The sequence below is a fragment of the Rhodamnia argentea genome, chromosome 1, assembly GCF_020921035.1.
Source record: "Rhodamnia argentea isolate NSW1041297 chromosome 1, ASM2092103v1, whole genome shotgun sequence".
Taxonomy (NCBI): Eukaryota; Viridiplantae; Streptophyta; class Magnoliopsida; order Myrtales; family Myrtaceae; genus Rhodamnia; species Rhodamnia argentea.
The window spans coordinates 18192499-18336677 of NC_063150.1; the positions used below are offsets into that span (position 1 = coordinate 18192499).

At 40.2% G+C, this 144179-nt stretch overlaps 8 protein-coding genes, 1 long non-coding RNA gene and 2 pseudogenes across 13 annotated transcripts; 8 read left to right on the plus strand and 3 right to left on the minus strand.

The window, feature by feature from the left end:
• The first annotated feature begins 6879 nt into the window (after window positions 1-6879).
• LOC115755346 (agamous-like MADS-box protein AGL14) lies at window positions 6880-8140 on the plus strand. Its single transcript, XM_030694705.2, has one exon. The coding sequence runs from the start codon at window positions 7028-7030 to the stop codon at window positions 8018-8020; it is 993 nt and encodes a 330-aa protein (XP_030550565.2). The 5' UTR covers window positions 6880-7027; the 3' UTR covers window positions 8021-8140.
• Window positions 8141-12460: 4320 nt separating this feature from the next.
• LOC115755331 (S-protein homolog 5-like) lies at window positions 12461-12946 on the plus strand. Its single transcript, XM_030694686.2, has one exon. The coding sequence runs from the start codon at window positions 12461-12463 to the stop codon at window positions 12944-12946; it is 486 nt and encodes a 161-aa protein (XP_030550546.2).
• Window positions 12947-21188: 8242 nt separating this feature from the next.
• LOC115755345 lies at window positions 21189-23340 on the plus strand. Of its 2 annotated transcripts, none has more exons than XM_030694703.2 (2): window positions 21189-21847; window positions 22916-23340. In XM_030694703.2, exons 1-2 carry the CDS (start codon window positions 21372-21374, stop codon window positions 23079-23081), a joined length of 642 nt encoding a protein of 213 aa, XP_030550563.2. In that variant the 5' UTR covers window positions 21189-21371; the 3' UTR covers window positions 23082-23340. The 2 variants fall into 2 exon arrangements, with proteins under 2 accessions (XP_030550563.2, XP_030550564.2); XM_030694704.2 differs by having other exon boundaries at window positions 22922-23340.
• Window positions 23341-31715: 8375 nt separating this feature from the next.
• Window positions 31716-35882, plus strand: LOC125314598 (putative disease resistance protein At3g14460). Its single transcript, XM_048277291.1, has 2 exons — window positions 31716-31949; window positions 33066-35882. Exons 1-2 carry the CDS (start codon window positions 31743-31745, stop codon window positions 35880-35882), a joined length of 3024 nt encoding a protein of 1007 aa, XP_048133248.1. The 5' UTR covers window positions 31716-31742.
• A 64-nt stretch (window positions 35883-35946) lies between these two features.
• On the plus strand, window positions 35947-63212 carry LOC125314234. The gene is made up of 3 exons (XR_007197799.1): window positions 35947-37186; window positions 61540-61546; window positions 63202-63212. It is a non-coding gene; the product is annotated as an uncharacterized LOC125314234 (long non-coding RNA).
• LOC115729006 (DNA mismatch repair protein MSH1, mitochondrial) lies at window positions 41101-67561 on the minus strand. 4 transcript variants are annotated; one of them, XM_048276016.1, is made up of 22 exons: window positions 67280-67561; window positions 66296-66428; window positions 66084-66181; window positions 64982-65057; window positions 64759-64878; window positions 62790-62837; window positions 61342-61406; window positions 60786-60871; window positions 59642-59806; window positions 57946-58055; window positions 57750-57855; window positions 57581-57656; window positions 56536-56594; window positions 54357-54424; window positions 53542-53715; window positions 51272-51478; window positions 45025-45281; window positions 44804-44947; window positions 44254-44311; window positions 43407-43706; window positions 42161-42886; window positions 41101-41539 (listed from the first exon to the last, which is right to left on the minus strand). In XM_048276016.1, exons 1-22 carry the CDS (start codon window positions 67402-67404, stop codon window positions 41312-41314), a joined length of 3429 nt encoding a protein of 1142 aa, XP_048131973.1. In that variant the 5' UTR covers window positions 67405-67561; the 3' UTR covers window positions 41101-41311. The 4 variants fall into 4 exon arrangements, with proteins under 4 accessions (XP_048131973.1, XP_030515283.2, XP_048131976.1 ...); XM_030659423.2 differs by having other exon boundaries at window positions 66296-66434; XM_048276019.1 differs by lacking the exons at window positions 66296-66428; window positions 67280-67561 and having other exon boundaries at window positions 64982-65020.
• Window positions 67562-74243: 6682 nt separating this feature from the next.
• Window positions 74244-77681, plus strand: LOC115732083 (putative disease resistance protein RGA3). Its single transcript, XM_030662752.2, has one exon. It carries the CDS (start codon window positions 74244-74246, stop codon window positions 77679-77681), a length of 3438 nt encoding a protein of 1145 aa, XP_030518612.2.
• A 1357-nt stretch (window positions 77682-79038) lies between these two features.
• On the plus strand, window positions 79039-80614 carry LOC115727406 (putative disease resistance protein RGA3). The gene is made up of 2 exons (XM_048276028.1): window positions 79039-80390; window positions 80476-80614. Exons 1-2 carry the CDS (start codon window positions 79107-79109, stop codon window positions 80482-80484), a joined length of 1293 nt encoding a protein of 430 aa, XP_048131985.1. The 5' UTR covers window positions 79039-79106; the 3' UTR covers window positions 80485-80614.
• On the plus strand, window positions 80496-82839 carry LOC115727407 (disease resistance protein RGA2-like). Its single transcript, XM_048277303.1, has 2 exons — window positions 80496-81410; window positions 81489-82839. The coding sequence occupies exons 1-2, from the start codon at window positions 80496-80498 to the stop codon at window positions 82611-82613; spliced, it is 2040 nt and encodes a 679-aa protein (XP_048133260.1). The 3' UTR covers window positions 82614-82839.
• Window positions 82840-86550: 3711 nt separating this feature from the next.
• On the minus strand, window positions 86551-94273 carry LOC115730792 (annotated as a pseudogene).
• LOC125312559 lies at window positions 93593-101589 on the minus strand (annotated as a pseudogene).
• Window positions 101590-144179: the final 42590 nt, after the last annotated feature.

Sequence of the window (144179 nt, forward strand, 5' to 3'; positions counted from 1 at the left end):
CGCATTGCCAACTTGCATGCCCTCCCCTTCACTTCTATCTTAAGCCACTAGTACCTCAAAACGTCACCCATGGCGACGACACAACTTCCCACCAGATTCCTTCAAACTCGAAGAGTGCCATTCTCCCAAAATCCAAAACATGCAACCGAAACCGACCCACAACCCACGTCAATTCTAAACCTGCTCTTGCCTAACCCATACCTAGCAGTAACTTTCGATCTCTGCCCCCCTGTTCGCCCGACCTACACTCACTCCGTGATACCTACCACCTCTCGGTTACATGTACAACCTTGCCGTTGGAGAGCTTCAACTCATACTTTGGAAACCCACACCGGACAGCCGCTTAACACCCCTCGACCTACCACGCCCGACCCGCATTGGTACCAACTAGGAAATGGATTAGGAAAAGCACTTTCCTTAGTCCCCGCAACTTTTTCTTTACGTTCGTTGGTTGCCGTGGAAAAACACTAAGCTCTCGGTTGACAAAGGTGCTGGGTCGAAGAGGTTGCGCGTAGATGAAATGACCAAAGCTGGAAGATGAACAATCGGCTTCCTCTCTGTTCTGTTCCTATTCATGAAGGCCATAAACCAAGGCAAAATAGGCCGTTTTTCCTATTCGGTGGATGGAGGAGCATCGGACCTCTCCTTCCCTTGTTACCCCCATTGGGCAGCCACTTGAAAGGCCCACAAAACCTATGTAGCACGGACACTCCTTTGGGGAGATTTTTTGCATGTTGGACACTCTGACGTGTTCGACACGCTCCGGACACGCGGTCAACATGTATCCGAGCGTGGACACTAGGTCGGGGTAACAGACACCCAAGGGACTCGCGTGTCCGGGGGTAAGATGGGAAAATTTTTAGTGATGTCAAAGAAACCCCAAATCTGAATTAATTTTCTTTTCACCCTCGAGCCTTTGCCTCTATCCACTCTCTCTGGTCGCGCTTATCCTCTGTCTCGTTCTCTCTCGTAGCTTTCTCATCCGTCGACTTTGACTCCCTTCGACACCCACAGCTCATAGCCTTGTGGCCGCGAGCCTTGCTCGAGGTCCTCAACTCACTGTCCTTACTCCTCGGCTCGCTACTAAGTTTCGGATTGGTGAGGCCGTATCCTCAGCTCACGTTGTTAGTTCGCCTCGCCGGCCTCGGGCACTCGGCTCGTCTCCTCTCAATCCTCATGATTGTCTTCCTTGCTTGTCACCGCCATCACTCAAGAAAGTCTGTTCTTTGCACACGAAAACCAAGTAAATTTCTTGGTTTTGATTCCAATAATTATTGTGGATTATTAGATTATTAGTAAAGGTTTGCGAATAGCGTTGTATTATAGAATACATTGTAGCCGATTCTCTTGTAAATATTTGTGTTCATTCTTCCCCAAGCAAGAAATTGTAGAAGAATGAGATGTCGGTTGGATTTAGATACTTGTTTCATGTCATTTGCAATTGCAGTTCATTTTCCTAAGTCAAACGGTTTAATACACGTATTCATGAGCGAGAAGATGAATATCTTAGAGGTTCAGATTTTTACTTCTTTTGTCTTGTTCACTCCAATCCGACATTTTCCTAGCATTTTGTTTGTAATAAAGAACTAATGAGAAGACGGAGAGGATTTAGTAGATGTAAAGACCTCTTGTGTGACGAAACCCATTAATCGTGAATTTCGGTTCTTTGATCGAGTCAAGGTTTTCATTCTTAAAAAATGATGGAGAGAGAGACTAGGATTGTATCTTAGTCGCGGTTTTCGCCTACTTGTTCGGCTTTTATAGTGCAACACTTGATGTATCTATCAAGCTTTATATCTTGTGTGAAATACCATTACCTACTTCCCATTTGTAAGGTGATTTCGTATGTTGCTGTGATCCTTTGGAGATTTATGGTTCCTTGGTTTGCTCGTTGGAATTGGTAAGATGTGGTCTTAGGTCCGCAACTCGTATTGGTTGTATGGAGATTGGGGCTGCTTTTTTGTGATGTGTTTGAATTTCAACAAACTTAGCAGTATGGAGATTAGGGTTACGTTTTACAACCGTTATTGGCCATCCGAATGTACTTTTTTATGACCAACTCCATCCGATTGCGCCTTCCTTTGTTTCCTCTGCCAAAATAATAGTTCAATGTTAATGGAACTAAATCTTAAGTCTTATATGCAGCTCTAGTCATTTTCACCGCCACTTAGTAGTGGTTGTGCTTGTGGTATACTTTATTTTTTGCTATTACTCTGTTGAATTTATAGTTCTTGTGATTGTATTTTTTGTAGAGTAATATCAATCATGGACGATAGTACTTCCAGTATACAACCACTTACATCCACCAATGAAGAATTAAATAAACCATTGTGGAGGTATGTTACTAGGTTGGCTGAACATGACGATGTGGGTGGGAATTGCTCTTGGAAATGTAATTTTTGTGAAAAAGATTTTAAGAGTTCATACACGAGAGTTATGGTCCATTTGTTGATGATAAGTCGAAAAGGGATTGCAAAATGCGAAAATGTAGAAAAAAAAGATCTTTTGGAGATGGAAAGATTAGATAAAGAGGTCAATGTTAGATTAAGGAGTAATGTGCCTAGAAATGTGCCTTTGCCCCCTTTCTAGTTTTTCAGCTACTAGTGGTAATGTTGAGAGGATAGATTCATCCTTTGACTATAGGAAAAGGAAGATTGGAAGTGGGAGTGGGAGTGGGAGTGGGAGTGGGAGTAAAGGATCAATTGAGAATGCATTAACATGACTCAACGGGAACATTTGGATCATGAGATTGCTAGGGTGTTCTATTCGGTGAGTTTGTCGTTTAATCTAGCAAGGAATCCTTACTTTCAATCTGCTTTCACATATGCCGCTAATCACAACATTACGGGTATATCCCACCGAAATATAATATGTTGAGGACTACTTTGTTGCAAAAAGAGAAGAAAAATATTGAGAGTTTGTGTGTACCTTTCAGAAACACGTGGAAAGAAAATGGTGTAAGTATTGTGAGTGATGGATGGAGTGACTCACAAAGGAGATCACTAATTAACTTTATTGCGGCGTAGGATGGAAATGCTATGTTTATAAAGTCAGTTGATTGTTCGGAAGAAAGGAAGGATATGCATTTTATTTTCAACTTAATGAAAGAAGTAATCAATGAAGTTGGGTATGAGAATGTAGTCCAAGTGATTACGGATAATGCTTCAAATTGTAAGATCGCGGGACAACTCGTTGAGAATGAATTTCCATGTATTGTTTGGACTCCTTGTGTGGTGTACACCCTTAATTTAGCTTTGAAAAACATTTGTGCCGCAAAAAATGTGGAGACTAATCAAGTTGTATATGAGGAGTGTAGTTGGATTACAAAGATTGTTTATGATGTTATGCAAATAAAAAATTTCATCATGAACCACTCTATGAGATTGGCAATATATAACAAGTTTGTTCCCTTGAAGTTACTTTCCGTGGCGCATACCCGTTTTGTTTCAATGGTTGTGATGCTTAGGAGGTTCAAGTTGATAAAAAGTTGTCTTCAAAACATGGTTATTTGTGAGAAATGGAGTATCTATCGAGATGATAATCAAGGGAGGGCTAGGTTTGTTAAAGAGAAGTTGTTGGATGATCTTTGGTGAGATTCAATTGATTACGTACTTTCCTTCACGGCTCCCATTTATGACATACTTAGAATTTGTGACACCGACATGCCTTGTCTTCACTTGGTTTATGATATGTGGGATTCGATGATTGAAAAAGTGAAGAAAGCTATATATATGCATGAAGTGAAAAGGCTAGATGAGGAGTCTACATTTTATGAGGTGGTTCATGCAATTCTTTTGTATCGTTGGAGTAGGAACAACACTCCACTTCATTGCTTGGCACATTCGTTGAATCCTAAGTAAGTTCTATACTCATATGAGATTACTATTATATTAGTTTCTTTCTTTGACATGATAATATAATACTTCTCTTACTTATTTTGTTTTGTTGAATAAGGTTTTATAGTGATCAATGGCTCAATGAAGATTCGACTTGAGTTTCTCCATACAAGGATTATGATATTAACCTACAAAGAAAGAAATGCATGAGGAAATACTTTTCTAAGGAGGATGAGCGTCGAAAGGTGAATAAGGAGTATCTAGACTTTGCATCCAGAAGTGGGCACTTTCAAGACTATGACTCCATACAATAGCGGTATACTATGGATCCTAAGGATTGGTGGTTTGATCATGGCGCATGTACACCTATGCTTCAAAGTATAGCTTTAAAGCTTCTTGCTCAACCTTCTTCTTCATCTTGTGCCGAGAGGAATTGGAGTACTTACTCCTTTATAAACTCAGCGAGAAGAAACAAGATGATTCCAAGACGTGCAGAAGATTTGGTTTTCATTCATAACAATCTTCATCTTCTATCAAGAAAAAACCACAATATTTCGAAGGAGAGACCAAGATATAAGATATTGGCGGAGATGCATTTGATACGTTTGAAGATGTTGGGGTGCTTGAAGTTGTGAGTCTTTCACTTGATGAGCTAGATATAGAATCCGTCATTTTGTCAAAAGCAGCGGATCACGTAGATGAATGACTTTTTGTTATATTTGATGATGAAATGGGGTTTGTTTTTTGTTTTCCACTTATGGTTAATTGTCAAATTTAATGGCGGAATTTATGGAATGTTTTTTTTCCCCTCCAAGTTTTATGGAGTATTTGAATGAAATGTAGTTCTTCAAATCGTAGCGTTTGAGGAAATTTAGGAATGACCCAATTCATTGAATTGTTGATTGTATTTTATCTTACTACATGCATTTTTTTAAGCCCCCAAAGCAGTGTGGAGAGGAATTCCCATATTTTTCCGTTATGTGCTCTACATCTTATGATCCAACATACATTAGGAACTCAATGTTGAACATATTTTATTCAAGTTCTTTTTTATCTTTGAAGTTTGGCAATTGTGGATTGCTGGAGCATTGTGGTTTTGCTTGGAACAAAATTTGGACAGTTGATGACAACCCTCTACCCTTGCGATGCTTTCTTCTTCCTTTTTTTTTTATCTAGTTTTTGACTAACATTTTTCATCAACATTTTTCTGGAATATGCTGTGATCTTATGAGCTTGAAGCTACTATCTAGGGTCATCGAGTAGTTTTACCACAAAGCAATTATATCTGAATGTCAAATATGAAATAGCTATGACATTTAGACATATTGTGATGTTTTTTTTTTTTTTGGGGTGAGGGACATATTGTGATGTTTGGAGTTGATAAAAATGATAATTTATTATGTATATATAAAAATATACATTTAATAAATAACGTATCCCAACATGTCGAAATTCTCTATTTTTTTAAAAATCACGTATCGGCGTGTTGTGTTCCGTGTCCCGTGTTGTGTCGGTGCTACATAGCACAAAACAACAAGAGGGGCCGACCGAACCAAACAAGTTCTATGGGCTAGCGGAAAAAAAATAAAATAAATGGCACTTCTCGGGCCCGTTAATCCCTTTGGCGATTAACCTAAAATCATTCACCACTTCCATTAGCATAAATCGGCTTTCCAACTGTTTCATCCTAATTTCTGTTTATTTAGAACTATTTACGAGGGCATTACACTTTTAGTGCCAAAAGTTATGTACGGAGATCACTTTGGTGCCAAAACTTTCAATCGAATCACTTTAATACCAAGTCGGAGAAAAAAGGATCACTTTGGTGCCTTTGACGAAAAAATATGTGGCATTTTCAATTAAAATTTTATGCAAAATGACATTTTTAAAAAAAACAAAAGTCCACGTCACTTCCATGTGGACTTCTACGCTTTAAAATAAATTAAAATAAATCAAATTTAAATTCAAAAATTAGTTAAAACCTAAATTTATTTAAAACACAAAATTTATTCAAAATAAATTAAAAATAAGCTTAAAAAGCTTAAAATTTAAAAAAATTTGAAGGAGGTAGAGGGGCGGGTGGCGAGAGTCGTGCAAGCCCTCATTGCCATCGCCCTACTATCGCAGCAAAGGTTGACGAGGGTGGGGTGGGGCCAGCGAGGGTCATCAAGCCCGACAAGGGCGAGGCCTCTCCTTCGGCCGGCGAGGGTGGCCGGCCCCTCGCCAAGGCTCGTCGACCCCCGCCGGCCCTAGCCCACTCTCGCTGCTTGGTAACCGCGCGTTATCTTTTTTTAGCTTTTTGTAAATTTTAAGCTAATTTTTCAATTTATTTTATATAAAGTTGTATTTTAATTTTTTTTTCAAATTTTTAGCCTTTTTTATTTTTTGTAAATTAATGAAGTTCATTTTTTATTTTTAATATTTTTTGTTTTTACCTCTTTTTAATACTAACACCTCGCCGGAAGCCACATCGGCTTCATTTATTAATAAAATAAGGCCATGTCAAAATTCCGATGGACCAAATCGGACTTGGCACTAAAACGATCATTTTTTCAAAATCTTGGCACTTAAGTAATCCAAATGAAACTTTTGGCACCAAAGTGATCTTTGTATACAATTTTTGACACTAAAAGTGTCATTTTGCCAAAAATTTATGATAATAAGCTTCTCTACTTTAACCTCTGGATGCATTTTTCCCCCCTTTTTTTTTGTCTTATGTTAAATTGAATTTTATAATTTAAAACGACATCTTTACTTATTTAATTTAAAAATTAAAATTTTATAATTTAAAAGCAATGTTTTTACCTTTTTGATTTAAATAACAATAAAATCGGGGTTAATGGTAAAAGAAATCCATCGGACAAATCACCAATTATACAAAATTATGAACGCTGAGAGTATCTAGTCAACACAAATAAGAGGGCCCAATTTGACAATCTACCTAATTTACGAGGACCAAAAACTGGAATTCACAAAGTTTTCAAATGCCCTGACGACTATAAGTAGATATTCCCGTTGGGCTGCTTCCTCTCCTCTGCAACTTCAAACTTCAACTCTCTTCGATCTCTCTCCCTCTCCCTCTCCAAGAAACCCAGAAAAACCCTAGAAGGCTTTCTGTCAGAAAACCAAATCGTTAAACCCGCGCTCCATCTCTCTCTCTCAGCGAAAGATATTTGCAAAATCCATCGTTAATGGGTAAGCGCCGGCGAACAGAAATCGCCAAGATCGCCGATCCGTCCGTGCGGCTTGTGACGTACTCGAAGAGGCGTAAGGGCCTCTTCAAGAAGGCCTCCGAGTTCTGCCATCTCTGCGGCGCTCGTGCCGCCATCATTGTCTTCTTCCCGGCCGGCAAGCCCTGTTCTTTGGGCGACCCCTCCGCCGAAGAGGTGATCTCGGAGTACATTGGCGGGTACGGCGACGTGGTGCCGCCGATGGGTCTGGCCGAATTGGAGGACTGGATTGAAAAGGAATTGAATTCTTGCACGGCGGAGGAGGTGACAGCGGAAGACCTGGAGTCCCTGATCGTAAAGAATGAGAGCGTTCGAGAACTTGCACTCAAAAGCTTGGAAGATGTCGAGAAGAAATCATCTATCATGATCGGTGCTGGTGGCGATACTGGAGCTGGGCTTGGTTGTAATTCTGAAAATTTGAGCGATCAAGAGATAAATTTGGTTTTTGAGAGTTTTAAAGCTGGTTGCCCGGCACTCTTTGAGGATTGCCTGTGCGACGGTGATGGGGACGCTTTCTTGACGCCGCCGGAGAAGTCCGTCGCCGGCAGTGGAAGTTGGGCAGTGGACTCCATCCGCACGTCCTACCATCTCGAGGAGAGTGGGTTTAATCCGGACAACTTTCTTGATCTGTCTGGTGACTGCGTTGGCTTCGGTGACGGTGACAAATTCTTGACTTTGCCGGGAAACTCGGCCACCGGCGTTGGAAGCTTGGGAGAGGAGTCGATGTTCTGCGACCTTGAGGGATGTGGATTTAATCCTGACGACTTCCTTAGTCTCTTCGACTTGGAGGACTGCATCGGTGATGGTGACCGTGACAGTTTCTTGACTTTGCTGGAGAACTCGGCCATCGGCAGTGGAGGCTCGGGAGAGGACTCAGCACCCTGCGACCTTGAGGGCTATCTATATGACCCCGATCACTTCCTTACACTTGAAGACCTGGATGTTCCTCTGTGATTTAAATGTGAATATATGTGGTTTTTCTTGTTAAACTCCATTCATTGTACAGGAATTAATTTCTCCTTTTCCAGTTCACTGGTTTAATGGCAGTGGCTCACTCTATTTCTTTCTTTTTCACTTCCTTGATCAATGGAATTTAATCTGATTAGCTTCTTCTGATATGTTGATGTTTATTTGCTGGAATGTAATGTTTGTTAGATGTCAAACTGCAATCTTGTTTGTCAAATTAGGTGAAAATTTTTTGTGATTGGGCATTTGTGCAGTCCTAGGTTTGTGAAGTTGTGGATTCACGTGGCATTGGATTTGTGTTGGTTATGCCTTTTAAATTAAAATGCTGTGTTCTTGTGGCTTTCATTGGTTATTTGTTAAAAAATGTGTGCTGTGCAGATCATGTGGCTTTCAAGAGCCGAGAGTCACATTGAATCCAATCATTTGAAAGATAATGAAATATGCAGAGTTGATTGACAGGTGTTATAGGTTCGAAAATCTGGGTCATAATGAAGGGAGAAAAGGAGCTTGTCGGTACTCTTAGGGGCTTTGATGTGTACGTCAACATGGTCCCTCGAGGATGTCACTGAGTAGTATGTATCTCTTCTCTCTCTCAAATCTAGTTGTACCTCAGCACGCTTCTCGTATTGCTATGGGGCAAATGACCTTAATTTGAATGTATTAGCATTGCAAGTTGTCAAAGCCGTGGTTTACGAGGCCTCTCTGTCCTCAATTTGATCTATGCTTCTAACTGAGAATCACTACTTGCACAAGTATCAGCAATATGGCCTCTTATGGAAGCTTCATGTCATCGCAAGATTCTGTTTTCATTCTTGCATACAGCGAAATCGCTGCTGATATGCCTTTATGTTTTGCACGGTCTTGTCTAAAGTTTTGGTGATCTATTGGCTAGTAAGCAACCACCGTAACAAAACAGAAACAATCAGCCGCTCAGAGAGATTCCTTCCGATGCTAAAACGATGTATTGATGAATCATTGCTGGTCTTGATTTTGGGGTGAAAAAAAGTCATCATCGCTTATTAAATACAAGAATCTGGTCCTTTGTCTCAATCAACCTTGTGTCTCGCCTCGTGATAAATACAAAGCGCAAGTGCTATGGCGATAACGTTACCGGAAAGCTAGAATTCTGCTTTCGAGTACCTGAACCACACTTAAGTGATGATGCCTTCCCTTTTGTGTTAATGCAGTTGGTCCCCGGTGGCTCCCCTGATCTGGAATGAGTTGGATACATCCTCCAATCCGAGTGGCAAATTATGTAGTTACTCTCTCTCTCTCTCTCTCTCTCTCTCTATCCATCTATCTATACATGCGCTCTTTTGAGCATTATGGATGTGGATCCTCTGTCCTGCACCATACTTCCATGTGTGTCTCAACATGTGTCTGCTGTTGATACGATGCTTGCCTCATTCGTATGCATCAGGGGTTGAGAAGTGGTTAAGGGTTTTACGGCACGAATGGGAGCCCTATGGTTGTAGAGTATCTTCATCCAGAATATGCTATCTTCTTGGTGGCCTGCTATTTGACTACCCTTTCTGTGTTGTAGTACAGTCTCAATCTAAATGCAGAAGTGCGTGTTCCCAATTTCCACTTTGGAAAGGATCAAAGAATTCCCCTTATGTACTCGTTGCTCTATTTCATTATGCAGTATGGTTCTGGTACCGACACATCAGGCCTAAGATGTACACTGTACTGCCTACAGCTAGAAGAATAAGAGATGCATTTTGCTCCATGGTGATCTCAATTTTCCACCCAAGTAGCTGTATTTGCTGCACGTTAGGGAAAAGATCTGTGCCCAAAGCAAACTCACCTGTTTTGACTTTAACAGGTTTTTGTCGTTTGTGTTTTCAAACAGGTTGGCTACTTGGTGGAGTGCTGTTTCTTGTTTTTTGCGGTAGCGACATTCTTTGGAGTTTTCTAGGGGTTTTCAGACTGCTGAAAGAGCGAGCTCAGAGCTCGTGAGGTGTAAGATTGCTTGCGGAGCATGGTTAGAGTGACAAGATCTGAATAGGCTGAAAATGAAGGTGCTGCAGATTCACCATAGTCCTCATTCCTTTTCGCTTGTTATCATGTATATTCCCAACTGCAAACGAGCCTGACTTGAAGCATGTAAAATGAGGGTTATTTGCTGAGAACTTGTCTAGGCATAGGTTCATTTTTTCTCATTTGAAGCTTTATTGGCCATCGAATCTCATCATCATGAACAAGGTTGCCAGTTCGGTGCATCCTTAGTTAATTTCATTGTGTAGACCAAATGGAAGAAGAATTGACCAATTCAATCAGGAGCGACTTCGGGCTCTGGTGTCTCCTTGACTAGTTTCTCATTCTCAGAGTGAGTCTACACAAAAGGCAGTTTGATTTGACTTCAGGCTATTCCAGTTGCAGTTTGATTCAACAAATAAAATGCATTCATTGCAACGATCTTACAAAATTTATCAGGACATGTCGTCCTGGATCAATGCCTCTGCTTATCAATTTTCATTGCCATTCTCCTGAAAATCATGAAAGACCTGTAGTAGGGAAGGAGCTCATCGCTTCTTACTAGGGATGATCAGTTCCTAGTCCGATCCGATCTTATCCCGGGACCAATTGCATGTGCTTGAAGCACATACTCACATTGTAAATAGGTAGAAGTGTCATTGATAATTAAGAGTTTAAATGGCTTTTTAGAAAAAATAAAAGGTAAAAAAATAGTCCGTCCGGTCTGGATGGGCGGTTTCACCCCTAGAACCCGGAACTGGATCGGCGCTCCCGGGAACCGGCCCGGTTTGGTTCGGGCGGTTCCCGATCAGTTCTTTTTGCTCACTCTTACACTCACGAATTCATTGATCCTTTAATTCATCCCAGAATTGTATTCGTCGCGGGAATGGAAGTCCAAATACTAGACATTTCAGGTTGCAAGATTCAATGTCCACCCAAACTTGGAAATTCCACTATTAGGACTCCCATTCCTTCCATAGTTTAATTCCAAGGAGAACCAAACGAGGCAAACTCCAAGGTGCCTTATGAGAGAGGTCTTTTTAACACGCTTTTTCGTCCGAGCGCGACTGCAAGAGATTGTCCCATTCGCTTTTCGATGAAATATCGTCGCAAAAGTCTACTAGATCTAAGTCAATCGAACTTATGAGACTTATATTCTCTCACCAGAAATTCCGTATACTTTTTGCAAGGTGATTTATACGGTCCGTCACATCACCCGTTGATTGAACTTGATTGAACTTGTACGATATTCTCTTTTGCATTTATCGTGTGAGCCCGTGGTTTCACTACTAGTCCAACTTAGCTAGAAACTTGCCAATCAAATGCTTATTTTAGGGCTTGGACACGAACTACGCGCGTGTAAGCGTCTATATTTTTTTTATTAGGTGCAAACCATTCCCACCTTGAGTAAGGAGAGATGATATTGAGCGGAGTTCATAGTCGCCTCGATTTCATTTACTCCCTCGATCGATCTCATCCTTTGGATCGGCATTGATCCCGTGTGGGGTTAAATAATCCAAGGGTTGAGATTTTTTGAGTTTGTAGACATACTCAGAGCATCTAATAGTGATTTTAACTTTTATTATGGGGCAAAATCCCCGTTGGGTTAGAAACATACAATTGAAATTCTGTGATTGGTCTGATTATCGTGATTTCGTTTTGGTATTATGTTGAAAAGGTCAATTCTAGTGTTTTCGCAATAGTCTTCGACAATGTTTTGCTAAAAAGGGTTGTTGTTGGATTCCCGTTTCCCGAACTTTCCGTCACTGCCCTTCCAATTGATGAATAACAACCGTAGACACCACCTGTATTTATGGTTTTATGCAAACCATTCCCACTTTGAGTAACTGGAGATCATATTGGGTGGAGTTCAAAGTCGTCTCGATTTCATCCACTTCATTGATGGATCTCATCCTTTGTATCGGCATCAATTCCATGTGGCATCAAAGGATCCAGTGATCGAGATAACCCGACTTCGTTTTCATATTACGTTGAAAAGTTAAATGTGAGTCAATCTTTTTGTTATTATTATTATTATTATTATTATTATTATTATTATTATTTTTTTTTTGCAATAATCTTTGATGATGTTTTGCTAAAAAGGGATAATATTGGGCCACGTTTTCCAAAATTTCCATCACTACCCTTCCACTTGATGGGTAACAACCCTAGACACCACCTAAAAAGGGATAATATTGGGCCACGTTTTCCAAAACACTTAAATTGGTAAATTTTTTTTTTTTTTTGGTTACCATATTTTTGAAAAAAGCCCCAAAATGAAACTGTCCTTATCCATAATTATTTTACTGACATATACGCAATTAACTTGCTAGAAAATCAACAAATGCTGAATAGACACTCTTTCACTTAACTAAACAAGCATCCTTTCTTCCTCCTTAAATAGCCGACTCTCCACACGGTCTCCATCACTGCTCTCTCAAACGAAGGAAAATGGCCAGGAAAGTGTCTGAAACCTCGAGGGTTGTTTTGGGGTCCATGTGTGCTCTCATGTTATTAAGCCGTTCGTGTCATGCTACTGACCTGAACCTTTTTAAGCATCCCAAGACCACCGTCCAGATCACCAACGGTTTGCCCGGCGGGGTGGATCTGACCGTCCACTGCAAATCCAAGAACGACGACCTCGGCGTCCAGGTGATCCACCCAAATTCGTTCTGGTCCTTCGAGTTCCGGCCCAACGCCATCATCCTCAACACCTTGTACTTCTGTAGCTTCGCGTGGCCGGGCCAATTCCGCTACTTCGATATCTACGTTGAAAGCCGAGATCTTGATAAGTGCGGCAAGCTTTGCATGTGGAATATCGTACCAGATGGTCCCTGCGCATATAACTACGACCGTTCGAAATACGACGATTGCTATCCCTGGAACCCTAGCAATCCGGCATCTCGAAAACGCCTGTTACCTGGAACCTTGGCGTAATAGTCTTTTCCCCGCGTGGATGTATTACTCTTTTTTGGTGAATTAAGTTGATGATCTTGAATAAAAATACAGGATTATTATATATCAGGCATCCACGATTGCCTCAAGTCATCTGATGTGGAGCAACGAATAATTGCGTAAACTAGGAATGAGGAGTACATGAATCGTGAAATTTTGTAGATGAATGTAAACAGTATACGTGAATTTAAACCCGAATGTGCCAAACAAAAAGACAAAAAAAAAGTGACACGAATGGAGATAACAGAGATTGAAGGTCAAAATGTTTGAGGGGAATGTTAACCAATTCAAGGCTCTATTTATTTCGCAAAAAAAAAAGAGAATAATTTCAAAAAATATTTTCTAAAAATGATCGTTTGTATCGCTTAAATTAATTAGTCAATGAAAAATTTTTCATTGCTAACAATAATTTATGCCTAAACATTTTCGTGAATGACGAAAATGAAAATTTGCAAACGAAACAGGCAATCACATTTATAAAAATAATATATAAATTATTTATTTTCGCGAAATAAACGGAGTCCAAGACTATGTTTGGCTATATCGTGAGCACTCCAAAATCCTCGTGAGTTGTTGAATCCGATAGGTCCCATATAAAATTTACTGCACTCACCGAGTTTCAATGGTGCATGAACGCAGTGACCCACAAATATTTTTCTCTCTTCCATGATTGTTCAGAGTTATGAAGGTGATAGAAATCAGTGATTGCAATTAAATTAGAGGCCATAGGAGCGTTTAAATAGTCATTTTTAAAAGCCAAAAATTAAGTTTATAACAATATCTTGGATGACTGTAGATAAAAGCAGTTATTTCAAGAATAAAAATTGACATGTGAGATTAATTAGGAAATTTTTGTTTTTCATGAGAATTGCGCTTTTTTCACTCTTTTTTTGGCTACCACACTCACCTCTATTATTTTTTTTTTACAATAATAATCTTTGTGGATCCCACTTTTTAGTATACCGTACCCATTAACAAATCATTACATTCAAACGTGAGTTCTATTTTGTGTTTACTTTTTTATTTTTATTTTTCTTCCCTATCTCTCTCTTCTCTCTTTTTGCCTGTCCTCTACCTTCTTCCTTACGTCCTCCACCACACCTCTAACCCCAAAGGCTCCGTTGGCCACGCTGTTCACTTGCTTCTTCTACTCACCTGTCTTCGCTGCCTCGACTCTTAGTCATCAAGACCTTCTCGACCATCATCTACTCCGCCGTGAAGGGGCCAATAGTGTGTTTGAACGATTTTGAAGATGAAGATCCAACCATTAATGATGAACTTAAGGAACTTGAGAGAGCTAAGAAAGAAGAGGCCAACCTAACGATGCTCTCAAGGTGAAAATGCTACCCTTCATGGCGGAGTAGATGATAATTGTGAATGTCTCGATGACGGTGGGTCAAGGCAACTAGGAGCAGCGAGATGCAAAAGCGAGCGAATGGCCCGACCAATGGAGCCTTTGGGGTCAAAGGCGCGATGCAAGACGTACCTGAAGAAGGCGGCAAGGAACACGCAAAGAGAGAAGAGAGACATATGGAAAAACAACAAAAACAAGAATGTAAATACAAAATGGAGCCCATGTCTTAATTTAATAATCTATTAATTAATGTACATGATTTGCTAAAAGGTAGACCATAAGGTATATTATTATGAAAACGTTATTTGAAGGAGTGTGATAGCCGAAGGAGTAAAAAGCGCGACCCTTTCATAATTAGGAAATGATTTGTCTATCCATGACCAATAATTTCAAATCGATAAAGGGAAATTTTGACACTAGTAGACAGGAAATATCTTTTATTTAAGAATGTAATCCTTTTCTTTTTTTCACAGCGATATTGATTGTAATTTATAAAAACTATCTTTGATGGCTTGGAAGAAAAAGTTGTGTTGAAGTCGCGATTTTTTTAGCGTAAAAATTATCTTGGAGAGAAGTACACCAAAAGTGTCAAAACTTGTATATGATGCTCATTTAGAGCCAAATGTTGCCACCGAATCACTTAAGTGTCGAGTTTTTTTTGAAAATGATTACTTAAGTACCAACTTTGATATGTTTGGCTGGAAACCCAACTTGGCATTTTTTTTTTATTAATATTTGAAGCCGATGTGGCTCATTGGAGGTCCAGTCAGCACTAAAAAAAGATAAAAAGTTTGAAAAATAAAAATTAACTAGATTAAAAAATAATAAAAATAATCTATAATTAAGCTTAAAAAAGAAAAACAGAAGGTTACACAGGTGGCGAGGGCTTTCCACTGCGATACCCCCACGAGTTGTCAATTATATTATTTTCAGAAATGGCAAACCGAGAATTGGTCGGGCGGGATCACCAGAAAGCCCTATAAATTAAGTGAATAAATTAATAAATAATATTTAAGAACCACGTTGTCAACAATGGCCGGCCCTCGCCCTATCTTGTTTTTTTAAAGCTTATTTTCAAATTAATTTTTTTAGCCTGTTTTTAATTTTAGAAATCCACGTTGACTGAATTTTTTTAAAAAAAAATCCACATTAGATTGAAAAATAATTTATAAATGCCACTCAATTAGTTTGGCTATAATTTCTTGCCAAAGACACTTAAATGATTTTTTTTTTTTCCGATTTGGCACTGTAATTCGACGGAAACTTTTGACATTAAGGCACCGTTTATTTTCACGAAAAATATTATTTTGAAAAGCGTTTTTACCTAAATTCTGGTGTTTGGGGTGAGAGGTAGACAATATGTAGTCAAAGAAAATATTTTTCGTTCAATGGAAAGTCTCCATCTAAAACTGGGGAAAATAATTTCCATTTCTAAAAAAAAGAAATCATTTTTCAATCTCTCATGGCTCTTCGTGCGTCCTCCTCTCCACTGATCTATTGGAGTTTGTAGGCCAACTGCGGGTAGAGAATGATTTTGGCGAGGGCAAGAAAAGGAGCGAGCAAGATGTCGAACGTAGTCGGGGGATGAAAGTCGATGAGTGGGACGAGCAGGGGATCCGCATCATGGAGGTGGCGGATGGAGGCCTCGACCTCACCGTCGCGGGTGAGGGAGCAAGCAACTATTAGGGGGAGTGCGAGCGCTCGCGGGGGTGACGATTCAGTTTTTGCAGGGCTTCGAGGAAGAGGAGGACGAGGCATACACGGTCTCGATTTAGAGCTAGCACCGGTAGCTAATGGATTTCGGGTGGGCTGTGGACGATCCGGACCAGAGCTTGCGAATTTACTGTAGGCAGAGGGGGATTTTGGACGGCGGAGTGGCGGATTCTGGCGACGGGGGAGTGGCGTTGATTGTATCAGGTGTGGCTGCGCGCAGGGGATGAGGAGGAGATCGGTTCGTGGCTTGGCTGGGGTTGCGGTTGGGGTCGGGTGCGCGTGTGCATGGGAGATTGCACGCCGCCATGTCATTGTCTGGCTTTCCTTCCTTCATTAGTTGGTTCGTTTCTTCTACCGTGAAGGAGGAAATGAAGCGATGCTCATCTTATGTGATCCTCTTCAAAGATTTTGCTTACGTTTGACGGTTGACTCTATGTTCCCGATATTTGATTGATCATTGAAACGAGTGAAGCCCAATCAAAAATACGACTAGATAGCATTGGAATCTTTGGCGAGGTCGAGCTCGCCGAAATTTGGCAAGTCTCGAGCTCACCGATCGTGTTGAGGGACCGGTCAAGGAAGAAGGAAAGAGAAAAAGAAATATAAAAAAAAAGCCACTTTAAAAAATAAAAACAAAAAGATTTGAAAAATTAGAATTTTTTAGTAATTTTCTTTAAGGAAAATCAAATCGGATTTTCGTACCAAATGGTGAAAAATGTTATTAAGTTGATTTTTAGGTTTGGGCTAAACACTTTTTCTTGGAAAAATTATTTCTTGGAAAACATTTTCCAGAAAAAGCCATATTTTTCACGAAACAAACGGAGCTTAAAGTGAGTGTCCTACATAACTTTTGGCACTTTTGATGTACTTCTGCCAATCGTCTTGTAAGTGAGAGGTTTATGGAGTTACAAAAGTTTATAAACTCATCTAAGTTCTAACGGTGCCCTAAGATTCAGTCTATTTCATATAGCTTTCTCCTTTTTATCTTGTACTTAACTATGTCACATGATAAATTACGTATTGTATATCCACTTCATTGTTTGTATGTAAATGTTATTAATAAAATGTGTTTCTTTTGTCCCTTATAATTAGTTGTCATATATTTCAATATATGTAGCTCTTTAGTAAAAAGTATTATGGAGCAATAGATTCAAAACTGTAACTAAGCAGCTAGAACTGACAATCGTCATTTGATGAAATGGGTAAATATCACGGTTAATCTCTCTGCTCCTTTTCGAAATTCAAAATCGTTCCTCTGTTTTACTTTCGTTCCAAACCGTACTGTAATTTTTAAAAAGTGGCACCATTCATTCTTCGGTTATACTCTTTGGTATTCCCAAATTGGGGCAAACTCAATTTGAAAACCAGAAGGATCATTCCCTTCGAAAAAATTAGGGATTTTCAAATTGGGGATAATTTTTTTTCGTGTTTGGCCCGTGAACAAAAAGTTTGGCCCATAAAAAATTCAAGATAACGGCAAAATTAACGGAGTTATGTTCCAAGTCAGCATAATCCGTCGCTGGCACGAAATAAGGACGGCCGATGTCACTTTTCCAAAAGTATATGAACGGTTTTAGACGGAGACAGAGAGAGAGAGAGAGTAAAGGAACGATTATGACTTTCGAAAAAGAGTAGAGGCATCCATCGTGATATATGGTAATAAATTTCCATAGTTCAAATGGTTGCATGCACGACTTAGGCTTAGTTTATTTAGCGAAAATTAAATGATTTGAAAAGTGTTCTTTTGAAAAATATTCACACATATCACTTGAAATAATTTCTCAATGAATTTTTTCAATAAACAAAAATTTATATCTAAACGTTTTTGTCGGAGGATGGAAATGCTTTTCGTTCATTGATTTTTGCAAGCAATGCAAACTGTCACCATTAGAAAAATATTTTTCAAATCATTTATTTGTGGCGAGACAAATGCACCTCTAATTAAATTATAATTTGCTTTTGACGGAAGTGCCCTCCACATAAAAGGCAAGATTGATTGATAAATTAACGAGCCTCGCACATCCCTTTCTCTCTCCCCACATCTCTTCTGTGCTATTTTTTTTTTTTTAAACGGGACGTGTGTCTAAAGAAGAAAAAGAAGATTTGACTTTATAAAATCCGTATCTCATATCTCGATATGGAAATTCATTTAATTTTGGGGAATGTGAGCTTATCGTCTATAGGTTGATAGGAAGCACTTGGTTTACTTTAGAGTTTATAATATGAAGGGGAAAAAGTGTGACGTGGTTTTCAACTGTAAAGATTTTTTTTTCGGAAAATACACATAGTATTGCTTAATTTAAACAAGGGTATTTAAGTCCAAAGAAAGTTTTCTTTTTGAAAATTGTGGATGCAAATTATGACGTGGAAATAGCTCCACACTATATCCATGTTTCAATTTTTTTTTTGTTCTTCTTTCTCCTACAAACCTTCTTCCCTATTACCCATGATCTGCGTCACCCATCTCTCTCTCTCTCTTCCTTCGATCTCAATTTGATCTCAAATTTGAGGTCTCGATTTGAACCGATCTCCAACCTATCTCGGTAGATTATAATCGGGAATCGGAATGAAACCTAAGTTTCATGACATCCGATCACGTTTCGCTTTAAATTGAGTCGAGAATTACACGAAATAGATTATTTAAGCATATTTTTAGATATTATCAATAGCGGCAATCACATCCAAGTACCTCGAAAAAACCGTACATCCATGACCCACATGTACTAATAAATGCACGTAAAAATGAAACATTATAATAGTAGATGATTAGTGATGATGGGTGTAAAGAACTTAAGCAAACATTACAAAAGTTCATATAAAGAATTGCAAAAAGAAAAAGAAGGGAGTGTAGCCACTTTCTCCTTGCCACTGCAAAAGAAGGTGAAACAAATATAAAAAATAAAGCTGCATAGATAAAGAAAAAGAAGCCAAGTCACCCAAGAAAGTAGCCTAATTCCCTAAAAAATACCAAACTTTAGGCCTAGTCTCAATTCTACTCCAATTGTTTTCTGAAAAAAAAAAAAAAAAACCACTAACTTTATGTTCAATCCCAAATCTGCTCTGAACTTTTTTTGTCTCGAAAAAACCCCAAACTTTAGGTACAATCCCCAATCTGTCCCAAATTTTATTTTGTCTAAAAAATCACAAATTTTCAATGTATTCTCAAATATATCCCATGGTCCAATCCCAACTTGACATGACATTTTCACATCAATAAAAAAAAAATCTAGATTAGCAAAGTAATAGGACGATAGGCACAGACCGACGTGACATTTCCACGTGGTTAACAAATCTACCCAAGAAGAGACATTCTTCAAAGGAAACAGTTCTAGGATATGAAAATTAGGAACCACTAATGGTAATTTTTGGACAGAGGGCTAATTGGGTAGATTTGAGATTAGAGTAAAAATTGATGATATTTCCTTAGACAAAAAAAAAATTCTGTACAGATTTAGGACTGAAACTAAAATTTAGGATTTTTTCTTAGACGAAAAAAAAGTTTGGGGCAGATTTAGAATTGAATATAAAGTTGTGGATTTTTTCTGAGATAAAAAAAGTTTAGGGCAAATTTGAAATTTGACCTAAAATTGAGGTTTTTTTTTAAGAAAATTAGGCCCAAGAAAGTAGGTGGAAGACTTGATGTAATTTTCTTCCAAACCATGATGCAAATGTTAGAGGACTTGGCTAAGAGAGAAAAGGGCTGATATATATATATATATATATATATATATATATATATATATATAAAGTAAAGAATTAAAATTTGCTGACGTGAGGCAATCAAGAAAGCGCATACGTGAATATATAACCTACGGAAAATGGGCTAATCCACCAATCTTGCTTGTACATGGAAGAGCCTTGGTTTATCCTCCATCGATAATTAGCTAAGGTGTGGTTCATGAGCCCATGCTAAGTTTCAATCAATTCGCCAATATCCCGCCGGAATAGAGCCCAAACAAGATGTCCAATAAGACATCCACGCCCAACCGATAAACTATTCTACCAAGGGGTTTATCCATTGATAAGTTGTGAGGTTTACCTAGATAATCTCTTAACCATCCCATCAATAAGTGGAGATTCATTAAGCGTGAAACGTTCCCTGCCATAATGTGATGTGTTTCAATGCCATAAAAGTAACCCACCCATGGTATTTAACATCCGAATGCCAATAAATGCGTCCCGGGCGGAAATATCACAAGTACCGCCCGTCCCGGACCATCGCAAGGAAAACTATAACCGAAATCCTTTTTTCGGCAATGGTGTCCCCTTCTTGTACCATTGAATCCAAGTACCGGCGGAGGACCAGAAATTACCCGACCCCGTACATTATATCCATGGTTTGTTGAACTTGCTTGAACATGAATACTCCCTTTGGTATTCTCGGTCTTTTTCGTGAACCACTACGGGCATTCCTCGTGAACTTCTTGGTTGATTTTGCCATACTTTATCATCTCATAAATAGAAATTGATATATGGATTATCCATTTCATGTCAAAACAGATATATATTCGCCAGGATCGTTACGAGCATCAGTTTTTTTTTTTTTTTTTTTGGTCATTCCGCAAGTTGACATGAAATACAAGTCCCGAAAAATTGAAATACAGATCAAGAACAATATTGCATATTGGGCTAAAGATCATATACCAAATTAGAACAAATTTAAAATTTAAAGACCATATTACACATTCGGCGAAACTTCAAGAACTGTTTTGTGTCATTATTTCCATCCGAAAACAATGGGATTTCATTTCCACGATTTACTCGCATTTCCTGGTAACATGTGCTGCCAAATAACCGGATCAATCGTAATTAGTGACTCATTCTCGTTCTCTTTCTAAGAGTCCCTCTTACTAAACAAGGCCGAAGGTCGCCTCAGGCTGCGCAGAGAGAGAGATAGCGAGAGAGAGAGGTTATGGTGTCCTAGGTTTTTGAGGTAGCTAGGCAAGGTCCAAGGATCTCTATCGTTTTGGCATGCGTCGTAACTTTTCTATCTGGGACCTATTCTCATGGATGGATCTTCTGTATATGTAGCGTGGAGAGAACGAAGCATCATTTAATGCCCCTTAAAACCTTATAAATGGATATACAATGAGTAAAAAAGAAGAAAACGCAAACAAAAACCATAAAGCCTATTACTACGTGCGTAGCATAATTTTACATGCCAACGTGCGCGAACAAACATAGATCAAGACAACCTCATATTACCTGTCACCTTCCCCACATCTCTTCTTCCTCCTCCACCCACAAGGAACAAAAAAAGCACTCCTTCAAACTCGTTGTGGCAGTTTCTTGTTGCGTTATTGATGGTATTAGCAGCAGCAGAAGCGGACGACCGCCACCATGGAAGTTGGTCCCCCGACGACGGCCCCACGGAAAGTCATGGTGGTCGCGGATCCCACAAGCGAGTCGGCTGCTGCGCTCCAATACACCCTGTCGCACGGCGTGGTCGAGCACGATGAGCTGATCCTCCTCCACATTGAAAACCCTAATTCGTGGAGGACCACGCTCGCAACGCTCTTCAAGAGGCCGAGCTTCGTGGCCTCAGGGAATAGCCAAAGCGGTAGCAGTCGCGGGGCGTCCGTGGATCGGAATGGAGGTGGTGACAGCGGCGGAGACGGGGGATCGGAGGTGGATTTTCTTGATGAAATGAAGCATGCGTGTGAGGTGGTGCAGCCGAACATTCGGGTGCGAACGGCGAGGATAGAACTGGAAGGTAATAAGGATAAGGCTTCAGCTATTCTCTCGCAATGCACGTCGCATGAGATCGACGTGCTCATCGTAGGGCAGCGCCGGAGCTTTTCCACAGCAATATTAGGGTAAGATTAATTGTCTCTCTCTTTTGGATATGTTATTGTTAGGGCACTTTCGAGATTGAGCCAATGTCGAGACGATTTTGATGATGATAATGTGGAATTTGCGTGTGCTCATACTTTCTTTTCAATTTCATTTTGAGTTTGGTTAAGGTCATGAATTCCAATTTCTTTTAGGCCTTTGCTGCATGTTAATTAGACACTTTCTATGGGGTCATTGACCTATCGTTCTTACAAACCATGTTTTCAAAAGCTGATACAATGTTATCATAAACAATGAAGATTCTTGCGCCAATATGTCCCTTTCATACGTTCAGCAATTGGAAAAGCTATCATCCACTAGTTGTTAAAGCGATTTATTGTATTGTACTTTACCTCTTGAGTGTGTTGCATTATTGCAATTTATTGGAGGAAATGATCTTTGCAGCTAGGGTTAGATCTATTGTGTGACTCCTGAGGTAGAAAGTGCAATGGATATTTAGTCGATCTCGTGAATGTCATGACTCAAAAAGACTAATCAGGGCAAATAGCACATTCAGATTCGTTCTGCCTCAAATTGCAATCCGAGTTTGCTGTCTGAGTAGTTAATCATGTTTTGTATATAAGACAAACAACTTAAGGTCATATACCTATTTTACAACACGGTTTATCTGAACCTTTTACTCGAGTAGTCCCAACGGATGCACGGGAACTGTTTAGCCATAGATAGAAAGTCAATGCTTATACATGAATTATGTTCTGTGCAAGAAGTCACAACCATAATGGAACAACAATGTGGAGCTCATACGTCTCCAGTTTCTTCAAGCTCCTCCTTCTTTTTGTGTTTGTTTTTCTCTTCATTTCTCTCTATGTGGACCCATTGGGTTAATAAGGAATTCGCATTCAGAGCTTGTTTCATCTCCAAAGATTCTGGCTCATTGATAGTTGCATGAATTCCATCTATATGTCTGCAAAATCCACATGCTTTGAAGATTCAAATGCAAGCACAAGATACGTCGAGCTCATTGCTGAAGATGTGATTACTGCTGTTACTGCTTGTTCTGTTGCTCTTTGAAGCTCCTCTAATTCAAACAGATGTAGGAGACGCGGAGGGTCGCTGAGAGGCACTAGATTGACGGACATGGCGGAGTATTTGATAGAGAACAGCAAGTGCACCTGCGTTGGGGTTCAGAAGAAGGGTCAGAATGGTGGTTACCTTCTCAACACCAAGACGTACAGAAACTTCTGGCTCTTGGCATGATGATGATGACCCACCTGTGCTTTTGTGTTCACAAAGTGTGTGTTGCTTCAACCAAAATGATCACGTTCAAAAGGCCTAAAGAAACCACAAATTCAAGCCTTTCAGCCCAAATCTTCCCTGGGGGTTGTGGGCCTTGTGGCCCTTTGATCAGAAATGTTGGGGCAATCTCCAAACAAGCTCCTTGTAGTAGTGAAAACTTTGTGAAAATTATGTATTTTCTCAGCCTGATTCCACCACCTCATTACTGCTGTAAATACCAGAGAAAACTGCAGATTTTCATTATTTTGATAATACGCTATCGTGGAGGAATTTGCCGCTGGAAAGAAATGCCGCTAATTTTCCTCACAAGAAATAGAAAGAAAGTAACAAAAGTGACCATGGAGGGATGTGGTAGACATGGTCTTTTGCTTTGGACAGAGACTAATTTCCTTTGGTTCTTCCATATCAGGGATTCGGGACAGACCATGATTGCTGAGTATAGTCTGAAATTCTCTGTCACTCCACAAGTAAAAGTTAGTAAATTATTGATATAGTCAAATAATTTTGGGAAAGTGTCGGTAATTTCACATAAAATACGGTCAACTCGTGGGTAAGATCCTGAAGTAAATGCTAGTAAATAGAATAATCAGTACTTTTGCAACATACAAACATTGGTACATGGACTCAAAAAAGAATTGTGAATTTATATAACATTTGGTGACTTCAACAAGCAATAATAAGCCGTGCAAATAAATATTGGTAAATTGTCGAAGACTATTGGTAATTTTGAGATCAAATAAAATGTGGGTTATTTGTTCAAATAAGAGTTGATAATTTTATTTAGAAGATGTCGTAAATTTGAAAAGGATAACAGTTTCCAATAAAAGTCTGGCAATTTACAGATTTCGGTAAATTGCACAAATGCACGTTGTCAACTGACTCAAATAAGAGTCAGTGGTTTCATCATGGCAACATAAACTCTTTAAATAATTATCCGCTAATTATTGGAACATTTAGTAATTTGAAACATTCAAATGAAAGTTAATAAGTAGCAATTCAAATAACATTTAGTGACTATAACACGCTGGTATTCTATCTATACAAATGATTGTAAGTTATCGGAATAGTTGGTAATTTCATCAATAACAAAAGGTAGGCAATTTCATATAAAAAAAAAATAGAGAGAGATTGCCGGAGGGGTGACATCTTGGAGTAATGGGTTCCCGGGTGTTAGATACTCCCCAGCCTAAAATGGAGAACCGCTCTATGATTCTTGTGTTGGCACCTAAAATTTCGCCCAAAGGACTTCACATTTCATAGGTGGACTAAGGTGATTTTTGGCCAACTCTACTATGCTTGAATTTGATTAATTGAGGGGGCGTGAGAGTGAATTTGATTTGGCATCTTGTGGCCGACCATCTAAGGGCAAAAAGGAGAATCCAACTTTTGCTCGACGTATGTCTACTTGCAAAGAGATTGAGCAAATGTTTCAGCCGATTCTCTCCTAATTACAAGCTATGAATGTCGGCCATAATGAGGGTAAGTGGGGAACCAAATTATGCCCATGTGGATAAGGAATTTGGGAGGAAATAATGTGTGAATGAGTTGATTGTGTCCGGTCATAGGCAGAAGGAAAGAAGCAATATCCTTTCCTTGGGAGAAAAAAAAAATCTCGACTAGGGATGATAGGTTCCAAAGTGGGCGGTTCTCATCTTGGAATCGGGAATCGCCCACTAGGGATCGGTTTCACAAAATGGGAACTGGGAACAGCCACTGATTTCATGGACTTACCCAGGAATCGGACCGGTCCCACTGAATAACAATAGAAAAGAATGGCCCATCATCCCATTCAATTTTATAGCTATTTTTGTTATTTAAAAGAGCGAGGAAGGGTGAATAATACAGTTACCCATTTGATCGCCCAAGTCCCTTCCAACTTTTTCTCTGCGAAAGAACTTGGCCTATGATCTCTCTTGATTCTTGAACAGTAATGTTTGTAGCGACGAGAACATGGCCGCATCGCATGCAAAATTCAAAACGGGTTACTACTCTTCAATTGAAAAAAAGACTTCCCATTTCAATTGGAAAAACACTTTCCTATAAAACCAAAATATGTTATAAAAAAAAAAAGACCAAAACATAATCACACTCTAATGAGTAATGACTCATTACTATTAGAAATGAGGTGAGTGAGACAGAAAGAGCTCATTACTACATGTAAAAACCGGTCCGATCCGATTGGTCCGAATGGACGGTTCCCACCTAGAACCGGAAACTGGACCGGTTCTCACCGGTTCCAGTAAATTGAAACCGGAAACCGGGTTGGTTCCCATGGGAACCACCCAAAACTGGCGGTTCAATTTGGACCGTTCCGTGTGGTTTTCGGTTCTTTTGTACACCCATAATCTCAACTAGTGGAGAACCCAAATTTAAATAAAAATAAATAAAAAAACAAAAAATAAATAAGAAATATATAAAGATCCCATTTGAGATAAAAGGTGTCATAGTTTTGATTAAAATTATGTTTTCTGTTGAACTTAATATAGATCTTGTCCGACGTACTCGTGGTCTTTAAATCGTGCTTATGTCCCCCTAATGTGATATAATGTCTTTAAAGTCTTATTTCGATGATTTCGATGTTCACCGTCTTGTTCGAAATCATCGAAATTTATCATATTCTGGATCCTTAGATCAAATACACATGCTGCTTATGCTGGTTTTTTTATCCCTAATCCACGGTTTGTGAATCCTCGGTTGAGTACTTATGTTGGACGAATACATATGATCGAACACTTTGTTTTTGCTATTTAAAGAGCCTTGCGTATCTGATTGAATGTTAACTAAATGTAGAGCCGGCAATATGGGTCATGTACCCATTTTATAACTCAGTTTGAGGAGGCCCTACTCTACGCGGGTAACTCACTTTTTTCTAAAATGATCTAAAATGGGTTGAAAAAAGCTAAAGTCCAAAAAACAGGTTAAAATATGGGTCACTTTATTGACCCATATTTTAACTCATTTTTCAACTCTACGCCATACCCACAATCGTGAAGCCATTGCCGTTCATTCTCGATCTAATCTCCTCCTTCTCTCTTTTCTCATTCTCTCTCCTCACCTCTGCAGTCCAACTAGCATCATAATTTCTGCCGCGACTACCGTCGTCGCCACGTTCAACTACCTATAGTGAAAGCTTTCCTTACATCCGATGCTATTGGATTGACTTGGACCAGTAGCGATACGGAATGAATAATTAACCGGCTTTGAGCAATTCATAATGACTAATATACCGAGGCCGATTGAGTAGTATAAGGAAGGAATGCTCCATGAGGCTATAGAGTGCCCATGAACGACGGTAGAGAGATGAGTAGCCATCCTTTTGCAGCCTATTGTCGACAAACCTGATTTGGTTAGCGGTGTAATTGATAGACTGCACATAGTATCGGTCATCATAGCCGTACAGAATAGTGCGATTACCTAGTCGGGTCGTATATCGTGACACTCCGTCTTTCTGAGTTACTCTTTAGTCGAAATGGGTAGCTTATATTGTGAATATTACCATAGGATGAAGCATTTCGTCGATTACTCGGCTCGACACTGCTGGTCATCGCTAGAAATAGAATAGGAATGAGTAGCAACCCTTACATAGATATTCATAGAGCCGAGAGCATGAATCATGCCTCTGTTTGTCTTTGGGCAAAGAGAAATCGGTAAAGAATTGCTTGCTGTGTGTCGAGAAGGCTGGGGATAAAAAAGATTGATTGGGAGATAAAAAAAAGTCCACTTCCTTCTGGTACACTCCATATCTCTCTTCTTATTTTCTTCTTCTTTTTTCCTCCTCTCTTCTCCTTCTCCACCTCCTTTGACTTGTTTTTTTGTTCAGTCCCGTCGTGTATGTACTCCATATTTGCTAAATTAAGTCACAAAACTTTAGACGTAGTTCAATTTGTTACACGATGGAATCATCTCATGATTATAAATTTGTCACTATATTAAAGTATCTCGTTTTATAATGGTATATTGCACGACAACATCGTCGACCTAGTTATGAACGATTACGTGTTTTGTCAAGCGAGTTTTTGCAAAATCCTTATCGGAAGTTAAGATGTATATTCTTGCAATAGTCTATGTGCATAGTAGTTACATAAAATACCTTCTCCTATACTCTGCTCAGAAGCCAAATCGGATGTTTGTACTGTAGTTGTATACTTACAAGGCAAGTGGCAAGAATAACTATAGTTGCTCAAGGATAAATTTAAGCCATGTACTTAATGTCTGATCCCGTATCTTTGATATGTTGGCAAGCCACTGGTCATCAATCGTACCGTTCCAACACTATGCTTCTTTTTTTAGTAGAAAATAATTGATTTAAGAAATATTTTCCTACAATTAATCGCTTGTAGCTATTGAGATAATTAATTAATGAAAAATATTTTCATTATCGATAAAAATGTATATTACACTATTTGGTGGAATGATGAGAATAGTTTTCGTTCTTCATTTTCTGTAAGCGATATAATTGCTCGTTCTTGAGAAACTGTTTTTCACACTATTCGTTTTTCGCGACCCTTGACATTTGCACATGCGAAAACGTGGTGACACCATTGTAAAATTGTTGAAGTATAAAACAGTCATAAGTGAAATGTCCGGTGTTATACAATCCCTTAGAAATTCCTGGCCTCGGAGTCATAAGAGATTCCCACTAAAACCCCTAAAGAAAGCAGCGACGAGCACCTTCGCTAATCATGCCGTCCGTCGGGGTCCCTTCGGATCGACAAGCCAATGAGCTGCCCACAAACCATTGATTTATCCCAAAAGCAGAATGATTCATCTCGAAAGAATAGCCCCCGCATTTCTCTAATATGATATTTGGCTCTGTTTATTTTATGAAAAATGATGACAATCGTGAAAAATATTTTTTTTTATAAAAGTCATTTTCATGAAAAACAATCATATTTTTTAACGTTTGGCTAAAACCTGAAAATGAATTGAATTTTTTTTCGTATGATTTGGAGAATTTTCTAAATAGACATACATTATCCGTGCGCCAGAAATTTATGCATGGGTAGCTGGAGAATTGGATACGAGCACCGGAATCTCGAGTCTAGTCTAAAATCGGGGCATGGGCACCTTGGTCTAGTGCTGGGCCTTGACGGACTAGAGCGCGAGCACTAGAGCACTGGGCTCAATTGAGCGCGAGAACTAAAGTCTTGGGGCCGCCCTTGATGCACCTAAGCACAAGCATCGAGGTCTCGGGCTTCGACTTCAACAAACCCCCGCTCGGAGCACTAGGGATTGAACCCGAGCACCAAGGACCCGGACTTAACCTTTTTAGACTTGGGCTCGAGGATCGGGACATGGGGCACAAGCATCGAGGCTTTAGGCCAACTTCGATGGACCTGGGTGGGCCGGGGGCCTTGGGATGGGCTTCGATGGACCCGATTGCGAGCGCACGGTACACAAGCACGACCTCGATGGACTCGGTCCTTAGTCTTGGACGCTGGGGACCCGAGAGCTAGCACTGGGGTAACGATTTTCGAATATTTAAAGAAAACTTACTTTTCTAAGTTTAAGCATAGGTTTTGCTGTTAACTAGAAAAATATTTTCTGTTAACTCATTTTATCATGCGAGCCAAATATAAAAAAATGAGGAAACAAAAAAAAATTCCGTTAAACAAATGACGCATTTATATTTTCTTCTTCATAAGGGAGGGTTATATTTAGACATGGCCATTTGGGCCCGTGGGCCCGAAACCGACCAGTTGACCGGGCCCACGGTTCCAACCCGTTAAGTTAAAAAAAAAAAAAAAGGGGGGCGGCTGCAAAGAGCCGTTGGGCTCTCCGCTCCGGGCCCCCTCTCCCCTCCCCCCCGGGCCAACGGCTCTTTGGGCCATTTGGCAACGGCCCAAAGAGCCGTTTGCATGCGGACAACGACCAATTGGCCGTTGCACAACCAACGCCCAATTTTGCCGTTGCTAAAAAAAAAAAAATTATTTCTTGCCTATAAAGTACTTATTCTCCCTCTTTCATTTTTCTCACAAATTTTTTGAACAATTCTCTCAATTTCTCTCAAATTCTCTCAATTCGCTTAAATTCTCTCAATTTGTTCAATTCTCTCAATCGGATTTCCGATCAATTCTCTCAAAAATGGCAAGTGGAAGCGGAAATGCTAACAATGGCAAGATGACTATGGGAGATTCCGAGTATCCCATTCCCGAATATGATTCTCATGAGTATTTACGTTGGGAAGACAACGACGATAATATCAACTATGTCCCGATTCCGAACATCGAGCACATCCCAACACAAGAAAGTCTTCATCCTCTCACTGGTGTCGAAGAAACGTCAACAACAAATGAGCCGGAACGGAAGGGCCGAGATAATACATCCGACTTGTGGCTACACTTCGACAAGGTATGTGATGAAGGCGAAGGTAAGTATAATATAAAATGTAAATATTGTTCGCAAACATATGAATTTACGAAAGGAGACGGCTACGGAACATTCCGTCGGCATTTGACGAAAAAACATCCAACGCGAGCGGGAATCGACAATACGCAACAACAAATTTTCAGATACGCCACTTCTAATCCTCATCCTATATTCTGTTACACTAATGCACTTTATAAACAAACATTAGCTGAATATGTTGCCCTTGATCATGCTCCGTTTAATACTGGTGAAAATTTTAATATGAAATATTTGATAAATACTGCGTTGGTTCCGCAAGCACCAACTATTCCAAAAAATACTCTTAAACGCGAACTTTTTCATCTTTATAAAAAAGGGAAAAAAAATCTTTAGCAAAATTTTTTGCAGAATTCAATGGACGTGTGCATATAGGTAGCGATATTTGGAATGATCCTTGGCAAATTCATTCTTATATGGGTGTCATCTGTCATTGGATAGGTGACGATTGGACCATTCAAAAAAGACTTATTGCATTCCGAGTTTTTGATGAAAGACATTCGGCTCATAATATTTATAAAATAATTAGGCAAGTTTTTGAAGAATATAATTTGATAAATAAAGTAGTTTCAATTGGTTTTGATAATGCCGCCGCAAATACCGCTTATATTCCCGAATTAGAAAATATTTGCAAACCCACTTTTGGCGGACAATTTTTTCACATTAGATGTGCTTGCCATGTTTTAAATTTATGTGTACAAGATGGTTTACAAACTCTTGACACTTCTCTCGCCCCAATAAATGGTGCAATTAAATTTTTATGGAGTCGTCCCCATTTTATGAAATCATGGGAAAAATTTTGTAAACAAAATGGGAGAAGGGCAAGAAAATTCTACAAGATATTCCGACTCGTTGGAATTCTACGTACAAGTTGCTTCGGCAAACTTTTGATTACAAAGATTTATTATGTATGTTTATTTCACAAAATATTCCCGAAATTACTTTACTTCCACAACATTGGGACGTTTGCAAAAAAAATTTAGATTTTTTGAAAATTTTTAATAATGCTACTAAGACTTTATCTGGTATTTATTATCCTACTACGCATTTATTTTTAATAGAGTGTGTTAATATTGGTAGTGTTTTTAGTGAATATGAAAATGATACTGAATTAGCTCGAACTATTTTAGTAATGCGAGAAAAATGGTTGCATTATTATTTGCAAATTCCTCTTGTCTATTTAGTTGGTATTGTTTTTTATCCACGTATTAAATTAGACGGTTTACTAGATTATTTGAATGTGTATTATCATGGTTGTTTACATTTGAAAGATTCAATAGATATTTCAAATATAATAGGAGATGTTAAAGAATCTATAGTAGTATTATATGGAGAATTTTGTAGTAGATATGGTTTAAGTGATTATGGATCTTTACAATCTACTGCCTTATGTAGCGAAGGTGGTAGTTCACTTAGTAGAGGGTATAATATGCTCAAGAGTAGGAAAAAAAAAAAAAAAAGGGGCAACAGGTAGTATTTCTGAATTAGAAAAATATTTAACCACTCAATTTGAGTAATGCAGAACATAGTACAAATTTCGAAATCCTAAAGTGGTGGAAGAGTCACCAAATCGATTACCTAGTTCTCGCCCTCATCGCTCGTCGGATATTAGCAACCCCTTCTTCAACGGTTGCAGTTGAACAAGCATTTAGCTTTGGAGGATTAGTTTTGGACTCTCGCCGTTCAAGATTAAGCTCGGAGTCTGTGGAAGCTCAAGCTTGTGTCGACGATTGGACGAGAGCGAAATTTCGACACCAAGAGTTGGATCGAGAATACAAATTTTTTAGCGATGATATTGGAGATACCACCGCCACGGGTACCACAACGAGTAGCGACGATTGACGATGAAGTAAGTTGGGGTTATCAAAGGTAAAAGAACTACATGGGCTTTGATTCTTCTATCCCCAAGAAGATATGTAAACGCTTAATGATAATTCATTAAGTTCAAGCACATTCCTCCTCTCTCTCTTTTTCCCCCACATTTTATTATAATGTACAATTTGATTATATTTTATAATTTATAATTTATTATGTTTATTTTATTATTTATTATTTTAAAAATTAAAATTAAAAAAGGAACCGGAATGAATCGGCCCGAGAACCGGCCTGGAACCGGAACCGGCCCGGAACCGCCAGTTCCGGTTCCACGGAACCGGCCTTGTATAGTTATATTATCCTCTCGAGCACTCGTCCACCCCTGCTTTTTTGCCCTTGGAAATGGCGGAAGCAGTTCTTTCCGGCCTTGCCACTTCCGTATTGAATAGCGTCGCCGCTGAAATAGCAAAACCTGGAGGCTCCTCAGCTTCTCAGAAGATCCGGTTGCTCTGCGGTGCCAAGGACGAGCTCCAAAGCCTTGAGAGCACCGTCCAGACCATTCAAGCTGTGCTTTTGGATGCCGAGAAGCAGCAATGGCACAACGACCAGGTCAAGCTCTGGCTCAAGACGCTCAAGGACGTGCTGTATGACGTACAGGACTTGCTCGACGATGTCGCATCTGAAGAGTGGCTCAAGGGCGGAGCCTTCGCCGCGCCGGGCTCCACTCTCGCCATTTTCAATCAACTCGCTCCTGTCTTCAAGAGTGAAGACCTTGTTGGAATCGTCGATGCTCCCCGTGACCAATTACAGCTGTCACCGCCACAATTAATTGAGCTGGGCGTCGCCGGCATCATCCTTGTTATGTGGCTTGATTTTTTCACTCTCAACTTATCGCCATTTCGCGCTCGTGTGAAGAGCCTCCTTTGTGTGTCGGAGAGCAACATCACATCACAATCAATTCAAAAAAACCGGATCAAATGAAATCGTTCCGCCCTGTATGCCGCTTTTGATCTTGCAGCCAAGCACAGACGGAAGTGAAATGAAAATTCAGAGACAGAGAGAGAGAGAGTGCTCGCGCGCATGTGGCTGCAGTTACTAGAGAGAAAGCGGGAGTTGAGAGCTGTGACCTTCTGGGCTTTGGTGGCTGATGCTGCCGCATCTACCAGCTTCGGAGACGTTCAAGGCCAGCCATTCATGTTATCCAGCGGAGGCTTAAGGATTAAGGAAGCTGTTGGAACTTGAATCTGAAGAGAAACCTGGGAGCCATGTACAAGTACTTTGGGCTTTCTCACAAAAGAACAACTGATCCAACGCTATTCTTTTTCTCTGTTGCAAGTTATGCTATTTCATCTGGTGGATTAAGTGAGCACGAAGTAACATGGAGATGCCGTTGGCCTTGCTATACATTCGTGCATGAAGTTGATCATGAGGCACCACCAAACCATTGTCTCCCAACATAAGCATCAGCTCTGCAACCTCCTCTCCAACGCGTCTTAGCGCCCGCTTTTGCCTCTGAAAATGGCAGAAGCAGTTCTCTTCAGCCTTGCCACCGACATATTGAAAACCCTCGCCACCGAAGTGGCGAAACCTGGAGGCTCCTTTGCTTCTCAGAAGATCCAGTTGCTCTGCGGTGCCAAGGACAAGCTCCAAAGCCTTGAGAGCACCGTCCAGTCCATCCAAGCTCTGCTTTTGGATGCCGAGAAGCAGCAATGGCACAACGACCAGGTCAAGCTCTGGCTCAAGAGGCTCAAGGACGTGCTGTACGACGTACAGGACTTGTTCGACGATGTTGCAACTGAAGATCTGAGGCGAAAGGTCACTTCCGGCAACAAGACCTGGAAAGAGGTACGCTTTTTCTTCTCCAAATCGAATCAGCTTGCACACCGGCTCAAGGTGGCTAATAAGATTGAGGAACTTAGGAAGAAACTGGATGGGATTAAAAATGATAGACAGTTCGAGTTAGATCCACATCTGAGTGGGCCAACTGTTGCCATTGAGAGGAGGAGGACAACTCACTCTTTTGTGCGCGAGGAAGAAATAATTGGTAGAGAAGAGGATAAGAAGGAGATCATCGCGCATTTGGTTGATTCCTCCTCTAGGGAGAGAGTTTCGGTTGTTTCGATCGTGGGTATAGGCGGGCTTGGAAAAACCACTCTTGCTCGGCTCGTTTACAACGATGACAAGGTTAAAGACTGTTTCAAGCCTAAGCTGTGGGCGTGTCATGGGGATCCTGACAACTTTGATGAGTATGTGATCATCAAAGAAATACTGAAATCTGCCCAGCATGAGTGTCAAGGGGATCCTGAGATGATGAGAGATCTGCAAGACATTGAGAATAAATCGAAGGAGCAGTTGCAGCAGCTCCTTCGTAAGGTGCTGGACGGGAAGAAGTACTTGCTTGTTCTGGATGACTTGTGGAACGAAGATCGCCTGGCATGGTTGCCCCTCCAATCTCTCCTAATGGGTGGTTCATGGGGGAGCAAGATACTCGTCACCACTCGCAATCGGTCGGTCGTAGATGCTACGGATGCGAAATCAGTTGTCCATGATCTACGGGGCTTATCTGAAGATAAGTCGTGGGACTTACTCAAGAAAATAGCTTTGGTTGATGGGGAAGAACAGTTAAATTCGAGACTGGAGATGATAGGTCGAGATATAGTCAGAAAATGCGCCGGTGTTCCTCTTGCCATCAGAACTATAGGCAGCCTTTTATACAACAAAAAGGATAACGAGTGGCTCCAACTCAGGGACCATGAACTTTCAAAAATAGATAAGTCGGGACATGGAATTATGGAAGCCCTTAAGGTCAGCTACGATCATCTTCCATCGGCGTTAAAGCATTGTTTTGCGTATTGTGCGTTGTTTCCAAAGGATCATGTCTTCGATAAAGAGACGATGATACAGCTTTGGATGGCACAAGGATTTATTGAGTCATTGCACGAGAACGAGGACCTACAAGAAGCTGGGGATCGTTCCGTCTCGGACCTACTTTGGAGGTCATTCCTTGAGGTTAAAAAGCTCGATGATTCCACAAGTGAGGTGAAACTATTCAAGATGCATGATCTCATGCACGATCTTGCCTCAAAAGTCGCAGCAGATGAGTGCAAGATGATTAATCTCAATGAGGGCGGCGGCATAGGTAGAGGAACTCGACATATATCATTTGCTTTCCAGTCGTCCTTGCCTCAAAATATGACCACTCAACTGGAGGCAACAAATCTACGAACGTTCCTCACATTGACGAACATGAGAACATATGGACCGGAGGTGTCCCCAATTGAATGTGAGGGGATTTTCACCAAGATTAGGCGTTGTCGAACTCTGGCTTTGCTTGGTCCAGATTTTTGTATCTCTTCTTCCTTGGGGACTCGGTTGAAGCACTTAAGATTTCTCGATATTTCCGGAAACACGGCCATTAAGAGCTTGCCCGATTCAATCACGGATTTGCTGAACTTGCAGACCCTTAAACTCTCTGGTTGCAAAAATCTTACAACACTTCCAAAAGATTGGAAGAAACTGGTCAACCTTAGATTTCTCGATATTTCCGGAAACACGTCCATTAAGAGCTTGCCCGATTCAATCACGGATTTGCTGAACTTGCAGACCCTTGAACTCTCTGGTTGCGAAAATCTTACAACACTTCCAAAAGATTGGAAGAAACTGGTCAACCTTAGATTTCTCGATATTTCCGGAAACACGTCCATTAAGAGCTTGCCCGATTCAATTACGGATTTGCTGAACTTGCGGACCCTTAAACTCTCTGGTTGCGAAAATCTTACAACACTTCCAAAAGATTGGAAGAAACTGGTCAACCTTAGATTTCTCGATATTTCCGGAAACACGTCCATTAAGAGCTTGCCCGATTCAATCACGGATTTGCTGAACTTGCAGACCCTTGAACTCTCTGGTTGCGAAAATCTTACACCACTTCCAAAAGATTGGAAGAAACTGGTCAACCTTAGATTTCTCGATATTTCCGGAAACACGTCCATTAAGAGCTTGCCCGATTCAATCACGGATTTGCTGAACTTGCAGACCCTTGAACTCTCTGGTTGCGAAAATCTTACAACACTTCCAAAAGATTGGAAGAAACTGGTCAACCTTAGATTTCTCGATATTTCCGGAAACACGTCCATTAAGAGCTTGCCCGATTCAATCACGGATTTGCTGAACTTGCAGACCCTTAAACTCTCCGGTTGCAATAATCTTACAGCACTTCCAAAAGATTTGAAGAAATTGGTCAATCTTAGACACCTCTTAATTGATGGGTGTGACTCATTGAGCCACATGCCATGTGGGTTGAACCATCTATCTTCTCTTCAGACTTTATCCAAATTCGTGGTACAAAAGATGGGCCATAGAGTACCTGGAGGTGTGGGGAGAGTGGATGAACTGGATGTGTTAAACAAATTGGCGGGATCCATTAGTCTTGAAAATTTGGAGTTCCTTCAACCAGCACCGAACAAAGCTCACTTGGGGAAAAAAGAAGGTCTCCGTTCGTTGCGAGTTGGAGTGGTCGACCCCGTGGGAGGAGCAAGATGACAAAAGCGAGAGCGATGAATCGGTCGTGGAGCAAGATGAGAAAAGCGAGAGCGATGAATTGGTCGTGGAGCAAGATGACAAAAGCGAGAGCGATGAATTGGTCGTGTGGGAGAACCTCAGGCCGCACCAAAATCTGACACATTTGTCCATAGACGGTTGTATGAGGAGGAGTCCACCAAGCTGGCTTTCCTCCATCAGGTGTCTCGTTAGGCTCACACTCTGCAATTGTAGCAGATGGAAGTACTTGCCACCCTTGAGTGAGCTCCCTTCCCTAAGGGATTTGTATCTCTTTCTCTTGGTTGAGTTGGAGTTCGTTCAAGAGATAAGGGACCCACAACAATCCAATACCGCGTGCCCCTTCTTTCCATCTCTAGAGACACTGCGCCTCGGGATTTGTGGCAAATTGAAAGGGTGTTGGGGAAAGAGGCTACTAGTGGGAGAAGAACAGAATCATGGGCGGTACGATTCCCAATCGTCATTCCCAAAACTTTTGCACGTGCAAATATGGAATTGTGACAACCTGAATTCCTTGCCACTCTTGCCATCAGTGATAGACTTGGAATTATTTGGATCGAGCTCGAAAGTATTGGAACATCAAGTGGAGGCCGTTCCAAATTATTCTTCAGAAGCAGCACTAGTATCCACCTCCATCCCCCTCTCTAAATTAAAGAAATTATATTTGGATCATATTTTTGGCTTTGGATCACTCGATGCTCGAGACTCTACTTCCAGTCCTCCGTAATCTCGAGTCCATGAGCATCTCCGGTTGTTCCGCACTAAGGAGTCTCTCTAGTGGCATGCAGTACCTGTCCTCGCTCCAGCACCTCACTATTGCCCATTGTGAAGAGCTCGATTTGTCGAGCCACGATGATGAGCATGGTACCCAGTGGCGATCCCTCGCGAACCTCCGTTCTCTTGAAATCCAAGGACTTCCGAAATTGGTGGCGTTACCCAGGGGCATTCAACATGTCACCACTCTGCAGTCTCTCTCGATTGATTCGTGTCGGAATCTAACGAGCTTGCCGGAATGGATAGGTGATTTCTCTTTGCTCCAAGATCTTGAAATTATTCGCTGCCCAGGTATAGAGTGTATGCCTGATGGGATGCAGAACCTCACCTCCTTGAAGAGATTAAGAATTCGTGAGTGTCCAGTTCTGGAAGAGAGGTGCCAAAGAGAAGACGGTGCCGATTGGGAAAAAATCAAGGGCGTTGCACACTTATTACGCTGACTCAAAATTGTTCGGACGACTAAAGGAAACCAATCAGTCCCCAACCCTCCAGTCCAGTTGCAGGGGAATACCAATGTCGTCCGACGATATTGGCCATCAAAATCCACAGAGAGTTTCACCTCTTCTTCTTTTTGTTTTCCTTTTTCTTTTGGCGGTAGAGATTGGGTGATTGGTCTGTACTTTTGTAAAATATATTGTGATCAAGACAAAATGATAATCAATGCATAAATCGCAATTCTGGGTTTGCTTCATTGTTCATAAGCAAAAGCAAGGTGGTTGAAACAGAGACAAAAATAAGCTCTTAATTCTGGGGTTTTTTCTCCTTTTTCTGGTTAATCTGTTTTTCAATTTTGTTACAAATCCCAGCTCTGTTAGCAGAGTTCTTGATGAAATAGATTGCGTGAATGACAACATTTATGCTCTTAAAATTAACTTCTAATTAGAAATTAATTTTTTTACTTTTGAAAAGAAGGAATTATTAATATTATTTTTTATTACTTCTTCAAGTGGTTCTAAAACTACTTTTAGGGTAAAAAATGCTCTAAATGTAAAAAAATGAAGTTACATAACTAAATGGATTTCTGCTCTAAAAGCTGCCTTACAAATGGATTTCTGCTCGAGAAGTATTGTTATGGGCGCCCAAATCTAGCAATACAAGCTTGTATTGAAATACATGAATATTAAACTCGTATCATTCGACATTGATTTCAACTTTTTTGTTATGATTTGTCGAAATACAAACGTCTTCTCGAAATTTTCGGCATTTTAATTTATCGCTATTACAATTGATTTTTTCACACTTTTTCTATCAAAGAGTATTCTCGTAGTTGAGTTTTCGAATAACATGTAATGTTTGACTTTTTCTTTATTTATGAAAGCTTTGGATCAACTTGTCTTGATATGGCTCATGCCCGATATTATTGTCACGTTTGCCTTTGACCACGGGTCCACTTGTTAGATCAAATAATCTCATTACTAAACATAACAAGGCATTCTAACCAAAAATAAAAAATATAAATATAAAAAAAGAACATGGCGTAAATTGTTGTAGATTTCTTAGATTACTCAACCAATCTCGACATTGTTGTATTGCTATCCTCTAATCGAGATCTACTAAATATAAAAGGAAAATTACCAAGAAATTCTTAAATTAATTGTAATGGTGCCAATTTAGTTCTAAATATTTTTTTTTTGTCAATTCAGTCTTAAATCTTTTTGTATTTGTATTAATTTTGTGCTTGGCGTAAACTTTATTTTATAAATATTTTAAGAAATTATAAATTCTGTGTGCATATGTTGTAATCCTAATGCAGTTGAAATGAAAAAGTAACCTCTCGGAAAAAGAGGAGAGGCACTCGATTAGTAGCTTTGAGCTGAAAAATCGAGCTTCGTTCAGCACAGAAAATGCACATGGCAATCCTGGTCAAAGGTTTTGACTTTGACCTGCAAATACTTTCCCATTCCCGAAAGGCCCGCATCTTGCACAGAAAATACCAATGTCGCCGGACGATATTGGCCATAAAAAATCGACGAGAGTTTCACCTCTTTTTCCTTTTTCTTTCTTCTTTTGGCGGTGGAGATTTGGTGATTGATCTCTACTTTTGTAATAGTAATAATTATTATGCAAAATGGTGATCCACGCATAAAGGCCAAAATTTTTATTACAATATAAGTAACTATTATATTTACTGTTCACCTCAAGACAAAATGATGATCCACGCATAAAGGTCCCAAAATCGTAATTATTGGGTTTGGTTCATTGTTCATATGCAAAAGCAAGGTGGTTGAAATAGAGACAAAATGAGCTCTTCACATCCAATTTTTGTAAATAAGTAATTAGAAACCGGGAAGATAGAAAACCCCAGCTGTCATTTTTGCAGCTACTAGAAAACAATATCGCCCGTAGGTGCTCTATAAGACGTATTGTGCATGTGTAAAACACATTTCCTATTGCATTTAGGCAAATATAATCTTATCTCTTTTACTCATTTTTGTCACTGTAAAATCAATTACTGAACTTGAGTGCATAATCAAAGCGACCATGGCTATCACATACCTTAATTTTGACAGCGACTCGGCGAGCTTGTGGCCAACGTAGAGATTCGTGGAGACTCGGAATCCGTGAGCTAAAATAGAAATTAAAGAGATAGACCTGGGTTGCTGCCGGCTGGGCGGCGCAAGCACGAGCAGAAGTAGAGACCGGAAAAGGTCCGACGACGGCGTCGAGGTTTGCTGGTGGGCTAGCGAGAGGAGAGAAAAGAGACTGGAGATATAGGGAGGGAGGCCACGGTAGAGAGGATATGTCACAACTATCTTATTTCATTTAGTTCCTCAATTTTTGTAAAGTTCCCATTAGATCCGTCACCTTTTGATTTGTTCAATTGAATTCCTAAATTTTATATTTTGGTTCAAATTGGTCCTTCCAATCAAATATATACGAAAATGCAGACACAATTTATTTTCCTATAACTTTTTGCGTATCGTTTGTCGTTGAAAATTCTCATTTATATCAATATTTACGATAACATAGTAAACAAAGTTTTAGACTTTTGCAATCACGTGCATCTTGTTAGTGGTCAATGATAAGTCTATAAAAATAGAGTTATTTTGCCTATTTTAAGCTAACAAATAATGCGATATTTGTGAGAAAATATTTGGATTTCCTTCTATTTATTCAAATTTTACTTGTTTATTTGATTGACTAACTGCATCTAGTCCCTAACTTTTGCTTCTAAGATTGTCACTTTTAATTTGTTCTCGATTCTATATTGGTCTGTTAGATAAATTTTAGAATTAGTCCATTTTTAATGTTTAATCGATTTATTAATCATCAATTTCCGTGGGACGATATCTTTTTTCATCATTATATTACTTGTTGGACATGTTCACTTGCATTGAGAATATTATGAAAAGACAATATTTTTTCCAACCACCCTCTATTTGGTGGATTTATTAGTTTTAGACATCACCGCATGCAAATTAGCTAAATATAGATGAGTATTTTGTACAGACTTGTAATTCGGCCATCAAAAGGCTGGTTAAAGGAAGTTTTCTTCAACTCCAGTTGGTAGGAAGTTTTCGTCAGCTCGATTTGTAAATTCGCTATCATTTTCCGTGGTACTAAAATTTTGAAAGAGCTGGTCACAAAAGTTTGTTGGGCAACTTCTTGGCTTCTTGTTCGTTTTTAACTTACTAACACTTTAACAAAAGTACTTCGCATTGTTTGATTCTTTGGTGTTACCAACTATTCACAAAATGTATCAAGTACCAACATATTAAAGTTACTATTTCTTATACAAAGTTACCGATTTTAATTTGAGTCACTAACCAACCTTTACTTGATTTTTCTGATTATCAACTGCTTCGATTGTTAATTACATTTTAATTGATTCAAGCACCCTGTAAAAGTTGTAACTTACGTTCCACAAATAGGTAGTCATCTTGAAAAACGTAAAATTTGTCCCTGATAAGCTCTCAAACAAATGTTGGTAAAACATAGAATCATTTAGATCTTTTGAAACGATAAGCGGACTCAAAATGGAAGTTGGTAATTTTGTTTAAAAATTGTTAGTTTCATAAGTAAGTAAGCTACATAACTAATCATTTGTATATTACTGAAACAGTTGACAACCTGGAAACAACCATATATAAATAACTTAAATCAATTACAATGTGATGTCGAAAAGAAACGAACTAAGAATCTTTTTCATGTGCCAACACAAGCATGAGATTTGCTCCAAGAAAACAAAGCTCATCATAATTTCGAACCCTAATGATAGTGAACGAAAAGAGCACTAGTCCCTCTTCTTAAACGGCAGTGTAGCCTCAAAGGTAACATAAATTTTATAAAGAGCAGCCAATTGCAATGGAAGCAATTGACTGCTTGGCATGGGATGCTACTATTGCTGCCAAACGGATGAGAACAAATAAAAAGTAAAACATTCGCATGAAGAAATGGAAGCTCAAAAAATGGGGAAAAAAAAACTTCAATAGACAAATGAACAGTATAGAAAATTAACCTGAGTGTCTTCTCAATTGAAATACGAATGCACGGACATTCCGCTCCCTGTTCAGCAGGCTAATCAACTTACACAGATCAGTGGAGCAACTAATATCAAAAACAAAATTGTTGCAGCCACTGCAATGGATACTTGCACAGAAATGAATCCTGCACAATTACGTCAACAGGCAACATAGCCACTAGAAGACTACAATATTTCCTGCGTGGAGAGTGGCGGAGCCAAAATTCCGATGCCTGCCGTCAGCCACATTAGTCAAGCGAAATCCTTGATTCGGAAGCTGGTTTATAAGAAGAGTTTCCAGTTGGCAAGCTATGCTCTTCCCAGGAACTACGAAATAAATGAAAGACGCATTCTGCATTCCATCCTTGGACCGATGTGCACGTATCCTGCCCTCGAGATCATCCGTCTAGGCAAAAAGAACACATGTCATTAAGTTAAGATTAACAAAACTGTCGTAGGGAAAATCATGAGACTATAATCGTGAACAGTTGGGGTGCGTAAGACACAATATGACATGCCCATCCCCATTATACTCTTGTAGAAAACCTGAAATATTGACAAGTAATCATAGCCTACCAGGCAAACACAGTATACTTTATGTCAAATGGAAAGAAAATTTCATAATTCATCAGAAAGAAAAAATTCTTAGATAAAAAGGTGACTGGACTCCTCGGAGCACTCGCTATGTTGATTTTGTATGTGAGTCACCAAAAAAAAAAAAAAAAAGTTGCAACACAGTAGTAAGCGTAATAAATTCAGAGTCCTTCCACACAATAACAGAACCTAACTACAGGTGGAAATGGAGAAATGGAGAAGGCAAAATAAAGGTAACCGCCAGCTGAAAACGGGCGATGTCAGAAGATAGCTGTAAGAGGGTCGGTAATTTTACTGTCATGCCCTTTTTGGTCACTAAAGGCAATATTTTATATGGACAAATTCAGAACATTCCTAAATGCACCTATTTGACATCTATTAGATTAATCGAACTTTATAGTTATTTATTAGATTGGTGCTGCAAGCAAAGTACCTCTCCGACATATATTCTATAGTTGGGTCTAAACATGACATAGACAACAGAAGCGCCTATTGCGGATGGAGGTGGTTGTTCCCTAGCAGCCACGGACACACAGTGTAGTTCAGGAACTTCCAGTGGGTTCTTCAGCATTTGGAGCTCCATCAACTTCTTTTTAAGTGTTGTCATAACCGCTTTCTTGACATCTTGCTGCAGGGCTTCCGTTTGCTTCGTTGATTCAATCTCATGATGGAGGGTGTCTGCTCCAATGCGACTTAACTGAGGATGGGCCTTATCAGAACCCTTGACAACTAGTGCAGACAAATTATTTCCTTTGAAGCCATCCATCCCACAAAATGCTTCTTTCTTATGTTGCATATAGAGATCTTCCGCTCTTTGTATTATTGTTTCAGGAATTCCTTCTTTCTTAGCCGTCTCAAATGCTAGGCTTTCTTGACAAATTCCATCTATCAATTTCCAAGTTGGCTTTGTCTGCCCATCGACAAATGTGGTACCCATGGCTTTGTGCACAGTGTTCTTCGTATTCAAAGGCAAACTAAAAATTCCATGCAAATGAGTGGATATAATACCAAGACAACCAATTCTATCAAGAGTTTCAACAATACTGCCGGCAATACAAGTCCCTTTCAATGTTTCTGTCCCTCGACATATTTCATCCACAAGCACAAGGCTTTTAGAAGTTGCTCTGGTAACAATAGATCGCATCTCGGACATCTCCACCTAAGACAATACATAAAGATACAAGTGCACAAACGCTATTTGTCAGGATCATCAAACAAGCACATGGTAGTCCCCAACCTAACAATAGATCAGTATTTTTGGTTTTTATCGTTTTTATTTGGCCAGACGAGGCACTTCTCAATTGTTCTTTTGTCAACTGACTGATTGCCAAATTCCTATCCATATTCAAGAGCACCTTCATCACCACTGGTAAAATCAATATGGGATTAATTGTTCTTGTACTATCAACCATCCAATTAGAGCACCTTTCACATTAAAATATATGGTTTTTCCGTAAGTTATAAAAAATTCCTCCTTAAAAGAACAAAGTTCTGAAAAATCCCTGGCACCAAAATGAACACACGAATGCACTACAGAACAATAAATATCATACTAAAGAATGATTAGGTATTGTCAAATTGACAAACAGGCATGTGGTGAGCACAAAAGAATTGTTCTTTAACCATCACGAGAGAGAGAGAGAGACAGATAGAGAAGGGTAAGCCCAAGAAGTTGGTACCTGAAACGAGCTTTTTCCATCAGCGGGGCTATCATAAGATTTCATATGAAGCATAATAGAATCAAAATGTGGAATAAGAGCTGACTCTGCTGGGACCATCAGTCCACAAATTCCAAGTAGAGCAGCTGCACATATTGATCGCAGCAAACTTGATTTACCACCACCATTAGGTCCTGTCAAGAGAAAAAATGACTGCATATCAACTGTATTGTGTACTGCACTGCCTTGCGCTACATCAAACCAATAAGGTGACAGGCCAACTATCTTCAGCCTATTTGACCCATCTGAAACTTCCACATCCTGCATTCAACAAATGTAAATATGATTCAACACTTAGGAATCAGGGAAAGCAACGAAAATAATGCACAGGGCCTCTATTAGGGCTTTACTTGACAAAAACAAGCCAGTAAGAAGAGCTAAATGATTACAGGTGACATCATTGAGGGAAAAAAAAAAAGTAAACAACAAATTTCTCGTTTCCATGAAGTTGAGAAAGAAAACAAAATCCATGTCTTTACAATTCGATCAATCCAACAAGTGAGGTTATGACAAAGAAGTACTTAGTTTGATTGGGTCATTTAAAGAGGAAAGTAAAAAAGGCAAGACACATACGGTGAAATTTGACCCAATTCAGCGGTATCAAGTACCCAAAAATAATAAAGCTAGCAATCGAAATTCATTTTCTTCCCTTAGTAATGTTTTTCAAGAAATTTCCGAAACACTCTGAAACCAGTACAAATGAGTCACTGAACATAAAGACACGCCATGCTCCAAGTTCAACCTCACAGCCAAGCGAGCCAACTCAAATCTCAATGAATGTAGATTGCAGACTGACTTCGGGAGTTACCTTAGATGTACAGAACCCGGCAAGGGTGGGGAAAACCCATTTCCTCCTCCTCCCTTCACTGAAATACAAGAATTGTCACGAGCCAAATCAGTATGCAGCAGAGTAATTTTATTAACTCTTAAATGGCAAAGCATTAGCCAAGTTATAAATATTAGTTCAGATATCTGTCAGACTAAGAGAGAAATTAAGGAAAAGAAAGATTTAACAAGGAAAAAAATGATTTTATGTGGTCGCTTTCTGGTCAATTGACTTGAGAGGATTGCCATGTTTCAGTCTGCAAGAAATTTTCAACCTTAAGACCAATCGACAGGGCAGTGGCACCCTCATAGGAAATATTTGTAGCTCAAAATAGTGAAGTAAGTTCATTGACAAGACAGTCTGCTTTTCCTTTATTCTTCTCTATAGAGAAATGGAGGGACAAAAGAAAGAGCTATTGTCTGTCTTTAACCCTTTATGCAGAAGTGCTATGAATCTCTCATCACATATTATTGAGGATACAAGCCTTGTAGAGAAACTTAGTTAGAGATCTCATATAGATATTCATTCCAACCTCACGTGAGCAAACAATGCTTTCACAATAACAAGCAATGTGGAAGCAAAGACAAGGACATTTGTCTTTATCTGCAGCTCAGCAGAGAGTCCCCGCAATAATTCCAAAACCCTTGCTTTAGCCTTGTCACCAGCCTCATGATACCTGAAGAAGAAACCGTTTGAATGTGTTAGCGGCTACAAAGGTCTAAAAAAAAAAAAACACAAAAAAGGAACACCTACCTAGCCAAGGCCTGCTCCACCTTCAATGTAGTAAACCATTCCTCCCCAACCTTTCTACCTTTTGAATCTACCGCAGGCTTAAGCTGCTTGATTTGATCTTCCCCTGGAGTACCAGCCCAAACTGTTGGTGCAAATCGTTTTCCCTTAAACCAAACTGCTTCATGTTCTCGAGAATATGAAATCTCTCCCCTTGGACCCCCAAATGGAGCCATCATAGACTTTATTCGTGAAGTGATTGGGACAAATTCTTCTTCAATCTGCAATCATCTTACACATCTGAATATTTAATAGTGAAAAAGCTAAAAGAAGTCAGCAAAAGTTCTGGAAAGCAAGTGGCGGGTCACGAAGAAGGGCAAATTACATTAATCACACTTGAAGGTTAATGAGGTTCTAATGATCTCACTGCTAGTATCAAAATTAGGTTTGCCTCAATTAGAATTAGATTGACCCCTTTTGGTACTAATGGGCCCACTTATCAAGGCTATCCACTCTACTCTGATAAATTAGTGACTATGACATCCAACTCTGTCTATAGTAGGGCCACAACTGCTCCCTGCTTCACTCCCTAGTTTGATATGCCTTCTCAAAGATTCAGAACTTGGTCTGGGATAGATAGGTTGACCAGCTACCACCACAAAGCTGAGGTTAATGTGGCTTTCAAGGCAACACTAAGCGAAGGCTATATCACACAAAGGTGCCTCCAGTCACAATAACAAAGGGGTCAGCTGGAGAGGTCAAACAGATCGTCCCTTTGCCTGTACCCTTCCCATTCCCAGAAAAAGGAACGGAGCGTGCTCATTTCTAAGAAGCAGTTGAGTTGAAGGAAGACAAAATATATTCTGGTATAGTTTAAGATAAGTTCAACATCTCAGGTGTTCACTTGTTTTCAATTTGCAAAAACAAAATCGAACAAATGTGTTGGAAATTCTCCTATAATCTCTCCCTAATTATTAGGAAGATTATGTGATATTATGTGATTTGATTTTGTTAGCTGTAAATTAGCTAATGATAGAGATTAGGAGCTAATTAGGATCTATACCTAAAATAGGTTTCTTACCTAATTTAGGTCTTCTATTCCTCTATATATTGACCTTGTAATTACTCAATCATATAAGAAAAATACAGATTCTTTTCTTCATGGTATCAAAGCCTAGCTTTCTGATCTGAATTCTGTTTCTGTTTTTTTTTTCCCCACTACCGCTGCTTCATTGCATTCCTCTTTTTTTCAGCCTTATTGCTGACTTAACCAGCCTTATTGCTGGCCTTCAGTTGTGTGATAACGACCCTTGTTACTCGACCACTTCTTAGTCTCCTGCTACAATCTTTCCTTTCACCATGAAGGAATACCGAATGGATGGAAAAAATTATCTTCAGTGGCCACAAATTGTGAGGACATTTCTTAAAGGAAAAGGGAAACTCAGTCATCTAGAAAGCACTGATCTAGGACAAAGTGATCCCAAGTTTCAAACATGGGACGAAGAAGATTCCTCAATTATGTCATGGTTGTGGAGCTCAATGCAACCTGAAATCAGCAAAAACTACATGTTTCTCCCTACTGCCAAGGATATATGGGAGGCTGTTTGTCAGTCTTGTTCAAATGTTCAAGATGCAGCAGTAATATATGAACTCAAGACGAAGGCTTCAACAACAAAACAAGGTAATCGTTCTGTTACAGAATACTACAATCTCATGAGAGGTCTCTGGCTTGAAATAGATCACAATCTGAATATACAGATGAGGTGTACTGAAGACACTAATACTCTCTGAAACCATATGGAGAGAGATAGGATTTTTGAGTTTTTGGCAGGTCTAAATGCAAACTATGATCAGATTTGAGCTCAGATTCTCAAAAAGAAGCGGCTGCCATCCTTGAATGAAGTTTTTTCTATTGTAAGAGGAGAAGAAAACCGACAGACTGTAATGCTTGAAGACCAACACACCAAAGGATCTGCCATGAAAGCAATTAAGAAGGAAACAAATCCTGAGAAAAACAGGAGACCGGATCCGATTAAGACAACGGGCAGTGAAGGTTTATGGTGCAGTTTCTGCAAAGAACCTCGCCATACAAGAGAAAATTGCTTCAAGCTTCATGGAAGAACGCAGGTGCTTAGCAGAGCTAAAAGACAGCCACAAGCTCGCATGACCAGTGAAGGTGCAGCTACCCCTATGGATTAATACAAACCTATCAGTGAGGAGATATTTAACAGAGAAGAAGTTGGTAAAATCAGGGCTCTCCTTGACTCCCTATCTAAGTCTTTTGAAATGTGTTCATTGGTCCAGTCAGGTACATGTCTAATTTTCGAAAACTCAACAGCTTCTCACTACCCTAATTCATGTATTCTTGATTTAGGAGCAACCAACCATATGACACATGATCCCACTAAATTCGAAACTTACAAACCATAACCAGGAAATAGGAATATTACCATAGCAAATGGATCTCCTGTTACCATAGTTGGCCAAGGAATCATAATTCAATATGTCACTTAAACTTGACAATGTCCTTCATATTCCTAAGCTGTCCACCAATCTCCTTTCCATTAATCAACTTACCAAGGATCTGAACAGTAAGATGCTTTTCTCTATTGACCATTGTATTTTGCAGGACCTAAAAACAGGGAGGACGATTGGATTTGCTAAGGAATGGAATGGGCTCTACTACCTTGAGGATTTGAGCAGAACTAGTTAGTCTCTTGTGGGTTATAGTACTTCTTACAACTCTTGTAATCCTATCCACTCATCTCGGATTTGGCTTCACCATTTTCGGCTAGGACATCCACCGTTTAGTCTTCTTAGGACTATGTTTCCTTCCATTTTTAAAGATGTTGCTGCTGAAAATCTTCATTATGAAGTTTGTGAACTTGCAAAACATCATCGTGTTTTATTTCCTTTGAATAATAATGCTAGAGTTTTAACACCATTCTCTCTTATCCATACTGATATGTGGGGTCCGTCTAGAATTGCTAATTCTACGGGAGCTAGATGGTTTGTCTCGTTTATCGATGACTGTAGTTCGTACTACATGGCGATATCTTATGAAAGCCAAATCTAATGTTCAGTATATATTCCAAAACTTTCATAAAATGATAGTTAATCAATTTGGGATGTCAATTAGGGGACTTAGGTTTGATAATGGAAAGGAATATTTCAATCAGTATCTTGATCATTTTTTTCCAAACTTATTCATGAGCCTTCCTGTGTTGATATCCCTCAACAAAATGAAGTTGTCGAAAGGAAAAATAGGCACCTCCTAAATGTTACTCGGGCTCTCCTCTTTCAAATGTCGGTTCCAAAGCATTTTTGGAGGGAAGCTATTTTAACTTCAACATATCTTATTAATCGGGTTCCTTCCAAAACCTCGGGAAATAAAAGTCCGTTCTGACTCCTACTTGCCTTTTATCCCGATGTTTCCCATAAATATCACCTTTCCCCTCGGGACTTTGGCTATGCTGCATTTGTGCATATTCATAATCACAACCGAAACAAACTTAACCCCCGTGCTCTAAAGTGTGTCTTTATTGGGTACTCTAAATACTCAAAAAGGTTATAAATGCTATGACCCTTTAACACATCAAGTTTTTATCTCTATGGATGTCACTTTTAATGAAAACCAGACGTTTTTTCCTTCCTACCACTATCTTCAGGGGGGGACTCCTAATGAAGATAGTGGGTTTGAATCACCGCCTCCACTACCTAATATGTCGTCCGGTCCAACTTCGTCTCCTTCTCTATCTCCGTCTAGTCCTAGCCCTCTTAGTCCACCTAGTTCTTCATCGAGTCCATCGAATCCCCCGTCCGATCCTACTCCCCGTCAAGTTCTCTCGCCTAGTTCATCATCATCATTTAGTCCTCCTAAGAATGAACCAACCAAACCGCAAGTTTACTCGAGAAGGATGAAGTTCAATCCGGAACGGGATCAAGTCCTGTTATCCAAACCGTTATCGGGTAATGAAATCACTCACCCTTATTCTAATGGACCAGAGTCAAGTGATTTGGATTTACCTATTGCCTTGAGAAAAGCTACCAAGAAATGTACCCAACATCCTATCTCCCAATTTGTGTCATACTAAAGACTATCTACTCAACACAAAGCCTTTATTACTGCTCTTGATTCAATTACTATTCCTAACTCGGTACATGAAGCTTTTGAGGATAGGAATTGGATACAAGCTATGATGGAGGAAATGAATGCATTGAAGAAGAATGATACATGGGAAGCTATGACTTTACCCAAAGGCAAGTAACCAGTGGGATGTAAATGGGTTTATATTCTTAAGTACAAAGCTGATGGGACCTTGGAGAGGTATAAAACAAGGCAGGTCGCAAAGGGGTACACTCAAACCTATGGGGTGGATTATCAAGAGACCTATGCACCCGTAGCAAAGATGAACAAAATACGGGTGCTACTTTCTCTTGCAACTGATTTTGGTTGGTCTTTGCAGCAATTTGATGTGAAGAACGCGTTTTTACATGGAGATTTGGAGGAGGAAGTCTTTATGGAGCCTCCACCAGGTTTTAACAAGGACTTAGGAAACAATCGAGTGTGTCAGCTTAAAAAGGCTCCATATGGTCTCAAACAGTCTCCAAGAGCTTGCTTTGGAAGGTTCACGAAGGCAATGCTTGATATGGGTTACAAGCAAAATAGAGGGGATCACAGCCTGTTCATCAAACATTCAAATGAAGGTCTAGTCACAGCTCTACTTGTGTATGTAGATGATATAGTTGTGACTGGTAATGATGAAGTTGAACAAAAGTCTTGTAGAGTAGTCTTGCTCAACAGTTCGAGATCAAAGACCTAGGAAAGTTGAGATACTTCCTTGGTATCAAGGTGGCCTACTCTAGGAAAGGTATTTTTATATCCCAAAGGAAGTATGTACTCGATCTTATCAAGGAAATAGGATGTCTCAATAGCAAGGAGGTGTGCACTCCTATTGATGCAAACCATAAAATGGATGGACAAGGAGAGATTGGCATAGTTGAGAAAGGGAGATATCAAAGGTTAGTAGGAAGGCTTATTTATCTATCTCATGCTAGGCGAGACATAGCCTATGTTGTGGGAGTTGTAAGTCAGTTCATGCATGATCCTAAAGAAGAACATATGCAAGCTATCTACCGAATTCTTCACTACCTCAAAGCTACTCCTAGAAATGGTATTTTGTTTAAGGGTGACAAGCTGAATCTTGAAGACTATACCGATGCAAATTATGCTGGGCCACCAACAGATGGAAGGTCCACATCTGGTTATTGCACTTTTCTAGGGGGAAATCTTGTCACTTGGAGGAGTAAAAAACAAAATGTGGTTGCTAAATCTAGTGCTGAAGCTGAATTCAGGGCAATGGTGAATGAGATATGTGAACTTTTGTGGCTCAAGATTGTCATTGAAGACCTCAAAGTGGAACACGAAGGAACTATGAGACTCTATTGTGATAATAAATCAGCAATCAACATTGCTCATAATCCGATTCAGCATGACCAAACCAAGCATATTGAGGTAGACAGACATTTTATAAAGGAGAAGCTTGAATCTGGCTTGATCAATACTCCCTACACTCCTAGCAAAGATCAGCTAGCAGATGTACTGACCAAAGGCCTACCAGTGTCAAGATTTCAGGAGAATATCAGCAAGTTGGGCATGGAAAATATTCACTCACTAGGTTGAGGGGGAGTGTTAGAAAATCTCCTATAATCTCTCCCTAATTATTAGGAAGATTATGTGATACTATGTGATTTGATTTTGTTAGTTGTAAATTAGCTAATGACATAGATTAGGGGCTAATTAGGATCTATACCTAAAATAGGCTTCTTACCTAATTTAGGTCTTCTATTCCTCTATATAATCACCTTGTCATTACTCAATCATATAAGAAAATTACATATTCTTTTCTTCAAAATGGATGAGGATTGGTTATGGCTGGAGTTTGCATAAGACACACGCACCCCCACTTTGAAGTTGCAGTTCTAGTAATGCACTGTTGTCAAAAAGCTAAATGCTAGAACAGGTACAGCTAAACTCACAATCAAACATTGCCTGCGTAGTCGTCTAGTCAAAGCTGCATAACAAAGAGCATGTGACTGCATTGAAAGAATTGGTTTCCACCTACTGAAAACCGAACTTCAAATCAAAGAACTTTTATCTGACCAAAATCACATCATCAAGGACCAAATTACCACACCAATGTTGAGTAGCCTGTCCACATAGAGGAAGCAACTTATGTGTATGTCATGCAAATATAGCCTAAATGCTTACAGCTATTGACAAGGCCCCTGCTGCCCGTTCAACCTCTGCAAAAGCTTCTTCTACATGTATCATTTTGATGCGCCCTTTCCATGAAGACTCCATGTCCTCAAAAAATTCAGACGGAACAAAGGAACAGCAACTAATCTTTTGATCACTTTCACCATCCAGAGAGATCATGCCACCAATTTTACTTGATGCCCATTCACATTCAGAAACCTGCAAAACAGCAAGCCAATTAATGCCTAAATAACCAACATGCAACTTTTGTAACTTCCAGCTTATTATGAACAGGAATAAGAAAACGAAACAAGTTTGAGATCAGCTGCATGAATAATTCAGTCATAAACTGCACTTTAACCCTTGAGTATTGCTCGTTGTATATCTTAAGACTTCATAATTGTCTGCTGGAACGAAATATGGCCATAAAAGGCTTAACTTTCATATGTGAAGTCTTACCTTTGTTTGATTTAGAGATAAAAGTACAACAATGTAAGCATCGTCTAATGATCTTCAAACTTTCCATGGAAGGGGAAAACTTAACATATCATGAATTTCACAAGAAAGAACATTTCACATGTCTTGAATAAGTTTGCAGCACCACTTGATCAATTATTTGACTTTGCAAGGAAACAGAAAAATGTGATAGCCACATAATTGGTGAAGCAAAGAGCAAATCGCAACCTTCTTGAGTTAAAGGGTCTCGATTTGATAGTCAGTAGCCCAGACTAAGGCCATAGAAAGGTCAAGTGAAAGCTTAAAATGAGTCCAGACAAGAAAAACAATTAACAATGACAGAAAAATAAAAATAAAAAAAAAAGCGCAAAAAGCAAACAAGACGAAACAGTTTAAAAAGGACATATAACATAAATAGCTCAGAAGCCAAAGTGCACATAAGAGTAGCAGAGTTCATTCAAACAATTAAAGACGGAAAGTTTCAGTAAGACCTGGATAAGAAAACCAAAACATCTAATCAATTGATCATTCATTAGTGGGACAACAAAGAGGAAAAAGGTTAGAGTGGGAAAATGCAAAATAATCACCTAAGGGAGAAACATGTTAAAGTTTTAAGTGATGTGACACCAGTGATGGTGAATTAACCAACCAAGAGCATACAAAGAAGAGCAAGTAGATCGCCCAGGGGTCGCCGGATTAAAAAAGGAAAAACTTGTGGATACCCCCAAGGATAGAGACTATCTTTAGAAAAACATAAAGTTCTCTCTCCTGTCAAAAAGCAAAGCCCATGTATGAGCAGCGAAACACAAAGATAAAGCAATGCTGGGGGACCGGCAAAAAAGCACCTCTTAACTGTCCAATCCCGACTCTTTTTCCACAATTACTGATTAAACAGCTGGAGATTTTGAGACACAAAATTCTTGCAGCAGATACAAAGGATGCCATAAAGTTTTGCTTAACCAAGCTGAAAACAGTTAATATACCAGGTGTGGATTAGAAAATACTTTGCTAGGCTCGAGCTTCCGTAGAGAAATGAGTATGCCCTTTGACTGCTGAAATAAATGGTTCTACAGATCGTTCGGTGAATGGATTTTAGTCTTCATTCAAATTATGCAATGTGTAAGGAAATAGAAATCTAAAGGCTACAATTTGAGCAAGATCTATAAGATCACAATGGTCCTAGACTTTATCGAGAAGGATCCAAGTTAAGATCTAGTAGGTTCATAAGGTCTTTCATCACAAACACAGTTCGAAAATAGCCATGTCTTTTCCTTATCCTCCAAAAGAGCTAAAAAGTGTATCCATGTCATAATTAGAACCTAAGAATCATTAACAACAAAATGATAAATTAGAACCTAAGACTACTCTGAGGCACAGAAGGCAGAGAACGACCATATAAATGGACTTCACTTTCTTCTCTGTTTCATTTTTCATCCTCCTCTTCCAGGAAAAATACCAGCTAGAGGGACTCTGCTCCTATATAGGGATGAAATGTCTCATCAAAGAATCATTAAACCAAGCTTCTAGAACTCCTGAATAAGAAAGAGCTACCATTTTAAAGCTTTCTCATTAGTTTGAGATTGGACCTCTTAAAGGGTTAACGGAATAATTTGGCGTGACATTGATATTGAATACAAAGGAAAATGCATTGGTTTATTCCCATACAAGGTGCAGGATGTCTACATACGAAAGCCTCAGATCACCCACAACCTATGTTTATTTGCGTGTATTCAAATGAGTCAGGAACACCAAGTTTCGTCCAATAATATCGTCATCCAGATGAGGAGACATGAATATCCACAGATGGAGAGCTTCATAGAACTCACTAATGTCTGAAAGTCAACTTTTAACCCTGTTGCGACCCATGTTGGATCCATTAATAGCTTTAGAATTTCTCTGAGCTCACAATTTCTGTACATGTGCAGTACTTCATCCAGAACATGTTTAATTCTACAAAACTCAATATGATTGGCCTCCCTCAGCTCAAGCAGCTTCACAAGCTGCATAACAATGAAGAAAATTTTCATTAGGTCCTCTAGGCCTAGCCCAGAATGGCAGATATGTGAGCTATATAAACAAACATATCAAGTAATTAATTTGAATTATACAAAATTGAAATTGCAACTTGCAACTACTTAAAATAAAATAAAATAAATGTTCTCAAGCAACACATGTCTACAAAATAATGCTTACATGCTCCAAATCCTCCTCCGCCCACCTAAAACAAGTATATAACTAAATACCGCTTTAGCTGCACATCAGCGTAAAGCATGACCACAGCAACCTCAGTAATAATGATGCTTGATTAGAAATACACCAGTAAAACACGCAGGATTAGCAAACCTCAATCAGAGAAGAAGGAACTTGAAGTGCAACATATTATATGCAAGGATGAACTCCAACACTCAGACCGATGAAAGCAGAAATGAAAATCATGAACATACCAGCTGTATTCTGTCAGACAAATAAACCAGAATCTAGTAACCTTGTATGAATAGTTATTGTGAGAAAGATGGGGATGAAAAGTTCATTTAATGCATGCAAAGTTTCAATAAGCACAAGGAACTTTGTTGAATAGGAGATGACTAAAGACATATTGCCAAACTAATTTCACTAAAAAGCCTGATAAATTAGAATCAACCTTTGCAGATGAGATGCAAGTAAAGTCAGGAATCGAGCAATTTATCTCGTTCATAAGTTTGCAAGTAGCTGCCCAAACAGTAGAAAGAGCAGGACTTAGCATAGAATCTTATACAACAACACAAAGAAAGGGTTACTATAGCAATGCTAGTAAATGTTGAAAAATGCAAGGGCATATAGGAAGAAAGCTTGTCTCCACATTCCTCATTAATAATCACCCTGAGAACAGAATTGTTACAAGATGGCAAAGATCTATGATAGTACAGGACAAACGTTCTTACCAAATGTAACACCATACCATGAAATCCATGCACAGAACTAATGCATGCCTATATTTCGTAGTTATTGCACCTATGGTCTGTTTGGTATAGCTATGATTGTTCTGTGCTGTGCTGTGTCGAAGAACATACATTTGGCGACACAACTTTTCAAGGAGTTCTGCCTGAGGCTCGAATGACTAATATGTTTTGCAAAAGCCACTGCAAGATTACTGTGGGTATCAAAATGATGAAAAGATCTATAACATTGTTGTAGAGTTGTTACCAACAATTATATTTATATTCTCAGAACTTTTGCAATATACCATATACACCATGTACTAGTAGCAGCAGCAGCAGTAGTAGTAATGTAGTAACAATAACAACAGTGGAAATAATAACAATGTCGTTACTGTTAGAATTATTATTATTTTTGTCTTATTTTTATTATGATTGCTATTATAACAACATAGTCATGTTCTTAGTTATTATGCCAAATTTTTAAAAAAGTTGCTATAACTTTAATTCCCTTCTGGGGGCAGATAATTTTCATTAATAGAACTAGGATTATTGATAGCATTATCAATGTAATTAATATTTGCTCTTTTATTGTTGCAGGATCAATATATTATTTAAAATTTCTAGAAACGCCATGACGAGAAAAAAGTAGGATTTTCATATATGTATATTTGTCCTAATAAATAATCTTTTAAAAAAGTTAAATTTCATAGCACCTCAAAGCTACTAGAGGCAACTTTTGGAAGCTGCTTTGAAAGTACTTTCGTTGACGGTGCTGCAGCTGTGGTATATTTACCCATTGCCTTGGAAAGCCAAAGCACCCTATTTCACAATTGTAGCAGCTGAGGAAAACCTACAATAAGATCTGTCAGTCTGACTCTTTTCACCCAAGAGCTTGTGGCCGTTTCCAGTGTGATCAGGCGATGGCCACTGATACTGAATCACCAGCTGGTGATCTTGCCATGGTTTTTTCTACTTAAATCGTGACTAAGTCATGTCAACTAAGTTTTCACTTAAGCTAGTCATATCTAATGAAAACCAAATATACAATAAGATGCCACATGCCTATCTTCAATCTTCTATGTAGGATTTTTCTAAACAAGATAGAACAGAGCAAATATTTGTCGTCATACTTTAAAATATCCTGTCATACTTTAAAATATCCTATCCTATAGATAAATCCGGATGACGGAACATAACCTTAGGATCTTCTCCTATCTTTTCTATCATGAATTCCACTCACTTAACAAAACAAAATTTAGAGAAGTATATACATTTACACCAGCATGACTAGTACAGTAATTTAAATTCTGCCGTTGGCATATTACTTATCTTCCAAGAGGAGAAAGAGATCCTTAAATTTCTTCTCTATATACATAGTGGGGGAAGATTGCTGGAGGATGGGAGTTTGAGAGAGAGACACACACATATTTCAATGTTCTGTCAAAGTGAAAGGACCATCAACCTAGATCCAACATTGTTTAAGACCGATTACTATTAGTTAGTAGGAGTCACAATAAGCCCCCTGGTCCAAGATACTAAAAATCAGCTTTATCCAACCCTTCTATCCTATGAGACTGACAATATCCATTTCCGCAGGAGATACTAACTTAAGTGATTACTTTTTCTTTTCTCTTCTTTTTTTTTTGAACAACGAACTGAAGATGTCACAAAACTTAGGAGGAAGTTTTCAAGCAATCCCATTTTCTCCAGGAGAAGGGGACTATCCAACTCTAACTGCCATTGCGTGATTAAATCAACATGCAAAAAGTATCACTATTCCGGTTAATTTTCGAGAGATTACTACAAGCATCTAACATTTCAGAGGAAAAAGAGATCTTACGATCCATAAGTTCAATAAAGGAGGTAAAACATCAACCAAGGGACTTAAGTACGTCACAGCACCTTGAATTGTGATTGCAATCTCATAAGCAGGAGGATTAAGAAGGAGATCGCTAACATACCTGGCAATCAACAACAAAAGAGGGGGAAAGGAAACACGTGCATTAGGAGAATTTGTGTGTAATTCTCATTACAAAGCCCACAAAAATAACTCAGGATCTGTAACACCCAATCTATTTAAAATTACACCCCCCCAAAAAAACAACGGCACAGGTCACGAAAAAAAAAAAAAAAGACTTGCTTCATAACAGACACTAGCAAAAATATGGAATGGACTTCCATTAACTTTGATTTGCACTAAAACATGTTAATCGGTTCTGCTTCTTTAATTAGATGAAGTCTAAATGAAAAAGAATCTCTTTTGCAAGTTTCATACAACCATTATGGCTGTATTAAACAAGCAAAGGCTCAACTCCTTCATGACATCATTATAAACCACTTGTAACGTCAGCTAGTCAAAATAATGGCAGTAGCTTTTATTCACAGTGTGAGTTACCAGAAAAAATCATACTACATGTCATGTCAAGCATCACCGTTATTTAAATACACTTTAACGCTAAACCGTAACCGACGGTTCCTTATCTGACTACCATAAGAACGATACCATCTGATTAATAAAACAGACACCAACTCACCACCTCTTATTCCATGCCACATCTACAAAAAGGACTTTAGTTTCATCTAAGACAGTAATATGAGAGAATAATTTCAAATTCATATTTTAAACCAAATTGACCTTGCGCGCTATACATTCACCTAATCCATGTTTTTCTGACAAGCTAAGATATAGGAGTCAAACGTTAGTAAGTTTGTAGATCCAACCAGCCCATACTCCTTTTGTCACACTTATCTAAAATGATTACCAAATGAATCATCCATACTCCATAAGGCCAAGCTTAAATCCTTCACTTTCATATAGACTCTTTATTTGTTCTGTACATAAAAAAGCATGATAGACTGTGCATGTTCTGTATTATTGACAGCTGGCGAGGCCCACTGAGGGATTATTCTGGGATTATTCTACTAAAGTGTAAATTGTCCAACTTACAGTGCAGGCAGACCGGTGCAATTTGATGGGAGCAAAACCTTCAACAAGCAAGGTATGCCTTCTGTTGGTATGGCACCTGTATGATGCAGTTGTATAATGATCACACACAATAAAACTCACATGTGCAAACCTTCACAGGATCAAAATATCCAGACCAAATTAAACCAACCAATTTGTGTCGCTGTCCCCAAATGCAAAGGCTGAGGTCTGTTTTCTGAAGACACGGTAATATTTCTAAATTTAACTCCGTCGTCAAGTCCGTAAAGCTCCTTTACCTAAAAACAGCAAGAAACAGAAATGAAATGGAACAGTTTCTCATTAACTTTTGGATATTAGCACAATGTGTATGTAGCACTGAAGAGAACCTTGAATAGAAGCTCAGGCACTGGATCGCCTTCAATCCATTCTAGGTTTCTCGAATTACATTCCCCCCACAATAAACCTCCCTCACCATATTCTCCCCAGCGACAAGTGCCTGAAAACCTCCACATGTCAAATTATGGCAAAAAATAGTGGCTGCTGTGGTTGAGAAGATAACAGCTGTCTATTACAACAACAAAAATGAAAAAATATGCACATACATAGAGAAGAATGTCAAAGAATAATCTCAAAAAACTGCAGTCTGCTGCAATATTTCCTGAGTATAGCAATCCTTCATTCCTCCACCTTTGATAGTCTTTTACATTTTATGTAAGGGAGATTAGCAACACTGATATCACACAGCTAATATCCAATGTGCTCTCCCAATTATTCAATTCAAGTTTCTTCTGCTCTGTTCACATACAGCCAATTTTTCACTAAGCTGACAATCTGATCTTAAAACCACCCTGCTGATGCTCACTGCAAGCAACATTGATCCTAACAAATATATGCTGCATATGACATGAAATCTGTCATGAAGCAGAATACAGGATGGAAACATAGGGCAAGATTGCTCTTCTCCAACAGTACAAAATTCAGATAACCAACACAAACAGGAAAGAATGATGAATAACCCAAAAGATATGGATGCTGGTCAACAGGTTTATAAAATTAGGCAGTTTTTAAGCAACAAAGATCTTCTGTGGAGAGACTATATAACAAATTAAAGGAAAACAGAAATATTCTGCCAAAAAAGTGAAGGCTAGTGCTTGCTTAGTTCAAAGGGCTTTGCTCATTAAAGTACTGTCCAGATGCCTTCTATCATCTTTGGAAGGAACAGGTGAATTTGCTAATTTGGTTGGGTCATACCAGTCAACTCTTAGGCTTTGATTTTGGAGAGTGGGGTGTGGAATGGATAAGAGAAGGGCAGAAAATTCATGGAAATTTGAAATTTCTCCCTAAAAAAAATTCAAAATGTTATCCATTTTCTCCCCCGACTCTCATCCTTCCGCCCCACCATTCCAAAACAAAGCAATAAAGTAGTCAAGAATGACTGGATGCTCAAAAAGAGACATCGAACACATGAAATCCAAAAATGTTCTTTTAGATGTATATTCCAAACAATTCTTTGACAGATTTTTCATACCCTAAGGAATAAGCCATGTCACTTGACACAAGCATACCTTCATATATGTCATATTTTTGTCTTCATCCTTTTGTGATAGGCACATGATAGTGTTCACAGATTCCCATCTCCTTGCGACAACATTGGACAAGTTATTTGGCGCACGATAGCATAGGATCTGTTTGTTTATGCTTCTTCAAAGCCAAATTTAAATGACTATCCAAGTTTTGAAAAACTATGAAGAAACTGCATATAAATCTACGTGTCAATATCTGTTTATTTTTGAGTTTCAGGTTAAGAAAAAGTCAAAGTATGTCGACCACAACATTCAGACTAAGCAAAAAGCAAAAGTCTATCCAGACACAGCCGTATGCTTCTGCTGATGACATAGCTTGCTGAATGAAACTGCAACACAAATAAATATAAAACTCAAGTTATGGAGAAAAGTATTTGAAGCAAGCAGTGTATCATTGTAAAGGGCAAAAAATTCATTGACAAAGCAAACAGGGATCCCACATAGCACGATGAGTGCTTTTAAAATTATGTTCTTCGCCAAGTTAAGGAAAAGGTCAAACCAGATGAATTCTGCCTCAAGGATGTATGCAGAAATAAATGGTGGTACTGGCAAGTTCGCAGTTTTGTGACCAGGGCCTCTTCAGTTAGACCGTCCTCCAGCGAATATGTCTTCATAGTCTCTAGAACTAGAATCAAGGAATATCCTCTAGCTGACCGAGAAATACCTGAATTTAACATATAAGGAAAGTGAGAACTACAATACCTTTGATGCCATTTGCCTTGCATAATGCAAAAGCAAAGAGCATTCATCCAAGAGAGAAGTCGCACCACAAAGGCAGGACAAAGAAAAGAGAACGAACATGGGGGACATACATACAAATTGTACTGTATCATAATTGCCACTCATTCCAGGATGTGAAGAAATCACTGCCTAAAAAATGTGATTTTTCTGTACGTAACCAGTATCTCAAATTATAGGCCTCCCGAGGAAGAATCCCAAGGGCTACGAGACAAATTGCTAAAGAGATGCGTAGAAAACCACTTGATAGCACAATTCTGCATTATCCAAACAATATGGCCACTGGATCCAGTAACTAGCGCATTTCTTTCAATGGCAGTCAACTTATGAATCTGGTGAATAGTTACTTTCTTCTTAATCAACCAAATTTTTTGTTATATGGAAAAAGATCATTCAGGATTAAAAAAGTTATGAGTCAGTTTATCAAATGGTGATGTTCCAGTTTTTGAGAGAATTACTGTGCTGGCTGATTTGACTCGGGGAGCATTATTTTTTGTAAGTTGCAGAACAGGCTCACAAGGAGATATGATATCATAAGTTCTTCAGTCCAAAAACTATATGAGCTACTTATAAAAATTGTGATAGTCGTTCATATCTTCAATCTTGCTGTTTTTAGGCGGTATAGGATTAATGCTCTGTCTCACTCAGTGGCAGTGTCGTATGTCCTCTTCATCTCTTCTGTTCTTGCATATTTCGATGTAATAAAAAGAGTATTTTAATAATGCAAAATAATAGATACGAATGTTATGTGCTCATTGGCCATCTATTAAAAAATAAAATAAAAGAGGTAGCTTAAGAAACCATGAAAATTTGAGGCTTTGTGATGCAATAAAGCCTAAAGGTACCCAAGAATCGTATGAATTGTAAAAATTGACTTTATGGAAGGTCGAGTAACATGCTCTCACCAATAACTGGCATTGGCTCTGGAAACTCCAAATCATGATCAATGCCAACAAGTCCATATACATAGGGACTGCCAGGATGAGCATGCCTAAAGTAGGGGAAAAAAGGTTAGGAAAAGAATTTCCACATTGAACATTGATAAACCAAGAATAGATGATGAAATAGCAAAGGAAAATATCATAGAGATGCATGGGCCCACTCATAAAGGCTTCTCTAAATTTCAAATTGTGAAATCCTTTTACTCAACATGACAAGGAGAAGGAGAAGCCCCAGTCTCTTCCATCCATCAACAAATTCTTCTCTTTTAAAGCAAACCATCAGCTTTGGTGAATATAGATAACTTATCCGTTCATTCAGACAAAAGTTTGGTGAATACTTACTCTTTTGCCTACACTATATTTTATCTGAATTAACCCATTTATTATGCCACGTTCAAAAAAATGCCCAGACATCTACCCAAGCATCTCTATCTCCAGCACACTCATTTCACAAGCACAATGGAACAAAATTGAATGAGAAAGTATTATCAAAAAGATCACTGAGTTACTTTGCACTTACCCTGATATAAAACGACTCTTGCGACATCGAGCTTGAGTTGGACCCTGAACTTCTTCTACTATGCACTGAATAAACCAAAGCCATGCACTTTAATGAAAAGTCAATCCAAGATAGGTCTATAGTACCATAGCCAAGAAATATATGCTTCTCGCATAACTATACCGATATAAATACAGACATCTGAAGATGGACTAATAGGAAAGAAGTTGGGATTGAAGATCATGAACTACCAACCAGAGAGGTCATAGATGAAATCACTACTTCCATGTCCTTTTGCAATTGAGAAGTAGCCTTTTGGTTCGGAATTTGTTAAAAAGTGCCCCTAGGACTCTTAATAAGATAAGTTAATTATGCTTTGAAACTTGTGTATTTATTATCACTTGCTAAAAAGAGAATAAATTCAATCTTCAATGTCCTCTAATACATAAACCCTTTTGTTCTTACTTTCACTGAATTCTTGTTGTGCATCTGCATTTCGAACATCGCATTTGGACACATTAAATCAGCAATCAAACTTTGCAAAAAAGAAAGCACTCTCATATGAACATCAAGCTATATAGTATAAAGACAACTGACAACTAGGTCAACTGGATCAGAAGTCTAAATGCCATGTCTCAAAATCAAATAGTAAGGTGAAAAAAGTAGAGGGCAAAAGAGAAAGCAGAAAACTGGTAAAAGGTTCAAATACTAGCAAAGTCTGATCGAATGGGCAGAACTCTGCTAGACATGGCCCGTGCATGAGAGATGGCCGATAATTCTAGCTTTTTAAAACAGTTACCATGATGAGATTTACAAGAACATCCGTGGCAAGCATTTGGGGCTTCTACGCCTCTTCTGGAGAAAAATCCCCGTAGAAAATGGAACATTTGGGCATGAATTATTGACCATGAGCAAAGCAGTATCGTCCAATCATGTCAATTGAATGAGAGCCGCAACTAAGTATTGCTCTTTTATATATTTCAATTGGGTAAGGAATTTTTTCTTTTTGGGTGGTGCATGATGAGTAGGTTAAAAGTAGCATAGTTCACAGTGATATAAACAAAATATTGTTTTGGGTTTATCTCAAAATAAAAGTTAGCTATTTCTTTACATAAAACAAGAGCTTATGTTCAAGGACATGATAGAACAGAGTCTGCAAACTATGCAATCAGAGACCATATCATGCCAGAGCTTCAAATTGGTAGTAAACATATGCAAATCATGCAGACAATGAAACTGAATAATCCACTCAACACCCCCCGGGGGGGGGGGGGGTGTGTGTGTGTGTGTGTGTGTGGGGTTGTTGCGGCGCAGGAGGCGTGACTCAATAGAAGGACAAAGACGAGCACAATAGCATCATGATCAAGCATCCATAACAACAGTAAAAATCTGCTAGACTGAGGAACGGTTGCCCTATGCACATTGAGTTGCACAAACAAGCACAAGAGAACAAAGTCAGTAATTCTTACCACAGAAAAGCCATTCCGAGTGAGGTCATCCAGAGTTTGTCGAAGATTCTGCAAACAAATCACTTTCAAAATTAATTGAATTTCTTTTATTAGTCAATGAAAATGAAAGACAAAACGAAAATCCACAACAATTGCGCTATTCCTGCAAAACCTTATACGGAATCTTATTATTAAACATCTAAAGCAGTTGTGAGAAAACATATCACGATCAAGAAGTAGCTGTGATAAGGAAATCTTCCTATCTATGATGTGCTTGGATCTGCTCCATCCAGTCCAATTAATGACACCTAGAAAGCACAGGAGGTTTAATTCTGCTCCATCTGTTCTTAGATTGGATTATGTTACCAGTTCTTTCCTTAATAAAGGCAACTGCAACTGGATTACAATTACAGAGACTCGCCCAGGTCAATAGTACAAAAAATGCTGCCAGGTCATACGATACTGGCAATATAACAAAGAAATAAGTTTGACATTCATGGAGCTAAAAATACGAATTTATTAATAATTACTCTCCCCGAGGATATGCAGCTGAATGATGAAAAGTTGTAATTATTTCTTTGATTTATATTTAAATGCTGCCCGAATGCCATAACCCAAAAGCTATCCTGCACACCGTCTCAGGCAGATAAAAGAGAGAGTGGCCTAGAGGGCATAGTTCCTTTTATCTTTGTATAGATGAGCATAAAGACTTTAAGGGTTATAGCGAAGACATCACCATGGGTACCTGCAGCATAGATCACTGGGGTACACACGATAAAAACAAACACACAGAATGGCCCTTGTGTAAAATGTGGTAGCATAGGGGTAGGCTTCTTAGCCTTTTTTTTTTTGGCCTTCTTACATTATGTTGTTGAAAATAAGATAATTTTGGCTTCTATTTAGGAAAATAACCATACCAATGTACTTGATCCATAGCTAAAAAATTAGCATTACATATTAAAATAAGAAAACTCATTGATAAGTATTATGCTCAGAACTTAAAATTGCAAATTTGGGAATATTTCATCCAAAATGTTGGGAACATTGATAACAATTAACAGCATCACCGGTGTGGTCTCTTTTGCTATTTTTCCTTTGTTTTAGAGTATTCTTGACAGTATTCCAGTCTGCCCATTTTAGTGTTTTGAATTGCTAATTTTCCCATGGAACAAGCATTGCAAATCAAGGATCACCCGGAAATAAGTATTTGAGTGTACCATATTAACCATTTTATAAGTCCACTAGTCCCTCAGTAAACTTCCCAAGCATTCATGTTGAAGTAGTGTACATAACCAGTTGTTCTAAAACTTAAAATGTCAAAGAAGAGAACAGCTCGCTTTGTAATTTATATCTTAACCTACACAGGAAGGCTAGTAGAATGACAAAAGCCCAAAGTGTCTAAACCTGACAAGTGATGGTGCAAGAATTAGTAGGAACCAACGTGTAAAGAAGGAAACTTCACACCCGAGTAAGAAGGAAATATGAGGAATCGAACTGAAGATAATTGGCTTCACTATGCATCTATGTTCATGTTGCGTGACAAAATATTTTTTATAAAAGCTTCAGCCATTACAAAGGGTATAGAAAGTTAGAAATCCCATCCATGGTGTTACCATTGTATGGAGTGTCTACACTCAAGCAGATAGGTAAAAAAGAAGGAGCTCAATTGTAGAGAAAAAGAACAAGTTAGCACGAGAACAAGTTATGATAAGACGACATAAGATGGACTAGTATTGTCATACTACCTTGACACCAAGTCCTTTTGGTTTCAAAGAAGATGTCACTTTATTTTAACACGAGATATCTATCATTAAAAAGTCCACAATCACGCAGAGAACATGATAATTTAAGTATCAGTTGAATAGCTAGAAAGTCAACATAATCCCAAATTATATGTTATAAAAGCCCATTAGTAGAGGAAAATATCTAGTAAACCAAAATTGATAACTTCTAAGAAAGAACAAGACATGCATGTACAATAAAACAATACCATGACAGGGCATCCAGCCCTTGGAATGCTATCCGAGCGTAAGCCACCAAAAGGATTCAGACCAGCATATTCAACAAGAATACAAGCATCTATCCCAATTGCCTCATAAAAGTCTCCGACCTGGGGGCAGAAAATGCTTAAATCATTGTCATGGTAAATGCCCAACAGGGTATTGCATTTCAACTTGAATAGCACCACAAGCTCATTTGCTATACGAACATACTCTGCACAGCAAAACTTCTCGAGGAAACTTTGACTTGAACTGCAAAATTTCCGAGTTTAGTGACCCTTCTTTTAGACTACATAAAACACAACCGGATAGGGATCAACTTATTTTAGATTAGCAAGAAGTAGCTATCAACCTACCAACATAGACAAGGAAATATATCCATTTATCTGCATGTGCAAACTTGAATAAGCAAAAAGAAAACTGTTGTGTGATCTGGACATCAATTAATTTCAAGCAAATGGAGGGACATACCCAGCAACATCCCACAAATCCATGAAGAGATGGTCGTGTTAATTATGAAGTTTCTCCCATTGAGAAGATTCATTTGACCCATAGATAGTGCATATGCATACTTTACTTCACAGAAAGCCTCAAGAGCATAGACAAACAGCATGTCAGCATTTCCACTCAACTTGAATTGAAATACTACGGTCACAGCTTCTTCCTACGTGGCTAAGATAAGTTCAACAAGGATTCAGATTATGGATACTGCTCACTAATTGACCAGACTCAGTAATAGAGATTTTAATCTGATGATAGAATGTAAGGATAACTAGCCCACTCGACACGTGTAAATGGAAATTTGCTAATGGATAATCTCAAATATGAATTATCGAAGGTGCAAAAGGCATTATGGTTGTATAACAGTCTAATGAGTCCGATGGAGACACTTTCTTAGAACAAACAATTGGATCCCCTGATTTTGCCCATCCAACCACCATGTTTCATTTTCAGACTAATTCACTCAGTACGAGAAACACAGAGCAGCTTTTCTCCCCATGACAATAATTTTACCGATCAACTAAGTTGTCCACACAAGCCTATCAACATGTCACCGGTCTCTGTTTAATCATCAAAAATAGAAATGGAGAGTCAAAAGCTAGCTGCTATCAAACTTTCATATGTAGATAGCTAAATAGGCTCGAAAGCTGCGAATGCATAAAAACATTGCTGGCTATCGATTAGTACTACACAGAAGAAATCAATTCTTGACACTAATACAATTAGATCTGCTCTTCAGATCTGTTTTTGTTTCTGAAAAACAGGTGCATCCAGACAAACGTGAAGTGCGTGACTTCGAATCACGAGAAATCACCTTCCATTTTTCAAGTTAACATCAACACCTAGCAAATTGGAATATACAATCCTGCTAACCAGATGGACTGTGGAAGGCTTCCTACAAATCTGCAACCTCTGCAGAAAAAGATAAAATACAATAGAATCATTCTTTTTAGAACATGAAGGACAAGCCACTGAGAAAGAAACTCCAAGCTCGTATTCATTAGAATTATGCTTCAACCGGCAAACCTCTTTCCACCATTGCATGTGAGAAATGAATTTGTCATCAAGGATGCCGTCAGATGTTCTGCTTTTCTTGGTAGGTTTTGTGCTTCCTTTCAAAATCTTCTGGTTTCGGTAACATCGGATTTGCAAAAGCTGTCTGCTTCTGCACGAATAACTAGAAAGTGACATTTGAAACAGAAACAGAATTTCGAACAGAAAAAAAAACAAAAACAGAATTAACTCATCTCGAAGTAGTGAATAAAGAGCAAAAGCATACATCGATCCTATTGCAATGCCGATGTAATTACTTAGACTGTTAGTCAAATCAAGATCCATGCCAAAAATGGATCCCATTCTCCACTGAGAGCTGAGAACCGAGGTCTTAAGGATCAAATACTAGATTTGATTACTTGTCGGATAACTACAGTTACTGAAAATTAGGATGCCATTTGAAACCACGAAATAGAATGATACAATCTCTAGTAAGCTCAATGATTTGAAACTGATTAGTGATTACCTGCATGATAACAAGGCAGAAGTGTGGATTTTACTTCCAAAATGACCGATTAAGTCCATTAAGAGAGTAAATGGATGTGATAACCACAATCCAACGTGTGCCTATAAAATTCCAGTTAACTACTCGACAGCTCCAACCCTCCAGAGGCCAAAAGATAGCGACCCAATGAACAATGAGGCTGGCCGATACCCCTTTCCATCCTTGAAAAGCTAAATACAACCGGTGACATAGAAGTCCCGTCACCTAAATCAAACAGGTCCGACGCTCCAGACATTGCATTGCGATCTTCATTCAGCGTTCTGCAAAAAAACCACACTTCCACCACGGAAGGCACTACTTTTGCTAAGACTCTAGTTCCGAGAGAGCTCACCCTCACTAACCTCAGGCGCTTGCCGAAACATTTCCAAAACAACAGTTACCATAAAAGAAACCAAAAAGGAAGGACCGAAACACACACGCACAAAACCCGGAGAGACAGAGAGAGGTGTTACATGAAGGGTGGTGGAGGGCCGACCGAGCAGTGTCTGGGAAGAGGAAGAGGAGGACGGAGGAGGAGAGACAGAGAACGCCATTTGGGCAACGAAACGACGGCGTTCCGAGTAGCGAGCCAGCACATTTCGGGGTCCCTTGCTTCGCCGACGCTCTCGCGAGAGAATCGCGCTCTCGGACGGACTGGGGCGAGGGATTCAGTTTAGGGTTTACGAGGGCGGAACTGACAAGCCGCGGTTCCTTTCCCGCCACCGAGGAACAAAAAGCGAGACCGGAAAGGGAGAAGACAAGCTAGAGCTCCTACTCTCTTCGTCTTCGTTGTCTGTCTGTACGATCCTGAGGGAGGTGAGGCTAGCTCACGTGCAATGGCGCGAGAGATTGTCGCGTAGACCCGATGCAATCACAAAGATTCTAAATAATTCTACTTTTAGGCTTCGTAATTTAAAAAATATTTTTTGTAAAAGATATCACTTATAAAAATAAATAAACAATTATTATTTTCTTTATTTACGTAAATTTTTAGACGCAATTTCTTATCAGTAATAAAATAATTTTTTTTTATTAATCATGTCAAGCTTTCTTAACGTAATGAAAAATGTAATCAAGCATGGGATCATTTTTGAAAAAATATATTTCAAATCATTCAATTTTCGCGAAATAAATACCATTCCTCATACTGGTCACTGGATACCTAAAAAATCACAAGACAACCTACATGCTGAAGTATTTATACATAAAAGGAGCGACTTATTGAGGGGGTGAAAGAGAGAGCCCCTCCTTCATCTTCCTCAGCTTGCCTAATTCTTTCTTGGGCTTCAAGCCGGGAACTGGAAGTGGCTTTGGCTACTTCACCGGCAGGGGGAGGCTCTTGCCATTTTTCGATATCCTCAAAATAGAATCCATGCAGGCGGCAAGTGCCGCCTTTCCGGCCGTGAGTCGGCAAGCACGCATTCTCAAAGAAGGTGGGATTGACCGTAAACGCCTCCATCTCTGCTCAACATGACCAACACGGAAACCACGGATGTCGCCGTCAAGAAGTCGGACATCGCAAGACCACGTTTTACCCGGCCCCGAGAGGCCACCCATAGTTCCCATTAGTTTTGCAGCGGTGACACTCCGGACAATGGCGGAAAGATTTCGTGCAATGTATCCCTCCTTTCCCGAATCAAGAGCAAGGGCGCGATCACATGCATCACTATTTCATCAAGGTCCTCTTCCAGAAGTGGCTTGCCCATCGTGGTGGCCGCTGCACTGGAAAACAACCATGGCAATAGCTGAAGATGCAAGTGCTTCCAAATCAACAAGGGTCACATCCATCACATTACCCAGTTTCTTGAGAACCCGAGCACAATCTGTCGGGCCATGGACGACCGACTCGGGCTCGGGAAATTCCAAACATTAGTCGCCACGAATAATGAGATTGCTTAATTCTTCTTGAAAGTTAAACGAACTCACTTCGTTACGGACATGGTTGCGGTAGCCAATAGAAAAAAGAAAAGCAAGACACGGTCGCCTTTGTATAGGTAAGGGTTTACATTCTGTCTTTTTGGATGGATGCATTGGGAGGTTCTTTAGGTTTAACCACACTGTTTTGACTAGGACAAATAATGATCTATCAAGGCGAGGCGCGATCGGTTTTGTGCTCTGCTCGATGGACGGATGGCCCATTGAAATATCCTTCCAACTAGAGGTGGCCATTTGGAATCGTGGGCCCTAAACCGGCCCGTTAACCGGGCCCACGGGTCCATAATTTTGGGAACCGGCCCGGAACCGCCGGTTCCGACTCGTTATTTATTATTTAAAAAAAAAGATATTGTGGGGCAAAGAGCCGTTGGGCTATAAAAACCCTATGGTTGCTTGAGACTCACATTCATTCCAATCGATGGGGAGTATGAACCATACCCTAAAAAATATGTTATGATTTGATTAAATATATAAGTATTTAAGTAATATGGGTCGGATTTTGTATGGATTTAATTAAATATAGAAGTATTTAAGTGCAAATTCATGGTAAAAATTCAAGTGCAAATTACTTATTGAGCTTATGTTTTTTCTTAAAGATTTTGCCCATATCTTTATATTCTACGAATTGAATGGACTAATTATGAATTATGTATGATCTGTATTTATTTTATTAGTGATGCTATATAAGTTGATTTTGTTGTAACAAAATGTAATTATTTGATTTAAACGAAAAAATTTGGAGAAATAATTCTTGAGGACAGAAATTCTAATTTATTTTTATTTTAGAAATAGAAATTTTTTATAGTTATGGAATGCGTTCTAATTTTTTAAAATTTGTTTAAAAAATAAAATTAAAAAAATTAAATCTCATCAGAATTGTTACCGAACGCGCCTTTGAGAGATATTGACAAAGCTGAGAGCATGAATCACGCCTCTGTTTGTCTTTTGGCAATGAGACATCGGTGAAGAATTGCTTAGCGCTTGTACGGAGGAGATAACATACAAAGATAGAAAAAGATTTGTCGACATCACTTGTCACATCCCATTCCATCGGCAAACAGATGGACCCACAGTCCACTTTCTTCACGTGATTGTGGGGTCCACATCCCATCAACAAGCAACTCCACTTTCTTCTTATTTTCTTCTTCGTCTTTTTCCTCCGCCCTTCATCTCCTTCACCTCCTTTTATTTATTTATTTTTCCAGTCCCGTCGTGTTTGTACTTCACATTTGCTAATCCAAGTCACAAAAATTAGACGTAATTCAGTTTGTTACTCGGTCGAATCATCTCATGTTATAAATTATCCCTATAAAAAAGTTATAATGACATTAGCACGACGGCACCATCGACTTAGTCATGAACGATTACGTGTTTTGCCGAGCGAATTTGAGAAATTCCCCCTCGGAAGTTAAAATGTGTATATTTGCAATAGTTTTTGTGCATAGTATTTACATAAAATATCCTCTCCATTACTCCGTATAAATTTCAGCTAGTACAACTATATAAAGATGGGATTTGTATGCTTTGGTCGTGAGGGAGGCTTAAACAAAAAAACGAGAGAAGGTCAAAGAACAAGAAAGGAGACATCAACAGCGTACCAATCACTTCGAGCTGGAATCTCTTTGCTTTTGGCGTCCTGCGTCTTTGACACCCACCGGCATGTGCACATGCTTATCTTCTTATTGGTCAGTTCCATTCCCACCGGCCAGAATTTGATTTCTCCGCGTAAATGTAAGAATCGTAAAATTAACAATCTATTTTGAATCAACGAAAATTATAATAATTAATTAAAAAAGTTTATGAAATTCACTCATTTAAAGATTTATAATTCACGATATATGTTATTTTTACAGTCTCCATAACAACAAATGACTCGTGATTTCGTCTTTCCGTGTATATACGGAACGCTGTGGACAATTATTAAGGTTTTTTTTCAATGATATTACGTATTTTTTTAATTAGTAGAAGAGTATTCGAGTTTTCATGAAGTAACATGGAGGTGCCGTTGGTGTCGTTATACATTAACGCATGAGAGAAGTTTTTTTTTTTTGTCACTAGCTTGCAAATTATAAATTTCATACGCAAAAGTAGTTTTTTTTTTCTCTAAATACGCAAAACTAGTTGAAAAATATAGTACTATAGCAATGGGATTACATGAGCTCTATAATAAATAGAAGAATATTGGTGCTTATTTTGGTCATAAATATTTTAATGGTGCCAATTTAGTCCTAAGCCTTTTGATCTAGAGTCAATTCAATCTTTCTAGCTAATTTTAGCCAGATATTGCTTACTTGGATACCAAATGGCTTACGTGGCATGGTCAGCGCTAACGTCGATATTTTTTAGTAAAATTTTCATAATTTATGATTTTTTTATTAGTCTATTAATATTTATGCTTTCTTTTTCACCTTTCTTTTTTTCTGGCCCAGGCGATGCCCGGTGAGGCCACCCTGGCTTGGGCAAGGGTTGGCGTTCACCTCACGCAGCCATGGGCCACCCTTGCCGGCCACCAGAGGAAACTTGGAAAAAAAAAAAAGATAGAAAAAAGGAAAGAAAAAAATCAAAATTATTAAAATATTATTTAAAAGTGTCCACATCAGCATCGACCGTGCTATGTAGGTTGTCCGGCATCGACGTCGGTGATATCCGGCCAAAATTAGCCGTAATGACTAAATTGACTCTAGATCAAAAGGTTTTTGACTAAATTGATATTGGTACAATAGATTTAGGGCTTTTATGATACTTTTCCCACGTAGGTGACTTAAGTTCGGTTCGATTCTTCCATCCACCAAAGAACAAGGCAAATAGGGGCTTCTCCCCCTTTTATATTGTGAACTAGTAGCATATAGGGGTGTGCAATCGGACCGAACTACTCGAAAATTGGTTATGGGAATTAGTTTCTATTCAAATCGATCCGAGTACATGTTGTAATTTTTGGAAATCCGTTGGAATCGATTCGGTTGTCTGTTCCAAGTGAACAACCACCCGGGAATCGGACCGATTTTGGAATCGATTTTCAGCTAATATTAAAAAAAAAAAAACTAATCTCACTCGCCTCACCTCACCTCCTCTGTTTTTTATGAATTGTAATTTCTATTGCTCATATTAGAGATTGTTACTTTTGGCGGATAGTGAGTTTTATTATTCAATCTTTTACTTTGAATCATTTTATTCCTACTCATATTATTTTACTGGAAAAATGAAATTAGAAAAAGTAACAAAAGAAAAACAAGTTCTCGAATAGAACCTGGAACTGGACCCAAAAAAAGGACAAGTTCCAAAATAGGTTTTAGGACAAAAAGGGTAGGTTCTAGATTCCAAAAACGGTAAACCGATTATAACAGGGTAGGTCTTAGGTTCTAAGTCTAGAACCTACCCACTCGGACCATACTCATGCCTAGTAGCATATATATGCATCGTATAAATGAAGGTTAAAGTTTTTCGTATAAATGTTTCAAATCTATTAATTCATGCATTTGTAATATGAATCTTTCTACACTAACAAAACAAAAACAACATTATTAGCCCATGCCATATACGAATCTAAGTTCATTAAACTTGGTCTCAAACAAAAATTATTAATTTTTTCCATTGATTGCTGGCAATTTTCTCAAGCCACACATCCGCGTAAACATTGTCGCAACCACAATCTCTCCTATCCTAAGCTAATGGAGACTGTCGTCGAATGTAACTTATTTGTTGCGAACATATGAATCTAATTCTGCGCATCATAACCGATAACCATACTCGCCCTCTACATAATTTAGGAACATGCACTTTATTGCTGTTTCATCACATTTGCCGTCGCTCACTTGAACATAACACAGGCAACCACCTATTACGATGATAGAATAATCAATAAAGTTACATGATCAAACTTTTTAGGGAGTTTGATATTTGATCGTAGATAAGTCGTCATAACAAGCATATCTATCAAGAATCTTCCAACTGTACCGGCACCAAAGAGCATACGACCGGTAGTCTTGGAAATGTTTTCTCATCAACTCTACAATTGCTCTAACAATTTTGGAAACTGCTCTGTATATGTTACCAAACCCTTTCCACATACTATTTTCATGATAAAAAATGGAAAATTTTGTTAGAAGAGAAACCTGCTTTGCTTTCGCGGACGTGGATAGAAATAAATTTGCAAACAATATTGAGCTCTGTGATTATTGATTAGGTAAATCTGTATTAAGAGTACGATACTTATGGCCCACCATTGACAGCTGCCTACAAGCATTTGTTAATTTTAAACCCACCAATATCCTCTATTTCTTATTTGCAGTCAAATAAATAGCAAATAATAGACTTGATCCCCTGCCTTTTGGTAATACTTATTCTCAGGAAGTTACATTTCCCTATAATATTGGCATAACCAACCAGCAGCCATGTACTTGTGCCATTATCTTCGATGTGCCGGCAAGCGGCAAGCCACCGGTCATCAATTGCATCAGTTCAACAGTTAGTCAAAATTTGGGATTGGTGATGACTTTCATCGAAGGCTCTTGTCGATGTCTCACGCCCTGTGGTCGATTTTCTCTATTGTCAAATGATGACTTCTGTCCTGACCTAGTGTCGTACTTTATTGACCAAGTTTATTACTCGTCGATTTCAAGAGTTGGCTCTTTTTATTTCTATTTTTTTCGGTATCTATAGGTTTAAAACCCTTAATGTTAAGCACACAAACAGAAAGAAGGTAGACTATAATGAAAATGGTGGGAGCAGTGCTCTATAGCCTTGCCACCGACGTACGTGGGGTCACTTGCAAATGAATGCAAAAGGGTTGTAACACCGTGGTAAAAGTGTTAAAGCATAAAATAGTCCGAAGTAAAGTGTGTTGAAGTTGTTGTCTTGCATCGTCCGATAACGGATCATATATGCTCTTTATATTTATGTGGTTTCCCTCCACCTATCGGTTTAAACTTGTGGATTGAACAATTCTAACAAAGTGTTCGGTGTTATATGGTCCCTTAGAATTCCTGGCCTAAACCCCGAAAGAAAGTGCCATCTAATCTAATCTTTATGTTGTCTCCTTGGTAAGGGAGGGTTAAACCGGAAAAGAGAGAAGGATGAAGACTAAGAAAGGGGAAGAGAAGAGAACAATCTGATACCAATTTGGGTCTTTCCTCTGTTTTTCCTTCAGTCCCTCCTTTCAGGGACCCCAAGGTGTCTTTCCACGCCCACCTAACATATGCGCATGCTTATCTTCTTGTTTGGTCAGTTCCATTCCCACTGCCAGAATTTGATTTCCCCGTATAATCAGAATTAACCAACGATAGTTTGAGGTTTCGTCTTCCGTGTGTGCAGACAACATGCTTTGCTTATCTTCTCCGAACCACACGGGGGTCTTTCACACCCACCTAACATTCGCACATGCTTATCTTCTTATTTTGGTCAGTTCCATTCCCAATTGCACCAAAACACCGTCTCACAACTTAGGAATCAGCTCAGTAACCTCCTCTCAAGAACTCCTCAACCATTGCTTTTTTGCCTTTGGAAATGGCAGAAGCAGTTCTTTCCGGCCTTGCCACTTCCATACTGAATAGCCTCGCCGCTGAAATAGCACAACCTGTAGGCTCCTCGGCTTCTCAGAAGATTCGGTTGCTCTACGGTGCCAAGGACGAGCTCCTAAGCCTTGAGACCTCCGTCCAGTCCATCCAAGCTCTGCTTTTGGATGCCGAGAAGCAGCAATGGCAGAACGACCAGGTCAAGCTCTGGCTTAAGAGGCTCAAGGCGGTGCTGTACGACATACAGGACTTGCTCGACGATGTTGCAACTGAAGATCTGAGGCGAAAGGTCACTTCCGGCAACAAGACCTGGAAAGAGGTACGCTTTTTCTTCTCCAAATCGAATCAGCTTGCACTCCGGCTCAAAGTGGCTAATAAGATTGAGGAACTTAAGAAGAAACTGGATGGGATTAAAAATGATAGGGAGTTCCATTTAGAGCCGCATCTGAGTGGGCCAACTGCTGCAATTGAGAGGAGGACAACTCACTCTTTTGTGCGCGAGGAAGAAATAATTGGTAGAGAAGAGGACAAAAAGGCGATCATTGCGCATTTGCTTGATTCCTCCTCTAGGGAGAGAGTTTCGGTTGTTTCGATCGTGGGTATAGGCGGGCTTGGAAAAACTACTCTTGCTCGGCTCGTTTACAACGATGACAAGGTTAAAGACTGTTTCAACCCTAAGCTGTGGGCGTGTCATGGGGATACTAAAAACTTCGATGAGTATGTGATCATCAAAGCAATGCTGAAATCTGCTCAGGATGAGTGTCGTGGGGATCCTGAGATGATGAGAGATCTGCAAGACATTGAGAATAAATCGAAGGACCAGTTGCAGCAGCTCCTTCGTAAGGTACTGGATGGGAAGAAGTACTTGCTTGTTCTGGATGACTTGTGGAACGAAGAGCACCAGGCATGGTTGGACCTCCAATCTCTCCTAATGGGTGGTTCATGGGGGAGCAAGATACTCGTCACCACTCGCAATCGGTCGGTCGTGCGTGCTACAAATGCGAAATCAGTTGTTCATGATCTACTTGGCTTATCTGAAGATAAGTCATGGGACTTATTCAAGAAAATAGCTTTGGTAGATGGGGAAGAAACATTAAACCCGAGCCTGAAGGAGAAATGTCGAGACATGGTCAAAAAATGCGCTGGTGTTCCTCTTGCCATCAGAACTATAGGCAGCCTTTTATACGAAACAGAGGAAAATAAGTGGGACGGTCTCATTGACCGTGAACTTTCAGAAATAGATACGTCGGAACGTGGAATTATGGAAGCCCTTAAGGTCAGCTACGATCATCTTCCGTCGGCGTTAAAGCATTGTTTTGCATATTGTGCGTTGTTTCCGAAAGATCATGTCTTCGATAAAGAGATGATAATACAGCTTTGGATGGCACAAGGATTTATTGAATCGAACGAGGACCTAGAAAAGGCTGGGGATCGATGCGTCTCGCACCTACTTTGGAGGTCATTCCTTGAGGTTGAAGAAGTCGATGATTCCACAAATGAGGTGAAAATGTTCAAGATGCATGATCTCATGCACGATCTTGCCTCAAAAGTTGCAGGAGATGAGTGCAAGATGATTAATCACAATGAGGGCGGCATAGATAGAGAAACTCGACATGTATCATTTGCTTTCCAGTCGTCCTTGCTTCAAAATATGACCACTCAACTTGAGGCAACAAATCTACGAGCGTTCCTCACATTGACGAACATGAGAACATATGGACAGGAGGTGTCACCAATTGAATGTGAGGGGATTTTCACCAAGATTAGGCGTTGTCGAACTTTGGCTTTGCTCGGTTCAGATTTTTGTATCTCTTCTTCCTTGGGGAGTCGGTTGAAGCACTTAAGATTTCTTGATATTTCCGAAAACTGGTCCATTAAGAGCTTGCCCGATTCAATCACGGATTTGCTGAACTTGCAGACCCTTAAACTCTCTGGTTGTGAAAATCTCAAAACACTTCCAAGAGATTTGAAGAAATTGGTCAACCTGAGGCACCTCTTAATTGATGGGTGTCGCTCATTGACCCACATGCCACGTGGGTTGAATCAGCTATCTTCTCTTCAGACTTTATCCAAATTCGTGGTACGAAAGGTGGGCCATAGAGTACCTGGAGGTGTGGGGAGAGTGGATGAACTGGATGCGTTAAACAAATTGGCGGGATCCATTAGTCTTGAAAAATTGCAGTTCCTTCAACCAGCACCGAACAAAGCTCACTTGGCGAAAAAAGAAGGTCTCCGTTCGTTGCGGTTGGAGTGGTGGAGCCCGCGGGAGGAGCGAGATGACAAAAGCGAGAGCGATGAATTGGTCGTGTGGGAGAACCTCAGGCCGCACCAAAATCTGACACATTTGACCATATACGGTTGTCCGAGTAGGAGTCCACCAAGCTGGCTTTCCTCCATCGGGTGTCTCGTTAAGCTCACACTCTGGGCTTGTAGAAGATGGAAGTACTTGCCACCCTTGAGTGAGCTCCCTTCCCTAAGGGAGTTGGAACTCACTGGCTTGGATGAGTTGGAGTTCGTTCAAGAGATAAGGGACCCACAACAATCCAATACCGCGTGCCCCTTCTTTCCATCTCTAGAGACACTGCGCCTCGGCAATTGTGGCAAATTGAAAGGGTGGTGGGGAAAGAGGCTACTAGTGGGAGAAGAACAGAATCATGGGCGGTACGATTCCCAATCGTCATTCCCAAAACTTTTGCACGTGCACATATTTGGTTGTGGCAACCTGAATTCCTTGCCACTCTTGCCATCAGTGATAGACTTGGTATTGCATGGATCGAGCTCGAAAGTATTGGAACATCAAGTGAAGGCCGTTCCAAATTATTCTTCAGAAGCAGCACTAGTATCCACCTCCATCCCTCTCTCTAAATTAAAGGAATTGTATTTGGTTCCGATGTCGGCTTTGGATCACTCGATGCTCGAGACTCTACTTCCATTCCTCCGTAATCTCGAGTCCATGAGCTTCTCCAATTGTTCCGCACTAAGGAGTCTCTCTAGTGGCATGCAGTACCTGTCCTCGCTCCAGCACCTCGTTATTGGTAATTGTGAAGAGCTCGATTTGTCAAGCCACGATGATGAGCAGGGTACCCAGTGGCGATCCCTCGCGAACCTCCGTACTATTGAATTCCAGGGACTTCTGAAATTGGTGGAGTTACCCAAGGGGATTCAACATGTCACCACTCTGCAATCTCTTTCGATTGATTCGTGTCGGAATCTGACAAGCTTGCCGGAATGGATAGGCAATTTCTCTTTGCTCCAAGATCTGGAAATTATTGACTGCCCAAGTATAGAGTGTATGCCTGATGGGATGCAGAACCTCACCTCCCTGAAGAGATTAAAAATTCATGGGTGTCCAGTTCTGAAAAGGAGGTGCCGAAGAGAAGACGGTGCCGATTGGGAAAAAGTCAAGGGCATTGCACACTTATTATGTTGACTCAAAATTGTTCGGACGACTAAAGGAAACCAATCAGTCCCCAACCCTCCAGTCCAGTGGCAGGGAAAACCAATGTCGCCGGACGATATTGGCCATCAAAATCAGAGAGAGTTTCAACTCTTCCTTTTGTTTTTCTTTTTCTTTTGGCGGTAGAGATTGGGTGATTGGTCTGTACTTTGTAAAATATATTGTGATCAAGACAAAATGATAATCAATGCATAAATTGTAATTCTGGGTTTACTTCATGTTCATAAGCAAAGCAAGGTGGTTGAAACAGAGACAAAATGAGCTCTTCACATCCATTTTTTATAAATAAGTAACTGGAAATTGGGAAGATAGAAAACCCCAGCTGTCATTTTTGCAGCTACTAAAAAACACTATCGCCCGTAGGTGCTCTATAAGATGTATTATGCATGTGTAAAACACATTTCCTATTGCATTTAGGCAAATACAATCTTATCTCTTTTACTCATTTTTCTAGTCCTGTCGTGTATGTACTTCATATTTGCTAATCTAAGTCACAAAAATTGGACGTAATTCAGTTTGTTACTCGGTCGAATCATCTCATGTTATAAATTATCGCTATAAAAAAGTTATAATGACATTAGCACGATGGCACCGTCGACTTAATCTTGAACGATTACGTGTTTTGCTGAGCGAATTTGAGAAATTCCTCCTCGGAAGTTAAAATGTGTATATTTGCAATAGTTTTTGTGCATAGTATTTACATAAAATATCCTCTCCATTACTCCGTATAAATTTAAGCTAGTACAACGATATAAAGATGGGATTTGTGTGCTTTGGTCGTAAGGGAAGGCTATACTAAAAAAACGAGAGAGGGTTAAAGAACAAGAAAGGCGACATTGACAACGCACCAATCACTTCGAATTGGAATCTCTTCATGGGGAAGACAACCAGCTTTGCTTTCGGCGTCACGCGTCTTTGACACCCACCGACATATGCACATGCTTATCTTCTTATTGGTCAGTTCCATTCCCACCGGCCAGAATTTGATTTCTCCGCATAAATGTAAGAATCGTAAAATTAACAATCTATTTTGAATCAACGAAAATTATAATAATTAATTAAGAATTATTATGAAATTCACCCTTTTAAGGATTTATAATTCACAATATATGTTATTTTTACAGGCTCCATAATAACAAATGACTCATGATTTCGTCTTTCCATGTATATACAACGCTGTGGACCATTATTCAGGTTTTTTTTTCTTTCAATGATATTACATATTTTTTTAATTAGTTGAAGACTATTCGAGTTTTCATGAAGTAACACGAAGGTGCCGTTGGTGTTGTTGTGTATTAACACATAAGCCAGCACCAAAACACTCATCTCACAACATAGGCATCAGCTCTGTAGCATCCTCTCAAGCACTCCTCAACCCCTGCTTTTTCGCCTTTGGAAATGGCGGAAGCGGTTCTTTCCGGCCTTGCCACTTCCATACTCAATAGCCTCGCCGCTGAAATAACAAAACCCGGAGGCTCCTTAGCTTCCCAGAAGATCCGGTTGCTCTGCGGTGCCAAGGACGAGCTCCAAAGCCTTGAGAGCACCGTCCAGTCCATCCAAGCTCTGCTTTTGGATGCCGAGAAGCAGCAATGGCACAACGACCAGGTCAAGCTCTGGCTCAAGAGGCTCAAGGACGTGCTGTACGACGTACAGGACTTGTTCGACGATGTTGCAACTGAAGATCTGAGGCGAAAGGTCACTTCCGGCAACAAGACCTGGAAAGAGGTACGCTTTTTCTTCTCCAAATCGAATCAGCTTGCACACCGGCTCAAGGTGGCTAATAAGATTGAGGAACTTAGGAAGAAACTGGATGGGATTAAAAATGATAGACAGTTCGAGTTAGATCCACATCTGAGTGGGCCAACTGTTGCTATTGAGAGGAGGACAACTCACTCTTTTGTGCGCGAGGAAGAAATAATTGGTAGAGAAGAGGATAAGAAGGAGATCATCGCGCATTTGCTTGATTCCTCCTCTAGGGAGAGAGTTTCGGTTGTTTCGATCGTGGGTATTGGCGGGCTTGGAAAAACCACTCTTGCTCGGCTCGTTTACAACGATGACAAGGTTAAAGACTGTTTCAAGCCTAAGCTGTGGGCGTGTCATGGGGATCCTGAAAACTTTGATGAGTATGTGATCATCAAAGAAATACTGAAATCTGCCCAGCATGAGTGTCGAGGGGATCCTGAGATGATGAGAGATCTGCAAGACATTGAGAATAAATCGAAGGAGCAGTTGCAGCAGCTCCTTCGTAAGGTGCTGGACGGGAAGAAGTACTTGCTTGTTCTGGATGACTTATGGAACGAAGATCGCCAGGCATGGTTGGACCTCCAATCTCTCCTAATGGGTGGTTCATGGGGGAGCAAGATACTCGTCACCACTCGCAATCGGTCGGTCGTAGATGCTACGGATGCGAAATCAGTTGTCCATGATCTACGGGGCTTATCTGAAGATAAGTCGTGGGACTTACTCAAGAAAATAGCTTTGGTTGATGGGGCAGAACAGTTAAATTCGAGACTGGAGATGATAGGTCGAGATATAGTCAGAAAATGCGCCGGTGTTCCTCTTGCCATCAGAACTATAGGCAGCCTTTTATACAACAAAAAGGAAAACGAGTGGCTCCAAGTCAGGGACCATGAACTTTCAGAAATAGATAAGTCGGGACGTGGAATTATGGAAGCCCTCAAGGTCAGCTACGATCATCTTCCGTCGGCGTTAAAGCATTGTTTTGCGTATTGTGCGTTGTTTCCGAAAGATCATGTCTTCGATAAAGAGACGATGATACAGCTTTGGATGGCACAAGGATTTATTGAATCATTACACAAGAACGAGGGCCTCGAAGAAGCTGGGGATCGTTACGTCTCGGACCTACTTTGGAGGTCATTCCTTGAGGTTGAAAAGCTCGATGATTCCACAAGTGAGGTGAAACTATTCAAGATGCATGATCTCATGCACGATCTTGCCTCAAAAGTTGCAGGAGATGAGTGCAAGATGATTAATCTCAATAAGGATGGCATAGGTAGAGGAACTCGACATGTATCACTTGCTTCACGGTCATCCTCGCTTGAAAATACGACCACTCAACTTGAGGTGACCAATCTACGGACATTCCTCTCAATGAAGTATGAACTCCCAAATGAATGTGAGGGGATTTTCACCAAGATTAGGCGTTGTCGAACTTTGGCTTTGCCCAATGCAGATTTTTGTATCCCTTCTTCCTTGGGGAGTCGGTTGAAGCACTTAAGATTTCTCGATGTTTCCGGAAACACGTCCATTGAGAGCTTGCCCGATTCAATCACGGATTTGCTGAACTTGCAGACCCTTAAACTCTCTGATTGCGATAATCTTACAACACTTCCAAAAGATTTGAAGAAACTGGTCAACCTTAGACACCTCTTAATTGATGGGTGTGACTCATTGATGCACATGCCATGCGGGTTGAATAATCTATCCTCTCTTCAGACTTTATCCAAATTCGTGGTACAAAAGATGGATCATAGAGTACCTGGAGGTGTGGGGAGAGTGGATGAACTGGATGGGTTAAATAAATTGGCGGGATCCATTAGTCTTCAATACTTGGAGTTCCTTCAACCAGCACCGAACAAAGGTCACTTGGGGGAAAAAGAACGTCTCCGTTCGTTGGAGTTGAGGTGGTCGGCTCGGTGGCTGTGGGAGGAGCAAGATGACAAAAGCGAGAGCGATGAATTGGTCGATGACAAAAGCGAGAGCGATGACAAAAGCGAGAGCGATGAATTGGTCGATGACAAAAGCGAGATCGATGAATTGGTCGTGTGGGAGAACCTCAGGCCGCACCAAAATCTGACACATTTGGCCATAGACCGTTGTCCGAGTAGGAGTCCACCAAGCTGGCTTTCCTCCATCAGGTGTCTCGTTAAGCTCACACTCCTTCGTTGTAGAAGATGGAAGTACTTGCCACCCTTGAGTGAGCTCCCTTCCCTAAGGGAGTTGGAACTCACTGGCTTGGATGAGTTGGAGTTCGTTCAAGAGATAAGGGACCCACAACAATCCAATACCGCGTGCCCCTTCTTTCCATCTCTAGAGACACTGCGCCTCCGGTCTTGTGGCGAATTGAAAGGGTGGTGGGGAAAGAGGCTACTGGTGGGAGAACAGAATCATGGGCGGTACGATTCCCAATCGTCATTCCCAAAACTTTTGCACGTGGAAATAGTGGGTTGTAACAACCTGAATTCCTTGCCACTCTTGCCATCAGTGATAGACTTGGAATTACGTCGACCAGACTTGAAGGTATTGGAACATCAAGTGGTGGCCGTTCCAAATTATTCTTCGGAAGCAGCACTAGTATCCACCTCCATCCCTCTCTCTAAATTAAAGAAAATATATTTTTATTATATTTTGGGTTTGGATCAGTCGATGCTGGAGACTCTACTTCCATTCCTCCGTAATCTCGAGTCCATGACATTCTACGATTGTTCCGCACTAAGGAGTCTCTCTAGTGGCATGCAGTACCTGTCCTCGCTCCAGCACCTCTCTATTTATCGTTGTGAAGAGCTCGATTTGTCGAGCCACGATGATGAGCGTGGTACCCAGTGGCGATCCCTCGCGAACCTCCGTACTCTTAAAATCGAGGAACTTCCGAAATTGGTGGCGTTACCCGGGGGCATTCAACATGTCACCACTCTGCAATCTCTTTCGATTGCAAAGTGTCGGAATCTGACAAGCTTGCCGGAATGGATAGGCGATTTCCCTTTGCTCCAAGATCTTGAAATTATTCACTGCCCAGGTATAGAGTGTATGCCTGATGGGATGCAGAACCTCACCTCCCTGAAGAGATTAAAAATTCGTGATTGTCCAGTTCTGGAAGAGAGGTGCCAAAGAGAAGATGGTGCCGACTGGGAAAAAATCAAGGGCATTGCACACTTATTATGCTGACTCAAAATTGGTCAGACGACTAAAGGAAACCAATCAGTCCCCAACCCTCCAGTCCAGTTGCAGGGGAATACCAATGTCGTCCGATGATATTGGCCATCAAAATCCACAGAGAGTTTCACCGCTTTTTCCTTTTTCTTTCTTCTTTTGGCGGTGGAGATTGGGCGATTGATCTGTACTTTTGTAAAATATATTGTGATCAAGACAAAATGATAATCAATGCATAAATCGTGACTCTGGGTTTGCTTCATTGTTCATAAGCAAAAGCAAGATGGTTGAAAGAGAGACAAAATGAGCCCTTAATTCTGGGGTTTTTTCCCCTTTTTCTGGTTAATCTGTTTTTCAATTTGTCACAAATCCCAGCTCTGTTAGCAGAGTTCTTGATGAAATCGATTTCGTGAATGACAACGTTTATGCTCTTAAAATTAATTTCTGATCAGAAATTAATTTTTCTGCTTTTGAAAAGAAGGAATTATTTTTTTTTACTTCTTCAAGTGGCTTTTAAACTATTTTTAGAGTGAAAAAAATGCTCTAAAAGTAGAAAAATGAAGTTACATGACCAAACAGATTTTTGCTTCAGAAACTGCGTTACAAACGGATTGTTGTTCGAGAACCGTTGTCATGTGCGCCCAAATCTAACAATACAAGCTTGTATTGAAATACGTGAATATTAAACTCGTATCATTCGACGTTGATTTCAACTTTTTTGTTATGATTTGTCGAAATACAAATGTCTTCTCGAAATTTTCGGCATTTTAATTTATCGCTATTGCAATTGATTTGTTCACACTTTTTCTGTCAAAGAGTGTTCTCGTAGTTGAGTTTTTGAATAACATGTAATGTTTGACTTTTTCTTTATTTACGAAAGCTTTGGATCAACTTGTCGTGATATGGCTCATGCCCAATATTATTGTCACGTTTGACTTTGGCCACGTGTCCACTTGTTAGATCAAATAATCTCATTACTAAACATAGCAAGGCATTCTAACCAAAAATAAAAATAATAATAATAAAAAAAGAACATGGCATAAATTGTTGTAGATTTCTTAGATTACTAAACCAATCTCGACATTGTTGTATTGCTATCCTCTAATCGAGACCTACTAAATATAAAAGGAAAATTACCAAGAAATTCGTAAATCAATTGTAATGGTGCCAATTCAGTTTTAAATATTTTTTTTTGGTCAATTTAGTCCTAAACCTTTTTGCATTTGAACTAATTTTGTGCCTGGCATGAACTTTATTTTATAAATATTTTAAGAAATTATAAATTCTGTATGCATATATTGAAATCCTAATGCAGTTGAAATAAAGAAGTAACCTCCGGAGAAAGAGGAGAGGTACTCATTAGTAGTTTTGAGCTGAAAAATCGAGCTTCGCTCAAGACAGAAAATGCACATGGCAATCCTGGTCAAAGGTTTTGACTTTGACATGCAAATACTTTCCCATTCGCTCAGCACAGAAAATACCAATGCCGCCGGACGATATTGGCCATCAAATATCGACAGAGAGTTTCACCTCTTTTTCCTTTTTCTTTCTTCTTTTGGCGGTGGAGATTTGGTGATTGATCTCTACTTTTGTAAAATATATTGTGATCAAGACAAAATGATGATCAACGCATAAAGGTCCCAAAATCGTAATTATTGGATTTGGTTCATTGTTCATATGCAAAAGCAAGGTGGTTGAAACATAGACAAATTGAGCTCTTCACATCCAATTTTTGTAAATAAGTAACTGGAAACCGGGAAGATAGCAAAGCCCAGCTGTCATTTTTGCAACTACTAGAAAACACTATAGCCCGTAGGTGCTCTATAAGACGTATTATGCATCCGTAAAACACATTCCCTATTGTATTTAGGCAAATATAATCTTGTCTCTTTTACTCATTTTTGTCACTGTAAAATCAATTACCGAACTTGAGTGCATAATTAAAGCGACCACCGCCATCACATACTCACCTTGATTTTGACAACGACTCACCGAGCTAGGTGTGGCCAAACGCAGAGATTTGCAGCGACTCGGAATCCGCGAGCTGAAAAAGAAACGAAGGAGGCGGACCTAGGTAGCTGCGAGCTGGGTGGCATAGGCGCGAGGGGAAGTAGAGACCGAAAAAGGTCCTACGATGGCGGGGAGGGTTACGGTGGCGAGGTCTACGGCTAGGCTAGCAAGAGAAGAGAAAAGAGACGAAGATACGAGAGAGGGAGGCCACGGTAGAGAAGATATGTTACGACTATCTTATTTTATTTACTCCCTCAATTTTTGTAAAGTTCCCATTAGATCCGTCACCTTTTGATTTGTTCAATTGAATTCCTAAATTTTATATTTTTTGTTCAAATTGGTCCTTCCATTCAAATATATACAAAAATGGAGACACATGTCATTTTCTTATAGCTTTTTTTATTATTGTTTGTCTTTGCAAATTCTCATTTATATCAATATTTACAATAAAATAGTAAATAGTAAATAGTGTTTTTGACAATTACAGTCACGTGCATCTTGTTAGTGGATAAGTCTATAAAAATAGAGTTATTTTACCTAATTTAAGCTAACAAATAATGCGATATTTGTGAGAAAATATTTGGATTCCCTTCTATTTATTCAAATTTTCCTTGTTTATTTGATTGATTAACTGCATCTTGTTCCGAACTTTTGCTTCTAAGATTGTCACTTTTTAATTTGTTCTCAATTCTATATTGATCTGTTAGATAAATTTTAGAATTAGTCCATTTTTAGTATTTAATCGATTTATTAATCATCAATCTATGTGAGACGATATCTTTTTTCATCATTATATTACTTGTTGGACACGTTCACTTGCATTGAAAATATTAGGAACAGACGATATTTTTTCCAACCACCCTCTATTTGGTGGATTTACAAGTTTTAGACATCACCGCATGCAAATGAGCTAAATATAGATGAATATTTTGTACATACTTGTAATTAGCCCGTCAAAAGGCTGGTTAAAGGAAGTTTTCTTCAACTCCAGTTGGGAGGAAGTTTTCGTCAACTCGATTTGTAAATTCGCTATCATTTTCCGTGGTACTAAAATTTTGAAAGAGCTGGTCACAAAAGTTTGTTGGGCAACTTCTTGGTTTCTTGTTCGTTTTTAACTTACCAACACTTCTACAGAAGTACTAGCACTGCTTCTTTTGTGTTACCAACTATTCAAAAAATGTATCAAGTACCAACTTATTAAAGTTTCTAATTCTTGTACAAGGTTACCGATTTTAAATTGAGTCACTAACCAACCTTTATTTGATTTTTCTGATTACCAACTGCTTCAATTATCAATTACATTTTAATTGATTCAACCACCCTGTAAAAGTTGTAACTTACGTTCCACAAATAGGTAGTAATCTTGAAAAACGTAAAATTTGTCCCGCTGATAAGCTCTCAAACAAATGTTGGTAAAACATAGAATCATTTAGATCTTTTGAAACGATAAGCGGACTCAAAACGGAAGTTGGTAATTTTGTTTAAAAATTGTTAGTTTCATAAGTAAGCAAGCTACATAACTAATCATTTGTATGTTACTGAAGCAGTTGATAATCTGGAAACAACTATATATAAATAACTTAAATCAATTACAATGTGATGTCGAAAAGAAACGAAGTAAGAATATTTTTTCATGTGCCAACACGAGCATGAGATTTGCTCCAAGAAAACAGAGCTCATCATAATTTCGAGCCCTAATGGTAGTGAACGAAAAGAGCACTAGTCCCTCTTCTTAAACAGCAGAGTAGCCTCAAAGGTAACATAAATTTTATCAAGAGCAGCCAATTGCAATGGAAGCATTTGATTGTTTGGCATGGGATGCTACTATTGCTGCCAAAGGGATGAGAACAAATAAAAAGAAAAACATTCGCATGAAGAAATGGAAGCTCAAAAAATGGGGAAAAAACTTCAATAGACAAATGAACAGTATAGAAAATTAACCCGAGTGCCTTCTCAACCGAAATACGAATGCACGGACATTCCGGTCCCTGTTCAGGAGACTAATCAACTTACACAGATCAGTGGAGCAACTAATATCAAAAACAAAATTGTTGCGGCCATCGCAATGGATACTTGCACAGAAATGAATCCTGTACAATTACATCAATAGGCAACATAACCACTAGAAGACTACAATATTTCCTTCGTGGAGAGTGGCGGAGCCAAAATTCCGATGCCCGCTGTCGACCACATTAGTCAAGCAAAATCCTTGATTCGGAAGCCGGTTTATAAGAAGAGTTTCCGGTTGGCAAGCCATGCTCTTCCCGAGAACTACGAAATAAATGAAAGACGCATTCTGCATTCCATCCTTGGACCGATGTGCACGTATCCTACCCTCGAGATCATCCGTCTAGGCAAAAAGAACATGTTGGAAAATCTCCTATAATCTCTCCCTAACTATTTGGAATATTTTGTGATATTATGTAATTTGATATTAGGTGTTGATTTGTACCTAATTTAGGTTTCTTACCTAATTTAGGTAAGAAACCTAACTTAGGTCTTTTACCTAATTTAGGTAAGAAACCTAACTTAGGCCTTTTTGTTCCTATATATATACACCTTGTAATTACTCAATTAAAAAAGAAAGACATAGATTCTTTTCTTCATGGTATCAGAGCCAGGTTTTCTGATCCGAATTTCCTATCTCTTTTTTTTCACTACTGCTGCTTCATTGCGGTTCTTTTTTCAGCCTTATTGCCGACTTAACTAGCCATATTGCTAGCCTTCGGTTGTGTGTTACCAAATGGAAGATTCAGGGAAGTCTATCTCCAACGTCGGAGAAGAAGTTGGTAAAATCGGGGCTCTCCTTGACTCCCTATCTAAGTCTTCTGATATGTGTTCATTGGTCCGGTCGAGTGCGTGTCTAATTTCTGAAAACTCAATGACTTCTCGGTACCCTAATTCATGGATTCTTGATTCGGGAGCAACCAACCATATGACACCCGATCCCACTAAATTCGAAACTTATAAACCATTGCCAGGAAATAGGAACATTACCATAGCAGATGGATCTCCTGTTACCGTAGCTGGCCAAGGAACCATAACTCTAAATCCCTCACTTAAACTTGACAACGTCCTTCATGTTCCTAAGCTGTCCACCAATCTCCTTTCCATTAATCAGCTTACTAAAGATCTGAATTGTAAGGTATTTTTCTCCATTGATCATTGTATTTTGCGGGACCCGAAAACGGGGAGGACGATTGGATTTGCTAAGGAACGGAATGGGCTCTACTACCTTGAGGATTCAAGCAGAACCGGTTGGCCTCTTGTGAGTTATAGTACCTCTTACAATTCTTGTAATCCTATCCACTCATCTCAGATTTGGCTTCATCATTTTCGGCTAGGACATCCACCGTTTAGTCTTCTTAGGACTATGTTTCCTTCCATTTTTAAAGATGTTGTTGTTGAAAATCTTCATTGTGAAGTTTGTGAAATTGCAAAACATCATCGTGCTTCCTTCCCTTTAAATAACAATGCTAGAGTTTCAACACCGTTCTCTCTTATTCATACCGATGTGTGGGGTCCGTCTAGAATTGCTAATTTTACAGGAGCTAGATGGTTTGTCTCTTTTATCGATGATTGTACTCGTACTACATGGCTCTATCTTATGAAAGACAAATCTAATGTTCAATCTATATTCCAAAACTTTCATAAAATGATAGTCAATCAATTTGGGGTGTCAATTGGGAGACTTAGGTCCGATAATGGGAAGGAATATTTCAATCAACATCTTGATCACTTTTTCCAAACTCAAGGTATTATTCATGAGTCCTCCCGTGTTGATACCCCTCAACAAAATGGGATTGCTGAAAGGAAAAATAGACACCTCCTAAATGTTACTCGGGCCCTCCTCTTTCAAATGTCCGTGCCAAAGCATTTTTTGGGGGAAGCTGTTTTAACTTCAGCATATCTTATTAATCGGGTTCCTTCCAAAAGCTTAGGAAATAAAAGTCCCTTACAGCTCTTGTCTACTTTTTATCCTAATGTTTCCCATAACTATCATATTTCCCCTCGGGTCTTTGGGCGTGTTGCATTTGTGCATATTCATAATCACAACCGAAACAAACTCGACCCCCGTGCTCTCAAGTGTGTCTTTATTGGGTACTCCAATACTCAAAAAGGTTATAAATGCTATGATCCTTTAACAAGTCGAGTTTTTATTTCTATGGATGTCACTTTTAATGAAAAACAGCCATTTTTTCCTTCCAACCACTATCTTCAGGGGGAGACTCCTAATGAAGATAGTGAGTTTGAATCACTGCCTCCACTACCTAGTACGTCATCCACTCCAACTTCGTCTCCTTCCCCATCTCTATCTAGTCCTAGCCCTCTTAGTCCACCTAGTCCTTCATCAAGTCCATCAAGTCCTCTATCTAGTCCTAGTTCCCCATCAAGCTCTCTGCCTAGTTCATCATCATCATTTAGTCCTAAGAATGAACCAACCGAACTGCAAGTTTACTCAAGAAGGACGAAGCTCAATTCGGAACTGGATCAAATCCCGTTATCCGAACCGTTATCGGGTAATGAAATCACTCACCCTCCTTCTAATGAACCCGAGTTAAGTGATTTGGATTTACCTATTGCCTTGAGAAAAGCTACCAGGAAATGTACCCAACATCCTATCTCCCAATTTGTGTCATACCAAAAACTATCTACCCAACACAAAGCCTTTATTACTGCTCTTGATTCAATTACCATTCCTAACTCGGTACATGAAGCTTTTGAGGATAGGAATTGGATACAAGCAATGATGGAGGAAATGAATGCATTGAAGAAGAATGATACATGGGAAGTTGTAACTTTACCCAAAGGCAAGCAACCAGTGGGATGTAAATGGGTTTATACCCTTAAGTACAAAGCTGATGGGACCTTGGAGAGGTATAAAGCAAGGCTGGTCGCAAAGGGGTACACCCAAACACATGGGGTGGATTATCGGGAGACCTTCGCACCAGTAGCAAAGATGAATACAAGACGGGTGCTTCTTTCTCTTGCGACTAACTTTGGTTGGTCTTTGCAGCAATTTGATGTGAAGAACGCCTTTTTACATGGAGATTTGGAGGAAGAAGTCTTTATGGAGCCTCCACCAGGTTTCGACAAGGACTTTGGAAACAATCAAGTGTGTCGGCTTAAAAAGGCTCTATATGGTTTGAAACAGTCCCCAAGAGCTTGGTTTGGAAGGTTCACGAAGACAATGCTTAAGATGGGTTACAAGCAAAGTAGAGGGGATCACACCCTATTCATCAAACACTCAAATGGAGGTATGGTCACAGCTCTACTTGTGTATGTAGATGATATAATTGTGATCGGTAATGATGAAGCCGAGCAAAAGTCTCTTAAGAGTAGTCTTGCTCAACAATTTGAGATCAAAGACCTTGGAAAGTTGAGATACTTCCTTGGTATCGAGGTGGCCTACTCTAAGAAAGGTATTTTTATATCCCAAAGGAAGTATATACTTGATCTTCTCAAAGAAACAGGATGTCTCAATAGCAAGGCGGTGAGCACTCCTATTGATGCAAACCGTAAAATGGATGGACAAGGAGAGAATGGCATAGTTGAGAAAGGGAGATATCAAAGGTTAGTAGGAAGGCTTATTTATTTGTCTCATACTAGGCCAGACATAGCCTATGTTGTGGGAGTTGTAAGTCGGTTCATGCATGATCCTAAAGAAGAACATATGCAAGCCGTCTACCGGATCCTTCACTACCTCAAAGCTACTCCTGGAAAAGGTATTTTGTTTAAAAAGGGTGACAAGCTAAATCTTGAAGCCTATACTGATGCGGATTATGCGGGGTCACCAACAGATAGAAGGTCCACATCCGGCTATTGCACCTTTCTAGGGGGAAATCTTGTCACTTGGCGGAGTAAAAAACAAAATGTTGTTGCTAGATCTAGTGCTGAAGCTGAATTCAGGGCAATGGCGAATGGGATATGTGAACTTTTGTGGCTCGGGATTGTCATTGAAGACCTCAGAGTGGGACATGAAGGAACTATGAGACTCTATTGTGATAATAAATCAGCAATCAACATTGCTCACAATCCGATTCAGCATGATCGAACCAAGCATATTGAGGTAGACAGACATTTTATCAAGGAGAAGCTTGAGTCCGGTCTGATAAGTACTCCCTATACTCCTAGCAAAGATCGGCTAGCGGATGTATTGACCAAAGGCCTACCGGTGTCGAGATTTCAAGAGATTATCAGCAAGTTGGGCATGGAAGATATTCACTCACCAACTTGAGGGGGAGTGTTGGAAAATCTCCTATAATCTCTCCCTAACTATTTGGAATATTTTGTGATATTATGTAATTTGATATTAGGTGTTGATTTGTACCTAATTTAGGTTTCTTACCTAATTTAGGTAAGAAACCTAACTTAGGTCTTTTACCTAATTTAGGTAAGAAACCTAACTTAGGCCTTTTTGTTCCTATATATATACACCTTGTAATTACTCAATTAAAAAAGAAAGACATAGATTCTTTTCTTCAGAACACATGTCATTGAGTTAAGATTAACAAAACTGTCGTAGGGAAAATCGTGAGACTATAATCGTGAACAGTTGAGGTGCATAAGACACAATATGACATGCCCATCCCCATTATACTCTTGTGGAAAAACCGAAATATTGACAAGTAATCATAGCCTACCAGGCAAACACGGGATACTTTATGTCAAATGGAAAGAAAATTTCATAATTCATCAGAAAGAAAAAATTCTTAGATAAAAAGGTGACTGGACTCCTCGGAGCACTCACTATGTTGATTTTGTATGTGAGTCACCAAAAAAAGTTGCAACACAATAGTAAGCGTAATAAATTAAGAGTCCTTCCACACAATAAGAGATCCTAACTACAGGTGGAAATGGAGAAATGGAGAAGGCCAAATAAAGGTAACCGCCAGCTAAAAACGGGGAATGTCAGAATATAGCTGTAAGAGGGTCGGTAATTTTACTGTCATGCCCTTTTTGGTCGCTGAAGGCAATATTTTATATGGACAAATTCAGAACATTCCTAAATGCACCTATTTGACATCTATTAGATTAATCGAGCTTTATAGTTATATCTCAGATTGGTGCCGGAAGCAAAGCACCTCTCCGACATATATTCTGTTGTCAGGTCTAAACATGACATAGACAACAGAAGCCCCTATTGCGGATGGAGGTGGTTGTTCCCTAGCAGCCACGGACACACAGTGTAGTTCAGGAACTTCCAGTGGGTTCTTCAGCTTTTGGAGCTCCATCAACTTCTTTTGAAATATTGTCATAACCGCTTTCTTGACATCTTGCTGCAGAGCTTCCGTTTGCTGCGTTGATTCAATCTCATGATGGAGGGTGTCTGCTCCAATGCGACTTAACTGAGGATGGGCCTTATCAGAACCCTTGACAACTAGTGCTGACAAATTATTTCAATTGAAGCCATCCATCCCACAAAATGCTTCTTTCTTATGTTGCATATAGAGATCTTCCGCTCTTTGTATTATTGTTTCAGGAATTCCTTCTTTCTTAGCCGTCTCAAATGCTAGGCTTTCTTCACAAATTCCATCTATCAAATTCCAAGTTGGCTTTGTCTGCCCATCGACATATGTGGTACCCATGGCTTTGTGCACAGTGTTCTTCATATTCAAAGGCAAACTAAAAATTCCATGCAAATGAGTGGATATAATACCAAGACAACCAATTCTATCAAGAGTTTCAACAATACTGCCAGCAATACATGTCCCTTTCACTGTTTCTGTCCCTTGACATATTTCGTCTACAAGCACAAAGCTTTTAGAAGTTTCTCTGGTAATAATATATCACATCTCGGACATCTCCACCTAAGACGATGCATAAAGATACAAAGTGCACATATGCTATTTGTCAGGATCATCAGACAAGCACATGGTAGTCCCCAACCTAACAATAGATCTATATTTTTAGTTTTTATCATTTTTTATTTGGCCAGACAAGGGGCACTTCTCAATTGTTCTTTTGTCAACTGACTGACTGCCAAATTCCTTTCCATATTCAAGAGCGCCTTCATCACCACTGGTAAAATCAATATGGGATCTATTTGTTCTCAGCAAGTTATAAAAAATTCCCCCTTAAAAGAACAAAGTTTTGAAAAATTCCTGGCATCAAAAGGAACACACGAATGCGCTACAGAACAATAAATATCACACTAAAGAATGATTAGTTATGTGTCAAATTGACAAACAGGCATGCGGTGAGCACAAAAAACTATTCTTTAACCATCACCAGAGAGAGAGAGAGAGAGAAGTTAGTACCTGAAACGAGCTTTTTCCATCAGTGGGACTATCATAAGATTTCATATGAAGCAGAATAGAATCAAAATGTGGAATAAGAGCTGACTCTACTGGGACCATCAGTTCACAAATTCCAAGTAGAGCAGCTGCACATATTGATCGCAGCAAACTTGATTTATCACCACCATTAGGTCCTGTCAAGGGAAACAATGACTGCATATCACTTTTGACACCCCTACATATCAGCTGTATTGTGCACTGCACTGCCTTGCGCTACATCAAACCAATAAAGTGACAGGCCAACTATTTTGAGCCTATTTGATCCATCTGAAACTTCCACATCCTGCATTCAACAAATGTAAATATGATTCAACACTTCGGAATCAGGGATAGCAACAAAAATAATGCACAAGGTCTCTATTAGGACTTTACTTGACAAAAACAAGCCAGTAAGAAGAGCCAAATGATTACAGGTGACATCGTTGAGAAAGAAAAAGCAAACAACATATTTCTCGTTTCCATGAAGTTGAGAAAGAAAACAAAATCCATGTCTTTACAATTTGATCAATCTAACAAGTGAGGTTATGACAACGAAGTACTTAGTTTGATTGGGTCATTTAAAGAGAGTAAAAAAGCAAGACACACATACGGGGAAATTTGACCCAATTCAGTGGTATTAAGTGCCAAAAAATAATAAAGCTAGCAATCGAAATCCATTTTCTTCCCTTAGTAATCTTTTTCAAAAAATTTCCAAAACACTCTGAAACCAGTACAAATGACTCACAGAACATAAAGACACGCCATGCTTCAAGTTCAACCTCACAGCAAAGCGAGCCAGCTCAAACCTCAATGTTCACTACAACATGCTGGCCTAATGTAGGTATTTATTTGGCCTTTCATATGGAAATAGCACCAAAAGCGCGCAATTGTAAATGATCCTATACTTATGCGAACACAGAAGATGTAGATGCTGCTAAAGCATAATGTAGATTGCAGACTGACTTCTGGAGTTAGATATATAGAACCTGGCAAGGGTGGGGAAAGCCCATTTCCTCCTCCCTTCACTGAAATACAAGAATAGTCACGAGCCAAATCAGTATGCAGCAGAGTAATTTTATTAATTCTTAATTGGCAGAGCATGAGCCAAGTTATAAATATTAGTACAGATATCTGTCAGCCTAAGAGAGAAATTAAGGAAAAGAAAGATTTAACAAGGAAAAAGATGATTTTATGTGGTTGCTTTCTGGTCAATTGACTAGAGAGGATTGCCATGTTTCAGTCTGCAAGAAAATTTTCAACCTTGAGACCAATCGACATGGCAGTGGCACCCTCATAGGAAATATGTGTAGCTCAAAATAGTGAAGTAAGTTCATTGACAAGACAGTCTACTTTTCCTTTACTCTTCTCTACATAGAAATGGAGGGACAAAAGAAAGAGTTATTGTCTATCTTTAACCCTTTATGCAGAAGTGCTACGAATTTGTAATCACATATTATTGAGAATACAAGCCTTATAGAGAAACTTAGTTACAGATCTCATATAGATGTTCATTCCAACCTCGAGTGAACAAACAATGCTTTCGCAATAACAAGCAATGTGGAAGCAAAGACAAGGACATTAGTCTTTTATCTGCAGCTCAGCAGAGAGTCCCCGCAACAATTCCAAAACCCTTGCTTTAGCCTTGTCACCAGCATCATGATACCTGAAGAAGAAACCGTTTGAATGTGTTGGCGGCTACAAAGGTCTAAAAAAGAAAAAACACAAAAAAAAGGAAAAATATTCTCCTGGATAAAAAGGAACACCTACCTAGCCAAGGCCTGCTCCACCTTCAATGTAGTAAACCATTCCTCTCCAACCTTTCCACCTTTGAATCTACCGCAGGCTTAAGCTGCTTAATTTGATCTTCCCCTGGAGTACCAGCTCAAACTGTTGGTGCAAATCATTTTCCCTTAAACTAAACTGCTTCATGTTCTCGAGAATATGAAATTTCTCCCCTTGGACCCCCAAGTGGAGCCGTCGTATAATTTATTCGTGAAGTGATTGGGACAAATTCTTCTTCAATCTGCAATCATCTTACACATCTGAATATTTAGTAGTGAAAAAGCTAAAAGATGTCTGCAAAAGTTCTGGAAAGAAAGTGGCGTGTCACGAAAAAGGGCAAATTACATTAATCACACTTGAAGGTTAACGAGGTTCTAATGATCTCACTACTAGTATCAAATTAGGTTTGCCTCACTTAGAATTAGATTGACCCCTTTTACTACTAATGGGCCCACTTATCAAGGCTATCCACTCTACTCTGCTAAGTTAGTGACAATGACATCCAACTCTTTCCATAGTAGGGCCACGACTGCTCCCTGCTTCACTCCCCAGTTTGGTATGCCTTCTCAAAGATTCAGAACTTGGTCTGGGATAGATAGGTTGACCAGCTACCACCACAAAGCTGAGGTTAATGTGGCTTTCGAGGCAACACTAAGCGAAGGCTATATCACACAAAGGTGCCTACAGTCACAATGACAAAGGTGTCTCCTGGAGAGGTCAAATAGATCTTCCCTTTCATTCTCTCATGCCTGTACCCTTCCCTATTCCCAAAAAAAGGAACGGAGCATACTCATGTCTAAGAAGCGGCTGAGTTGATGGAAGACAAAATATATTCTGGTATAATTTAAGATAAGTTCAACATCTCGGGTGTTCATTTGTTTTCAATTTGCAAAACCAAAATCACACAAATGGATAAGGATTGGTTATGGCTGGAGTTTGCATAAGACGCATCCACCCCATTTTGAAGTTGCAGTTCTAGTAATGCACTCTTGTCAAAAAGCTAAAGGCTAGAATAGGTACAGCTAAACTCACAATCAAACATTGCCTGCATAATCGTCTGGTTAAGGCTGCGTAACAAAGAGCATGTGACTGCGTGGTGAGAATTGGTTTGCACCTAATGAAAACTAGACTTCAAATCGAAGAACTTTTATCTGACCAAAATCACATCATCATGGACCAAATTACCGCACTAATGTTGAGTAACCCGTCCACATAGAAGAAGCAACTTACGTGAATGTAACGTAAATATAGCCTAAATGCTTACAGCTATTGACAAGCCCCCTGCTGCCCGTTCAACCTCTGCAAAAGCTTCTTCTACATGGATAATTTTAATGCGCCCTTTCCATGAAGACTCCATATCCTAAAAAATTCAGTGGGAACAAAGGAACAGGAACTGATCTTTTGATCACTTTCACCATCTACAGAGATCGTGCCACCGATTTCACTTGATGCCCATTCACATTCAGAAACATGGAAAACATCAATCCAATTCATGCCTAATAATTTTAAAATAAAAAAAAAAAAAAAAAAATTATTAAAAAAAATAAAAAAAAAAAAAAAAAAAAAAAAAAAAAAAAAAAAATAAAAAAAAAAGGAGCGAAGTGCAACCTTCTTGAGTTAAAGGGTCCCTATTTGATTGACATTAACCAAGACTAAGCAGAGTTCATCCAAATAATGAATGACTGAAAGTTTCAGTAAGACCTGGATAAGAAAATCAAAACATCTAATCAACTGATCATTTATTAGTGGGACAACAAAGAGGAAAAATGTTTACAGTGGGAAAATGCAACACCAGTGTTGGATGAATTACTCAACCAAGAGCACACAAAGAAGAGCAAGTAGATCTTCCAGGGGGTCGCAGCATTAAAAAATGAAAAACTCGAGGCTCATATGAGCTGTGAAACACAAAGAGAAAGTAAAACATGAAAGTCTCTCTGCTGTCAAGAAGCAAAGCCCGTGTATGAGCAGCGAAACACAGAGATAAAGCAACCCTTGGAGAGGGGCTACAAAGGACCTTGTAACTGTCCAATGCCCGTCTCTTTTTCCACGTTTACTGATTAAACAGCTGGAGATACTAGACACAAAATTCTTGCAGCAGATACAAAGGATGCATTGAAGTTTTGGTTAACCAAGCTGAAAAAAGTTAATAAATCATTGAGCAGGTGTGGATTAGAAAATACTTTGCTAGGCTCAAGCTTTCGTAGAGAAATGAGTGGGCCCTTTGACTGCTGAAATAAATCTTCTACAGATTGGTCGGTGAATGGATTTTAGTCCTCATTCATGTTATCCAATGTATAAGGAAATAGAATCTAAAGGCTGCAATTTGAGATCTATAAGATCCCAATGGTCCTAAAGTTTATCGAGTAGGATCCAAGTTAAGGTCTTGCTGGTTCATCAGGTCGTCTTTCATCACAAACACAGGTCCAAAATAGCCACGTCTTTGCCTTGTCCTCCAAAAGAACTAAAAAGTGTATCCATATTATAATTAGAACCTAAAACTCATTGACAGCAAAATTATAACTTAGAACCTAAGACTAATTATCTGGGACACGGAAGGCAGAGAAAGACCAAATAAATGGACTTCACTTTCTTCTCTGTTCTGTTTTTCATCCTCCTCCTCCGGGCTAAAGACCAGCTAGAGGGACTCAGCTCCTACAAAGGGATGAAATCTCTCATCAAATAATCGTTAAACCACGCGTCTAGAACTCCTGAATAACAAAGAGCTACGCATTCAAATGCTCTCCCATTAGTTTGAGGTCCGACCTCTTAAAGGCTTAATTGAATAATTTGGAGTGACCATGATATTGCATATCACGAAAAATGCATTGGTTTCTTCATAAGCAAGGTGCAGGCTGTCTACATACTAAAGCCAAATATCAGCTACAACATATACTGTGGACGGGTCTTAAACTTATTTATTTGTGTATATTCCAATATGTAGGGAACACCAAGTTTCTTCCAATAACATAGTCATACATACGAGGAGACATGAAAATCCACGGATGGAAAAGCTTCATAGAATGTCCGAAAGTCGATTTACCCTGTTGCGACTCATGTTCAATCCATTAACAGCTTTAGAATTTCTCCGAGCTCACAATATTGTGTATGTACAGCTCTTTTTCATTTTTTTGGTCCAAAACATGTGCATTACTTCATCCAGAACATTTTTAATTCTACAAAACTCAATATGGCTGGCCTCCCTCGGTTCAAGTAGCTCACAAGCTGCATAACAATTAAGAAAACTTTCATTAGGTCCTCTAGACGTAGCCTAGCACGGCGGATATGTGGAGTATACACACGGATGTATCAAGTAATTTAATTTGAATTATAAAAGATCAAAATTGCAACTTGAAACTACTTAAATGAAAAAAATATGTTATCAAGCAACACATGTCTACAAATTAACGCTTAAATGCTCCACATCCTCTCCGGCCACCTAAAACAATTACAAACTAAATACCTTTTTTAAGCGCACACCACCGTAAAGCATGACCACAGCAACCTTTGTTATCACGATGCCCGATTAGAAAGTGTTGAGAGAAAAAAATTGAACTGAATACTTGGTTAGGTCAATGTGACCCCAAGCTACCTATTTATAATAAAGCCAAAAGGCCAAGGATTACAATATTGCCCTTATTGATGTTATTCATAAAATAATAAAGAAAATAGACAAATATACATCCATCGGCCAAATATTCTCAACACTTCCCCTCAAATTGGAGCATAAATATCACACATGCCCAACTTGACTAAAACAGGATGAAATGATTTACTCCCTAATCCTTTAGTGAACACATCAGCAAGTTGATCATTAGACTGAACAAAGGGCATACAAATTAATCCACTCTCTAACTTCTCCTTGATAAAGTGTCTGTCAATCTCTACATGTTTTGTACGGTCATGTTGTATAGGATTGTGAGCAATACTAATGGCGGCCTTATTATCACAATATAGCATCATAGGAAGATGAATGGATACACAAGGTCTTCAAGTAATCCTTTAAGCCATAACATCTCATAAACTCCTTGTGCCATTGCATGAAACTCTGCTCAAACACTAGACCGTGTAACCACATTTCGCTTTTTGTTGCGCCAAGTCACAAGATTCCCTCCTAAGAAAGTACAATACCTAGAAATAGACTTCCGATCTAGAGATCCAGCCCAATCAGCATCCGTATAAGCTTCAACCTTCAAGCCATCATGTGGAGATAAAAAAATTCCTTTCCCAGGAGCAGATTTCAAATATCGAAGGATCCGAGGAACAACATTCATATGAGTAGAGTATGGATCATGCATAAACTGACTCACCAAGCTTACAACAAAAGCAATATCGGGTTGGGTGTGGGACAAATAAATCAACTTGCCCACTAACCGTTGATAACGACCCTTATCCATTGGATCACCATCTTTTTCTTGAACATGAGTATTGGCCTCAATATACGTATCAGAGGGCTGAACTAAAACCCTAACCCTAATCTCTTCTCTACGCAAGCGTTCCTTTCTCTCTCTCTCTTCTCGCTTTCACCCTCTCCCACCGTAGTTCCTTCTCACCTTTTTCTTTGCTCTCTTTCACAGCGTATGGTAGCACTTATGAGATGATTTTTTGAATCTAGTGTTTGTCCTAAATCTCATCTCTATGAGATAAATTAAAGCTTCTTTGCGGTTTACGATAGGTGGCACATCCTCTTCTGCGATTTTTTGGATCTTCTTATTTGAGATTGTTTTTGCCTTGCCGTCGACCTACAATTAACTAGTTGTGAAGACCAAAGTATAGTAGTTCGTGGACTACTATATTTTTTTTTTTTCAGATTATGTGGGAAAAATCAGAATTATCGATTTCTTTTTCAAGTTTTCAAAACTCCGAAAAAAGTCAATTTTTTGACTTCCCTTGATTCGATTTGGCTGATTTTTGGAGGGCAAATTCAAACTACTACCAAAGGACTTCATTCCAAAATTTTGGCCTTTTTTTGGCAAGTTTTTGGTGGTTTGATTATTCCTTTCACACTTTTCGAATCGACTTCTAAGATATAATGTCTAAGGGTTCGAACTCTACACCTCTTGGAGATGGTCGTACAGATTATATCACTTTTGCTGCGATCCCTGTGAAGCTTAAAGGAACAAATTATTTCATATGGTCTCGATCGACATTCTTAACCATTGCGGGTCGTGGGCTTCCATTCCGGGACATATCAACGACACTTCTGCGATGCCGACTACATCGGGTACTATTCAAGAAAAGTGGATCTCGAATGACTCATTGATAATTTCCTTTTTGCTTAACTCAATACAGCCACATATATTTGCTTTTTGATACTGTGGCACAAATTTGGATTGTTGCAAGGGATACTTATGGTCAGCTCGGGAATGACGCATAGGTGTATGAATTTCGAAAAAGGTTTCATGACACCACTCGAAAAGAGATGACTATATCTCAATATTATGCTAAGCTTCGGAGTTTGTGGCAAGAGTTAGATCATTATGCTGATTATCACCCAACCAATGATGCAGATGTTGCTACCTACAAGAGGCATGTGGACAAAATCAGAGTTTATGATTTCTTGGTAGGATTAAATGTTGAATATGATCATATACGTGTTCAAGTCCTTAGTCGGTCTCCATATGTTAGAAAGTTCAACTCAAAAGCTTAAGCTAATAGGTGGAGGAAGACTACATGAATATAAATAGTATTTAGGACTCGTTGTCAAACAATGTGAGACAATACTTCAACAACCCCTCTCACATGCAAGCAGAATTATGAGCGGCATGTGAAATTTTTGACTATGCATATTCACGTGGAATTTTACCACGCACATTCGCGAAAGGGTTAGCACTTGCTACGATACCATGTTGAGAGAAAAAAAGCTGAACTGAATGCTTGGTTAGGTCAATGTGACCCCAAGCTATCTATTTAGAATAAAGTTAAAAGGCCAATGATTACAATATTGCCCTTATTGATGTTATTAAGAAAATAATAAAGAAAATAGACAAATATGCCTCCATCAGCCAAATATTCTCAATAGAAAGACACTAGTAAAACATGCGGGATTAGCAAACCTCGATCAAAGAAGAAGAAACTTCAAGTGCAACACATTAAATGCAACAATAAAACTCGAATACTCGGATTGAGGAAAGTAGAAACGAAAATTATGAACATACCACGCTATCGGACAAATAAATTAGAATCTAGTAACCTACCATTGGATGAATGATTATTGCGAGAAGGACATGGATGAAAAGTTTAATGCATGTAGACTTTCCAATAAGCACAAGAACTTTGTAGAAAAGAAGATGAATAAAGACATATTGCCAAACTAATTTCACTAAGAACATCAACATCATCTTTGTCCCAAACTAGTACGGTCGGCGGTCGATGAACCCAAAAATAAATAAAATAGAAGCAAAACCGATTGAGGGAAAAGAAACAATTATATAAAAATAGAAATAAATATATAAAAATATAAATATAAAAAATATATTTTTATAGTTCTTTTTTACAACCGGCTCGCTACTTCTGATGCAACTCTCCTCCTTTACCCTAGCTTGGGACAGGCTATGTAAACATACATCGGCGGAGTTAACTAATTTCACTAATAAGCCCGAGAAAAATTAGAATCAACCTTTGCAGATGAGATGCAAGTTAAGTCATGAATCGTGCAATTTACCTCTATCATAAGTTTGCAAGTAGCTGCCCAAACAATAGAAAGAGTAGGACTTAGCACAGAATCTCAAACAACAATACAAAGAAAAGGTTATTATTGCAATGCTAGCAAATGTTGACGAATGCAAGGGAATACTGGAAGAAAGCTGGTCTCCACATTCCTCATTATTATCACTCCGAGGATAGAATTTTCACAAGATGGCATAGAGCTATGACATTACAGGACAACCTTTCTTAACAAATGAGCATAACATGAAATCCATGTGGTAATGAAACTTTGATAAATGTTCTCTTGAGGTTTGCTAATCCTGGTGGTCCTGAATTTTCCCGGACCACGGACAACATCGAGGCGATTATGCTGGTTGGGAAATTTCTCTGTATTCATCATGCTAAGATTCCCCGAAAATATGACTACATCTTTGGGTTTCCAAATCAGTTGGACTTTGACTTCAAAACAAAGTCGAAGTTCAGCGTTATTAGACTTTCACTTCTCAAAATGACATTGAAATCAGAATTTTATTCATAAAAGTATGGACCAAATTGAATTATTACGAACCTCAAGACTGATATGTTTTAATATAACTTTCATTGTCAAGGCTAAGAATTGAAATTGGAGTTATTCTAACAAAAAATGGAACACGAAATGTGCATTTATGCCTTTTTCTTTGCATGGAGCGAGAGTCTCGCCACGCTGGTGGATTGGGCATTGGCCGAGATGGTGAAGAACCTAAGAGTCCTCAAATAGGTAGAGGCCGAGGTGAGGGAGGTCTCCGACGGGAGAGACAAAGCGAACAAGACAGGGTTGCCCGAACTAGAATACTTGAAGCTGGTAATAAAAGAGTGTACGAGGTTGCACCCTCTTTTTCCTTTGCTGTACTTGAGGGAATGTCAAGAGAGGTGCGAGATAAAGGGATACGAAATCCCGGTCCAGACCAAAGTGCTCATGAATGCGTGGGCGATTGGGAGAGACCCGAAGTATTGGGACGATGCAGCATGGAAGAGTAGTCGCCTATGCCTCTCGTCGGTTGAGACCTCACGAGTTGAATTATTCGATACATGATCTAGAATTAGCTGCGGTGGTGTTCGCCCTAAAGATTTGAAGACATTAATCGATTGGGGAAAGTTTTCAGGTGTATACCGATCACTAGAGTCTAAAATATTTGTTTTCTCAAAAGGAGTTAAACATGAGGCAATGTCGATGGATAGAGTTGCTTAAGGATTATGACTGTGAGATCCTAGACCATCCCGGTAAGGCAAATAAGGTCGCTGATGCCTTGAGTAGAAAATCAGCGATTGCTCAATTAGAAGTCCATGAATGGCGTTTGTTAGAGGAAGTTAGAGACTCTGATTTCAAATTGGAAATAAGTCATCTATCGAGTCTTGTAGCTATCTTAAGGATCGAACCTGAAGTACATGCAAGGATTAAGACACTGCAGTCGACGGACCTCACCATTCAAAAGATCCTTCAAGAGGGCTCGGCTAAACGAAGGATAGACTTTCGGGTGACCAAGGATGGAATACTTAAGTTTCTTGGACGTTTGGTTGTGCCTGACGACGAAAGGTTAAAAGAGGATATCCTGTCGGAAAGACGTCGTAGTAACTATAGTATCCATCCTGGCAGTACAAAGATTTACCAAAACCTGAAACAAAAATATTGGTGGAATGGAATGAAAGCAAATATAACCAAACATGGGGCTCAGTGTTTGACCTACCAAGAAGTCAAGACATAGCACTGTAAACCTAGAGGTTTGATGCAGCTGTTAGAAATTCTGGAGTGTAAATAGGAGCACATTATGATGGACTTTGTGATTTGATTACCAAGAAGTCGGAGATGTCATGATTCAATCTGGATTGTGGTCGATAGATTGACAAAGTCAGCCCACTTTATTCCGGTTAGAAGGGATTTTACCTTAAATAGATATGCAAACCTATATGTGAGGCATATCGTGAGACCGCATGGAGTTCCAGTGATGATTACTTCGGATTGTGATCCCAAGTTCATTGCGTCGTTTTGGAAAAGTCTACAGACTGCTTTGGGAACGAAATTGCAATTCGATAAGGCATATCATCCGTAAATACATGGTCGGACTAAAAGGACGATTCGGACGCTCAAAGATATGTTGAGAGCATGCATTCTAAACTTTTAGGGTAACTGGGAAGAGCAATTACATCTGGTTGAATTTGCTTATAACAATAGTTATCAGTGAGTATTCGAGATGGCACCATTTTAGGCTTTATATGGTAGAGCTTGCGGAATGCTATTGTGTTGGGATAAAGTGGGCGAAAGAAAAATTATAGGCCCTAAACTAGTGCAATAGTTGATGGAGGCTGTCAAGCTCATTAGAGCTAGGCTGAAGACAGCTCAAAGTCGTCGGAAAAACTATGCCAATAGAAGGCGTAGACCTTTAGAGTTTCGGGTAGGCAACCATGTGTTCTTGAAAGTGTCGCCAATAAGAAGGATGTCTCGTTTCGGCAAGAAAGGCAAGTTAAGTCCAAGATATGTTGGACCATTCGAGATTTTGGAACGAATTGGGAATATGGCGCATTGTTTTGCGTTACCACCGAGACTTGCTTAAGTTCATAACGTGTTTCACATGTTGATGTTAAGGAAGTACAAACCCGACCCCGCTCATGTGCTGAGTTACGAAGAGATTGAGTTAGACAAGCGAGCATCATATGTAGAGCGCCCAATTAAGGTCGTGGATCGGAAAGAGCATGTGCTCCGGAGCAAGACAACTCCGTTAGTCAAAGTGATTTGGCAGCACCACGGAACCGAAGGAGCTACGTGGGAAAATGAGGAAGTTATGAAGCGTACTTATCGTGATCTTTTTGAGGAAATGTAATCTTAGTTAAATTTCGAGGACGAAATTTCCTAAGGTGGGGAAAATTGTAACTCCCCGAAAATTTGACTTCTATTTAGTAGTAGAATTCAATTATAGAAAGACTGTGAATTCCGGTTCGTTGCTCAAAATTGAATTTCTAAGGATTTAGTGATGGAAATTGGAAAATTCCCGATTTATTGATTGAATTAGTTTAGGGCTCGACCATTTAGTTGTCGCGCCATAGAAATGGGAATTCTAGCGCCCGAGCCTCGTTTTTGACCAAATTGACTCGAGATAGGAGTAAATTACCCTATGTCGGATTTTCGGATGCTCGAATTATCCTTGGTTGCAAAATGACCAAATTGCCTTCAATCAATTTTTGAAATGACAATTTTGTCCCTAGGGTTTTATAGAGGTCAAGACAAAATGATTAATGGAGTGGGACCCACTACCCCCAAGTCAAAATTCTACACTCTTCTCTCTCTTTCCTCTCTCTTCCCCGTCTCCTTTTCCCCCATGCCACTTTCCCTCCTCCAACCGACTCTGCCCTCTTCTTCTTGTTTTCTTTTGTTTTGGAGCTTCAACACCAGACCACACCACACCACACCACAGCCACCCTCATTACTATTACTGCTTTACTACCTCGTCACTACCACCCCGGACCACCACTCGACCACCGCCGGCCACCGTCTAGCTCATAGCAGCCACGAGAAGCCAGAAGTCCCGCAAATGCCTCTACTCTGTCTTGCTGCGTCCGCCGCTGTTCATTTTTCGTGCGGCCACTTCAGCCGCCACCACCACTTCCTCCGGTCACCTTAGGGTCCGTATGGTAACGTTCCTGTTCCCGGGAACATATTTAGAACGGAAACATTTTTTTGTGTTTCTGTTCCCGGCTATAATTTTCAAGAATAGAAACGCGTTTGGCAAGTAAAAAAAAACACTTTTTAACCAAAAGGAAGGATTTGAAACCGGCAATCGGCGGCCGGCCGCGGCGGCGGGGCGACCGGCGGCGGCGGCGGCGACCGGCGGCGGCGGCGGCGGGCGACCGGCGGCGAGCGCGGCGGCGGCGGCGGCGGAGGCCGGCGGCGAGCGACCGGCGGCGGGCGGCCGCATCAACTCCTCGCGGACGATGGTGGGCTGTGGTGGCTTGCTCAAGTTCGCCCTCGAGTTGTTTCCAAAAAGTGTTCCGAAGAACAAGAAACAAGTTTTTTTTGTTCCTTAATTTTGCTTCAAAAGTGTTCTTTTTTTCAAAAATGTTCTCGGAACACTTTTGGAACATTTTTTTATCATACGCGTTTACGTTCCGAAAGTGTTCCGAGAACACTTTCGGAACAGAAACACTTTCCAGGGAGTGTTACCATACAGACCCTTAGTCTTCCTCTGACCTCCAGCCACCACCTCCAACAACTAGAAGCCGCCACAGCAAAAAAATCCACCTTAGCCCCGCCCTATTCCCGCATGCTCTATTTTGGGCCTGTTTTGTTGTTGTTGTTTCAGTACCACTATCGCTATTTTCGGTGGCCTCCGACCACCACCAACGGCACCCTAAGACGTCCCTCTATCATTCTCCAATACCTGCTAGCCCCAACAACCTCCCTAAGTGGCCGGAATGCCCAAAACCTGCCCCCCGCCCTACTGCTGTACAATGTAGTTTTCAAAGTTTGACTTAGAGAAATAAGGCTTGTTCGCATAGCAAATGGACTCGAAACTACCCAAACTTTGTGCACACCTTCCTCTACCTCTCTGCAGTGTTACCGCCTAAAGAAAACCCCCATATCAATTTTCGAAATTTGAAATCGTACACGTCGCCTACCGGATCGCTTAATTTGCTGGGTTTTGGAAAAAATGGACTGTACCGCCCTTGTCGTCGCTGCCCCAACCACTACCGACCACCATAGCCTCCCTCTAACCACCTCACACCTCTACCCTTAACCCTGGAACCATCCGCTGCCCTTAGCTCGCTTGAAGAGCCACCACGGCCTCGGAATTGCCCTACCGTGCCTTGTTTCTATCCCATGTGCCCTATTTTTGGGCTTGATCCGTAGGCCAATTAGCTAGGCCGTGACCCAATCGACCTAGGTCGTGTCCCTGTGAAGTGGACCGAGAGCCCGGGCCGTGTGCTTGATCCGTGGGCCAAATTGGCCGAGAAATTGCGCCCTTGAGCCCGGGCCACGAGCCAAGAATTTGGGCCATTTGTCCAAGAAATTTAGTCCGTGAGCTAAGTGTTCGAGCCTCGTCCGACGTTCATGTGCGAGGATTTTTAAGGACCGCCGTCGTACTCGCATCGTATAGTTGACAATGAGTTGACTTCTAATCCTTGGTTAGGCCCCTAATTACGTTCGAATTAATTTATTTAGTTTATTAGGTGTTTAGATAGTTCGATTAGGGTCTGTATAAGTTAGAAACTTGATTTAGGTTAAATGGCCCTAAGTGGTTAAGTTAGTCTAATTAGCTAGGATTCTATGGATAATTGGATTGGATTGATTGATTGAATGGTTGCTTATGCTTGATCGTGAACGAGCGATAGGCTAGAGACGAGCGTACGAATGATTGACTAATCAAATTAGCTATTGGTGATTTACCTTAGAATTGAGTTTAAATGTGTATGACTCGAACAAATATCCATGCTTAAATTGGTCAACTCATTTGAGTTGATTGTTTATATCGATTGTTTGATTGAGTGAGTTGATTGATTGTTGATTGATTGGATGCTTGATTGGGGATTAATTATCTCGTATTACTTGTAAAATCTAGTGGACAAGTTTGAGTGTTCATATGGTCATATTTGGCATCGAATGCATGATTTAGCATAAAAATGGCCGAAGACCAAACCTTGACCATGAGTACATGAACCTGTGGCTATACTTGAAGATAAAAATGGAATGGTTGTTGGATGAATTGAATAGTCATATGATGGGACGATGATGTAATGCCTGACGAGCTCGTACCGTGTCTAGTGCACAAAGCCACACGACTTGTCGGTTGCACGACTCTCCATGTTATACTGGTACGGGGTTCATGGATTGTCGGATGCCGGTCGTAGCTTGTGAAGGACCGATGCTCCTTATTGAAATGCATATTCACCGTGTCCGGTACGATTCTCGCTTGTAGTTGCCGTCGTCGAGAAGATATAGGACGATGCCTAGTTCTACCAAATGACACCGCTAACCGTAGTGTGAGCCTCACCAATTATGTGGGTTGATTGCGCTAATCGCGCCGATCATAATCAATAACTAATGGTCTTCATGTGGTGTCCAATGTCCGAATGATGACGTGATGCATCGTAAATGATTGAGTGCCTTGATAATTGAGTCAGATTGATATGATTGTTATACTCTGTTCATGTCACATTACATGTGGTCTCCTGGTTAGTAAGTTGTCTATAATTGAGATTGATTGCTCTGCAATATATGGTTGATGGACGGAACATTCCGGATGAATTAACGCCTTAGCCGGGCTTAGGCGTTGACTCACTAAGATTATATTTCACGTTTCGTGGTTCCCACTTTTCAGGTTCAAGGTAAAGATGTCAAATCAACCACGTTCGGTTAGGTTTGGGATCCCCATCCCACACCGAAATTCAAGTTAACAGTCACCCGATACCTGGCACAAATAAGGTTTGGGAAGAACGCATCACGACAATCTTCATGGAAGAGAGAATGGAGGATTTGGTACCTCGTCCCTTCAAAGCGTAGGTTCTTCGTGACGACGATCGTGTTTTTGGCTTGTGTTGGGATCGCTTTGGCTTCGTGGGTAACCCCGATGGCGAAATAGTGGATCCCGATCCCGAACCCGACCCAACTGTCGATGATATAGTTGAAGTTTCTTCTGACCGTGACCCCTCAACTTGACTATTGAAATTTGTAGTTTTTGGAGTTGTATCTTTTGGAGTAGATGAGAACTTAACCCTGCCCGACCTTTAGTCCCTTTTTGATGGTCTTAGAGAGCCACCTCGGAGTGTAGGGTTGTACATAACAGTAGTTCTGTGAGATTAATTATTATCTGCTTTTGGTATGATATTAACATATACACTTTATTTCTCACTGTCACGTCTGATCCTATGTTATTATCCCTGTTATTTTATCCGGTTGAGAGTTTATACATTTCCGCATGTGTGTTGTAATATTTTGGGTCGACAGCATACCGGGGATGCTATCCGTTGCAACTTGAGGCGATTTGGTAGAAATGCCGCGTGCTCGAGAGTCGGAGCGTGACGGACCATTAGTCCACAAATTCCAAGTAGAGCAGCTGCACAAATTGATCATAGCAAGCTTGATTTACCACTACCTAATCTTGTCAACAAAAAAAAAGACTGCATATAAACTATATTGGGTGTTGTACTGCCTTGTGCTAAAACCAATAAGGTAATGGGCCAACTATTTCGAACTTGTTTGATCCATCTAAAACTTCAACATCCGGCATTCAACAAACGTAAATACACCAAATGCACTCAATTATGAATGATACTATACTTAACTGAATGCAGATGATGTAGGTGCTATTAAAGCATAACGCAGATTGTAGACCGACTTCTGATTTTACCTTAGACTAACAAAACCAGGCAAGGGTGGGAATGTAATATATGGGCCCAACCGGTCCATTTCTCTTAAAAAGCCCAAGCATAGCCCCTCCCTTTCTTTCTTCTTCATCGTTCAGTGCAAGAGACCGATGGACAAAACAAGAGAAAGGAAGAAGTCGCCCGTCCGGGAAGAGGAAAGAAGAGAGAGAATCGTTGCATCCGCGATTTGGACTCGTGGACAAGTCGAATCACTCGCGAATTGCAACGCCGGGTAAGTATACAAGCTGGTTCTTTGTCTAATCAAAGTAATTTTGGAAGTTAGGACACAAATTTGGAGTTCCGTAGATTTTGAACTATGAGATATATTGAGGAGTTTTTAAACTGCGAGTTTTGTGGAAATGGTTGTCTAAGTGCTGTGAAGCGGTGAGGTTGGACAAAACTTAATTTCGAAGTATGGTTTGGTTGGAACGAATTTATGAAACTTCGCATGCAAGTTACACGTATTGGATAATACGTGTAAAGGAAAAGATGAACGTATGCTATAAACGAGCTTCTTCGTTAGCGCGTAGTAGTCGAATCGTTGATGATTAAGCGTGGTATAGTTGAGTTGTTCATTGGACTAGTGTTTTAATCTGATTTTGATATCTTTTCTCGATTAGTTGATAGGAATACAATTGCATCAACTCGAGTAATCTTTATATGTCGATTTTCAGCTTCTTCAGGTGAGTGGTACTATCTCTTCTTTGAATTTGTGAAATCATTTCTTGAAAATAAAAAAGGATTAGACATATTACTATAAAATGTGATTTGTTGAAAGGTAAAACTAAGGTTTATAGCATATTTGATCCAAAAAATTTGGATTGGGTATATATTACTTTTTGGTTATTAGTAATTCATTTGAGAAACGTTTTATGAAAGACGTTTCAAAATGTTACGGCTTTATGAGATGAATTCCGAAATGATGTTCAATGAAGTGAGTTGAGAAATGTTGTACATTTCAAGTTTGTGAAGCCTTTTTGTGAAAGAATTAAGAAAAAGCTCTTGCTTGATATCTTAAAAGTTACATATATTGAATTGTGAAATGGCTTATGAAATGCTTTGTTCTTGATGAAGTGGGTTGTAATAGGTAATATGATTATATTCGTAGATCAATTTGTGATATCGACTATGGTTTTGGATTGTAGATTTTGGAGGATGTTGATTGGGTGCTCAATATCATGGTGAAACTAGATGAGGGGTTTATGGGTATGTGCATACTAGTTTGGGATATTCTTGTGAGTCAAGCCACCGGCATTGTTGGTGGAGATCTTGCCAGTGGGCATCTTGGTCGCCTTGTGACGGGGTGTTATGCATGATCATGGTTAGATATTTAAGCACGAGTTTGGTCAAAAGAGGGACCATTGGCATGTAATTCGAGATTAATCGATGGAATGGACCATCAACGTGTGTTATGACGGAGATTAATCAATGGACTCGACCATTGATATTTGGATTATGATAGTGGTTTAAATGAGTATTTCTGAGCTATATGAACTTTGTTGAAATTAAACAACTTATACTTAATTTGATATATATGTTATATCGGGGGTTTGGATCATGAATTTCTAGTGTACTTTTGTAAATATGCATAGTAGATGCTTGATTTACTTAGAAGAGATACGCACTACTGACGGCGAGCTGTGGTTACTCACCCGTCTTTCCTTCCCAATCTTTTCGGGTTCTCAACTATCGACGAGTAGTATGAGAGCATTATCGGTGGGGAACTTTTTAGTAGTGAGTTTTTAGTTTGCATTGGAGATATATCATGCTTGTTGTTGGATTATAGAAACTCTAATACATTATTGTGAGATTGAGCCTGCGTCCTTCGGGTGAGGAGAAGAATGGTCGTGTCATTTCTCTTTTTCCGCTAGGAATTGGGGTATTACATTTGTTGGTATCGGAGCCCAGGTTATGATCTTTTGGGGTATAGATGTTATGGGACGGTGTGAGTCAGTGTATTAGTTTATAGCACATTCGTCTTTTGTTAGGTACTATGACGGAAGTTTCACTTCAGGTCAAAATGATAATCTATTCTGATTCAAAGAGACATGCTTCGCTTTGTAAAGCCGTGAAAATTTGACTTCCATTTAGTAGTAGAATTCGGTTATGGAAAGACCGTGAATTTCAGTTTATTGCTCAGAATTGAATTTCTAAGGATTAAGTAGCAGAAATTGGAGATTTCCTAAATAATCGTTCGAATTGGATTAAGTTTCAAATGTTAAGTCGTCGCACCTTAGAATTAGAAATTCTCGTGCCCGAGTCTTGTTTTTACCAAACGGACCTGAGATTGGCATAAATTACCCTTCGTCGGATTGCCGGATGTCCGATTTATCCTTAGATGCGAAAGTACCAAAATGCCCCTGGACAAAATTAGAAATTATAAAAATGCCTGTTGACACTCGATTTTTAATCAATTTTATTTTAGTTTTATTTTCTAAAAATTTCCGAAAATTCACAAAAAATCAAAAAAATTGAAAAATCAAGTTTGGAGGCCTTGGCCAAGCTTAAGGAACCAATTTTGAACAAAAAATAATTTTTCATATTTTTCACATTTTTAATATTTTTGAAAAATAGAAAAATAGTAGAAAATTCATAAAAAATACTTTTCGAGGTCACAAAATATACAGAGAAATGTTCAATATTTTTCTTTTAATTCCCTTTTCATATTGACCTCATGAAAAATTAAAAATCGAGTTCGATTTTAGGTAATTCCCTTTCAAGCTTCAATTTGGTCAATTGCACCCTCAATTGCGTGAATTGCACGAATTGCACAAAAATCCCTAAATTCTTTGCAATTTAGTCCCTCAACTTGTCAATTCTTAAAATTACTTTTAATTGGGGGACTTTCTTTGCAAAATTGGACCACCCCTAGGGTTTTAACACATTCTGAATCGATTGGCATATGTCTCGTTGTCCAATTTGATCAATTAGACGTCCAATTGAAGTTTTCCCCAAATTGAGAATTTTGAAAAATTTGGGGCTTTCATAGAAATTGAAGTGAACTTTTGGGTGAAATTGCATTTCTAGATAATATCCAGGCCCCTAAGTCCAATTTTGAGGTTTAATTGTAAAAATTCCCAGTCAATTTCAATTAATTTTGAAAATTTTACAAAATTCACTGCCTGAACCGATTCGGACCGGTCTCAGCGTCGGTCGAACTGGCTGAACCGGTCCAGCACAGTGTTGTCTTCTTCCCCCGGACCGCGACGATTTGCAGTTTGCCCGGTGAATTTCAACGACCAAATTGAGGCTCAATTCGAACCTAATTGGACTAATTATCGTGGGGCTTTTGATCCCCGGGTCTAGGACCGTCGATTGCTACCGGTGGCGGGGCCTGTCGCCTCCGGAGCACGACGGAATTGGCGATCAAAGTCTCGGCGCCCAGAAAGTCAACATTATACAACTCGTGCCAAATTAGCACTCGTTTTGTGATCAACGGAGGCCTAACGGACGCGGACGGAATCCTAAGCGATTCCGTCGCCGTCCGGCAGCCTATTTGCACGTGAAAGCACGTGAGGAAGCCTCGGCGAGCTCACGCCCGTGCGCGCCTTAATTTGAAAATCGGGTATAAATAGTCGAGAAGGTTCCCGGAGCGAGGGGAAGCTCATTTTGTTCGTCTTGCACTAGAATAGAGAGAGAAAGAGAGAGCGAGTGGTGAGAGAAACTCTCGAGAGCTTTATCGTAGCTCGTCGGAGCTCGGACTGCGCGTTGCTCGTCCGGTCAATCCAGGCATAATCGAGGCTCGAGATCGTTCCCAAAAGCTTCATATAGGTGCCCGAAGTCGATCGCGCCACCTTGATCGACCCGCAACGACCGAAACCGGTAAGTCGAGTTCTCAATCTCTTCACTCTACGATCATGGCATCTCGACTTCCAGAGCATGATTCTTTCAATTGATGTGTGCGTTTTCATCTCCGAGCATCACCGATTATGATCGCATATCATTTTTGCATTGATTTCTCCCAAAACTGCCCGAGTCGAACCTATACCGTACCTCGATCCGGCCGAGCACCGGCCGGGCGATTCCGGCAACTCCGGGCTCGATCGGAGCCCGAGGTGAGTGTTCTGAACTCGATTTCTATGTTCTGAAGCTTGAATCGCATTGTTATGCTCTATATTATTCGATTGAAGTTTGAGTTGCCGTGATTGTGTATAGTCTTTTTCTCGCGTTTTAGCCGATAATATTCTTTGATTTTTAGATATATTGATATAGAAACTTAGGCGAGTTGATCGGCGGTGATATCGAGTCATTCCGGCGAGATCTCGCCGTTAGATCTTGCCGGAACAATTTTGGCCGTCCGTCCGGTGTCGTCGCAGTGAAGAAGACGAAGTTGACATGGCGTGGTCAACAGGTCGGCGGCTTATGTGTCGTCATGTGATTGGTCCGGAGCGTTGCCGACTGCGCTCGGCCGTTGGCGCGAGTGAGCCGAGTCGGCTCCGATCCGACGGTCTAGATAAATAGGCAAGTTTGATTCGGGACCGTCGGATCTGGATTTTCTTAATTTCGGATATTAGATATATTAGATAGAAAATAAAAAAATCAAAACGGTGTCGTTTAGTCTAGGGGTGTGCGGCGTCGTTTTAACCAGAGAAAGAATGGACGGTCTAGATTAGCTTTAGGATCAATCACGGCCGTTCGGTGTTATAATGGATGCGGCGTCGTTTTGACCAGAGTACCAAAAGCGTCGTCGTTTAGGCTTCGTGTAGAATAAACGGCTCGGATTAGATCTAGAAGGAATCGTAGCCGTCCAACGTACTAAATGAAGCGTCGTCGTTTTTGTTAGATGAGATGGACGGCTCGGATTAGACTTAGGGGAAATCGTGTCCGTCCGTGTATTAAAGCAATGCGGCGTTGTTTTGAAGACTGCCATATGCGGTGTCGTTTCGCCCCGATCGAGTCGACGGCCGAGATTAATTCCGGGATTGATCTCGGCCGTCCATTCATTGTAGTATATTCGGATATTAGGAAATAATATTAGAAAATCAAAAATATATTAGAAAAATACTAGGCGATGTCGTTTTGATGCCGAGTGAGTCTGCAAGCGGGTCGACCGGGTTGACTCAGTCCAGAAATATTAATAAAAAATAATAAAAATACATAAAAATTTCCAAAAAATCCAAAAAATACTTAGAAAATTCATAAAAATTCCCAGATTTTCCCAAAAAATTTCTAAAAATTCCTAGATCGATTCGGGACTCTTAAAGTATGGATCGAAAATTTTCGAGACTTCGAGGGTCGATCCGTGTCGATCCGAAAAATTCCCAACTCTTTTTGAAAATAAATGAAAAATCCAAAAAATTAGAAAAATTCAAGAAAATCACAAAAATAGGAAATGGCCGCATTCAATCGGCCAGATTGTGATTTTCGGGTCCCGAACCCCCGAAAATGACCATCCTACCCTTTCTGGGCCTTCCGCCCCAAATTTTCCCGAACCACCCCGGAATTAAAATTTGACATTTCTGTGGGCCAAAAGGGCCATGTTAGACATACCGAACCTTGATTGATTGATTTGATTGTGTGCGATTATATTGATTGCGCTTTTAATTTTCTGATTGTGACCGATAGGAATAGTAAAATTCCCATCCGTACGAATACTTAGAATGGTTAGAGCCTACCTCACCCGAAATTTCGTCCGCATGGATTCTTAGGTTAGAAAATCACTCGACATCGGTAACCGAAAGGGCGTCGGTGAAAATCTCAACGTAACCAAGTCCCCGGACCCAAAAATATCGGGTTTTCGCGGAACCGAACGGTTTCTTCCGATTGCTCGATAGGGTTTTTCGATCATACCCTCCAATAAATTGATCGGTGGCAACTCCAATTGCATGTACACACTGCACATGCCATCCGACCACACTAAGGTCGATTTCGATGAAATTTTCTCCGACAACGCGATTCGAGTAATGGGTCTTGGGAGAGACTCGCGATCCCGAAGATCCCGCCGACAACCGGGATTGGAAGGATCGGCTTGTTAACCCTACACGCCCCGGGAAAATCCCCCGGAAGAGGAAAATTTTCCGGAGGGTCGCGACAGATTGGCGACTCCGCTGGGGACATTATTTCGAAAATCATAAGAGGACTTAAGCCGATAAAAATGCTGAGTGTTTTCTAACCTCGTTTTCTGCAGATGCTCTTGAAGGTGAGGTACGTCCACTAGCAAAAGTGTTAAATGTTGATGCGGATGGGAGTTATAAGGGGTGACGTCTATGCTAACCTTTTTGATGCAGATACGGTGTTTTGGATTGTATGTTTATTTATGCACATATTGAAGCGGTGTTTTGAATATAAACCGCCGTGCATGTCTTGCATATTTTGAGGATCACGACACTGCACACACAAGCGCCTAAACCCGAGCCGCGAAATTACCTTTTAGGTCGCCATAGATAGGGATCGGTATGCGAAGCTCTTGTGTTTGATTGCACTTGGGTTGACCATATTTGATCCCGCTCGCTATGCGAGATTGATGATCCTACCCACTTGTTGTTTGATTGCGCTTGTGGGCGGCTCATCGATTCGTATAGCGGGAGTCTTTTTAGGTCCATACCCGAGCCATTTTGATTTCTTTAGAGTTGAACCTCACTTGTCTCATGCGCATGTGAAATGGACGGTTGGTATACCTAAAACCAAAAACCCAAAAAAAGAGTAACATCGGTTGGTAAGGCTTTTTACCCTCTTTACTCTTGTAAATTTAAATTTTGCATATCATGCATTTTCACGAGCATATCATCACAATTTGTAAGATCGTTTAAGTGATCGGGTTTGAAGGTCAATTTTCCTTTTTTTAGGATAGATGGCACCCCGAAGTCATATTGATGTCCCCGATGTATTCACATGGGAGCGGAGGACCATTCGACGCAAGGACCGAGTGCCCGCTACTTTTAAAGTCTTTGGATTTGTCCATGGACGGGGAGCTCAATGGACGGAACCGCACTCGTAACGAGGGTTGCAATTATACTCGTTGTGGACAACATTTGGAACTCAAACACGAAAAAGAGAGAATTTGGGAGCTATGCATGAAGTTGGCGAGGAAACCTCATGCAATCAAAACGACCCCAAAGCACTCCCCGATTAAGAAGAAAGAAGTCATTGCCATATCCTCCGATGATGAAGAAGATTTTGAGCTTCTTGAGATAGCGGAGATATCATCCAATGAGGACACTACTTCGACTATCTAGTTTAGTACGACTTTGGGGCATTTCTAGGGTTCATTACATTTTGAGTCAATCATGTATGTCCCATTCACATGTACTGGTCGAACATCTTTAGATGCTTTCATATCCCATTTTCTTTGGGTTTTATTGTATCAAATTTGTGAATTTCGTGGCTTGTCAAATTTGGAGTTGTAAAAGCGACTTTCTATCCCGATTACACTTAAATGATCCTAATCAATTACATGCCATCATTGGATGAGATTTGGTCCATAACTACCCTATTTGGCTTATTTAGGTCAAGTGGGAGTAATTGACCCTCATGTTACCAAAAGATGACATGAAATTTGGTTAGTGTATTTGCATCATATTTCATGCATATTCATATTAAATCCGTGGTAATTGACTATAGGATCATCATTTTGCATTTTTAGATCATGGGGAATGGAGATATCAAGGTCATCCCATGATCGCGCAAGGAGCTTTCTCTATGGTGGGATCGCCTCGACATAATCAACAAAGCGTACGTTGAAGGGCGTTTAGGACGATTGGTGGATTTGACCAAAGTTGAATATCAACCAGCCCTCATTCAAGCGTTGGCCAAGGCATGGGATATGCGCACGATGACATTTAATTTTCAAGGTCTTGAACCGACTCCTACGCTTGAGGAGTATACCGCTATCATTGGGGCTAAGTTTGACGATCATATAGCTCAACCCCCTCTTGACGTGGATTCTACTCGTTCTCTATCAAGCTTTCTTCATCTCAAAACCTCCGAAATAGAGAAAGTCTATAAGTCTAACTCCGGTAAATTCACATTCTCCTTCCTTTTTGACAACTATTCCTCCCTACCCGCCTAAACCGGTCATAAATCGGGAAAGGTGTTCATTTTAGCCTTCTTCGCATTTGTACTGTTCCCAACCTCTAGAACCACTTTTGACCCTTCTATAGTCCATATAGTCGGACAAGCATGTTGTCGTTGGAATTATTCATACATGATTTTAGCTGAGACCTTTCTCTCCCTAAACCGTTCCAAAACTTCCAAAAAGGCCATTTTCCAAGCATCTAATGGGTTACTCCACATGTGGTTCACATCTCATATGAAAACTTTCCAACTCCGAGTAGGATGTTATGAGATCAATGAGCATGTTCACCCTCTTAAATCCTTCCTCAAGTGTCAATCCTTCATACCCAAAAACTCTTTTAAGAAGTGGGTTGAGCTATTGGATAATTTGAAGCCTGAGCATATTAGATGGCGTTTGACTTGGCCTAAGATCGTCGAGGCTCGTATCATTGGTGTTGAAGATAGCCCTATTCCCTTATTGGGTGTACTGGTGTTGTGGCCTATTATCCCATTCGTGTGGTGATGCAGTTTGGAGTTTTGCAAGAAGTGCCACCGGATGTTTGTCTTGGGATTTTCTCATTTGACATGACAAAGGGAAAGCTAACTAAAGAGGCGAAAAAGCTGTATCGAGCCCGAATCAAGCTTATACTTCACACTTTGAAGAACTCCCCGCTGCAACAAATTGAATGGCCGGATTATTTAGATGACGAGATGAACATTCATAGAGCCTCTAAGGAGTACATTCGGAAGTTTAAGGAGTATCGCCAATCATTGGTTGAGCCATACATATCTAAGTGCGTATCTCCTCGCATTGAAGAAGTGGAGTCCTACGAGCCCGAGTACATAGTACCATATGTCCCGGGAGTGGAGCCGTACATTCCCGAAGATCCGGAGCAGTGGGTGTCTGAAGAGGGAGAAGATCCATACCCGTGGGATTCCGATGGATCGGAAGAACAAGAAGAGTGGAAGCGTCCTCGACTTGGATAGATCTGTTCCTCATTTAGATTTTACATATTTGTTATCATTTAGACACTCTTGAACAATTTCGTCTATAATAAATGCACATTATTCCATTTATGAGCATTTCATGCATACATGTAGAAAATTCAATTACCACGGATCAATGTCTCCAAATCCTTTAATGTTTTCAATATTGATTTGATGTTCTAAAAAAACAGATGACTGATAAACACGAGGACTAGTAGCAAGATGCGCAAACCGAGAATGGAGCGGGAAGAACTTGCACCTCGTATGGGTAACTTGGAGAACCAAATGAATATGATCGCCACAATGGTGGCAGAGATAAAGGCGATGATGATTGCAAGCTAGGGGAGATACCCCGTCGATCCTAATTCTCAAGCCCCGTTTGGCTCGTCTGATGGAACAAACGTTAATCCGGCACCCGCCGCTAATCCTACTTTGAATCCGGAGCGACCGCCTAAGGATCCTCCCGTTGTGATTGATCCGGAAAAGAAGGAGAAGCAAGTCCTCAAAATGGAAGAGGAGATCAAAAGACTCGCTAAGATTGAAGAATGCCTAGCAAGTCGGGGATATGAACTCTCGAGGTTTGATAAGATCGCGCCATTTGAGAAAATTGAGGTTCCTACCGATTATAAGGAACCAGATTTTGTAAGGAAGTATAATGGGACCGGGTTTCCTAAGGCGTACCTGAAATATTATTTGCGCCGAATGTTGCGGTTCTCGGATAATATCCCACTACTAGTTAATACCTTCCAAGAGAGCTTATGCGGGGCAGCCTTGGCATGGTTCATTGAGTTGGAGCCAAAGCGGCTCGCCGATTGGGACAAGCTGGCAGATGAGTTCCTTCGGCAATACAAGTTTAACACACCGACTACCCTTACTAGGGAAGATATGTTGAGGACTATAAAAGGAAAGAATGAGGCCGTTCGCGCATACGCCCAAAGATGGAGAGCATTGGCTGTGCAAGTAAAACCGTCCGTCCCCGAAGAAGAACCGATAGATATCTTCCTCAAGGCGTTGCCTTTTGAATACTTCGACAAGCTGAATACCTACGGGTGTCAAACGTTTGCGCACCTGATCAAGGTGGCAGAACGTCACGAATGGGCACTAAGGGAGAAAAAAAATACTCGAGGCACCTTTTAGACGCCAATATCCTTTGAGAAGGGACAATATGGAGCAAACCGGAGAAGTAGCCTTTGTCCCTAACCCGTCTAAGCCCAAAAATTTCTCGCCTTCAATCCCTACCCAAGGAATGTCTTCCTAGATCGCTTCTAAACCACCCGAACCCATAAGAAGGAACCAACCTGTCTTCACTCCATTACCTCGACCCTTATCCAAGCTATTACCCATGCTATTGGAGAATCGATTAGTTGCAAAAGAGCCACCTAGAGCTAATCCTCCAAGATTTCCCGGGTATGATGAGACCCAAACATGTGTATATCATATGGGAGAAAGGGGGCACAACGTGGACAACTGTCTCGCTCTCAAGTATAAGGTACAAGCTTTGATTGATGGAAAGGTTCTAGAGTTTGATAGAACAGAACCGAATGTGCAACGTAACCCCTTACCCGAGCATCGCGAGGTGAACGCGATTTTTGAAGGCGAAGAGGAAGAAATTCTAGAGTTCATAGTGGACGTGGGAAAAATGCGAGATATCCCGACATTAGCCTCACAATACCCGAAAGGAGAGAGTATTTCCCGGGAACAAAAGGGGGTTTGCTTGGAAAAGTTAATCAATTTGGGTGTCATAGGAAAAATGGAAGACGCCGCTTTCAAGGGAACGTATGTGATTGTAGACATGGCTGCAGAGGAATTCACAATGAAAGCTATAAGGGGAGGCGTTTGGAAAATACCCTCGGGATATCTGATGAACGTCAAGGATAACAAGGAAATCGAGGAGCTTGATGAATATGAAATCCACCTAGACAAGGCCCGCAGAGGCGATAGAAGGTTTTTACAAAAGGCCCTAGAAAGAGGAGAAATAGTTGATAACCTTGGGGAGGATAGTGGCGGCTATAATTTTAAAGTTACGTATTCGGCGCCCCCAAGCTTTTTCGTCGATTTTGGAGATATAATTCCCGACTACTGGGGTGGCATGGATGATCCTGAAAGCGAAGAGTTCGTCGGAACAATTGATGAAGCTAAGGCCGAAGCGGTTCCTCAACGTGAACGAGGAGGTCGGGGGGACGATATGAGACTTTCCAATTTGGAGACTCATATGCGACATTTAACAAACATGGTGGCGGATTTGTCGCATTTAATGGTCAAAAACAATAGCACGGAAGTAGAAGAGAATATGCAAATTATGGAGATACGGCGGGCCATGGAAACGCAAAATCGAAGAATCGCCCTACTGCAAGAGCAAGGGGATGACGTGTCAAGGAAGATGGATGAGTTGAAAGAGCTGATTACGCCACTCACCCAAGCTAGAAATATTCCGCCCCAAGGCGTGAATCCAAGGGTGAATTTCCGCATAAAGTATAATGGTGCTTGGATGTCCTCGGCGCATATCTCATATTATCTCCGCTAAATGGTTGGCCATCATGAAGATGACGAAACGCTAATCCGAAACTTGCGACATAGTTTGACGGGTCTCGCACCGGCATGGTTCTAAGCGGTTGATCCGGATTGGGTTCCAAATTGGGAAGAATTATCATAGCACTTTATACGGCACTTCGAAGCGGAATCGAGATGGTACTTCACTAAAGCTAATTTGTTGAACATTAGAAAAGGGGAAGACGAGAGTTTTGAACTCTTTGCTGGGAGATGGAAGAAACATCTTGCGATGGTGCAACCGCCACCGTCAGAAAGGGAGATGCTGGAGTTCGTGCTTAAGTCACTTTCGGCAGAATATTTTGATCGCATGTATGCATATACGTATTCTTCATTCCAACATCTGGTGGAAATCGGCATGAGGATTGAAGGAATAATCCCGAGAGTTAGAAGGGAAAGGCAAAGGCGTCTGGATGAAGAAAACGCCACGCCGGTAAGGCCATGTCCGTAACATAACCCCGATGATGTCCATGAAGATGAGATGATCGGAATGGTAGATACTCCGATTCGCTTTGTCATTGATCCGAATAAGGTGGATAATTGGGAAACATCCGCCTCGGAAAAGCCGTCAACGTCTGAATCACCACAAGAAGAGATCATACCGGTAAGGATCAAATTGCCGCCTGTGGAAGAGTATAACTTGAAGGCGGTTCACTGGGATTATGGAACGGGCGAGATTGATGCTATTATGAGATCGGGAAGATGTTATCCACCAAGAGAGGCGGATTCTCAAAAGAAAGTTCCAACCACAGAAGAAGTGAGAAGTTACAATTGGTCGTGAGAACCGGTGAATATGAAGTCGTCGACCAACTGCGGAAAATGCCCGCACAGATCTCTCTATTAAATCTTTTCAAGAGTTTCGAAAAGCACAAGAATGCCCTCTTGAAAGTGCTAGATGAGGTGCATGTCCCAGAAACCATCAACGAAGTTCAGTTAGGGGACTTCGTGGGCGCTATCCTCTTGAAAGACCGGACCTCCTTTTGAGATGAAGATTTCCCAAAGGAAGGGCGTGTGCATAATAGGGCCCTCTATATCGCCGTAAAGTGTCACGGGAAGGAGGTTCCTCACGTCCCGATCGACAACGGTTCTGCTTTTAACCTATGTCCCTTGAGCACTCCGAGAAGCTTAGGGATCAATGAAGACCTGGTCAGAACATCCAAGGCTACTATCCGGTCATTCGACGGAGTCTCGAAGAATGTAGTGGGAGAGATCGAACTAGACATTGTCATTGGACCGGTAACTTTCTCTATACCGTTCCAAGTGATAGATATCCCTAGCGCCTTCACATTATTTTTGGGAAGACCGTGGATTCACGTGTCTAGAGCGGTACCCTCCTCCCCGCATCAGAAGGTAAAATTTGTAGTCAAGGGCCAGGTGATCACCGTCCATGGAGAAATAGGGCATCGCGCTTCGTTAAAAGGGATGGTCCCATACATCGAACCCTCAAAGGAAGAAGAGCTGAGTTATCATACTTTTGATATCGTATCTGTCATGGACGTACCATCCGACGTGAGAATGATCACTCCAAGATTGTCGAAACCTGCAACCATGGCGGGAAAGGTGCTACTCTCAAATGGTTTTATTCCGGATATCGGATTAGGGAAGTACGGTCGGGGGATCCGTAACCCTTTGAATCCGGACTCGAATGACCACAAGGTTGGTTTGGATTATAATGGAATAGTGAAAGACCATACGGGTCGAGGCCGAGGTCGAAACAAGTGTTATGGAGACCGTGGACGCCATGGACACCGAGGTGGCTGTTTTGTAGGCACCGATGCATGGAAAGCTTGAGGGAAGATGTTCCTAAACCCCTTATTTGAGGTGTTCTCTAAAGGAGAAAAATGGCTGGAAGATGAGGATATCTCCGAAGATGCAGAATCGGACCTGTTCAACCCGTTCCTGGATAATCGGGTGCACGTGATCATTGAGTGGCCGGACGATGACTTCCCCGCCCCTGAGTAAAAGGCTCTTTCTAAACTTTACCTTTTAATGCATTTTGATTACTGCATTTGTTTTTAAAGTCTTTTGAGCACCCTTTGGGTCTCATGTCGTGATCCAAGAAGTGCAGTCTTGTATTACTTTTAGTTGCATCTATTAATGAAAATCATTTCAAGTTTTATTACACACATGTGGAGCGACGGATTGATCCGATGATGACAATTGATTCTACCATGAAACTTGAGGCCCTATCCGCCATATGATCTTGGGTTTTAAATAGTGTTTTGAGAGCCAGGATGTCCGGAAAATCAAGGACTAGTTCTCCTTTCTATTCATTTCTTTTAAAAAACGAATTCGAAAAATGTTTTCATGTCAAAAAATCATGCATTCTTCAATTTTGTCATCTTTGAATACTAACCTTTCATGGTGCATTTCGGGCATGTCATCCCACCCATGCATAACAGGTTAATATGTGACTCAGATCAGCTCGATGACTACGCATGCGAAGTTGATATAGATGAGGTTGATGTGAGTGATATTAAGAGGGAATAGAATTGTTTTGAAGAGTCTGAGCCTCCTATCTCCGAAGAACCCATCACTATTAACTTAGGGGATTACGCTTGCGTCAATGAAGTGAAAATAGGAAGACACTTATCCGCAACAAATGTTTTAAGAATGACGTCATTGCTCAAGGAACATCAAGATATTTTCGCCTGGTCATATGTCGACATACCGGGGTTAGACCATGAAATCGTGGAGCATGTTCTGCCCACAAATCCTGCTTGCACACCAGTAAATCAATCATCCGGAAGAATGAATCCTGAATCGGCAGATAAGGTTAAGGAGGAGGTGATGAAGCTCCTTAAAGTTGGATTTATTGAGGTCGTACCATATGCTGATTGGGTCGCCAACATCGTACCAGTTAAGAAGAAGGATGGGAGAATTAGAATATGCGTGGATTATCGGGATTTGAACAAAGCCGGTCAGAAGGATGATTTTCCCCTACCCCACATTGATGTGCTCGTTGATAGTACCACGGGTTTTGAACTATTCTCCTTCATGGATGGATTCTCGAGATACAATCAAATCATGTTGAAAGAAGAAGATAAGATCAAAACCTCATTCACTACACAATAGGGAACTTTTTGCTACAAGGTCATGCCCTTTGGATTGAAAAATGCAGGGGCAACGTATCAAAGGGCTATGGTAACCCTTTTTCATGACATGATACATAAGGAGATGGAGGTCTACGTGGACAATATGATTGCTAAGTCCGGATCCGGGGAAGATCATGTTAAGGTGTTGAGAAAATTATTTGATCGATTGAGAAAGTACAAGCTCAAGCCGAATCCTGCGAAATGCGTATTTGGCGCAAGATCCGGAAAATCGCTCGGATTTGTCGTAAGCGATCGTGGCATTGAGATTGACCCCTCCAAGATTAAAGCTATATGGGAAATATGGATTCCTTCTACTGTTAAGGAAGTAAGGGGTATACTTGGAAGATTGAACTATATATCCAGATTCATATCTCATTTGTCGGAAACGGCGAAACCCTTCTTTAAGCTGGTAAAGAAAGGCGCGAAGGTGAAATGGGATTCAGAATGCCAACAAGCATTTGAAAAGATCAAGGAATACCTGGTACAACCTCCAGTACTAGTACCTCCTATCCCTAACGTTCCTCTAACTCTATATTTGAGAGTTCATGATGAGTCCTTGGGAGCTTTACTTGCCCAAACTAACCCCAAGGATCGTAAAGAGCGGGCCATATACTATTTGAGCAAAAAGTTCACAACATCTGAAACCAAGTACTCAGCGGTGGAAAGGACTTGTGTAGCTTTGGTTTGGGTCCTCCGCAGATTGAGGCAATATACTCTGCATTATCACATCTAATTAGTCATTGAAAATGACCCCATCAAATACCTTTTGGAGAAACCAACCTTACTAGGAAGAATGGCCAAATGGAAAATACTACTTTCGGAATTTGACATCAAAACCTCTCCTCAAAAATCTGTCAAAGGGAGAGCGATTGCGGATATGTTAGCCGATAATCCTCCCAAGAGTGATTCCAAATCGGATAATGGGGATCAAATCCTAAATATCTCTGAAGACAAATGGACAATGTACTTCGATAGCGCAATGAACCTTCTTGGATCGAATCTTAAGGCGATTCGATATCCCTTGAAGATCAACATTATCCAGTTTCGGCCAAGTTGGTATTTCCATGCACCAACAACATTTCTGAATATGAGGCATGCATCCTTGGATTACAATTGGCCATTTCATTGAAAGTGAAAAAACTGCTAGTATACGGGGATTCCATGTTAATCATCTTACAAACCCAAGGAGAGTGGAAGACAAAGGATCCCAAACTCATTCCTTATCATAAATTCCTTGAAGAGCCGATCCAACACTTTGAGGAGATCACTTTCGAGTATCTACCAAGAACTCATAATCACTTTGCCTATGCTTTGGCCACCTTGTCGGCCATGTTACAAGTACAAGATGGCCTTGAGATAGAGCCGTTAAGGATTGACATCCTTAATTAACCCGCATACTGCATGGTCGTCGAAGAAGAACCCGATGAAGAACCATGGTATCATGATATTAAAAATTATCTGCTGAAGGGCGAATTTCCACAAGACAGTCAACCGGAAGATAAGAAGTACATTAGCAAGATGGCTTCTAAATTTTTCCTCGGTGGACGGGTTCTATACAAGAGGTCCTTTGACTCGGTTCTGCTGAGGTGCGTAAACGCCAAAGAAGCAAATCTCATTATGAAAGAGATTCATGAAGGAGAATGTGGGCCGCATATGAATGGTCACCTCCTCGCCAAGAAGATCATGAGACTCGGGTATTCTTGGATGACTATCGAGTCGGACTGCAATCAACACGTTAGATCCTGTCATCAATGCCAAGTATACGGCGACAAGATAAATGTGCCGCCAACCGAGCTACATCAAATGTCAGAACCCCGGCCATTCCGCATGTGGGGAATTGATATGATTGGTCCTATCAACCCAAAGGCCTCTAATGGACATCGTTTTATTCTGGTGGCTATTGACTATTTCACCAAATGGATTGAAGCTAGCTCATATGCCAACATCACTGCTAACAACGTGGCTAAATTCATCAAGTGTGATATCATATCAAGATACGGAGTTCCAAGAGCTATCATTACTGATAACGGCTCCAATCCGAACAATAAGGTTGTCGATCACTTATTGGAGCAATTTAAGGTACAACACCTTAATTCCTCACCTTACCGCCCACAAATGAATGGAGCTGTGGAAGCGGCAAACAAGAACATCAAGAAAATATTGGTCAAAACTCTTGAGAAATATCGAGACCGGCACGATTGCCATATGCTCTCATAGCTTATCGAACTTCGATTCGCACTTCAACTAGGGCAACTCCCTACTCTTTGGTATACGGTATGGAAGCAGTCCTACCGGTAGAGGTGGAAATCCCCTCTTTAAGGACCCTGTCTCGGGTAGAACTCACGGAAGATGAGTGGAACCGGTAGAGACACAAACAGTTGAATTTGATTGATGAAAAACGATTGAAGGCAATCTGTCATGGTCAAAGCTACCGGAAGAAAGTAGCCAAGGCTTTTAACAAGAAGGTCAAGCCCAGAAATTTTGAAGCGGGGATGCTAGTTGTGAAGAAGATGCTCCCAAATGCTCAACACCCGGGAGGCAAATTTATGCCAAATTATGAAGGCCCCTATATGATTCAGAAGGTTTTATCCAGGGGAGCTCTTATACTTGTAAACATGGATGGAGAAGAATTGGCAAGTCCAGTAAATGCGACGCCGTGAAGAGATATTATCCTTGAAATAAAATCAAGCTTCAAAGCGATTGATGAGCGGATCTGAGTCACATGAATTTTGCATTCGCATGACATTTGCATACATTTGTATTTTGCAGGTGGATTTGAAGTCACGAAGAATTCAGCAGAGCAATGGATCAAACAAGGAAGTCACTTTTGGGATTTTAAATTTTAAACATCTTTAATTGATCGATTCCTTTTGTTTATGCGGGGAAACAGAATCAACATCCGAAAGAAATAGGAGGAAGTCGCTTCGGGACTTAAAATTTTGGATATCTTTAACTAATCGATTCCTTTTGTTTATGCGGGTAGCGGAAATTGACATCCGAAGAAGACAGGAGGAAGTCGCTTCGGGATTTAAAATTTTGAACATCTTTGAACCGATTGTTTCCTTTTATTTACGCAGGAAACATAAGTCGACATTTGAAGAAGACAGGTTTGAGGTTCTCCTCCTTTATGAAGTATCTTCATACACTGTCATATTTGAAATTGAAAGACGTAGATTTGTAAAACCACAAGGCCCTTTCAAAGAAACATTCCTTTCAAGCTTCAGAAACATCTTTTGAATACATCTTTTGATGAGAGCTTTTTGCAAATGATGAATTTTGATGAAAACGCCCTGAGTTTCTATAAGAGGGCATGTTTTGAAAGCTTTTCAAAAGAATGATCCTTCGGATGAAAAGAGGCAAACATTATCCTCAAACACGTCCCCGATACACTTGAGCGATGAGCGAGAGTAGCAGAGAGGTAAGAGCTTAATTTTGGGACGTAGGGATCATTCGCGGTGATTACATGGATTGAAATGATGAAAGGCATTTCCATTTCAAAATTATCCATACACATTTATATCCCTTGTTAACTACTCCGAACCAAAAAAGGAGAATTTTCTGGACAAAACCCTGTCAAGAACCACCCCACATTGGGGCATATTTGGGGTAAGACTTTGTTGTGCTAACCCGCATCAATCTTTTTGTGATAGCTTCAGGTGATTTTTGGTAGAGGCTTGGAACACCTCAAAGTGAAGAAAAGCATTTCATTTCTATATCCCTAAACATTTATCCTTTAGAAAGCTAATTTGAGCCTTTAAATATTCATTTCAAAACCATTGTTGGTGATCACCTCCCTACACCGGGGCAAAATAAAGGAATTACCGGCAATAAATCAAAAGCATGATCAAAAGAATTTTCGATCCTGGTCTCGAAAAGAGCCAGTCAATGCAAAAATGGCAAGAAACGAAAGGGCTAGAAAAAGCAAAATGCCTAGTAAAAGCAAGGCCAAAGCCCATGAAAAGCGTCCCGAAAAAGGGACAAAGTTTGAAAAATCAAGATAAAAGAGGAAAATCCTCAAAACAAGCTGAAGAAAATTGATCATGAAAATTCCTCAAAAGCAAATGAATGATGGTTAAAATGTCAAGGTGATCATCCGAGTTCATCCTTCTTTTGAAAATATGACCCTTCTCAAAAAGCCCACCTTAAACCAAATTACAACCTGTCACCGTAACTTTTCCGATCTAGAGGTGTCTCAGGTTGATGCAAGAAATCACACGGGAAGCTACCGCTTAAAGAGGTAAGTACCATTTTGTCTTATCATGTCTTCGGGGTTCTTGACTTGTGGGCTCGAGGAAGCTATTTTTAATCAATGTTCATTTTTAAGCCTCAAAATGAATATCCTTTGATAAGCCTTTGACCTGGCCCGAATTACGGTCCCTTTTAAAATGCCTTCTCTGATTAGTCAGAATGTATGCATCTCGAATGATCCCGAAACCTCAAGGTTAGGTTTCTTGTGAGCGGACTTGAATTTCAAGAAAAACCTTTCCCAAATGGTGAGAAGCCCTCTTGGATGAAGGAAAATACTTTTGAAAAACTTTAAAACAACTTTTTTATAGAATACTCGGGATGTGTTATTCAAAATCCATCCCCAGTGAAAAGTTGAACTTGTGTTTAGATATGTTTCTTTCACAATTATACTTTGAAAACTTGCCTGGAATTCTTAAGTTTCTTCCCAGAACTTAAAATTGTCATTCTAATGATGTTTGATTGAACTTTTCGCAGGTTCCTTAGTGACCCCAAACCCTCGGAAAAGTTACGTTTTAAAGATTTGATTAACTTGGATTTTCTGCAGGTCTTTTGGCATCCCCGGGTCCTCGGAACCCTCTCCTTTGAGAATTTGAAAATCGGGTTTGAGCTTTCGTAGGTACACTAGTAAACCTAGGTCCTCGGATGGCACCCTCTCTTTTAAAAATTTGAAAATCGGGTTTGAGCTTCTGTCGGTACACTAGTAAACCTAGGTCTTCGGATGGCACCCTCTCATTTGAAAAATTTGAAAATAGGGTTTGAGCTTTTGTAGGTACGCAAGTAAACCTAGGTCCTCAAATGGCACCCTCTCCTTTGAAAAATTTGAAAATAGGGTTTGAGCTTCTGTAGGTACACTAGTAAACCTAGGTCCTCGGATGGCACCCTCTCATTTGAAAATTTTGAAAATAGGGTTTGAGCTTACGTAGGTACACTAGTAAACCTAGGTCCTCGGATGACACCCTCTTATTTGAAAAATTTGAAAATCGAGTTTGAGCTTACGTAGGTACACTAGTAAACCTAGGTCCTCGGATGGCACCCTCTTCTTTTAAAAGGTGAATCCCCAATGGATAGCCAACCCATTTTAGATGGCGAGTCCCTTCCTAGAGGATAGCCAATCTCATTTTAATAGGTGAAACTCCTTTGTTATAAGGGTGAACCTCTTTTCCAGACGGTGAGTCCCTTCCTAGAGGATAACTAATCTGCATTTTTATATGGTGAGTCCCTTCCTAGAGGATAGCCAATCTCATTTTATTAGGTGAAACCCCTTTGTTACAAGGGTGAATCTCTCTTCTAGACGGTGAGTCCCTTCCTAGAGGATAACCGATCTGCATTTTTAGATGGTGAGTCCCTTCCTAGAGGATAGCCAATCTCATTTTAATAGGTGAAACCCCTTTGTTACAAGGGTGAACCTCTCTTCTAGATGGTGAGTCCCTTCCTAGAGGATAACCGATCTGCTTTTTTAGATGGTGAGTCCCTTCCTAGAGGATAGCCAATCTCATTTTAATAGGTGAAACCCCTTTGTTACAAGGGTGAACCTCTCTCCCGCACGGTGAGTCCCTTCCTAGAGGATAACCGATCTGCATTTTTAAATGGTGAGTCCCTTCCTAGAGGATAATCGATCTGCATTTTTAAATGGCGTGTCCCTTCCTAGAGGATAGCCAATCTCATTTTAATAGGTGAAACCCCTTTGTTACAAGGGTGACCTCTCTTCCAGACGGTGAGTCCCTTCCTAGAGGATAACCAATCTGCATTTTAAATGGCGAGTCCCTTCCTAGAGGATAGCCAATCTCATTTTAATAGGTGAAACCCCTTTGTTACAAGGGTGAACTTCTCTTCCAGACGGTGAGTCCCTTCCTAGAGGATAACCGATCTACATTTTAGATGGCGAGTCCCTTCCTAGAGGATAGCCAATCTCATTTTAATAGGTGAAACCCCTTTGTTACAAGGGTGAACCTTTCTTCCAAATCTTCAAACCACCGCTCGACACCGGACGAACGCCGATCATCATAAAATCGCGCTAACCATTCGGAGGTAATTCCATGCACTCATTCTCTCGACCATAGATCAACAAATCTCGGATCACAAACGGGTGAGCTACATGTAAGTCTCTCTCTTCTCATCTCTCTTTCACATAAAATGAGCATGAGTTGAAATAATTCCCCGCGGAGTCAGAGCTTCAATGACAAAGGTAAGGCAATTGGATGTTAAGACTAGTTTTCTTTAGATTTCTTCCCAGCAGAGTCGGTTAAAGACTCGGGTGTCACCTTGTCTTTGAAAGCAACCTCTAATCGAGATTACTTTCGAAGAGGGGCAGTTGTTGACACCGGATTTTTAATCAATTTTCCTTTAGTTTTATTTTTTAAAAATTCCTGAAAATTCACAAAAAATCAAAAAAATTGAAAAATCAAGTTTGAAGGCCTTGGCCAAGCTTAAGGAACGAATTTTGAACAAAAAATAATTTTTCATATTTTTCACATTTTTAATATTTTCGAAAAAGAGAAAAATAGTAGAAAATTCATAAAAAATACTTTTCGAGGTCACAAAAAATACAAAGAAATGTTCAATATTTTTATTTTAATTCCCTTTTCATAATGACCTCATGAAAAATTAAAATCGAGTTCGATTTTAGGTGATTCTTCACAATGCCTAGAGTTGAATTTCCATAAAAAATAGAAATTGAGTCTTTTTATTTGCAATTTTTGCACATTTTAAGTCTAAACATTCAATTGCAGGCCTTTCAAGCTTCAATTTGGTCAATTGCACCCTCAATTGCGCGAATTGCACGAATTGCACAAAAATCCCTAAATTCTTTGCAATTTAGTCCCTCAACTTGTCAATTCTTAAAATTACTTTTAATTGGGGGACTTTCTTTGCAAAATTGGACCACCCCTAGGGTTTTAACACATTCTGAATCGATTGGCATAGGTCGCGTGGTCCAATTTCATCAATTAGACGTCCAATTGAAGTTTTCCCCAAATTGAGAATTTTGAAAAATTTGGGGCTTTCATAGAAATTGAAGTGAACTTTTGGGCAAAATTGCATTTCTAGATAATATCCAAGTCCCTAAGTCCAATTTTGAGGTTTAATTGTAAAAATTCCTAGTCAATTTCAATTAATTTTGAAAATTCTACAAAATTCATCATGCGAACCGGTTCAGACCGGTCTCGCCGCCGGTCGAACCGGCTGAACCGGTCCAAGATAGTGTTGTCTTCTTCCCCCAGACTGCGACGATTTGCAGTTTGCCTAGTGAATTTCAACGACCAAATTGAGGCTCAATTCGAACCTAATTGAACTAATTGTCGTGGGGCTTTTGATCCCCAGGTCTAGGATCGTCGATTGCTACCGGTGGCGGGGGCTGTCGCTGCCGAAGCACGACGGAATTGGCAATCAAAGTCTCGGCACCCAGAAAGTGAACATTATACAACTCGTGTCAAATTAGCACTCGTTTTGTGATCAACGGAGGCCTAACGGACGTGGACGGAATCCTAATCGATTCAGTCGCCGTCCGGCAGCCTATTTGCATGTGAAAGCACGTGAGGAAGCCTCGGCGAGCTCACGCCCGTGCGCGCCTTAATTTGAAAATCGGGTATAAATAGTCGAGAAGGTTCCGGAGCGAGGGGGAAGCTCATTTTGTTCGTCTCGCACCATAATAGAGAGAGAAAGAGAGAGCGAGTGGTGAGAGAAACTCTCGAGAGCTTTACTATAGCTCGTCGGAGCTCGGAACGAGCATTGCTCATCCGGTCAATCCGGGCATAATCGAGGCTCGAGATTGTTCCCAGAAGCTTCATATAGGTGCCAGAAGTCGATCGCGCCACCTTGATCGACCTGCAACGACCGAAACCGGTAAGTCGAGTTCTCAATCTCTTCACTCTGCGATCATGGCATCTCGACTTCCCGAGCATGATTCTTTCAATTGATGTGTGCGTTTTCATCTCTGAGCATCACCGATCATGTTCGCATATCATTTTTGCATTGATTTCTCCCAAAACCGCCCGAGTCGAACCTATACCGTACCTCGATCCGGCCGAGCACCGGCCAAGCGATTCCGGCAACTCCGGGCTCGATCGGAGCCCGAGGTGAGTGTTCTGAACTCGATTTCTATGTGTCTGAAGCTTGAATTGCATTGTTATCTCTATATTGTTCGATTGAAGTTTGAGTTACCGTGATTGTGTATAGTCTTTTTCTCGCGTTTTAGCCGATAATATTCTTTGATTTTTAGATATATTGATCTAGAAACTTAGGCGAGTTGATCGGCGGTGATACAGAGTCATTCCGGCGAGATCTCGTTGTTGGATCTCGCCGGAGCAATTCTGGCCGTCCGTCCGGTGTCGTCGCAGTGAAGAAGATGAAGGCGACATGGCGTGGTCAACAGGTCGGCGGCTTATGTGTCGTCATGTGATTGGTCGGGAGCGTTCTCGACTCGGCTCGGCCGTTGGCGCGAACGAGCCGAGTCGGCTCCGATCCGACGGTCCGGATAAATAGGCGGGTTTGGTTCTGGACCGTCGGATCTGCATTTTCTTAATTTCGGATATTAGATATATTAGATAGAAAATAAAAAAATCAAAAAGGTGCCGTTTAGTCTAGGGGTGTGTTGCGTCGTTTTAACCAGAGAAAGAATGGACGGTCTAGATTAGCCTTAGGATCAATCGTAGCCGTTCGGTGTTATAATGGATGCGGCGTCGTTTTGACCAGATTACCAGAAGCATCGTCGTTTAGGCTTCGTGTAGAATAAACGGCTCAGATTAGATCTAGAAGGAATCGTAGCCGTCCAACGTACTAAATGAAGCATCGTCGTTTTTGTTAGATGAGATGGATGGCTCGGATTAGACTTAGGGGAAATCGTGGCCGTCCATGTATTAAAGCAATGCGGCGGCGTTTTGAAGACCGCCATATGCGGTGTCGTTTCGTCCTGATCGAGTCGACGGCTAAGATTAATTCCGAGATTGATCTCGACCGTCCATTCATTTTAGTATATTCGGATATTAGGAAATAATATTAGAAAATCAAAAATATATTAGAAAAATACTAGGCGGTGTCGTTTTGATGCCGAGTGAGTCCGCAAGCGGCCTGACAGGGTTGACCGGTTTGACCCGATCCAGAAATATTAATAAAAATACATAAAAATTTCCAAAAAATCCAAAAAAATACTTAGAAAATTCATAAAAATTCCCGGATTTTCCCAAATTTTTTTTAAAAATTCCTAGATCGATTCGGGACTCTTAAAGTCTGGATCAAAAATTTTCGAGACTTCGAGGGTCGATCCGTGTCGATCCGAAAAATTCTCAACTCTTTTTGAAAATAAATGAAAAATCCAAAAAATTAGAAAAAATTAGAAAAATTCAAGAAAATCACAAAAATAGGAAATGGCCACATTCAATCGGCCGGATCGTGATTTTGTGATTTTCGGGTCCCGAACCCCCGAAAATGACCATCCTACCCTTTCTGGACCTTCCGCCCCAAATTTTCCCGAACCACCCCGGAATTAAAATTTGACATTTACGTGGGCCAAAAGGGCCATGTTAGACATACCGAACCTTGATTGATTGATTTGATTGTGTGCGATTATATTGATTGCGCTTTTAATTTTCTAATTGTGACCGATAGGAATAGTAAAATTCCCATCCGCACGAATACCTAGAATGGTTAAAGCCTACCTCACCCGAAATTTCGTCTGCATGGATTCTTAGGTTAGAAAATCGCTCGACATCGGTAACCGAAAGGGCGTCGATGAAAATCTCGGCGTAACCAAGTCCCCGGACCCAAAAATCTCTGGTTTTCGCGGAACCGAACGGTTTCTCCCGACCGCTCGGTAGGGTTTTTCGATCATACCCTCCAATAAATTGATTGGTGGTGACTCCAATTGCATGTACACACTGCACATGCCACCCGACCACACTAAGGTCGATTTCGATGAAATTTTCTCCGACATCGCGATTCGAGTAATGGGTCTTGGGAGAGACCCGCGATCCCGAAGATCCCCGCGACAACCGGGATCGGAAGGATCGGCTCGTTAACCCTACACGACCCGGGAAAATCCCCCGGAAGAGGAAAATTTTCCGGAGGGTCGCGACAATGCCCTTAGGGTTTTATGAACTAAAGGACAAGACAATTAAGATGTGGAACCCACCTTATTACTTGAGCAATCCAAGTTAAATTTCTTCTCTCTTCCTTTCTCTCTCCTCCCGCTTACCGCCTCTCCATCCCTCTCGTTCTACACAACCAGCATTGCCCCTTCACTTTTTCTTCTATTTTGGGTTGCAGCAGCACCCTCTAGCACCATCACCACCGCTTCACCTCCTCCTACTATCAGCCCTCTTCTCTGCTACTATTCGACCTCTACAACACCATCGTCGTCGCCATAAGCCTGCCGGAGCAGCATTGGGAAGCCAGACGCCGGCCCTACCCTATTTAGGCCGGGATCGCTATTGCTGTTATCCGCCGACAGGTACGACACTCCAGCTACTTCCAAGAACCACCAACTACCACCCGGACTTCCAAGTAGTTCCTCCGACCATCGCATATCACCGTACGGCCACCGACAACCGCCCTAGGGAGCCTTGGAGTCTAACGCCTTGTTATGCTCTCCTCAACCACCAACAACACCCCAAGACGTCTCTTTATCATTCTCCGACACCTGCAAGCCCCAGCGACCTCCCTAAGTGGCCGGAACAGCCCAAAACTGTCTCCCGCCTTGCTGTTGTTCAGCATAGTTTTCATATTTTGACTTGGAGAAACAAGGCTCGTTCGCATAGCAAACGGACCCGAAACCACCCCAAACTTTCTACACACCTTCCTCTACCTCTCTACAACGTTATTAGCTAAAGAAAGCCCCCGGATCAGTTCCGAAATTTGAAACCGTACACGTCGCCGTCCGGACTGCTCAATTTGCCCGATTTTGGGAAAATTGGACCGCTTTGCCCTTTGCTGACCTCCACGTACCGCTGTACACCCCATGACACCTCCCTTGACCTCTTGAGATGTCCCTAGATCATTATAAAGCTTCGTTGTGGACTATAGGGGCCCAAACATCCCCGGTTCGGTGAGAACAGTTTCTATTCTTAGTCTGTTTCGATTCTACTTAGATTAATTATTGCTGGTCGCAACTCGAATGAGTTTCGACATGACCTTGCCAACTTGTGTGATGCTCAACTTCGAGGAATAGCTATCGTGTGGTCGAATCGACGCTCGTTGCTCATCGAATCTCGGTTTGGAACCCGAGAACCATAGAGGATCATAAATTGTTGTTCTGATACTAATCAAGCGTGAGTTGACCTCTAATCCTTGGTTAAGTCGCTAATTATGTTCGAAATTAGTGTGATTAGATTATTTAGGTGTTTAGGTAGATCGACTAGGGTCGGTTTAGGTTAGAGCTGGATTTAGGATAAATGGCCATAATCGAGGAGGTTAGTCGGTTATAATTGCTTGGAATTTGGCTCGATTACGCAATTATGTGCTATGAATGACCGAGAATCAATTGGATGCTCATTTGAGAATTGTTGGCTCTATATATTCTTGCTGGACCTAGTGATCAGTATTGTGCATCCATATGACCCCGCATGACTCAAATTGCATGTGTTAGCATGAGAATGGCCGAAGCAATTCTTGCAATTGCACTTTCGGTTCTTTAAGCTTTGTCAACGCCTTTTGATGGGAAGCATTCTAAATAGGTTCAGTTCTTAATGAAATCTTTCACACATGCCAAATAGCCTTAGCATCCATCATCAAGAAGTTTGTAGGCTTCAATTACGGGGACAAGCGGTGTAAAAGCACTTGCTCTATTTCCTAGGATTTCAAAACTATTCTCTCTTGGAGGACTGAATCGAATCACTCTCTTAAAGCAATCTCCATTACCTCGTAACTTACATAACCAATCCATCCCTATTATGACGTCAAAATCGGATAGGTCAATTATCACCAAATCAATCTTCTGACTTCGCCTTCCTATAACAATCTCACAGCCTTTACACACGAGAGTAATCATCACCCTATCCTTTAAGGGTGTAGACACGCCGAGAGGCACCTCAAGCAATTCGGACTTCAATCCATATAACTCGACGAATTTCTTAGATACGAATAAATGAGTTGCTTATGTATCGAATAATATATATGCATTCCTATTGCATAGAGAAACCATACCTGTAATGGTTGTCTTGGAGGTCTCTGCCTCCTCTTGGGTCATGCCATGTATCTTTCCTTGAGCCGGAGGCCTCTGTTGGTTTCCCCGAGGCTTGGCTTCACTGTCTTGGGGTTGTTGAGCTGGTGTAACATGTTGAGCTTGTCGATCTCCTTACGGATAATCTCTTACCAAATGTCCTTCCTATCCACAGCCATAATACTCCCTTGGTGAAGTGCAAGGTGTATCGCCATGAGCTTTGCCACAGCGACGGCAAGTTCCATTCGGACGTTGAGTCCTCCTGCCGCCCTGTCCACTTCTTGCTCCTCGATAGTTCCCAAAGTTACATTTCTTGTTAGGAGCATTGAACGATCTACCAAATTGTCTTGGCCTCTTATTATCATGCCTTGGGTTATCCCGAGAAGTTTGGCGACTTGATCTTACCTTCCGCTCAGCCGCATTCTTTTTTTTAGTAATACTTGCTCTATAAGTTGAGCTCGGTCATAGAGTTCGGGGTAGTCTTTAATCTTCAAGGGTGCTAAGCGCTTTTGAATGTCAATCTTAAGTCCATTTAGAAACCTCTTGGCTCTGCTTTCCCGAGTTTCAACCAATTGAGGAGCAAACCTGGACAATTCGGAGAATTTCGCCTCATATTCAACCACAGTCATATCACCTTTGATTAAGTTCATAAACTCATCTATCTTCTGGTCTCTAGCATAATCAGAGAAATACTACCCATAGAAGGCATTAACAAAAGCTTCCCAAGTTATCTCGGTGCCGTTAGGAAATACAGTTCCTTTACTTGCATTCCACTAGTGCCGAGCATTATCCTCTAGTTGGTATTATGCTAAAGCCACCTTATCAATATCCTTGCAATACAGAAGGTAGAAGATCTTCTCCATACTCTTGATTTACTTTTTTGCCTCTTCAAGCTGCCCAAGTCCTATAAACTTGGAAAGAATTGAAGATTCAACCAACCAATTATACATTGAACAACAAGAAGTCCGAAACGTTAAGCTAAACGTGGAAAGATCATAAAACAATGATTGATGCCCAACGAATTTTGCTGTGTCCTTAAGACAAATTTGTCCCCTCAATTTGGTACCCGAGGACGTTGGACAATTGTCTCCCAGGATAAAACGGATCGCGTCCCTTTGAATCGGTACTTATGCAAAGGACTCTGGCGAACTTAACTTTGTGGAACGGGATCGCCTGGAATGAAAAACGAGGGTGCAGATTTCAAGAAAAATGAAGTTGGCGAAAAAATGAAATTGCTTCGAAGACTATTTATATTGAAACTTGAGAAAAAGTGAAGAGGCACGAAGCTTGAGTCCGGATGATGTTTAACAGAACCGAATATAACTTCTTCTTGAACGGACATAATTCTTCAAAAAGATTTCCGAACGAACGCATCTATTCGTTTAAGGACGAATGTCCAGCGGTTGTGTTAAGTGTCTATTCGGTAAAATAAACAAATGGGCAAATAAAAAAATAAATGGAATAAGAGAACCCAGGCTCGGGCTCGAACCGATCCGAGCCGAGCCGGCCGGACGGATAGCGGCGGCGGCGCGCGCGTGTGGGCCGAAATCCATTTGCATAGGTCCTCCCTCCTCCACAAATGTGGGGTGCCCCTTGGGACCCAAACCCATTTGTGAGGTTCTACTTAATAAACCCATCTCCCATCTATCTCTCATCCTATGTGGGACTCCCACATTTCCTTCTCATTCACTCTAGAGGGATAAATTCCCCAACACTCGGCTCCTACAAAGGGATGAAATCTCTCATCAAATAATCGTTAAACCACACGTCTAGAACTCTTGAATAACAAAGAGCTACGCATTCAAATGCTCTCTCATTAGTTTGAGGTCCGACCTCTTAAAGGCTTAATTGAATAATTTGGAGTGACCATGATATTGAATATCACGAAAAATGAATTGGTTTCTTCATAAGTAAGGTGCAAGATGTCTGCATACTAAAGCCAAATATCAGCTACAACATATACTGTGGACAGGTCTTAAACTTATTTATTTGCGTATATTCCAATATGTAGGGAACACCAAGTTTCTTCCAATAACATAGTCATACAGACGAGGAGACATGAAAATCCACGGATGGAAAAGCTTCATAGAATGTCCGAAAGTCGATTTACCCTGTTGCGACTCATGTTCGATCCATTAACAGCTTTAGAATTTCTTTGAGCTCACAATATTGTATATGTACAGCTCTTTTTCATTTTTTTGGTCCAAAACATGTGCATTACTTCATCCAGAACATTTTTAATTCTACAAAACTCAATATGATTGGCCTCCCTCGGTTCAAGTAGCTCACAAGCTGCATAACAATTAATAAAACTTTCATTTGGTCCTCTAGGCCTAGCCTAGCACGGCGGATATGTGGAGTATATACACAGATGTATCAAGTAATTTAATTTGAATTATAAAAGATCAAAATTGCAACTTGAAACTACTTAAATGAAAAAAATATGTTATCAAGCAACACATGTCTACAAATTAACGCTTAAATGCTCCACATCCTCTCCGGCCACCTAAAACAATTACAAACTAAATACCTTTTTTAACCGCACACCACCGTAAAGCATGACCGTAGCAACCTTTGTTATCACGATGCCCGATTAGAAAGTGTTGAGAGAAAAAAAATTGAACTAAATTCTTGGTTAGGTCAATGTGACCCCAAGCTACCTATTTATAATAAAGCCAAAAGGTCAAGGATTACAATATTGCCCTTATTGATGTTATTCATAAAATAATAAAGAAAATAGACAAATATACATCCATCGGCCAAATATTCTCAACACTTCCCCTCAAATTGGAGCATAAATATCACACATGCCCAACTTGACTAAAACAGGATGAAACGATTTACTCCCTAATCCTTTAGTGAACACATCAGCAAGTTGATCATCGGATCGAACAAAGGGCATACAAATTAATCCACTCTCTAACTTCTCCTTGATAAAGTGTCTGTCAATCTCTACATATTTTGTACGGTCATGCTGTATAGGATTGTGAGCAATACTAATGGCGGCCTTATTATCACAATATAGCATCATAGGAAGATGAATGGATACACAAGGTCTTCAAGTAATCCTTTAAGCCATAACAGCTCATAAACTCCTTGTGCCATTGCATGAAACTCTACTTTAGCACTAGACCGAGTAACCACATTCTGCTTTTTGTTGCGCTAAGTCACAAGATTCCCTCCTAAGAAAGTACAATACCTAGAAATAGACTTTCGATCTAGAGATCTAACCCAATCAACATCTGTATAAGCTTCAACCTTCAAGCCATCATGAGGAGATAAAAAAATTCCTTTCCCAGGAGCATATTTCAAATACCGAAGGATCCGAAGAACAACATTCATATGAGTAGAGTATGGATCATGCATAAATTGACTCACCAAGCTTACAACAAAAGCAATATCGGGTTGGGTGTGGGACAAATAAATCAACTTGCCCACTAACCGTTGATAACGACCCTTATCCACTGGATCACCATCTTTTTCTTGAACATGAGTATTGGCCTCAATATGCGTATCGGAGGGCTGAACCGAAACCCTAACCCTAATCTCTTCTCTACATAAGCGTTCCTTTCTCTCTCTCTCTTCTCGCTTTCACCCTCTCCCATCGTAGTTCCTTCTCACCTTTTTCTTTGCTCTCTTTCACAGCGTATGGCAGCACTTATGAGATGATTCTTTGAATCTAGTGTCTGTCCTAAATCTCATCTCTATGAGATAAATTAAAGCTTCTTTGTAGTTTGCGATAGGTGGCACATCCTCTTCTGCGATTTTTTGGATCTTCTTATTTGAGATTGTTTCTACCTTGCCGTCGACCTACAATTATCTGGTTGTGAAGACCAAAGTATAGTAGTTCGTGCACTACCATATTTTTTTTTCGGATTATGTGGGAAAAATCAGAATTATCGATTTCTTTTTCAAGTTTTCAAAACTCTGAAAAAGTCGATTTTTTGACTTCCCTTGATTTGATTTGGCTGATTTTTGGAGGGCAAATTCAGACTACTACCAAAGGACTTCATTCCAAATTTTTGGCCTTTTTTTGGCAAGTTTTTGGTGGTTTGATTATTCCTTTCACACTTTTCGAATCGGACTTCTCAAGATATCTAGGTTTGATGGTCGTACATATTATATCACTTTTGCTGCGATCCCTATGAAGCTTAAAGGAACAAATTATTTCATATGGTCTCGATCGACATTCTTGACCATTGCAGGTCGTGGGCTTACAGGGCATATCAACGACACTTCCGCGATGCCGACTACATCGGGTACTATTCAAGAAAAGTGGATCTCGAATGACTCATTGATAATTTCCTTTTTGCTTAACTCAATACAGCCACATATATTTGCTTCTTGATATTGTGGCACAAATTTGGATGGTTGCAAGGGATACTTATGGTCAACTCGGGAATGACGCATAGGTGTATGAACTTCGAAAAGGTTTCATGACACCACTCGGAAAGAGATGACTATATCTCAATATTATGCTAAGCTTCGGAGGTTGTGGCAAGAGTTAGATCATTATGCTGATTACCACCCAACCAATGATGCAGATGTTGCTACCTACAAGAGGCATGTGGACAAAATACGAGTTTATGATTTCTTGGCAGGATTAAATCTTGAATATGATCATATACGTGTTCAAGTCCTTAGTCGGTCTCCATATGTTAGAAAGTCCAACTCAAAAGCTTAAGCTAATAGGTGGAGGAAGACTATATGAATATAAAGAATATTTAGGACTCGTTGTCAAACAATGTGAGACAATACTTCAACAACCCCTCTCACATGCAAGTAGAATTATGAGCGGCATGTGAAATTTTTGACTATGTATATTCACGTGGAATTTTACCACGCACATTCGCGAAAGGGTTAGCACTTGCTCTGATACCATGTTGAGAGAAAAAAACTGAACCGAATGCTTGGTTAGGTCAATGTGACCCCAAGCTATCTATTTAGAATAAAGTTAAAAGGCCAATGATTACAATATTGCCCTTATTGATGTTATTAAGAAAATAATAAAGAAAATAGACAAATATGCCTCCATTAGCCAAATATTCTCAATAGAAAGACACCAGTAAAACATGCGGGATTAGCAAACCTCGATCAAAGAAGAAGAAACTTCAAGTGCAACACATTAAATGCAACGATAAAACTCGAATACTCGGATTGAGGAAAGTACAAACGAAAATTATGAACATACCACGCTATCGGACAAATAAATTAGAATCTAGTAACCTACCATTGGATGAATGATTATTGCGAGAAGGACGGGGATGAAAAGTTTAATGCATGTAGACTTTCCAATAAGCACAAGAACTTTGTAGAAAAGAAGATGAATAAAGACATATTGCCAAACTAATTTCACTAAGAACATCAACATCACCTTTATCCCAAACTAGTGGGGTCGGCGGTCGATGAACCCAAAAATAAATAAAATAGAAGCAAAACCTATTGAGGGAAAAGAAATAATTATATAAAAATAGCAATAAATATAAAAAAATAAAAATATAAAAAAATATTTTTATAGTTCTTTTTTACAACCGGCTCGCTATGCTCGACGCAACCCTCCTCCTTTACCCTAGCTTGGGACAGGCTATGTAAACATACATCGGCGGAGTTAACTAATTTCACTAATAAGCCTGAGAAAAATTAGAATCAACCTTTGCGGATGAGATGCAAGTTAAGTCATGAATCATGCAATTTACCTCTATCATAAGTTTGCAAGTAGCTGCCCAAACAGTAGAAAGAGTAGGATTTAGCATAGAATCTTAAACAACAATACAAAGAAAAGGTTATTATTGCAATGCTAGCAAATGTTGACGAATGCAAGGGAATACCGGAAGAAAGTCGGTCTCCACATTCCTCATTATTATCACTCTGAGGACAGAATTTTCACAAGATGGCATAGAGCTATGACGATGACAGACAACCTTTCTTAACAAATGACCATAACATGAAATCCATGTGGTGATGAAACTTTGATATATGTTCTCTTGAGGTTTGTTGATCCTGGTGGTCCTGAATTTTCCCATACCACCGACAACATCGAGGCGGTTATGCTGGTCGGGAAATTTCTCCGTATTCATCATGCTAAGATTCCCCCAGAAAAATGATTGCATCTTTGGCTTTCCAAATCGGTTGGACTTTGACTTCAGAACAAAGTCGAAGTTCAGCGTTGTTAGACTTTTACTTCTCAAAATGACATTGAAATCAGAATTTTATTGATAAAATTATGGACCAAATTGAATTATTACGAACCTCAAGACCGATATGTTTTAATATAACTTTCATTGTCAAGGCTAATAATTGAAATTTGAGTTATTCTAACAAAAAATGGAACACGAAATGTGCATTTATGCCTTTTTCACTGCATGGAGCAAGAGTCTAGCCACGCTGGTGGATTGGGCATTGGCCGAGATGGTGAAGAACCCAAGAGTCCTCAAATAGGTAGAGGCCGAGGTGAGGGAGGTCTCCGACATGAGAGACAAAGCGAACAAGACGGGGTTGCCCGAACTAGAATACTTGAAGTTGGTAATAAAAGAGTGTACGAGGTTGCACCCTCTTGTTCCTTTGCTGTACTTGAGGGAATGCCAAGAGAGGTGCGAGATAAAGGGATACGAAATCCCGGTCAAGACCAAAGTGCTCATGAATGCGTGGGCGATTGGGAGAGACCCAAAGTATTGGGACGATGCAGCATGGAAGAGTAGTCGCCTATGCCTCTCGTTAGTTGAGACCTCACGAGTTGAATTATCCAACACATGATCTAGAATTAGCTGCGGTCGTGTTCGCCCTAAAGATTTGAAGACATTAACCGATTGGGGAAAGTTTTCAGGTGTATACCGATCACTAGAGTCTAAAATATTTGTTTTCTCAAAAGGAGTTAAACATGAGGCAACGTCGATGGATAGAGTTGCTTAAGGATTATGACTGTGAGATCCTATACCATCCCAGTAAGGCAAATAAGGTCGCTAATGCCTTGAGTAGAAAATCAATGATTGCTCAATTACAAGTCCATGAATGGCGTTTGTTAGAGGAAGTTAGGGACTCTGATTTCAAATTGGAAATAAGTCATCTATCGAGTCTTGTAGCTACCTTAAGGATCGAACCCGAAGTACAGGCAAGGATTAAGACCCTGTAGTCGACGGACCTCACCTATTCAAAAGATCCTTCAAGAGGGCTAAGCTAAACGAAGGATAGACTTTCAAGTGACCAAGGATGGAATACTTAAGTTTCTTGGACATTTGGTTGTGCCTGACGACGAAAGGTTAAAAGAGGATATCCTGACGGAAGCACGTCGTAGTAACTATAGTATCCATCCTGGCGGTACAAAGATTTACCAAAACCTGAAACAACAATATTGGTGGAATGGAATAAAAGCAGATAAAACCAAACATGTGGCTCGGTGTTTGACCCGTCAGTAAGTCAAGGAGCAGCATTGTAAACCTAGAGGTTTGATGCAGCCGTTAGAAATTCTGGAGTGCAAATAGGAGCACATTATGATGGACTTTGTGATCCGATTACCAAGAAGTCGGAGATGTCATGATTCAATTTGGATTGTGGTCGATAGATTGACAAAGTCAGCCCACTTTATTCCGATTAGAAAGGATTTTACCTTAAATAGATATGCAAACCTATATGTGAGGCATATCGTGAGACCGCATGGAGTTTCAGTGACGATTACTTCGGATTGTGATCCCAAGTTCATTGCGACGTTTTGGAAAAGTCTACTGATCGCTTTGGGAATGAAGTTGCAATTCGATAAGGCATATCATCCGTAAATACATGATCAAACTAAAAGGACGATTCGGACGCTCAAAGATATGTTGCGAGCATGCATTCTAGACTTTTAGGGTAACTAGGAAGAGCAATTACATCTGGTTGAATTTGCCTATAACAATAGTTATCAAGAGAGTATTCAGATGGCACCATTTTAGGCTTTATATGGTAGAGCTTGCGGAATGCCATTGTGTTGGGATAAAGTGGGCGAAAGAAAAATTATAGGCCCCGAACTAGTGCAACAATTGATGGAGGCTATCAAGCTCATTAGAGCTAGGCTGAAAACAGCTCAAAGTCGTCAAAAAAACTATGCCAATAGAAAGCGTAGACCATTGGAGTTTCGGGTAGGCGACCATGTGTTCTTGAAAGTGTTGCCAATAAGAAGGACGTCTCATTTCGGCAAGAAAGGCAAGTTAAGTCCAAGATATGTTGGATCATTCAAGATTTTGGAACGAATTGGGAATATGGCGCATCGTTTTGCGTTACCGTCGAGACTTGCTCAAGTTCATAACGTGTTTCACATCTCGATGTTAAGGAAGTACAAACCCGACCCCGCTCATATGCTGAGTTACGAAGAGATTGAGTTGGACAAGCGAGCATCATATGTAGAGCACCCAATCAAGCTCGTGGATTGGAAAGAGCATGTGCTCCGGAACAAGACAACTCCGTTAGTCAAAGTGATTTAGCA

Excerpts from the sequence above, each read along its gene's own strand:
- LOC115755346 (XM_030694705.2), top strand. The coding sequence starts at position 7,028 with ATGGGTAAGCGCCGGCGAACAGAAATCGCCAAGATCGCCGATCCGTCC.
- LOC115755331 (XM_030694686.2), top strand. The coding sequence starts at position 12,461 with ATGGCCAGGAAAGTGTCTGAAACCTCGAGGGTTGTTTTGGGGTCCATG.
- LOC115755345 (XM_030694703.2), top strand. The coding sequence starts at position 21,372 with ATGGAAGTTGGTCCCCCGACGACGGCCCCACGGAAAGTCATGGTGGTC. Across the intron at positions 21,848-22,915 it reads TTTTCCACAGCAATATTAGG|ATGTAGGAGACGCGGAGGGT; the intron begins GTAAGATTAATT and ends TAATTCAAACAG.
- LOC125314598 (XM_048277291.1), top strand. The coding sequence starts at position 31,743 with ATGGCGGAAGCAGTTCTTTCCGGCCTTGCCACTTCCGTATTGAATAGC. Across the intron at positions 31,950-33,065 it reads AGCAATGGCACAACGACCAG|GTCAAGCTCTGGCTCAAGAG; the intron begins GTCAAGCTCTGG and ends CACAACGACCAG.
- LOC115729006 (XM_030659423.2), bottom strand. The coding sequence starts at position 67,404 with ATGTGCTGGCTCGCTACTCGGAACGCCGTCGTTTCGTTGCCCAAATGG. Across the intron at positions 66,435-67,279 it reads GGCCCTCCACCACCCTTCAT|AAGCAGACAGCTTTTGCAAA; the intron begins GTAACACCTCTC and ends TTATTCGTGCAG. Across the intron at positions 53,716-54,356 it reads CTTGCATCTCATCTGCAAAG|CTTGTGAAGCTGCTTGAGCT; the intron begins GTTGATTCTAAT and ends ATTGTTATGCAG.
- LOC115732083 (XM_030662752.2), top strand. The coding sequence starts at position 74,244 with ATGGCAGAAGCAGTTCTTTCCGGCCTTGCCACTTCCATACTGAATAGC.
- LOC115727406 (XM_048276028.1), top strand. The coding sequence starts at position 79,107 with ATGGCGGAAGCGGTTCTTTCCGGCCTTGCCACTTCCATACTCAATAGC.
- LOC115727407 (XM_048277303.1), top strand. The coding sequence starts at position 80,496 with ATGGCACAAGGATTTATTGAATCATTACACAAGAACGAGGGCCTCGAA. Across the intron at positions 81,411-81,488 it reads AAAGCGAGAGCGATGAATTG|GTCGTGTGGGAGAACCTCAG; the intron begins GTCGATGACAAA and ends ATCGATGAATTG.